The sequence below is a fragment of the Lynx canadensis genome, chromosome A2 (assembly GCF_007474595.2).
Source record: "Lynx canadensis isolate LIC74 chromosome A2, mLynCan4.pri.v2, whole genome shotgun sequence".
Classification (NCBI taxonomy): Eukaryota; Metazoa; Chordata; class Mammalia; order Carnivora; family Felidae; genus Lynx; species Lynx canadensis.
In genome coordinates, this window is record NC_044304.2 from 127,249,005 (window position 1) to 127,393,183 (window position 144,179).

Below are 144,179 nucleotides of genomic sequence, written 5' to 3' on the forward strand. Positions count from 1 at the left end.
ATAGTTATGTATTTTTTTCTCTTGTGATAGGGACTATTAAGTTCTATTCTCTTAGGAACTTTCAAACATGCAATACAATATCATTAACTATAATCACCATGCTGTGCATTCCATCCCCATTAATTATTTTATAACTGGAAGTTTGTACCTTTTGACCTCCTTTACCCATTTCACCCACCTCCCTTCTCCTGTCTCCAGCAATGACTAATCTGTTTTCTGTATCTATGAGCTTGTTTTTTTTTCAGTTTGTTTGCTTTTAGATGCCACATATGTGTGAGATCATATGATATTTGTCTTTCTCTGTCTGACTTATTTCACTTAGCATAGTGCCTTCAAGATCCATCCATGTTGTTGCAAATGGCAAAATTTCATTATTTTTTTATGGCTGAGTAGTATTCCACACATTCGTTCACTCATTCATACATACATACCACATATCCATGCATCCATCAATGGACACATATTGTTTCTCTATCTTGGCTGTTACAAATAATTCTACAATAAATATGAGAGTGAAAATATCTTTTTGGATTTTTTTAAGTTTATTTATTTTGAGAGAGACAGAGAAGAGTACGAGTGGGGGAGGGGTAGAGAGAAAGGGAGAATCTCAAGCAGACTCTGCACTGTCAGCACAGAGCCTGACGCAGGGTCTGAACCCAAGAAACCCTGAGACCATCACCTGAGCCGAAATCAAGAGTTGGACACTCAATCTACTGAGCTACCCATGGTGCCCTTGAGTTAGTGTTTTTATTTTCTTCAGATAAATACCCATAAGTGGAACTGCTGGATCACATGGTAGTTCTATTTTTAATTTTTTGAGGAACCTCCATACTCTTCTATAGTGGCTGCACCAGTTTGCATCCCCACCAACAGTACACAAAGGTTCTGTTTTCTCCACATCCTCACCAATACTTGCTACTTCTGGTCTTTTTGATAATAGCCATTCTAAAAGGTATGAGGTGATACCTAACTATGGTTTTGATTTGCATTTCCCTGACAATTAGTGATGTTGAACATCTTTTCATGTATCTGTTGGCCATCTGTTGGTATGTTTTCTTTGGAAAATGTTTATTCAGATCCCCTGCCAATTTTTTAATCAGACTGTTTTTTGTTTTTGTTTTTGTTTTTTGCCATTGAATTATATGAGTTCTTTATATATTTTGGATATTAACCCCATATCAAATATATGACTTGCAAATATTTTCTGCCATTTGGTAGGTTGATATTTCTTTTTCTTTATGATTTCCTTTGTGCAGAAAGAAGCTTTTTAGTTTGATGTAGCCCCACTTGTTTCTTTTTGCTTTTGTTGACTTTGCTTTTGGAGTCAGATCCTTAACTTATCATCTTTAAAAAAGCAAAATACTAATTTCGTAAACATGATGAATCTTTATCTCTATTCTTATTTTACTATTATTTTTATTTTTGTTTATCCTTTCTGTTACTTAGATGACCTATGTTCTTTAACTTTTTGGCATCCAGTGGCCAAGATGCAGTTGCCTACATACCCAAGAAGGCTAATTACATGCCCTTCTTGTTACCTCTTCCCTCAGCTGATATCCCCCAGATAGCAGAGATTCATAACAAGAGGGGGCTAAGTCAGAAGATCTGCTGGGACTTCTGTAGCACAGATCAGGCAGGAGGAAGGAGCCAGGATCTGATGTGCCAGGTGGGGAAACATAGCTGAACTATGAGAAATCGCTGTTTATGGCTCTAATTCAGTCTTGGTTTTGCTTTTGTATTTTGTAATTCCTTGCTTTTTTGTATTTTTTTCTTTCAGCTTCATAAGTTCCTACTATATCTATTCTTTCATCTCAACTCTTCTGTCCTTGTAGTTCTCCGATCCTCTTTTCTGGAGGTTATGCCCTCCATGTCTTTTTGAAGACACAAAGCCAATACCTTTTGATTTTTTCCTGTTTCCTCCTTCCCTCCCTCTTCCCTTCCTTCCTTCCTTCCTTCCTTCCTTCCTTCCTTCCTTCTTGGTTGTTGAAAGACATGTTTATATACATACTCTTCTAAGTTTTCAGGAAACATTACTTTTTCCATAGGCTTCAGGATATTTTATGAATCACCTCATGTTTTTCATTTGTCTGTTTGTTTCCACATGTTTTAATAGGAAAAGATTTTTCTGGGCCAACAGATAATATGCTTAGCCTAGAGGGTATCAAATAGATTCAAAGTTGAATAAGAAAGGTGCCTGCCTCAAAGGCCCACCATCCCAACATTTATCAATATATCCTAACTAATAGTCACAGTACTGAATACTAATCTTATATCAGAGGGAAGAATGGAGCATTCTGGGGGTATAGGGGAGGGAATAGTGACACTGCCTAGAGACATGAAAAGAAGGGTAAATTTGACCCATATCTTGAAGAATGAGCTATAATTCACTCAGTAGAGTAGAGGAGGAAATAGTATGTATAAAGTTGTGGAGATGAAGAGAGTAAGCAGTTTGGATAGCAATAGTGGAGGGTGATGTCTGAGGGCAGGAGATGATGGCAGAGGGATATGCAGAAGGCCATTATAAAGAAGCCCATGGCCCAGGCTGATGATTTTAGATTACATTTGGAAGGCAAAAAGAACCAACTGTTGGGTTTTAAGTAAGGGGGCGATGTGAAAAGTTCTGCAGTTTGAAAACATGGTTTTCATCATGGTGGCATGGTGGCAGTGTAAAAGATGTATCCAAGAGGCTGCCACTGCAGGCGGGGTGATTTCTCATACTCCCTGAGGGACTTCTGGGGACCCAAGTGTCCCTGGGCAGGACAGTACCAATTATTGTAAAAATATGCTTTAATGGTCTTTCTTTCAAAAGAATCCAATTAACCATTTTTCTTCCTTCTATTTAAACATAAATATTCCTGGGGCAGCACCTGAGTGGCTCTGACAGTTAAGTGTCTGACTCTTGATTTCGGCCCAGATGATGATCATGAGATCAAGCCACGCATCGGACTCCATGTGCTGACAGTGTGGAGCCTGCTTGGGATTCTCTCTCCCCCTCTCTCTGTGCCCCTCTCCTGCACACTCTATCAAATAACAAATACATAAATTTTAAAAACATAAATATTTCTGTTATATGAAGCATCTAAAATAGCCCTGGATTGCTCTTTCCAGTTAAAAACACGTTTTATGTGCTTGCATTTTGTTTATAGGATGCCTTTGCCTTTGAATAATCTGAAAATCTCCTCAGTGGTTAAAGTGGTGAGACGTGTTTGGTTTCGCTTTAAAACACTTCCAAACCAACTTCTCCTCCTCTGTCTCCCGTGTTCTATTCTCTGTACTTGGGAGACATTAACATGCAGGTCAGCTTGTGTCTGTTGCCCTCCCCATGCCTCCTGGGACTTAAGGAGGTGTGTCAGCCTGCCGGTCCCCTTTCCAGGACCCTGTATTCTTGGTCCCATCGTGACATCTGCCAGGCTGTGTTTGTTCACTGGGGCTTTTGGCAGCCCCAGTTCCTTGCGAAGATGAGATGATTTATGTAAGACAAAGGAACGCTGCCAAAATGTCAGGATTTGTGCTGTGTCAGGTGGCTGCAGTGCTCCGCACCGAGCAGTCGTTGTTGGATAGTCATTAGCAACTACTTTACGGTAATTTTCTTAGGCGGGGTGAATCATTTCTCCAGCAAATCCTGTTTGCATAGGAGCAGAGATGCTGAGAGAATGAAATTCTCTGCCTGTGTTCCTTGGTCCTGCAGGAGTCTTTGGTTGAGATTAGGTGATGCCTCGCCTGTTGCTGATCCTTATTCTATAGGATGCTCAAAGGCAGAAGAGTATTTCTCTGCATTATAGAAGCCAGTGACTAGGGAATAATCAATGGGGCAGAAGGAATCCCAGACATATATTTCTTTGAAGAAGGCTATGGGGAAATTTTCTGCGCTGAGATTTCTCTTAATTGTGGAAGAGACCTGTTTGGATCTCAATGGCCTGTACTAGCCGCTAGGGCTGCCATAACAAAATGCCACAGACTGGGTGGCTTAAACAACAGAAATCTATTCTCTTGCAGTTCTCAAGGCTAGACGTCCAAGATCAAGGGACTGCTAGGGTTGGTTTGTGGTAAAGACTCACTGCCCAGTTTACAAATGGCCACCTTGCTACTGTGTCATCACATGGCCTGTCCTCTGCTCATGTGCAGAGAGACAGAGAGCTCTCTGGTCTCTGTCTCTGTCTCCTCCTCTTTTTGTAAGAACACCTGTCCTTTTGTATTAGGGTCCCAGCCTTATGGCTTAATTTAACCTCAATTACCTTCATAAAGGCCCTATCTCCAAATGCAGTCACAGTAGGGGCTAGGGCTTCAATACACGAATTTGGGGGGGACACAATTCAGTCTATAACATGGCCTGATCAGGAAAATGAACATAGAACCTGGAAACCATGAAGGCCAGGGACTGGGAATTGGAAGTTGGACCTGAGGAGAATTGGATTCCTGGGTATTCCGCTGTAATGAACCCAAGGGCAAATCCTACACCTCTTCAAAAGGCTTTGCCTGTGAAAGGATATCCCATTGGTCCTTGGCAGGGCCAGAAGGAAAGGCTGTTTAGAAGAGAGGTGTGTCTTAGAACCTCTTTTAGACATTCTATGTCTATAGAAATACCTACACATTGGATCAAAGTGCAATTTGTGAAATTGGGCCCTAAAAAATACCCTGGGAAGAATGAGTTATGTGGACAAATACTTAAGAAAATAGAGAATATTATTTTATTGTCAGAGATTCATATCCCCAAAAGGGAAAAAAAAAGATACTGCAAAAACAAAAAACAAAAAACAACCTGTTTAACTTTTTCTTAACCCAAAATTTCCTAAAGTTAAGTGACCAGATAAGCTACTTTTCTTTCAAGAGCAGAAACTTCTTTGGAAAATATTATTCCAGGTTTCTTCTGGTCATGTTGGGAATGGGATGACATAAAGAACCCATATCACAAGATAAGGTCCTGTGGTTACATAATTTATTTCCCTCTAAGAGACTCCTTAAGCAATCCCAAAGAAATGAAAATCTATGCTCATTTTACCTACTGTCCACAAGTTCCCTTCCTAATGCCATTGCATTGTCTTCATCATAACCTTCTTCCACACATCAACTCTAAGCTGCAAGAAAAGTGTTTCTTTTCATTTTGTCCTAAACTTAGGAAAGGGACATCTGGTCCCCATCAAGCTACTAGGTAAGAGACTTTTTCATCATTGAAGTTGAAAACTATGATTTCATGGTGACTCAGGTTTCTCCACCTATGCTAAACAAGGCCAGAGCCTGGCCTTTCTTTGGGGATCGTATGTTATTTTCTGTATTTCCTTAATACCTGTCTAAATTGCCTCACCTACAGATTGGGGCAGTAACTAACACCAGCCTTGCCCATCCCCAAGGTTGGTGACAAAGATTAATAAGAAGTTCAAAGATGTACTGTTTATTTGGAAAGGAACTGTGAAAAAAAAAAAAACAAAAACAAAAAAACAAGGTGGTGTTATTACCCTCAGAAATTTACAGGGAATAGTAAAGTCCAAAGAGGCTTCAAAGTCAAATGCAGACCTTGAGTCTGGTTCTGAGTCTGGAAGCACAGGGAGGAAAGTGAGTACTAGAGAAGGTAGAGCTCTAAAGAACAGGAATAGAAGGTCCATACTAGGAACTCTTCACTAGCCCAGTGGTTGGGTGTCTAGTCAAAACTAAAAGACCTGGTCTTGCTAAAATTTGGGGGACACAAACATAATCTAAAATCACTTTGGAGTTTAGAGTCCTAAGGGAAATAATAAAGGAGACAGGCATTCTCTTGCCATATACCTAGATTATAATATGGTTTTGGTAAATTGGGGGAAATATGGTGCTGTCATACTAGTGAGAGCAGAAGCAGCATTAGCAAGCCTCAACCTGTGTCCAGAACACAGGTGAAGAGAAGGTCCATGTGTTAGTAGCCAGCATGGCCTTCATGTCCATGACATCTCAAAGGACTCCCTGAGGGGCTCCCTGGCTGGCTCAGTCGGTGGAGCATACGACTCTTGATCTCTGCGTTGTGAGTTTGATACCCACATTAGGTGTAAGGAGTACTTAAAAGTAAAATCTTAAAATTAAAAAAAAAAAAAAAAAGACTTCTCTGAAATAAACAGATTCTGGGGAGGCTTGGCATTGGTTTTAAGTCCCACAATAGCAAGTAGAAAAAAGTACTAATAAAAGAATAATTGTTACTGTTAATTAGACCCCACTTTGAACTTCAGCCTTTACTCTGGCCCATGGAAACAGATTATAAATTTGAAATCAACAATTTATATGTTGTATAAATTGATACCATATTATATATATAATATATACATATATATAATATGTACATATTATATATATACACATTCACACATATATACATATACATATATACATAATATATAATATATACATATACATATGCCCTACTCCCATGAGAATAATATGGATAAAGAGATTAATCACCGGAGTAACCAAGAGTTAAGATTTGTGGTAATTAGGCATTCTCTTTTTTTTAATGGTTTGTGCTAGTCAGCTCATCAGCACCCCTTTTTCAGAGTGCTATTGACATACCTGCTAAAAAAGCTAACACCCCTGCTCTATGCACGGTGTTCAAGTGCATTTGCTCTAAAGCCACACAGCCACATTCAAATCCTGATGCTTCTATTTACTATCTGTGTGAACTTGGGCAAATTACATCATCTCTCTAATCCTCAGCTTCCTTATCTGTAAAATGGGTAAGTAACAATGCAAAGACATAAAATTCAGTAGTGTTCTGAGAGTGTGCAGAGGGAGCAATTGGCTGAGATGGGCACCTGGAAAATGTTCTTGGACTGAAAATGTTCTCAGGAGATAGCGAAGAAGAGATAGAGAAGAACGGAGCCTGGGAGGAGACGGTGAGACCAGATCAGAGAGGACGTAGGACGCCATTCTAAAGGGTTTGCATAAACTCTGAACAACCCCAGTACTCTTCAGCTACGGAATTGGAGCTCCTAAATGCTATGAACTCGTTTCTATTTTCTGTCTGAATTTCCACCTAGATGGAAAGAGCTCCTTACCCATAACTTAATAGAGTACTGCACTCTACCTGCAGAGTTTAGCTCCAGTCTTCCAACACAACTGTGAACAAGAGGAGCTAAACACATCTCTACATCTTTCCATGATGTCAGGAGGGCTAAGGAACTTCCCCAGGCTTCCTTATCTCTGCCCATCTTCCCACCCACTGACCAACTCATCCACCTACCCCTGCCACTAATACTGCCTACTCTGCGTAAGGCCCTGTCTGGTCTCCTGGGGATATAGATATGAATAAAATATGAGATTTGTCCCCAACCAGTGCACAGTCTAATTTGGGGGGTGTACATTCAAGCAGATGTGTCACAACCCAGTAGACTAAGTGCCATGGGGGCAGTTGGTATACAGAGTGATGGGGTGCCTGTGTGAGTGTGGGGGAGCTACATTGAAGACAGTATTTAAGGTGGGTCCTGAAGGGTGAATAGGTGTTTCTTGCGACTAGCCTCTTGAATGTGAATTGCATGTAAGATAACATAACATTTAGTTGTGTTGACTATTTGTTTTCATGGCAAAGGAGAGAAAGCAGCTAAGATTTGCTCAGAGCTTATGTGTGTCAGATATTCTACTAGGTGCTTCTCTAAAAATCTCATTTTATTCTTACTCCACTGTGAGGTAAGTACTGTTCTTACCTTCTTTTACTGATGAGGAAACTGAGATCCAGAGATGAGAAATAAATTGACTTCAAGGTCAATGGCTTAAGGAGGAAATAAAAGTGGCTTTAAGGCTTTCTATTTGGGTTTAGGAATAATAATAATAGTAATAATAACAACAATGATTTGTTGAGCACTTGCTATGTATCAGCTATGGTTCTAAGCACTTTACATGTGATTAGTTCATATAAATCTTACACTTACCTGAGAGGTAGGGGCAGTTATGATCCTCTCCATACTATAAGTGAGGAAACTGAGGCAGAGAGTTGAAATAACTGGCATTGCACCATTCAGTGACAAGGGTAGAGTCAGGACGTGAACCCAGACAGTACTAGCTCCAGAACATATTCTCCTGACCTACAGTTATAAGATCCAGATAGGGGTCAGGAGACCAGCTGATCTCACCCTATCCGCCCCTCCTCCCTCCAGTCCAGGGAAAATTGCAATTCAGGTGAAATCAAGTCATGATAGATACCAAGGGATGTTTTGTAGATAAAAATAAGTCACAAAAGTACAATCTGGGGGATATGCAGGAAAAAGTATACGTATGTTTGTAACCACAACTGCAATGATTTATCATCGCAATAAAGCTGATGGGATTTATGTACAAAAAAAGTATCTGAGGATGCTTTTCTCTACCACATTCTTTTTCCTGTTAGCTGCCTCCTTGACTTACTGCCCCAATGTCAGTCCAGACTCTAGGTGAAGGAAAATTGTCCTAGCTCATCCTATACTGGGAATTGTTCTGTACCTACGAAAGTCAGCCCAGTACTGGGCCACAAGTCATCTAAATCACAATTACATGGGGTGGGTAGGTAGGAGGCAGCTCAGGTCTGAGCTGGGACTGAACTGACATTTCTTGGGAGTGAGGCCAGGACTCAGTCTGGCTCGGGAAGCACTGAATCTGGAACGGTGCTTCTTCAACTTTAATGTGTCCATGAATCACCTTGGGATCGTGATAAAATGTAGACTCTACTTCAGTTGATCTAGGGAGGGGTCCAAGATTCTGCATTTCTGAAGACTCCTAGGTGATGCTGATGCCACGGCCCAAGGACCACACCTGGAGAAGCAAGAACAATCTGTTATAGACAGAAAGGGTGCCCAGGCACTCCTCCTGGCCTTCAGAAATAGTAGCAGCCTTGAGAAAAGCTGATAAGAAAGGAGGTGGAAGAAAGAATAACAGATGAGCCAGGATATAGTAGAAGTCAAGCCATCCTGCTCATTTCCCTAACCCATGATAGTTTTCAGAGCTATCAAATAGCATGAGGTAATAATTGATATTCTTGATAAGACAACTTTCTTTTGAAAATTGGCCATATCTTCTAGATTATACACTGAATGTGTTTGTAAGATGTGAAATATGTGGTACAAATATTTCCATCAAGAATTGTTAAAAACAAAGAAAAATGGGAGTTGCAGGTAGTGAACATCTGTTAGACAGAAAAAAAAAAAAAAAGTACTCTTGCAGATTTCCCAAAGGATTAGATAAATAAAGCACTACCTAAACTTGTAAAGCCATTTCCTAAGCTCTTTTGGTGCCATGGGTTCTGCTGTGGTGAGATAAAACTCCAAGAAAACAACAGATGTTCCTCTTTTCTTCACTTTGCTTGCTGCCCCCAGCTTTCCACCCATTGAGTCATTCATTGCTCTGGGAGCCGATGGGTTCAGAATCAGTCGAGTTTCTGAATAGAGTCAACTACTTTGAAAACCTCTGGTAATAGAGCCAGAGCCAAGATTTTTGAGAGAGAAAAAGTTCTTTGAGTTTTTGGAGAATAGGGAGAGATTCAGGATGATGGAAGAGTTTGTTTTTGCTGCGTGGGGGGATTTGAGATCAAGCTTGATTCGCTAGTAGAGAAGGATGCTCGAGGCGGATGCCAGGGAGTCTCCCTGTGAGTTTGGGGGCACCTCAGAGCATCTTCTTTCTGGGTGAAGTCTGAAGAGGCAGCAACGTCATAGATCAACGTGGGAGAGGTGCAATAGACATGAAATGATGTGAGAAAAAACCTTTGCATCCCTTTTCCTGATCTCTTGCAATTCTAGGGTGGTACAGGAAGTTATCTGAAAGTTGCCTACGCCCCTCAAAGGGGCTCATAGGTGGCGGAACTGCTGTGCAATGAGAACAAAAATAATCAGTAATGTGGGTGGCTCCTGAGAGCAGAGAGCGGAGGGGGAATTCAAATGTTTCATCAGTGGGTACAGTGGAGACAGATGTCTGTGAACAAAGGTCCCGCAGGACAAGTAAGACTGTCACAGATGTCAGCATGCAACAGCCTGTATGAAGGAGGTGGGGGGCCCCTCACTCTGCACTGTAAGCCCTCACCTCTCAGGAACGAACTCACCTCCAAGGAGAGGGGGAGAAACAAGGGCCAGGTGGGGAGTGGGGTAAAATATTGTATTGGCTGTTTGCTCAAAAGGAGAGCCTGCAGGAAAATCCAAAAGGGAAAGGTTTACTTTGGAATAGAAAGTTTTAGATTTTCTCAACCAGTGAAAACTGGATTCTGAGACAAAATAAGATGCAATTATGGCAAAACAAGGTTTCATTTTTCCACACACCAGTTGGTGACTCTAAATTTCGTACCTGCACTAGATTTTGGTAGGCTGTGATAAAGTAGCTGCTAAATACATGTTCATTTGGATCCAGTAGATTTTTTTTTTATTTTTTTTAACGTTTATTTATTTTTGAGACAGAGAGATAGAGCATGAACAGGGGAGGGGCAGAGAGAGAGAGAGAGACACAGAATCTGAAACAGGCTCCAGGCTCTGAGCTGTCACGCGGGGCTCGAACTCACAGACCGTGAGATCATGACCGGAGCCGAAGTCGGATGCTTAACTGACCAAGCCACCCAGGCGCCCCTGGATCCAGTAGATTTTAACGGAACTCCTAGTAGGTGCCAGCCATAGTTATAGGTGCTGGAGAGGCAGCAGTGAACAAAACGAGTTCCTGACGTTTGGGGGGCTGGGGTGAGACAGAAAGGAAACAAATCTGTATGCCACATGTTGAATTCTATGAAGAAAAGTCAAATAAGGTGGGTAGGAGACAGGCGCTTGGTGTGTATTTGTTGTGTGGTGTGTGCATGTGTGGGTTTGTCTGCATGTGTGTATGTTGCACGTTCTCTGGCAGGATTTTATATCAGCTGGTCTAGGAAGACCTCACACAGCTAAGGTGCTGTTTGAACAGAGACCTAATTACAGGGAAGGACAAACCAAATCATTCCGGGGAAAGAGGATCCAGGTAGAACAAAACCATCAAACTTCAAATCTCTGAGCTCTGAGCAGACTCAAATGAATAAATGGTTCTATTTTCCCTTAAAAAATCACAGATTTTTTGTTTGGTTTTGTCTATTTTTGAACTTGGTATGTTTTCTTCTGTGGCTTGTTTTATTTCCTTGCTTAATCTCAAGGTTTTGAGATTCATTCATGTTGACATGCTGCTAAAATTCATTGATTTCCCTTGCTGCAACCTATTCCATTGAATGAGCACACCATCATTTGTCCATTCTATTGTTGATGGACTTTTGGGTGGTTTCCTGTTTGTCTCACTATAAATATTCTTGCATGTTTCACGCAAAAGTTCTTCTTTAAGGCCATGCTTCCAGACCCATCACAGCACACATAGAAAACAACGATATTTAGGGGCGCCTGGGTGGTTCAATTGGTTAAGCGTCCGACTTCAGCTCAGGTCATGATCTCAAGGCTCATTGGTTCGAGCCCTGCATCGGGCTCTGTGCTGACAGCTCAGGGCCTGGAGCCTGCTTCAGATTGTGTGTCTCCCTCTCACTCTCTGCCCCTCCCCCACTCATGTTCTGTCTCTCTGTCACTCAAAAATAAATAAGAAAAAAAGAAAACAATGGTATTTGTTCAGCACATTGGGAGAAGCTCAAGGGGAGTTAGGGGGTATCTCCATGACTATTGGTGAAAAAATAATTTTTTATATTACATAATTATGTTAAGAAAATGAATTTGTATAAAACTTCCACATAGAATCTTTAAAAAGTCAGGTTTTATGCATGAAATGGCTAAATGCAGTTTCTGGTCAAGGTCTCATTTATTTATTATTTATTTACTTATTTATTTTAAATATTTATTTTTGAGAGAGAGAGCATGAGCAGGGGAGAGGCAGAGAGAGAGGGAGCCAGGAGGTCTGAAGTGGGATCTGCATAGACAGCAGCAAACTACGAGACCACAATCTGAGGCAAAGTCAGATGCTTAACTGACTGAGCCACGCAGGTGACCCCTGAGCAAGATTTTAAATGATGATCTTTTAAAATTCTTGACGAAAACCATTATTCTCAAGGCTGGGAATAAAAATTTTTAAACCATGTAACAACAATTCAAAAATGATATTTAAAGAATCAAACAGCTCTTTCTTGTCTTTCATTGACAAACGTTAGGTTGAAAATGCCTTGGTAATGCAACTGGGTTTCAAATTCAGTTCAAATCGCTTAGATTAATGATTATGAATGAATGAGGAAGCCCTTATTTGCTGAGGAGGCATGGTTAGGGCAGTCACCTTGCAGCTTCATGGGTGTCATAGAAGGAACATTCTGCCACAAACTACAGGAAGTGACCAATTTGGAGACCCCCTAAACCTCAGCCCCGGAGCACAGAAATGACACTCGTCAGTTTGTACACTTTGAGCAGAGCTACCCACCTAGAGTGTGGGAAAGTCATGGCTGTGCTTTGGGCCAGTGGTGCTGCTGGAAGTTTTTTTTTTTTGTTTGTTTGTTTTTTTTTTTAATTTTTATGTGGCACATGAGGTAGACATCCAGGGTGGAGAGGAGCCTTTCCTGCACACAGTGCCTGTGGAAAAGAAGCTTGTGTGAGATTTCGTTTGCCCTCCTCTCAGCCTGCCAGGTGTCCCATCAAATCTGGGCCTCCTCTACTTTGGCATCCTCTGAGAAGTAGCCAAAGGTCACAGGCAAGGGGGACCTCTGGCTGGAGAGCTTAGCTGCACATGAGAATCATCTGGATGTTAAAAAAAAATAATGGTGCCTGGGTCTTGACTCAACAATCTAGTCCTGAAAACAATCTCATGTGAAAGTACTTTTCTCATGCTATTTTTATAGGTGGGAAAATAGGCTCAGAGAGGTTAAGTCAGTTGTCCAAGGTCATGGAGCCATGGTTCAAATGTAGGCTGGCTTCAGAGCCTGTGCCTTAACCACTGGGCTGTGCTGCCTCTCTAAATAACTACAAGTTCTGAAACTTTATGGTTTCTCACTACTAATTATTAATCACTAATGTCTCTACTGTATTGATAAGCTCCACAGAAGCTTAAGCATACAGATTATAAATCATAAGATAATTGGATGATTCCTAAATGATGCCCTTTAAAAAACACTCTATTTTTAAGTATTCGAAAAAGTCAAGAAATCCACAGAGGCCTTCAATTCTTGGAGTCCCCTAATGAGTGTAAATAGCCTGTCACTCAAGTTGGCAGGTCACAAAGTCTACAGTTGCACTTCAGCCTGCCACTTTCACCTTCAGAGTTAGTGCTGCATCTCTCTGTTATTTTCAAAACCAGAAAATACCATTTCTTTGTTTAAAAAAATACAAACACAACTTAGAAGAGACCTTGTTCCTCCAAAGCACTGATTGGACCAGAGAGGCTTGGGGCCGGGGACCTGATGCCAGAGGGGAGGCAGCACTTTGGTTCAGAGGTACCCACTGGGCTTAAATCAGGTCTCTGCTGCTGGAGAGGTCAGTGGGAAGCCCACTGAAGTCAGAGGGAGAAGAACATCTGCTTCCTCCTCTTTTCTGAAAGCTGTCAGGCCAGTAAACCGATCTGAGACAAGAGGGCTTTGTGAGAATCGGTTTCTCCCGCAAGTAAGTTGGCATACAACATCAGCTGTTGGCAACTTTAATGACCTTTTGGTTGAGTACAGAAGAAATTGTGGAATGGCTCTAAAATAACTGTGCATTCTGACCTCTTCATCAGCCTGCCTCTGAACAATCTTTCCAGAAGAAAATAAGTTGAATGATACTCATGCCTGTGAGGCGTTTTTATTTCCTCCAGAAGTCATTCGCCCCCACTGCACCTTGCAAAGGCAAGGCACTGTCTTCCTGAATTCAACCTCCCTCCTGCCTCCAACTTGTACATCAGCTCTACAGGAAACCTGGTTCACAGATGTTAGAACCCCAGGTCATTTTCATTTACTGACACCAGTTGCTGCTAGGGCTGGTGGGGCAGGCAAGAGCTGAGTATTGAATGCCTTTCTCTCTCCACTCCCACCCCCATAAGATGAGAAACAATCAGACATAAACAAGCCCATCCAGATGTTGAAGATGAATCCAGAGCACAATTCCAAATCTCTCTGGAAACACCACGGTTGAAGACGGGTGAAAAGAATAAGCCTACAAATAGAATGTGTTTTTACACTGAAGATCCTAAGACCTGGGAAAAGATATGTTCTTCCTTTTATTTTTCCAGGAGGCTGAACATTAATTTCTTCCTTTATGTAGAGAGGAAAGAATTTTGGAAAGAAGATATGAGGCTTGGCTATGGAATTAGCAACAGAGACCAGCTGGGTGGGGGGAGAGGATTGCAGTTCCTCAACAAAAATGGGGAAACTCATTCTGGGATTCGTTGGTAGATAAATCTAATGTAATTTTGTTCCTTTTTGATGATGGAAATTAATTAGAGGCTAAATTAAATATTTGATTTCCATATTTTTCAGATTATTTTATTTTTAAAATTCATAAGTCTCTTGTGAAACAGATCATGTGTTTTGGTTCAGGAAATATGGACACTGTGTCTACCTAGGGCCTTTCTATCTGGGAGCCGTAGGGTAGGCCTGTCCAGGACCTGCCAGGCAATCAAAGTCAGGATCAGCACAGTGTCCTGAGAAGAAAGCCTTTCTTCCCCACCAGGGCTGGGTGAAGGTTCAGATGAAAGCAGGGGTAGAGTGGGGCATGTGAGGCCATTCGTAATGAGACAATTGGCAAAACCGGTGAGAACAGTCCAAGGCACTTTCCATGGCACAGGACACCTCTGGTCTCCCCGAGGACTTGGGAGAACCATGGATTTCGTAGGGAGAAGCAAGGGCTCATGATGTGAGATCCCCTTCACATGACCCATGCTTCTCTCTATAAGGAAACAGTTGTGCATCTTGTGTATTGCCTTTGGCTTTCCATCCCTTTAACAAAAACGTACAAAACCATTCACTATAGGGAAAGCCAAGAGAAATTAAACAAGTCGTTCCAGGAAGTATAACTTGTTGGTGGCAGAGCCAAGACCAAAAGCCAAGTCTCAGGACTCCCGATCTGTGGCCTCCCATAGCACAGTACTGCTGAGTAGTTGACTGCCTCATCATGCCTTCATGTCATTCTGCTTTAAGAGTTTAGCATTTATACCCGGGCCCATTTTGGTGGCTGGAGGCAGGAGAGGACAAAAAAAAAAAAATCATATAATAAAGGTTGTATTTCTTTTGTTAGAGGACTTCAGAGCTAGGCAGAGAGGACCAGGGAATAAATAATTTAAAGACCATGGACCAGAGACATGGCTAAAACCCATTTATTCCTAATCTACATAAGACTGGCCTTTAACTAGACATGTAGCTTCCACCTGCCTTTCTTCCTTTGCGTAGTTTTGCTCTGTGATTCTTTTTTTACTGAAGTAAAGGTGCTTATTACACAGTCCAATGGCACTTAATGCAAATGTGAACTATGTGAATTTGAGATAGCGTGATATGAGAATATTAACAAAGTCTCAATTAGTTTCCTAAAAAAAAAAAAAAATACATTCCTCAAATTTACAAAAAAAAAAAAAAATCACACAATTTCAAAGCAGGGGCCAAATGAACTATATGCCATGTTCACATTTGACAGTGTTACTTCAGCTGTTGATGGAAATACCCTGCTTCCTTTGTCGGTGGACTGTGGATCACCCTCCTGTTTACATGCACTAGAATTTCTGCAAAAGATTTTGGTTACTTTTGTGCTGTTATTTTAATAGTCACTGCAACTTAAGCATTTAAAACTTTTTGAATCACATAACAATATCATCCAAGATGTTATTGAGTCATATGGCTAGCGTGAGTGCTGAAAATCGGGTCTGCAAATCGGTGACTTTGCAGTGCAAGTTACATAAAATGCCATTACACAAGCCAGACAACCACTGAGATAGGCCAAGCAGTAAATTTAGTGAACTCTCAAAGGGAAATATTAGCAAAAACACTGAGAGAAGAAGAAAGAAATATTCAAGGACAAACATGTCACATGTTTGTGGATAGATACAATTTGAGATAGTAGTCCCTCTCCTGTGCCCTTAACTATTATTGTTTTTCCTTCAGAAAAATTAATTATGAAAACTTTGAAGTACATGAGGTCTTCAGGACTGCATGCTTGACGTAAATAAGGATATGTTATACCGTAGTGTTATGGGTTGAATTGTGTCCCCACAAAAGATGTTGGAGTCCTAACCCCCAGAACCTGTGAATGTGATCTTATTTGGAAGTAAGGTCTTTGCATATGATCAAAATAAAATGAGGTCATTAGGGTGGTCCCTACCCCAGAATGACTAGTGTCTTTATAAAATGGGGAAATTTATATAAAATGGGGAAATTTAGATGCACACAGGTATGTACAGAAGGAAGATGATGTGGTAACACAGGGAGAGGACCATCTACAAGCCAGGGAATGCCTGATGCCACCAGAAGCTGGAAGAGGCATGGAATGGATTGTCCATTCCAGCAGCAAGCATGCCGACACCTTGATCTCAGACCTCTAGCCTCCAGTACAGTGAGACAATACATTTCTGTTGTTTAAGCCACTCAGTTTGTGATACTCTGTTATGTCAGCCCTAGCAAACTAATATACTGATTGACCTTTGTAGAAATAACTCATTTTTTTTTAATTTTTTTTTCAACGTTTATTTATTTTTGGGACAGAGAGAGACAGAGCATGAACGGGGTAGGGGCAGAGAGAGAGGGAGACACAGAATCGGAAACAGGCTCCAGGCTCTGAGCCATGAGCCCAGAGCCTGACGCGGGGCTCGAACTCACGGACCGCGAGATCGTGACCTGGCTGAAGTCGGACGCTTAACCGACTGCGCCACCCAGGCGCCCCGAGAAATAACTCATTTTTGAGAAGGTATACCCATTCTCAATGTTTTGGCCAACTGAGGACCCCGAGGAATGCCTCTTTGGGGAGGAAATGTCTGCCCCTGTCAGGTTACCAGTCCCAAGGGGAGTGCCTTTGCTTTCTCATCTGTCATTTACATGGCAGTGTGACCAGTTCATCAGAGGCACTTCTAAGAGACTTGTTGACTTTATGGTGGAAAGTCAAGTTTTGACTGGGGTGATGAGATTGCAGGAGAAATTGGGGACAACCCCTGGGTGGACAGTCATACTTACTAGGATCTGGCTCCCACTTAGAAAAGAGCTGGGGTAATCTGGTGGGAACGATAAGGAAGGTTGAAGTTTGCCTAAGAAGGTCAGGGGCAATATTGATAACCTGCATTTTTGTCAAGAGCTAGGTATGTATAGTTATAGAAGAACATGGCTGAATGGAGAGGTGGGGGAGGGCAGAGGTGGATGGGTTGAAAAGAGGAGTTAGAGCTGAGGCAGTGGAGGGGTTACAATGAGAGCTACCGCATTTTAAAATGCTGCTCAGAAGGGCATCAGTGTCGCTCAGTTGGTTGAGCATCCAGCTCTTGATTTTGGCTCTGGTCATGATCTCATGGATGGTGAAATCAAGCCCCACATGCTTTGAACTCTGTGCTGACAATGCACAGCCTGCTTGGGATTCTCTCTCTTTTCTCTCTCTGTCCCTCCTCCCACTCATGTTTTCTCAAAATAAATAAATAAACATTAAAAATAATAATAATAATAAATAAAGTGCTGCACAGAGCCAGCACACCAAGAAGGATGAGGCTAGGGCTTTCAGTGCACAAAGAGGCTGGTGGGGAAAGAAGCAGAAGCCCTTCCCTCTGTGCTTGGCCAAAGGACTCCAGCAGTGACATCAGTTAGAAGGGAGGGATCAAGGCTCTCCTCAATAGGCAATTCTGGAGTCACATGTCTCATCGTTCATAAAGCAAGATGGTTTCTTGGGGTGATGTCTATTTCATACAGAGGTTGGTGGTTTTGGAGACAAAGCCTAGTGCCAGTAGGGCTGCTGTGATTTCTGAAGTGGAAGTGTCCAACAGGGACTCTATGGACAGAATATGAAACAGAGATAATCAAAGAGGTTGAGATACAAATGCATCTCTTAGTCTGTGAATGGCTCAGACCTCTTTTGATCCAGCAGGCACCAAGTTTTTGCTTACATTTCTTCTCCTGTCTTCATCCCTCGCTCAGTCATTATATGAGCACACAAGGCAGCAGGCAGAAATGGTGGTGGGGAGAGTAAGGGATTATGTATCTTTGGGGGAGGGCGGTAACAACAATGATCACAATAGCAACAATGGGAGTCATGGTGGCTGATATTTCCTGAGGACTTTACAAGTGCCAACCCCTGTACCAGATATGTTGATTCTCAGTGTAATCATGCAAGGAAGCTGTCATTACTCCTTCCCTATAGAGGAGAAGCCACTGTCTGCCAGATTTTCAATAAATGCTCTGCATCCCACAGATGGTATGTAGTAGACCATAGTAATGTATGATATTGCATTGTAACATATAGTAAATAGAATCCTTACCACAACTCTCATAAAGTGAGAGATGTCAACCAGATTAGTTCCTTGCTGCAAGTTGTGACCACGGTGGGGAGGCAGGGCTCCCAGGACAGTGTGCTCTATCTGTCCTAGCGAAGTCTCAGTACAAACACAGGGCTGGAAATGAAATGAGAAGTGGAAGTTAGACTGGTCAAGTTCCCAATCTGGGGGAGGGGTTTCCTGTATGGTGAGATCCAGATTTCCTCAGGATGTTCAAGCAACACACAGCATGAGAAAAAGGTAGGGCAAGGGCAATAGCATCAAAAGAAATTCATGGTTTGGTCCACTTGTTCTTGCTGTGAACTGCTGTTCCTATAGATTGCAATTCTGAGGCCCTAAAGAGGAAATTTCAGAAATGACCCCTTTGAGCATTATTTACTGGAAATTGGAGAGGAAAGTTTCCGTATCAAACACTGTTAGAGAGAGCTCTCTTGCTTCCGAGTTCCTCTTCTGCTCCATTCCTCAGATGCCAAATGCTGCCAGAGTTTCGGCAGTAGTTTTGCATGCAGTCGCAAGCTCTCACTTGGGTAATACAGGGGAGGGAGTTTAGCTTGACAGTGTGTTTTCCAACAGGGCCAGGAGCATTCTATACAAAGGCAATTATGATTAATGATTAAGCTAGTAGCTGAGTTAGAGTATACAACTTGGCCAAGGTCAAGTCTGGCATGAGGGGTGGCCTGGATGAGGCCATTTGAGGGCCAAAGTTGTGCAGATGAGTGGAAAGCCTCAGAAGAATCCAGGCAGAACCTCCTTACTTGGGGGCTGCAGAAGTGATCCCATGTAAAGGAGGCATGGGAGGCATGAAGGACTGATGAGGATCTGGGCCGATGTCCTCTCCACAAAGCCACTGTTCTGACTCTTCCTCTGGCCAGCCTGAGCTATTCTAGGGCCACCATTACTCCTGTAGGCTGCTGTGTTCATTTCCTGTGGCTGCTGTAACAATGACCTCAAACTTGGTGGCTTACAACAGAAATTTACTCTCTCATGTTCTGGAGGCCAGGGAAGAACCCTTCCTCACCTCTTCCAGCTGGTGGTGGCTGTTGCCACTCCTTGGCCTCCTTGACTATATCACTGCAATCTCTGCTCTGTGGTCACAGCCTCTCTTCCTCTTCATGTGCCTTCTCTCCAGTCTCTTATAAGGACACTTATTATTGGATTTGGATTCACCTGAGAAATTCAGGATGACTGCATCTCAAGATCTTTAACTTAACTTCTGCAAAGACCCTTTTTTGAAATAAGGTAACATCCACAGGTTCAGGGCATTAGGAAATGGAAAAATCTTTTCGGGGACCACCATGCAACCCATTATAGGTGCCAAGAGTCAGGGAACTATGAGGACCTATATCTTTGTTGTCTAAACACAATGCTTTTTGGTTTCTGTGTCACAAGTATTGCTTAGGCTTGAATTTGTGAGTGGTGTTCAGTGACAAGGCAAGTCAAACTTCAAGATGCCTTTAAGCCAAAGCTATGCTCCTGAGTGATCTCTAGGGGACTCCTGTATGTTGGGCGTCTCAGTCTAATCTTCTACAGGTCCTCCTCTGCCTGTGCCCTTCAGCCTGTGGTGGGTAAATTAGACCCAACAACTACTAAGAATGCAAGGGACTTCAGAGGCCATCTGATTCACATGGGTTGCAAGTGTTTAGCACCAACTATAACCGACGCTACCCCAGACTCATGACAGATATGAAGTATCTCTTGTAATGTCAGTCCAGCTAGAGCCTCAGACTTCTCAGGCCAGTCCTCAGAGTAGCCACGGCCCTGGGTTAGACTTAACACAGGAAGTGGGTTAGACTTAGCACAGGAAGTGAAATCCCTCTGCGATCTCTGACCCCAAACAAGCCTCATTTTTTGGATGAGGAAACTGAGGCCCAGAGAGGATGAGAGAATTGATAAAGGTGGTGCTCTATTCCCATATATCTCAACACTGCATTTCCCATTAAAAAAAAAAAAATCAGATTATCAACTTTCTAGGTTCCCAAATTAGGATTTTTTTTTAACCTTCAAAATACCTATGTGTTGACCTGATTTTCTTCTTATTCGTTTTAACAGTTCCGTACCTCACACAGACACATGGAGCCTGTCACCCTCCCAACGTGGCTTAGCACGCACGGCACAGCCATTCTGCTCTGCAGCTTCTGACCCCGTCTGCTAGCTCATAGAAAATGAAATTATATTAAATGGGATTTTAGAAAATCGTCACGGCCTAAAGTGAACATCATTTGTTGGGAAACAAACCATATGTTGGCAATTTTACTTCTAATTCTTGGCTTGGGGACATTTGAGTTCTAGGGAGAAGAAGGGGAGCCCCTCACTGTGCCCCTGCCAGTGGGGTGCCTCACTCTGCCATTTGCTGGGAGCAGTTCCCACCCTGAGGCCCTGCAGCTGAGATGCTTACTTCCTCAGACATTTGAATTTGCCCTGTTTGGATCTGTTGTTAGGAAAGAGAGGCCCTAAGACATCATGTTCAACTCAGCTTCTTCCATAGTCGGTTGGTCTGCTACAGTCTGCAGGAAAACTGACAGCATGAGTTTGGGTAAGAGTTAGGAAGACAGGAGTGAACATTTCAAGGTTAGGGAAAAAAATGAAGAAATAAGGCTAGGATCAATCTTCAGCTTGGTCTGTTTGGTCCCAAGAGACTTTCCATTTGTCACAGTGGGGTGACGTAACCTTGATGGGGGATTTTAAGGAAGAAGGAGCTACAATCTGCAGTTACAGAAGGGCCACAGAGAATCCTCCAGTTAAGCTTCACAACAGCCATCTGAGACTGTTGCTCTTGCCCCCATTTTATAGAACAGGAAACCAAGGGTAAGAAAGTTTGTTATTTGCTCAAGGTCAACTAGTAACTGGCAAGTGAAGGAATCGATCTCCAGTGTTGCCTTCTAATTAAGTAAGGTATATCAAGAAGGATCCATAATAATTATTGGGGCAGGTTTTCTTCACGAATATGACATTTCTCTAGGGGAAAACTCTGCAAGTAAATTCTACAGGGACAGTTATTGAGGAGAGGACATCATTCAAGGCTGAGAGCTGAGATAGAATACAAGATCAGACAGGACAAATTGTGTGATCAACTGTATTCCCTTCACCCCTAGACTGGAGCTCGCTGAATTCCCAAAGTCCTTCTTGAGTCTTTCTACTAATCTGAACTTTGCAAACCTCACCGATGCTTGTTAGTTGCATTTTGGTTATATTTGAGTGACTGTTAGAGCTACCATACTGGATGCTTGGCAATATCTAAGATGGAAGAACTCATTTAATCTTCACAACAATACCAGGTGGATGATCGGTATTGTCATATCCATTCTACAAATTAGGGAGCCAATGCAGGAATTCACATAATTTGCCCCCAAAACAAATCCTGGGGCATAGTGGGATTTCCCTCAAGGCTGTGACTCTCCAGTGTGTTCTAGTTAATGCCCTCTGGTTTGAAACTCCTCTAAGGACAGGAAGAGTGGCTTTGCTTTCGCTTGTTAGTTTCCCTTTCACTGGGGAAGATCGTGTCATTAACGTGTGCCTTTCTCTGTTCCGTGCTGCCTTTGTTCCTTTAGTATCCACCGTCCTGACTCATTCCATTTTGGTTTGGATTTCAACCAATTGAAACCTAATCTCTGATACTGTTAGCTGGGGGAGCAGCAAATGTTAATCCTCCAGGGGAAGTGTTTGAAGAAGGAGACTCTGGAAGGACAAAAGGCCTTCGAGACCCAGATGATCCTCTAATGATCCAGGTGATAGGGAAGGTGGTTTTGAGAGGAGAGATTGCCTCAGAGCGTCAGAACAGGTAGAGAAATTGTATGGTTTATGGACCTGCAGCAGCGTCACCACCTGGGAACTTGGCAGAAAGGCAGAATGTGGGGTCTGCCCTTTCAGAAGTCCCCAGGTGACTTGGGGGTACATTATAGTTTGGGAAGCACTGGTCTAGCTCATACTCTGCCTTCTTTGTCTGAACTCAGGGTGGAACTGAAAGGTAAATTCAAACCACCTTTTCCAGATGCTCAGGTGAGAGGGAACTTCATACAGGCAAGAGCAACTGAAAATCAGATCTAGGGCTCCCAGATGGAGCCGGCAGTTTGCAACACAGTTAACTGATTCTAAACCGAATAAATGGGCCAACCTCAACATGTGGTGGCTGAGTTAGCGGAAATCTACCAGGTCAGATCTAATTCAAAATGTTTTAGTTTTAGATAAGTGATATCTAGTTTCTCCCCCATGAGGGCAAATGTAAAATAGCCTAAAATCTGTATTAGCAGTTGGAGAGCTGGCCATATCCCTTTTCCTCTGGGAACCAATGCGTTCATTTCTCTCACGGCTCGCCTCATGAATTAACTATTTCCCCTGGAACTGAAATTGGAAGAACTTCCCTGAGCAAAAAGCAATTTCATTCCCCTCTGATTTTTTTCTAAGTGCAGGTTAACTTGAAGCTCAGCACTGCCCTGCTCTGCAATGCTCCAAGCTGACCTGTTCTCCTCCATAATGTCATCTTGCGGATAAATTGGAATCAGAGGGAAAAAGCAGCTCCAGAGCTTGGTGTTTTCTTAGCTTATTGTATTGTATTTTTGGCAAGTCTTTCAATCTTTAAGTGTTTAAAACTTTCCCTAATATTACTTACCTCGTTATCTCCTTTAAGGATGCCAAGTGAAGGTTAATGAGACGGTGAGGTGACTTTGATCTCCTGGGGAGAAAAAGAAAGCCTATAAATGTATCAAACACAGTGACTAGGTATAGACAAGATTTTAAAAAGACAAATCCTGAACACAGTCACCAATCTACATTAAACTTGCTGCTCCAATGGCGTGGCCATTGGCGTCATTCTGATACTAAGAGTGAGGACTTGAAGGGCTGTGGGGGGCGGGGGCAGGGGGCGGAGGATCTCTAACAGCTGAGCCTTTTGTTTTGCCGCAGCACGCTTCATAATGAGCCCTGTTGGCTTCAGAATTACATCTCAAAACTTCAGTTCTTGTGTTTTCATCTTTGCTCACCTCTTCAAGTTCAATTTTTATCACTTCTGGTCTCTCCTTTGCTGTCATTTCTGCTCTCCAACATTACCTGTCTTCAGTGCACTTTCTTATGACATTTACTGTTCATTTTGCTCAGAATACTCTTCTTATCCTGTCTTCCAAACACCATCACCTGGTTAGTCTTCCTGATCCCTCACATCTCAGCTACCTCCTCTGGGAAGGCTCTCAGGGTCTTCTAAGCCTGAGTGGAGAGAGCCTCATGGGGTCCCATTGTAAACCCTTAAACCCTTTCTAGTAATTCCCTGTGTATTTATCTTTCTCTCCTAGACCAGTAGTTCTCAGCCTTGATTGGACATTTAGAATCATGTGGGGACATTTTAAAACTCCAAATATCCAGATCATACCCAGACTAATGAAATCACAATTTCTGGGAGTAGGATTTAGGTACCAGTATTTTTTAAAGCTCTCCCAGTGATTCCAGGGTATAAGTCAGCTTGAGAACCACTGTAATGGGTTGTAAACTCATGAGACTGCAGACAGTCACGCCATAATGCCTGGTACATAATGGCACCCAATAGAGCTCAGTGAATGAATGAGTGAATGAGATGTTGAGGTTGCAGCTTGGCAGACCTTGAACTTTGATTCCCAGGTCATTGTTGGAGGATCATTCTCTTAGGTACCTGAGGCCCTGAGATTCATCTTCAACAGAAACCAATTAATCTTATTTTCAGGAAATGTAAACTAAGTTAATCAGATACTTTTATCACCCTTCCTTTCCAGCTCCCAGCCATTAGCTCATTTTTTTTCTCAGTAAGGAAGCCTACATAGAAAGCAAAATTAAGAGTAGATATGGAAAGGGAAGGAAGCTGAAGGTCTTACAGGATATTTTTTCAACTTTGTACTATATGGATTCCATGGACTGGATATTCTTGATATTTGAGATAATTTATCTGAAAGGGCTCTGAAAATCATAAGGAGGCATTGTTGTTATTATGACCGCATAATTTCACTTATTCCTATAACAAATAGAAGGCCTTTATGATTGCACTAAACAACAGGAATATAAAGGGAAAAAGGGCCATTGCTACTTCTGTGGGATGAGAGTGCTAGAGAATCCTGAGCATGGGTCTTTTGCATGTCAGGTGATAAATCCAGGAACTCAGAGAAAGGAGTGCCATATAGCTATGTTACCTGCCACCCCCCTCACCCCCACTCTGGGTTGTGAGCACAGTCAGGGTGGAGGCTGTCCTACTCATCTGCCTTTGCTCAAGGCCTGACACAATTCCTGACATATAGTAATGATATCAACTCTCAAGATAAGATAGATCAGTTATGGTCCATTTGTTAGGTCAGATTCTTTGGGTTCCAGACACTAGAAAACCAGGTAAGCATAGAAGTATTTATTTATTTATTTATTTATTTATTTATTTATTTATTTATTTATTTCAGTAGTTAAGAAAGTCAAAACCAACATCAGAAAAGAAAAACACAACTTAGAAGAAGAACCTTGGGAAGGCTGTGCCCAGGGTTCTTCTTAGGACTTGTGACTCTGGAAACTAGGGGCCCCTCGGTATCACTCACCTCTGCTTTTCTTGTCTGTTGTTGGGTTCCTTCTTTCTTCCTATAGGGTGGTTCAAGACATGTAATGGGCACAGGGGCAGGCAATGGCTCTGGACTCACATTTTCCAAATCTTCCCTCCAGAGAGGAAAGGCTGTCTCTCTTGAGCTTAATTCCGTGGGAAGGACTCTGACTGCCTAAGACGAAGAGGTTGCCATTGCCCACTCATTGGGGCAGAGTGTGGGAGCACACCTGTAAAATGATGGGGGCAGGCTTCTCAAGGAAAGGAGATGTTCTTGGAACAGTACCACTTGCTGGTATGTGGTTCTACAGGGCTCCTTACTCCATGAGGTAATGTGTCCCAGTTATGAAAACAGATAGGATTAACAGGCTCTGTCTATTCATTGCAGATTTTTAAGAAAAGTACAAGAAGTTCTAAATGTCCCTCTGCAAGGCAACTACAATTACAATGAAGGAGAATATGCAACTTTTGCAAACCTTAGGCTGAAAGCTCATTTTTCTGGAAATCATTCTTTCGTGTTTCTACTAAAATTAGAACATTATCCCATAGTGCCCCAAATCTGGTAAGATATGATTATGATCTTAACTCTTGCCCTCAATGAAATAGCAACATGGTGGAGAAAGCTACCCTGTCCTGGAAAGGGTCTATGCTAGCTACTCAGAGTTTGGCTGCTGCAAGGACTCTCACCCACTGACTGGGGCTCCCTGCAGGTCTGGGGCCTAAAGGGTCTGCATCTGAGGAAGCCCTCCTTTATCCAGAGTGCAGGTGCTGTTTAAATATTATTTGGTATCTCATTTAATAGGGGATGGGAGAGTGAGAACTTTGAACAAGTTTCTATTTCTTATTGTCCTGAAACTTCCACTTTATTGCAAGTAAAGACTCCAAGTTGGTCTCATCCAGAACGAGGAGGTCTTTGGCTAATCTAGAGCAGTAATGTTTCCACAGTTCTTTCTGATAGTACAAGGTTCCAGAAGCAAGGCAGAGTGCATTGGCTTCCCTCAAAGTGGAGAACTGAAATAAACCTCTCTCAAAAAGAAGCATCCTGTGGGAGTTGGGATAGCAGAGGAAGAAATAACAGGGCAGGGATGATGGTCCTGAAGGTTTTCATGTTGCCTGTGAAAGTTGGGTCTGGTAAAATGATGTGAGGGACAGAGGTCACTGAATCCTGCTCTCATAAATGTGGGGACAATGCAGAGAAAACAGGTTTTCCAGGAATAGGTGAGAGCCAAGACAGGCCTGGGATGCTGGCATAAAAAGAACAAAGTAAGGCCCCAAAGAAAAAGAGACCTAGCATAGTTGTCAGTGGGCCAGTTGAGTGAAATCCCAGTGATAGTGGGGCAGATCACCAGGCTGGGAAAATGGGGCGGAGGCAGACTTCTTTCCATTGTCTCAATTGTCCTCTCCCAGGCTAGTGACCCAGGAAAACCCAATGACAGTAGCCTTTCTGCAGCAGGCTTTGCAGACAAAGTTCCCATACAAATTGCTACTGAGTGTCTGCCACATTTTAAATAGGGTTCTTTGGTGAAGCCAAAGTTCAAGGTAGCAAGAATTTTTTAAATTGCCGTTTAAACAAAATTTTTTTTTTTAACGTTTATTTATTTTTGAGACAGAGAGAGACAGAGCATGAACGGGGAAGGGTCACAGAGAGAGGGAGACACAGAATCTGAAACAGGCTCCAGGCTCTGAGCTGTCAGCACAGAGCCCGATGCGGGGCTCGAACTCACGGACCGCGAGATCATGACCTGAGCCGAAGTCGGACGCTCAACCGACTGAGCCACCCAGGCGCCCCAAATTGCCGTTTAAAATAAACACTGTGTGGATGTTTTTGCCCTCTGCTAGCATAATTGCTCTCAGGGGGCAAATGATTTTTTGCTTAACCAAATGAATTAATAGATCTGTGGCTCTATAGAGGCAGCTCCACCTCCTACCACACAGACAGACATAGAGTTTGGAAACAGGGGACAGAAGATAGAAAGAAGTGAGTGGTTCTGCATGAAAATTGAGTTGAATTCAGAGTTTGTGTGGATAGAAAGAGGGAGGGAGTGAAGAAGAAAGAGAATCTGCTGGCTGGGAGGAGGCTGGTTCTTGAGGAGGCAGGGTTAGACAAGAGATGACCAGCAGGAAAACTGATGCTGGTTCTCTTGGTGGGAGGACTAGCTACAGAACTTCTAGAAACAGCACCCTTCAGTTGTCTCACTTAATTGAAAATATTACTACAAGAATAAGATGTTACAGTGTATACCCATTTGAAAACCATAAAGGCAAACATTATTTTTGGTTTTGATTGAAAAATATTCAATTTTCATGGGGCACCTGGGTGGTTCAGTCAGTTAAGCATCCGACTTCAGCTCAGGTCATCATCTCACGGTTCATGGGTTCAAGCCCCACATTGGGCTCTGTGCTGACAACTCAGAGCCTGAAGCCTACTTTGGATTCTGTGTCTCCCTCTCTCTCTCTGCCCCTCCCCTGCTATTGCTCTGTCTGTGTCTCTCTCTCAAAAATAAACAAACATTAATTTTTTTTAATATTCAATTTTTCATGTATACCCTTTGATGCTTTGCAATGGAATCCTGGCCCCAATCACTGCCCCAGGATCTGTGGTCAAAGTGATGGCACACACCTGTCTTGCATGGGGGGCGGGGGGGGTTGTGGAAATTAGGAAAAAGGGGCTGTAGTCCATGTTTGGGTCTAACAGGGTGAAGAGAAAGGGGCTTCACCAAACAGAAAGATAAGGTGATGGAGGGGCAGGCACAGGAAATCAGAGCAAGTGAGCCCTGAGGAAATGTAGGGAGTGTGCTGATTTTCCCGCCACTGGGCAAGGGACTCTACTTAACTCTTTTCTTCCTTTTTATTAGTTTTTTTTTTTTAATTCCAATCTCTCATAAAGGAAAAGTTTAAACATCTTGACATATTGAATGAAAGTCACTCTGACTTCCTGTATGCCTACCACATACAATCAAGAATTATTAGCATTTGACCATATTTGCTTTATTTCTTCTTTTCTGTGTATGACTTTGATTTTTACTATTTATTTTTATTATTTTCTTGTGGAGCTATGGCACATACATTGCAGGACATCATGACACTTGAGCTCTAAAAACTTAAGCATGTGTTTCCTAAATATAAGCCATTATCACTCAACTATTAAAAGGAAGGGTCAGGGGTGCCTGAGTGGCTCAGTAGGTTAAGTGTCCAACTCTTGATTTCAGCTCAGGTCATGATCTCATGGTTCATGAATTAGGGCCCCACATTGGGCTCTGCACTGACATTGCAGAGCCTTCTTGGGATTCTCTCTCTCCCTCTTTCTCTGCCTCTCTCTTTCTCCAACTCTCTCTCTCAGAAATAAATAAACTTGAGGTGCCTGGGTGGCTCAATTGATTAAGAGTCAGACTTCAGCTCAGGTCATGATCTCACAGTTCATGACTTTGAGCCCCACATCAGGCTCTGTGCTGACAGCTCAGAACCTGGAGCCTGCTTCAAATTCTATGTCTCCCTCTCTCTCTCTGCCCTTCTTTAGCTTGTGCTCTTTCTTTCTCTCAAAAATAAACAAACATTAAACATTTTTTTAAATAAATAAACAAGCTTAAATAAAAAAGGAAGGGTCAGCCCTAAGAGCAGGGGAACTCAGAGGTCACCAGGTGGCTGGTACCTGAGTTATAAAACAAGGAGCAGGGAAAAGGCCCCACTCCAGCTTCCAGGAAGTCTGGTGAACCAAGGAGATAAGCCTGCCACCCCTTGCCTGAGCCATTCCCAGCAGGTGTACTTTGTAATGTGAAAATGTCTTCCCAGAGATACCCATCCTTGCCACAGCGTTATCATGTCTTCCCTCCCTTCCTCTTTTCCTCCCCATGGCTGTTTTCCTGTGCTCTCTTTTCTTGACTCTGCTTCTTATTCTATTACTCCGTGAAGCATCTCCTTGTCATTGCCAGCCATGGGTTGGGTCACAGTTAGGGACACAGGAGTCATACAGGGCTGATGTGTTTTGGGGGAAGGGGAGTAGGTGAGTGTGGCAGGGGACCAGAGGGAGTACTGCCTGTGAGGAAAAAAGGTCACAGGCACCATTTAGTCCCTCACACTGGCTAAGGGGGAACGTGATCTTGGACTGGCTGTGGTGGGTTGTCTGTCTGTCAGCCTGCTCTGCTAGGTTCTGTGTTTCCATCTGTGCATCCATCACTCTATTCTTTTTATGCCTCTGACACTATTTCTTTCCCTTCTTGTGTCTATCTCTTTCTCTTCCTTTCTGGCTCTCTCTGACTTTCATTCCTGTCTGTTTATGTGTGTAACCCAGCTCTTCCCTTTACCATTTTCTTTCTTTCTTTTCTTTCTTTCTCTTTCTTTCTTTTTTTCTTTCTTTCCTTTCATTTTCTTTTCTTTTCTTTTGCCTTGCACTTTTTAATGCAGAGATCTTACACATATTTTATGCATTCCTAAGTATTTTATAGGTTTAAAAAATTTTTTTATTTAAATTCAAGTTAGTTAACATACAATGTCCTTTACCATTTTTTCTATTCCATGTTCAGACGATGCTAAACTTAGAGAAGAAGCCTTTTGAAGCAGGGACAAGATATGCCACTCAACAGTATCTGCTCTTTTTTAGGGATGTTAGTATCCAGACATCTGAGAAGTGCTGTGGGGCCTTTGTAAAGGAAAGCAGTGTGTGGTTGTAAAGAATAATGTTGGCAATAACAAATAAGGACATAAGCCACTTTGTAATTTTGTTTGCTTCCATTTGGGTGTAAATGCTCATGGGATAAGTAGTTACCATTTCAATGGTCAGGATGCTTTATTTACCACACTGCTGTCTATCTCCCTGTGGCCTTCTTGGGAGGATGAAGTCTCCTCTGTGCCAATTAAGGAGTTAAGGAAGAGACAGGCACCGTATTTCTAGATTCCGGCAGAACAGGTCTGCTAGTTATGAGCCTGAGGGCAGTGCAGAGTGCAGCCAGCCCCTCCTGGAATCTGCCAGAGCTGTGGTTCCAGCTGGTGTGAGGACATTTGCCAAAAAATTGGAAATTCCAATGGCATCTAAGCAGGTACATCTCCAAGAACAACCACTGGGCACCCTGTAATATGCCCACTCAAGTTCACGGCTCACTAAAAAAACCCTCAAGCCTCTGGCTATTATTGCACTGGATATGGCTGGCATGTAGCCCCAGCTGATGAGTTGAGGGGCATAAAACAAAATCAATAGCACTTTTTCTCCCCAGCATCATTTCATCCTCCTAATTGTCTCTAATGTAAACATATAATCATTTAGCCAGGCCACTTTTAAGTCAAGCACCAGGAGTAACAGGCGCCAATTGCAAGACAGCTACGCTGGGTTTGCTGCATTTGAATTCTGCATTAGACCGCCAAAATCTGATTTTCCTATTATTTAGAAGAAACCTCTAGGGGTTATTAAAGTTAGCTGCAAATAACGTTACAGACCCATAATCTTTACGTTCAATGCAAACATTATTTATTGGGAACCCATTATAGTTCTGCACCATGCTGGTCTGTGGTGGGAAGGATGTACAGATGGCTAAAGTTGACCCCAGACATGAGACAGGGGACAGAATTATGGAAAACTGAGCAGAATCGGGAAGGGAATTGGGAAGCCCTCTTGAAGGGGGTAGGATGATGTGAGCAGGGATGTGAAGAGCACAAAGGACTTGCGTGGGTGGAAAAGGGGAGCAAAAGGGAAGCCCAGAGGGAGACCACTGACAGCCTGAACTGCTGCAGACTACAGCTGTTCCTGGAAGGGGAAAGTAAGAGCAGACAATAGTCTGGAGCTGTTTGGTGGGAGGCTGTGAAAGCCTTTCTGGCAGTTTCTGGGTGTTTTCACTGTGTCATGGGAACCATTAAAATGTCCTCTGCTTCTTGCAAACCAGCAGGGACTGAGTTTATGTGGTGGGCTGACTTTTAGAAATAGGGATTCGGTTGTATGCTTATATTTGAGTAGACCATGCAGGGCTTGGAGGTCAGGGAGACTTTGGTTCCAATCCCAAACTCTGCACATTCAAAGAGAAATTAAACAAGTCTGAGGACTGGGCTGCCCCCTCCGCCACACATTTTCTTTCCTTCTATCTTTTCTCTGTTTTTCTGCTACTTCTTGCCCCCTTCCTCCTATGGAACATCAGCATCTCAGCTCCGCTCAGATGCCCAGCACTTGGCTGATTCTCTGCTAAGAATCCACTGCTGGAAAAGCATTGGGGAACGATGCAGAAGACGGGAGAGTCCTTAGGGGGCAGAGGAGGGTGTTCACGTCAGATGTTCCGCCAAAAATAACTTTAAAACCTCCTGTTAGACATTCCTGTCCTTTAAAATTACCTCCTGGCAAAATAGTCCCTGGACACCAGCCTCTCTTCTCCCTTCTCCCTTCATCCACTGCCTCTCTTCTTCCCTCCTCTTCTCTTTCCATTACAATAACTTCCTACTTATTAGGCAGAGCAATTCAACCTTGCCCCAATTCTTTTTTTTTCTTATTTTTTTTTTAAGTTTATTCATTACTGAGAGACAGAGGGAGACAGAGCATGAGCAAGGGAGGGGCAGAGAGAGAGGGAGACACAGAATCCGAAGCAGGCTCCAGGCGCCGAGCTGTCGGCACAGAGCCCGACACGGGGCTCGAACCCACGAGCTGTGAGATCATGACCTGAGCCAAAGTCGGACGCTCAACTGACTGAGCCACCCAGGCGCCCCAACCTTGCCCCAATTCTTAACTGCCATTTGTACCCAATCATCATGGTGAACGAATCAAGGATCTGTTCTCAGTGGCCATCTAGTGGCATCTTTTGCTGTTTGAGCACCCTTGAGAGGTAAAACAAAACAAAACAAAACAAAAACAAACAACAAACAAGCAAAACACCTGCATGGGATGCTTTAATTTAGACCCTTATGAAGATGATACTCAAATTTGAAGATAGAAAGAGTTAGTCCCTATTCTGTGATGAGAACCTGTACAAGTTGATGTAATAACTACGGTTATATTTGATTAGTTCTAAAGGATATGCAAGAGGTTTTGATATAAATATCCAGACCTCACTTAGTGTGTAACTAGTAATAACCCTTAACCAACAAGCCTAATGGCCTCGTTCTGGGGGAATCAGATCCATTTCTTTCTGTGCCTCATCATGGAGGAATATCCCCTACTTGCCTTTCCATAGGCCTTAGCTATTGCGTAATGCTGCTGCCCCTTGCCCCTGCTTCTGCTGCGTGTGGTGGCACTGCCAGCTGTGTCCTCTTGCAGGATTAGTGTTCCACATGCTCTGGTAACAAGAGCGGGAAGATTAACTTCCAACCCCAAACTGAGACCCTCATTGTGTTATTTCACGGCACTGCTAACATCATTATATACCACCCTCTCCTTATTGTTGCAGATTTCGATGTTACGGTGCAATTACTGCATGCCAAATAGTATGTGGGTACGTGAGCTATAGGAACTTGATTTTGAGTCTTTGTTTATCCATTTGTAAAATGGTCATAATAACATTGACTTATGGTGCTGTAGTAATGATTAAATGCTCTCTATACTATGTAAATTGCTTGGAAACCAGTAAGTATTTACATATTTCTTTCCTACAAGTTCCTGCAAGTTTCCCTTTTCCACAAACGCTAAGTCATACTATCGATCACAATATGCATTTAGCAACAGAAGAATCAAGATAATAAACTAATGTTTGTCAAACATGTAACTCACATTATTATCGAAATCAGGATAAAAACTAGAAAAGAAGTGGGAGAACAAAGGAGCAGACTATTAAGGATATCTTTGAGAAAAAAACAATGAAATCATCACTCATCCAACTGGATTCTAGATCAGAGATTATCAACTGGAAACCTGGATAAAGTGAAATATAATACAGGCCTGGTTTTTTATTTTATTTTTAAAAGACTTTATTGTTTTTTTCTGAGCAGTTTTAGGTTCACAGAAGAATTTAGAAGGCACAGATATCCCACCTACACACATACACAGCTTCCCTTACCATCAACATCTTCCACCAGAGTGGCACATTTGTTACAATCAATGAACCTACAGTGATACATCACAATCACCCAAAATCCATAGATTATATTAGGGTTCCTACTTGGTGTATATTCTGTGTGTTTAGACGAATATGTAACGACATATACCCATCATTATAGTATCATTCAGATATGGCCTCTGTGCCCAGCCTAGCCATTTCCCCCTCCCCCAACCCCTAGCAAACACTGATATTTTTACTATCTCCATAGTTTTGCCTTTTCCAGAATGTCATAGTTGGAGTCATACAGCATATAGTCTTCAGATTGGCTTCTTTCACTTAGTAATATGCATTAAATTTCCTCCATGTCTTCTCATAGCTTGATAGCTCCTTTTTAGCACTGAATAATATTCCATTGTCTGGATGTACCAGTTTTTTTTATTTATTCACCTAGCAAAGTAAATCTTGGTTGCTTCCAAGTTTGGGCAATTATCAATAAAGCTTCTATGAACATCTGTGTGCAGATTTTTGTACAGACGTAACTTTTCAGCTCCTTTGGGTAAATACCAAGGAGTGCCATTGCTGGTATTTTATGGTAGGAGTGGACGGAGTTTTGTAAGTTACCACCTAACTGTCTTCTAATGCGGCCCCGCCATTTTGCATTCCCACAAGCAATGGATGAGAGTCCCTGTTTTGCTGCACATCCTCACTAGCTTTTGATCTGAGCTGTGTTCTGGATTTTGGCCATTCTAATTGGTATATAATAAGTGTCTCATTGTTGTTTTAGTTTACATTTCCTTGATGATACATGATGTAGAACTTCTTTCCATATACTTATTTTCCCATCTGTGTATCTTCTTCAGTGAGATGTCTGTTAAAGTATTTGACCCATTTTTTTTAACTGAGTTGTTTCTTTTTTTAATTTTTTTATTTAAAATAATTTTTTTAAACGTTTATTTATTTTTGAGACAGAGAAAGACAGAGCATGAACAGGGGAGGGGCAGAGAGAGAGGGAGACACAGAATCTGACACAGGCTCCAGGCTCTGAGCTGTCAGCACAGAGCCCGACGCGGGGCTCAAACTCACGGACCACGAGATCATGACCTGAGCCGAGGTCGGACGCTTAACCGACCGAGCCACCCAGGCGCCCCTGTTTCCTTATTATTGAGTTAAAAATTGTGTGTATACTTAGGATAGCAGTCCTTTAACAGATGAGTCTTTTGAAAATATTTTTTCCCAGCCTGTGGCTTGTTCTCTCATTTTCTTGACAGTGTCTTTCACTGAGCATAGTTAATTTTAATGAAGTCCACCTTATCAATTATTTCTTTCATGGATCATGACTTTGGTTTTGTAAAGGCCTTGTGTTTTCCCCTAGAAATTACTGGTTCTCTCTGAAGAAGGATGGCTTTCCTGGCTCCTGTTATGTTGGTGACCAGGACATAGGATCTTTCTTGTTCCTCACCCAGGATCCCTTTTTTTTTTTTTTTTTTTTTTTTTTTTTTTTTTAATTTTTAACGTTTATTTATTTTTGAGACAGAGAGAGACAGAGCATGAACAGGGGAGGGGCAGAGAGAGAGGGAGACACAGAATCTGAAACAGGCTCCAGGCTCTGAGCAGTCAGCCCAGAGCCCGACGCGGGGCTCGAACTCACGGACCACGAGATCATGACCTGAGCCGAAGTTGGACGCCCAACCGACTGAGCCACCCAGGCGCCCCCACCCAGGATCCCTTCTATGAGCCTTTCCAGAGATTGCTGGATAAACTCTGCATTTTTCATCATGTTTTCAATTTCAACATCTTTTTCCTAAAATGATGGTGGAAAGAGAACTCTGAACAAGCGAGTTTAAATTTAATCTGCCAGTTAGAAGTGAAGTGACCTTGGACAAGTGCCTGAATTTTCTGAGTCTCATTTTTCCGCAGTTTAGTAAGATGATACTTGTCCGATGTGAAGTCAGCGAGTACCTGATGTGAACTCACTAAACCTTAAACCCAATCAATAATTCCCAAGAACAACATCTACCTTGACCACACATATTTGCCAAAAGGCCAATTTCTCATTTTATTCATTCAGTTCCTTCCCTGGTGCTCCTGTAACAATATTGCATGCATGTGGGATCTGTGTCTTAAGTGTATGCATTTGATGTGAAGGGGTGTGTGTGTGTGTGTGTGTGTGTGTGTGTGTGTAAGGGGGAGTTTATTTGTGAGCAATGGTGAAACAGGACAGAGTTGTCCAGGGAACATTGTGTGTTGTTGCTGAAGTCCTTGTATGCTGCCACATTGTCACACACCCGATGTTTTTTCTCTGGAGCTTGTCCCATGCCCTCCTTTGCTGTGGATACTCAAACACTTTGAACCACACATTCTAAATGGAGCCTTGGCAGGTGGGCAGCCACCTCCAAGGTGAAACTTCTCATTTCAAACCCGAAAATATAATGTGTTGCAGTGTTAACAGTAGAAGCAGGAGACTTTCTAACTGAATTTTAAAATTCAGGCTAGGTCAGGTCTAGCAAGGTTTTCATCTCAAGTGTTTAGCAGGGAAAATGTTTCAGTGTAATCACAGGCAGCCCAGGAATGCTGCAGACTTACCAGAGACCACAGTTTAAAGGTCTGGCGGGTGTGCCACTTGACTGACGCACCACAGAGGAGTTCCTGTGAACACACTTTTTTTCTTTAGGGCACTCGTCTTGATTTGTACTTATACATTCATTAGTGTGACTTCATCTATCTTCCTTCTACACTACAAGCTCCAAGAGAATGGAGACTGTGCCTAGCACAATGCCTGGCACACAAGAGACGTTCTGTTGCAGAAAGGAAGAAAATGGACATTTGCTCAGTATGCATTTAAAGTTAGAACCAACTGAATGTTAAATAGACAAGAAATAAATCATTATTGGATGACAGTGAGAAGACTCAAATGGAAAGAACATTAATATTTGCATAATTTAAATTTGCAAATTTCATACCAAGTCCTAGTTAACCATTCTCCCTTTATTTGGATTTTGAGTTTGTTTGGTGCTCCTGTAACAATCTTGCATGTATGTGGGATTTGTATATAAAATAAGAGAACAGGGCTGTGGATTTCAATATTTTTCAAGACACTAAGTAGAAGCTGCCCTTTTAAAATCAAAATATTTAATTATTTTGAAATATCTATTTTCTCAACTATAGCACAATTAAAGAGTGTTATTTTTATGTAGAAGGAAATGAAAATAAATGAAATATGGGCGTAAGCATGAACTGACCAGGAACCACCCAAAAATCAGAAAACTCGATGTAGGGAACAAAGGGTATGATTTGGGAAAGAAACATCTCTTGAATCCATTGAATCCATGCTGAACTAGAAATCGAATAATGACATGAATAAAACCTCATTCACAAACATAAGAGCTATTAAGATAGATGGAAAAGGCAGGGTATAAAATCAGATACAATTCACTTGTGCCGAAAACAACCTTTAGTGGCAATGTTTCATACCGTGGTTAATATAAAATAAGACATTATTTGAAAGGAAAAAAGAAAAAAAAAAAAAGAAAGCTCACCTTATTACATCACATCAATAATGCATTTTCTAGAAACTCATCATGGTTCTTTCTATAAAGGCCAAATAATTCAGAGAAATCATCTTTCATGTCTGCTTCTGCATTCCTGCCTAGGAGGGTTCATTTCATTATTCTGTTTTGGTTCAACCTATAAAAATTCTCAAGGGGTTTCAATGCAGATGAATCCAGCCGCTCTATGTAGCCACCTAAAATAATTCAGGACCAAAAGAAAAAGTAAAATAAACAACCTATTCCCATTTCTACTCTCAATCTCATCCTCATAACAAAGCACTTGTTGTTTTAGTTATCCAGATAATAAGCTCAATTCTTCCTTGAGTTTTGCCTTTAGAGAAATTACCCTAGACTATGCGTATTCTTTTATTCTGTAATTATTAGCATTTACTATGTGCTGGGGGCTGCTGAGGGCGATCCAATAAATCCTTTGGACTTTGGTCTCTTTAACTGGAAAAGGAACATGATAATGCCTACCTCATGAAATCTTGGTTAGTATTCAATGAGAGAAAATAAATGAGATGCCCATGGCAGCATCTGCTACGTGGAGGCTGGTTCATTCATTCTCTTATTTCATTACCTCTTTTGACAACAATAATTGATCACTCATTAAGGCTTTCCTCATAGGAACTTAGAAAACCTAGTGAGTGGGGAAAGACAAGAAAACAGAAAGTGATATGGGAATCATGAAATGATGTAGTTGTGCACGAGGCACCTGACCCACCAGGCAGCATGTGATGGGTGAGGGAGGTTTTCCAGTAAAGGGGTTGTTGAGAAGTTGCCAGAAGGGGTGTGTGGGCAGGAGCAAATGCCCAGAGGAAAGAATGAGCTTTGCTGTTTGTAGGGAACTGAAAGTCGATCTGTCCAGCCGTAGACTGCAGTAAAGGATATAGTAAGAGAGCTGACCTGTGGTAAGCAAGGGCTAAATCATGAAGAAAATTATACACCTTCGAATGTACTTTGGATTTGAATTATGAGGGCAACAGAGAGCAACTCTCTGTGTTGCTTTTTTAAAAAAATAGCATTGTTTTTTTCCCCCAGATTGCATAAGTTATACCTGTCCATTAAAGGAAAATACAGACAGGCTTATAAGTGCAAATATAAGTGAAAGGCCCCCCACAGTCCTCTCGTTGTATCTATTGTTAATATTTTGGTGTAATATTATTCACAATTGAGGTAGTACATTTTATTTCTTTTTGTTGTTAGAAACATTGCATATTATTGTAAAAATTTTTTTCAGATAATTAAAAACACAAATAAAACACACCCCAAATCCCTTCACATAACTATACTTTGCAGCTTAATGTGTATTCATCTGAGTCGTCCCTGTGAGTCTCTCCATCTTGTTCTTGGTCTCTGTTTGTCAATCTCTGTTTAATGTATCTTAATCTGTATGTTCCTTTTAATACACCAGGAGAGTATTTCCATATCAAAAAATTTCATGCATAGCATAATTAATAATAATGGAAGAAATTATTTTTGTACAATTTATTTAAGTAAATTCCTATTGTGAACATTTATGCTTGTCCAAATTTCACTCAAATGACAGTACCATGATAAAATTTTCATAGCTAAACTTTTCACTAAAAGCTTTAGATTTTATTTAAAAACAGTTTTTTAAACATTTATTTATTTTTGAGAGACAGAGAGAGACAAAGCACAAGCATGGAGCGGTAGAGAGAGAGGGAGATAAAGAATCTGAAGCAGGCTCCAAGCTCTGAGCTATCAGCACAGAGCCTGACACAGGCCTCAAACCCACAAAACTGTGAAATCATGACCTGAGTCAAAGTCGAACGCTTAACTGACTAAGCCACCCAGGCACCCCCAAAACTTTAGATTTTAGATCTCTAAAAATTCCCATGGAATAAAACATTCCCAGAGGCATTTAAGGTATTTAAAGATGTTGGTATATATCTTGCTAAACTTTCCACTTTAGAACAGTTCCAGTCTTTCTCCTAGTGGGTGTAATGTGTCAGTGCCCTACATCACCTCAACCACTGAGGATCATTCAGATTTTTAAACAATTGACAGTTTTATAGGTAAAGCAGGGTAACTCACTGCCAATTTGTATTCCTTTGCTTAATAACGAAGTTAAGCAATTTTCATGTATCAATTGATTAATTTTTTCTTTTCTTCCAAATTGTATGTTAAAAACTCTTTGGCATTTATTGTATTAATTCTTTCCTTATCTGATCCCATATCAAACATAGTTACCCTTTGTAGTTTATATTGAAAATACTTTTTGGTTGTTGGTAAATTATGTTCATGTATATTTCATTGCATAGAAGCTATAGCAAAAATTTTTCCAACATTTTGATAACAGAATCTATCAATCTTTCCCTCGATGGGTTCTGCTTCTGGAATTAGGCTTAGAAAGGCATCCCCCACTGCATGATTATATGAATATTACATGATTTATGCTGGAAATCAGATTTTTTATCCACATGGAATTTATATTTATGTAATATATGAAGTGGAGCTCTAATTGTTTCCTTTCTCCCCAAACACTTAGCCAAATGTCTCAACTCTACTCGCTTTTCTTGTATTGCATTTCTTTAGATAACTTGATTTTCTTTTTGTCAGATTCATGTTGCCTCTCTAGCTATCCAAGTCTTCATTTAAGTCCTTCATCAGAGTTGAATCACTTGTTCAAATAAGTCCATGATAATTTTACTCTTTCCCTATTTAATTCCTATATCTTGTGGTCATTGAATATGGGATATTTTTCCATCTATTTCCTAATAGTTTATTTTTTGTTAATATACTTTTTATTCTTTGCTGAGTACCTTATTGAACATTTTCATGATTTTATAACATTTATTGGTTGACTTTTTTGAGTTATTTTCCTGATAACCAGTCATTATAAACTAATACTATATATTCTTTTCCTTTTTGTATTTGCTTCTGTTACTTCTTTTTTTGCACCAGTACTCCTGTTAGAATTTCCAAGCGTTCTTAAATATGTAAATGTGCTTATTTCCCTTTTTTTGTCATTTGCTGTTTTAACATCTATCAAAATGATCACCTGGCTTTCCCCCTTTCATCTATTGACATTGTTCAACATCTCTCAAACTGAGTTGTAAAGCACATTATTTCTAGTATTAAAAAAGGTTTTATGGGGGCGGCTGGCTGGCTCATTCAGTGGAGCATGCGATTCTCACTCGGGGTTGTGAGTTCAAGCCCCCATTGGGTGTAAAGATAACTTAACAAAATAAAAATCTAAAAGAAAGAAAGAAAGAAAAAAGGTTTTATGTTCAACCAAGTTTGGAAAGAGTGAAAACAATTTCTCCTTGTATATGAACAAATTAAGGCTGTGAGGATACTTGTGGGCTGGAAATTTCTTTGACTTTGTTTAATTCAGCTATACCCCTTTTTCTTATTCCATCAGACATTTGAGATATGTTCAACTAATTGAGGATATTACTAGAAATTCCAATATTAATCATTGAATTTCTGAAATTTATAGTGCTGAACTAAATTTTCTATTTTATTTAGGATTTGTGAATTAACATTTACAAATGAGCATGCAATGGGTTTTGTTTTTTCCCTTTGTGTGTTATTTCTATTAGAGTTAGGTATCAGGATTATTCTAGCTTTCTAATATTAATAAGGAGCTTTATGTCTGTTTATAAAATCAAAAGGGGTTTAAATAGCCAAGAAATAATCTTTTCGTTAAGATCTGAACAAACATGACTGAGAAGTAGCTCCCTTGGGGCCAGCAGCTTTTATGTTTTGACAGCTTCATCTTTTTCTTCCATGATTATTGTTTAGTTCAGAATTTTTTCCTCATCTTGCTTTAATTTGGTTTCTTATTTTTCCTAAAAGGTCATCAATAGTCATGAAAATTTCAGTTTCTCTGCAAAATATTTATTTCTTGAATTCAGAGATATGATCAATTACAAGTATCACCAGTTTTATATCAGCTTCTCAGGGAAAAAAAAATCTTATTAAATTAGATAAAAAACTACTTTACTAATTAACAATGGCATACATTTAAATATACAATTGCAAAGTACTTTCTTTAGTGTCTCAAAGTTTAGTATGTGATTCTTTTTTCTCATTAACAGCCAAAAGGTTCTAATGAAAAATTTTTGCCTATGAGCAACTGATTGTGTAATATACCATGAAGATACTGTGTTGTTTCCTTTTTGTTTTTGTTTTTTTTTACAATCCAAGTGCTTGAATTTGAATAATGTATCACATTTAGGTTTAACAGTAAAATTTAAGTAATATCAAATAATGTTAAAGTTTCTATCTCTACTTCTTGTTTGATAAACGGTTTGTTTTGCTTCTTTCCTTTAATTGAATAATGTCTAGTAGTTAGTTAAATAGTTTCTACTGAAAGTCAGTCAGTAACTTTTGACAAATATAATTCATTTCCTAAGTGATTAGCTTCTGCATGAACAGGTCATTCTAACACATTTGAGTATTGAAATGTGGCTGATATATTTGGAGATACCCAATGACCAAAACAAAGATAAAAGCATACATTAATAAGTAATATCATAAACCCAAAACTTAGGTTTTAAAAGACTACCAGTATTGACAAACCTTTGTCAAGGGTAATAAAGGCAAGAAAGAAAGAAGGCGCACATTCCTAACATTGAGAAAGACAAAAGAACATCAATACAAGACCTAAAGTTACTGACAAGGTGATGATACAAAATAATGAACAACTTTACACTAATAAATTTGATCACTCAGATGAAATGGAAAAACTCCTTGAAAAATAAACCCAAAAGATTTATCTAAAATAGCATAATATTAAGTAGAAAAGGTGAATAGTTCCATCTCTCACATAGAAATTGAATCTATAATTAAAAGCCTTTTTTTCAGAGAAATCTCCAGGCCCTAATGGCTTCAGTGACAAACATTTTAAAAAGAAATAAAACTAATATTATCTAAGTGCTTTCAGAAAACGTAGGATGAAGGAACATATCAAAACCTGTTTTATGAGGCCAAACCCTGATAATAAAAGAGCAGGCATTAAAAGAAAGGAAAACAGTAAAGAAAAACTGGGAAAATGGCAAAAAAAAAAAAAAAATAAAAGGAAAGGAAAATGATAGACCAATATCTATTATGTACACAGATGGAAAAATTCTTAACAAAATATTAGGAAATTAAATCAAGAAATGTATAAAAAGAATAACACATGATGACCAATGGGCTTTATCCCAAGAATGCAAAGTTTGTTTAACATTTGAAAATCAATAATGTAATTCATCATCTTAATAAAGAAGAAAAACCATCCTATCATCTCAGTACATACAGAAAAAGCATTAAACATCCATTTATGACAATACCTCTCAGCAAATTAGAAATAGAAGAAAGCTTTTTAAACTGATCAAGAATATCTACAAAAAAATTGACACCTAACATACTTAGTGGTAAGAGACTGAATACCTTCTCCCTAAGTTTAGAAATAAGGCAAAGTTGCCCACTCTCTCTCCTCCTATTTAATATTGTACTGGGAGTCCAAGCTAGTGCAATAAGGCATAAAGATGAAACAAAAGGCATACAGAGAAAACGAATAATTAAAATAATTTTTATTCATAGATGATATGGTTATATATATAGGAAACTCTAAATGAATCTGTAAGAACAGCTGGAACAAATAAGGGACTATAGCAAGCACACAGGATACAAGTCAATATACAAAATTAATTGTATTTCTATGTATTAGCAACAAGCACCTGAAAAACAAAATTTAAAAACCAATACCATTGGGGTGCCTGGGTGGCTCAGTCGGTGAAGTGTCTGACTTCAGCTCAGGTCATGATCTCATGGTTCATGGGTTTGAGCCCCATGTAGGGCTCTGTGCTGACAGCTTGGAGCCTGGAGCCTGTCTCACATTCTGGGTCTCCCTCTTACTCTCTGATTCTCCCCTGCTCACGCTCTGTCTGTCTCTCTCTCTCTCTTAAAAATAAATAAACATTAAAAAAAAAAGTACCATTTGCAATAGAATAAAAAATTGAATATACTTACAAACAACATGTGAGACCTCTACACTAAAAACAGCAAACTACTGCAAAGAAAAATTCAAGGTGACTTGTACCCTGGACATATTTCTATTCCTATGTCAATAGCATGCTTTATTAATTATTACCATTTTACAATAAGATTTAATATCATGTAATTAAAGATTTCTAACTTTTTTTTCTTCAGTTGTCTTCTTTTTTAAGATTGTTTTGACTATTCTAGGTCCTTTATATTTTCTTATAAATATTAAAAATCAATTTGTTAATTCTTACCAAAATGCCAGAATTTCGCATGGGATGGTATTGAATCTACTAGTCACTTTGGGAAAGATTCACGATTAAACAATAATGAATTCTGCAACACATTAATGTATATTTTTGCAATTGTTGAGGTATTCTTCAGTTTCTCTCTGCATTGTTCTGTAGGTTTCAGTGAAGGGCGTGCATTTTAGCTTTCTTTCATTCTTTCTTAATAACTCCTTTCTCCAACAATGAGATAATAAGCTCTCAAAATCTGTTACATATTTTACCTGCTTGATCAATTCCTCTGGATAGAATCAATCCCCCATCACCGCTACCACACTCCTCCCCCACAGAGATGACTTCGTCATGCTACTTGGGTGCTGACAATCGATGCTGGGTTTCTCTCTGAGCAAAGATCCTCTGTTCCCTGCTTGGGCTTTGACACCTCATGCCTGGCCAGCCTCATATATACGTGCCTTCCTCACTCTGCTTGGGCCCTGACATTTCATACCTTGATTCCCACACATGAAAATGTCTACCTCCCATTGTTGGGTTCTGATACTTAACATAGGGTCATCATCACCTAAAACACACACACACACACACACACACACACACACACACACACACACACAAAGACGCCCTCCAGACCCTACCTGGACTCTGATAACCTGTGGAGCTCCTTTCCCCTTTAAGCCTTCTCACCCTACTCAGCCTCAGTTCCTGCCACACTGTTCTCACATGGGGACACTCCACTAAATGGCTTTAATAGCTAATTGTTCTGGAAATGGAGAAAAAGGAAGAGAAAAGAACAAGATGTACTTTTTAATAAATTTATCTGTTGGGGTAATTAGACAGCCATTTAGAAAAGGACAACATTGATGTATCCTTCAACTGTGTACTAGCATAGACTCTAAATTAATTAGAAATTTAAATTTGAAAAGTGAAATTACATACACACCAGGAGAAAACATGAACAAACTCCTCTATAGACTAGGAGTGTGGAATACATTCCTATGTGTGACTCAAATCCAGAAGCAACTTTCACATATGTAAAGTAAAAAAGACAAAAGGTCAACTGGGAAAAAAAAACACCACTGCTTTTATCACTTCATGTATAAAAAGCTTCTAGAAATAGAGAAGAAAACTACCAATAAAACTTTGCAGGAATGGCTGATTCCAGGTCTGTGGCAGCAAACATACAACATAAACCCTGACATCTAAGTCTTGAAAGTCAGGAAGTTACTGAAAATCACTGGGGTCATATCAGAAGGACTCTAGAGCTGACTTTAATTGGCTTCCACTGGTCTCAAAAATGGGATAATTGAACCATTGATAAGGATAATAATGCAATGAGTTGAATCCTTTCAAACATGCTTAAATCCATGAGTTTATAGTGACATTTTGAAAAGAAAAACAAACTTATGATCACCATTAGAAGATGAAATTGAACCCTTTCAATCTGAAAACTGGTAAACAAAGAAAAAGAATTTATCCTGCACTTGCATACAAACTGTTAAGAATATAAATATATACATACATATTCATATTCCATTAGTGAGAGAATGTTCTTTATATGAGAATTCTAGCTGACAAATGCAGAAGGAATGATAGAATTAGGAGTATCAACATTTCAGAACCCCTAATGAAAACTAGATCCAGGTAAAGAGTATCAAAGACTATGAAAATCATTTGGTGAAAAGCTAACAAAAAACTTCATAATGGACAGCTCAAGTTGACCACACTTGAATCTACTGATAAATTTTAACATAACACAAAAGAGAGACAATAATACTATGTGCCTCGTGATGTGATGTGAAAGGAAATACAAAATGCCAGCTATGAGATATTCTTGCCCAACATTGAACCTGAACCTATCAAGCCTCTAAGTACAACTGTACAGGAAACACAAGGGACAGAAAAGCATGTTAAACAATACCCTATTGACCTATCAGTGAGATCCAGTGAGTGGAAGACTACAGAAAAAATGACCCACTTTCTTCAAAAGATAAATTGCAAATAGAAATACAAAGGAGGAGGCAACTGTTGATCAAGAGAGACACCAGGGATATATCAACCAATACACAATGGGGACCCTGGTTGGATTTTGATCCCAAATAGCCAACTGTGAGAATTAAAAAAAAAAAAAAAAACAAAACACAAAACAACCAACCAACAAACAATAAAAGCATTTATATGACATATTGGGAGATCTGAGCACTGATAGAGTAAGATACTAAAGTAAGATACTAAGGAATTATTCATCCTTTTTTTCTAGGTATAACAATGGTATTATGGTTATATTAAAAGGAAGAGTTCTTATCTTTTAGGATTAACACATTCATGGATGAAATGTTATAATACCAGTGATTTGTTTCAAAGTACTCTAGTATTTGGGGGAGAAATGGTAGAGGTACAGATGAGAAAAGATTTTCCAGGTGAATGATTTTCAATCATTCAAAATGATTGACGTTTGAGCCAAAAACATCTTGAGGGCTTGCTTATGTTGAGGCCAAACAGATACCTTAGGGGATATTTTTGGAGGTAGGTGCTACATTACCAGAACCCCTTATTCATAGCTATTAAAGTTTGGCTATCTTAGCTTTTCAGTTACCTAAGAATTTATCTCAGTGATTAACACACACTCTTTAAAAAAAAAAAAAAGTTTATTTATTTTGAGAGAGAGGGAGGGAGAATGCATGTGCGAGTGGAGGAGGGGTGGGGGGAGAGACAGAGAGACAGAGAGACAGAGAGACAGAGAGAGGGAGGGAGAGAGGGAAAGAGAGAATCCCAAACAGGCTCTGCACTGTCAGTACAGAGCCCAATTCGGTGCTCAATCCCATGAACCATGAGATCACAACCTGAGCCAAAACCAAGAGTCAGACACTCAACCAACTGAGTCACCCAGGTGCCTCTAACGCACACTCTTAATTGCCTTTTACGTCAACACTTTCTCCTATAGCACTAAGCAAACACTTGTTTTTTCTAATTTTCAGAATTTTATCCCAGCTACAGTTCTCTGTTCTAAATCACAGAAGTGAAAAACACATCCTGGTGAGTCACTATTGTTTTAGTTTGTCTACTGTTGCTTACGTATTATAGGGCCCCTCTTTTCATCAATGCAATTTCTTTGATGAGCATTACTAAATGTTTAATACAATGCCTGCTACATGTCCAAGACTCACAGAGGTGCCTTAGGGAATGTGGAATAAGCAGAATCACAGTCCTTCCCTTCAATGAAATGGTGTAGGCAAAGTGCTTGGCACATCATAGGAGAGCGACAGAGGTTGATACCCTTCCCTTTCTGTGTGCCTGTTGTTCAGAAGGGCAGGGTACACAGTCATGGGACAGAGAGCGCAGCTCATATTCTCCTAGGTGTTGTATACATGCTGCCACCAAACATAGTATGCAAAATAAGGATCAACCATAACGTACCTGAAAAGCAACCTTGATTTTTCCCAAGACTCTGGCTGTTCTACTCAGTGTTCCAATGAATATCCCTTCTAAGGGGACATTTTGGCATCATCGTAGTTGGGGCTGAGGCTTTGGAATATTCATGGGAATGATTATTTCTAAGGGGTCATTACCAACACTGTATTCATTCAACAAACGCATGTGTGCCTACCACGTGCCCAGCACTGTACTAGGTACAGCAATATAACAGAAAAAACCAGACACAATCTTCACTGTTCTATAGCTTGTGGTGCTGTGGTGAAGACAGATGTTTGTCAGATAGCCACATACACACATGTGTATGATCGCAACCTGTGACAACTGCTTTGAAATGTAGGTTTTGTTTTGTTTTGCTTCGTTTTTAAAATGTATAACAAAAGACTCCAATTTTCCTAAGCAGCTGGCTGGGAATCTGAACGCTTCACAAGATTTAACTAAGAGGTGGGATTGTACGGGGGCTGAGGGGTCCCTGGGGGTTGCTGGCGGTGTTGCAGGACTGGGATTGAAGAGCTTGAGACAGAAAGGACAGTCTGCGTGAAGACACTGAGGCAGAGAACAAGGAGGAGATGGCCTGGAGATCCTATTTCAGGCTAATGGGGAATAGGCTAACAGACTAACAGGGAAATGTACTCTGCCCCTAACACAAAGAATAACCAACTCAGCTCAGCTATTAAATATCCACGGGGATGAGGAAATGCTGTGGGCTGATGAGCAGAGAAGGTTGCCACAGAACAAGAGTTTTAAGAGACCAGCACATATTCAAGGAAATGCTTTTCACTCCTTTTTTTTTCCCTTTTGTGTCTGTGACTCAAAAGGCAAGATACTCAACCTCTGAAACCCTCCAATTTCAGATGTTTACTGTCTTGAGGAGAAGCCAGTTGCTGAGAGCTGACAGAAACATCTAAGTCATAATTCTTATAGGAGAAGGGAGGAGATGATGCTTTCTTTAAACCACCAAAACAAATTTTAAATTCAAATCAAAATAGAAAAAGGAATTTCAGAGCTATCCCAAGCATTTGGACAAAAATCAGACTGAGGTAGGGAAAGGGGGCAGAACAAAAAGAATCTAGGAAACCAGCACTTATTGTGTGTTTGAATGGATGAATGAATCAATGCATGAATACTGTGCTGAGTATGTTTTATGTATATAGTATACAATATATATTTCTATGTATATTACATTATATACACATACACCACACGCACACACATATGTGCGCGCGCGCGCGCACACACACACACACACACACACACACACAGTTTCTTTAGAATTTTCTTAGAAGAACCTTTCCTGTAAGGTGGTCATTGTAGTTGTTATTATTTTTATGATCATTTTACTGACCATGAAAGGTAGCTGTTCAGGTTATCTGATAGACTATGTACTATTTTCACTAAACCTCATAGGAACAAAGACAGTGTGAGCTTCCTCAGCTATTTCATCCTTGTCAGTACTGACCATTTGGCTCAGTATAAGGGGCTGGCCCCGCTTTGCCCCTGTAACAGCTAACACCACACGGTACCCAGTGTCATGGTAATAAGAAGTGTTCTTCTCTGCCAAGGCCACTTGGGAAGCAGGTCTTTGCGTTCTCACAGTAGATACACTTCTCCAGTGTGCAGAAGAGACTGCATTTTCTGTAGATCCTGCCTTGCAAAGCATTTCGGTTCTCCTCTTGGGAAATGTATGTGCAGGCCAGGCTCTGTTTATGAGTCCTTTAATGTCTTTGGAGAGTGTTTAGATTACAAGTTGAAAAACCGATTTTTTAAGCTGAAGTTAAGCCAGAATATTATCCCCTCAAGAGTGTCTTTTGTTAGAAACAAAACAATACACATACACACACACACACACACACACACACACACACACACACTATACACAGAGAAAAAAGCCCACGCCACTAAGACCCATCATGGTCTTGCTGTATATTAGAAGACAGGCACTATTTCTAACAGGCAGTAGCCTCCTGGTCTCCTTGGAGACCACCAAGAGGAGCCGAGCAATGTGAAAGTCAGGAAGCTTGATGGGCAGTGGAATAACAAAGGCTGAGTATAGGCTCTTCAGGTGCAGAGCATTCCAGAGAAACAGCATGATTCAGATCCAGGAGCTATAATTTTGACTTTACCACTGACTGGCTAAGGAAAACTTGCAAGTCACTAAATCCTTTGTGGTTCAGTTGCCTCATCTAAAAGTTGAGGGGGGAAAAGATATTGCTCCTTGCTTCCTATGCATTTATTATTAAAATTCTTAGGAATAAAGATGTCCTATTTTCAAAGTGATTCAATTTGGAAAGTCAGCAAAGGAGCCCAAGGATTTGGTGGTCATAAAACTATTTAGTATTTGGCCTTTCTGAGCCTCATATGTAAAATAATACCTAACTCAGAAGAGATCATGGATTTGAAACACAACATACCATCAAAGAGTAAACACACTGGCACCCAGTAAACATCTCCTATATAGCTGTTAATATAATAAGACAGAGCACAATGTAATGATTTTTAAAAGGCACATGACTGAGAAACAGACAAGCTTGGGTTAGATTCCTACTCTGCCTCCATTTGACATTGATACAATAATAAACCTTGCTGCTTGCACACCTTTACATGGGGAAAATAGTTCTATTGTGAGGATTAATTATGCAAACCATTTGGTACCATGTCTGATGCATGGGAAGAACTCAAGGAGGAGAGGTTCTGTCTAGACATCCATGCACTCACCCATCATGTGTCTGTATCTTACAGTGTAGCTTATCATATTCTGAAACACCTGTTTCTCTGAGACCAAAACATATTAGAAATATTGACCCAATGAATTCATGGGGCTGCATCCAAAGCTTAACCCTTTTCCAGAGAATAGTAAGATGAGAACATGCAACAAAATACCTCCTCTCCTCTTTGAAATACTACGAGATTGTTAAAGTAAGTGCTCTGTGCATACACTGTGCTATGGAGTGCACAAAGAGAAACATTTGTGATATTTGTGAGTAATTATTAACACTTATCATAGCTGCTACTTGACATTACTATCTCAGGTTTTTGCTATAATTCTGGATGCATTATTTTTTTTTTATTTGTGAGAATTTGGCCTGTTATCTTTGGAGTTAATTGTGATGCTATTATTAATTACAGACAGTATCACTGAGAGAAAACATGTTGGAGTTTTTCGTGTCCTAAATGTCTGAAATCAATTTATGAAGCCGGGACCAAGCCCCATGATCAGCACATAGTAACTGCTAATGTTCTCTTTCCCCTCTAACTTAATTTGGTTGTCAAGGAAAGATATATTCCATGATTTAAGCCAAAGGATGGTTATCCAAACAGGTGGAGTCTCATCGCAGCCAGTATAATGGTCTGTCACACTTGCTTGGTTATATCTGGAGTCTGCGTAAATGGATATATAGTGCTATATATAAAATGTACTTGACTTAAAAACATTTCCACAGAGGGTTTCCTGTAAGGACTTACTCCCCACTTTCCTTAGCTTTATTAATCAAACCTTTTCCTGATTTTTACTTACTGAGAATTAAATGAAATTAAATTAACTCTTGGAACAAAAATGTTATCTGTTGTGAAAGATGACTCATTTTCAGATCCTGAAATTTCTATAACCATGTCACATGGTTTTACATTTAATACTGTTACAGCAGAAAGGTTAATTATAAAGATACATTAGTTTTGATATCAGTATTGAATTCAGCACCTATTTGGCAGAACTATGCATACAAGACAAAACGATGCAGTTCCTTCTAATAACAAAATGAAAACATGAGCTTTGATCTCAGAATATAAAATCCTAGAATAAACATACTCAGCTAATAATTCTAATAATCCATATCAACTGTATCTGGTGGTATAGAATTTTTTTTACTAATATTTTTATTACTGCCTCAGCAAAGCATTTTCCCTCTAGACTATGTAATTTTGACAGCACACACAAAGTCAGGTGTTAAAATGATATTTGATAAAATGAGCTTCAAATGAGATCATCGCAAGTACAGAAATGGGGCTAAATAAATTGTATAAAGAATCAATAGTTAGAATGAAAGCCATAAATTAAAAGGATGGATTTTGCTGTTGGCACTAAAGTTTAAACCTGATGTATAGAATCTGAAACTAAAAGCAAAACATACCATTACTTAGCTCAGTGATTAAATAGGCAGCAGTAGGTTTAATCCCTTTGATTTAGCAACCTGAGAATGAACTCATGTTTACAAGGAAACCACTACTTAACCTATTTGTCTTTCTTGCTATCTGTAGTAGTATCTTAAAGATGGGGGGCAGAAAAAAAGTGCTTAAAAGTTCAGAAGATAGTTGATATCACTGTATTGTATAATTGAAATTTGCTAAGAGAGTAGAAGTCCAATGTTCTTAGGCCCACCCCAAAAAGATAAATATGTGAGGTGATGGATGTGTTAATTAACTAGGGGAGAATCCTTTCACAATGTAAACCTATATCAAATCACCATGATGCACACTTTAAATGGTTTACAATTTTATATGTCAATTATACCTCAATAAAACTGAAATCAGAAACTGAGCTGAGACCCCCATTTACTGAATCCTTAAGTCAATAATGTAATAGCTTTAAATACTTATTCTGAATAAATGACTTTCTACTTTTTTTTTTTAGGAATTCTGAGTACCTGTGCTGTTTTAGCCCCCATTCTCTGCTAAAGACTTTGCTTTGGGAAGGAGGTTTTAGAATATACAGCAAGACTTACTGCTCCACAATAAAACAATTATACAACTTCTGAGAAGTTGCCAAGAACAATCAAGAAAGATGTTGCTTTTTATGCAGAACACTCACTGAAGAATAGCTTCGCATCTTAGTCAATGTGCAGATTCTCATTATTTATTTAGATTTATCTGGCAGTGATTCTCTGAAGGGCTCATTAGAGTAAATTATTCCAATATCATGTTCATTTACAGACTCATGTTATTTACCCCAGGTTTATTTTCACATTTTTGCAGATTTTACACACTAAATATGTCTTGAATCTAGTCACATCTCTCCATCCCCACCACCATATGCATAGCCCAGCCTATCACTTTTCACTTAGATGAATGGAATTGCCTGTAAAGTGGGCTTTCCACCTCCACTCTTGCCTCCTCCACCTACCCTCTACTCCACAGCCCCCATGATGTCTTTTCTGCATAGAAGCCAGCTGAGATTTTGACAAAAATTCCATTGAATTAGTAGATCAATTTGGGGAGTATTGTTATGTTAAAAATATCAAGTTTCTGATCCATGAATGTGGATGTCTTTCCATTTGTTTAGGTCTTTTCTAATTTCTTTCAACCATGTCTTATAGTTTTAACACTACAAGTTTTGTGGTTCATCTATTGATTTTACTCTTCGATATGTTATTCTTTTTGATGCTATTGTAAGTGGGATTGTTTTCTTAATTTCATTCTCAGATTACTTATTGCTGCTGTATAGAAATACGGTTTTTGTAGATTGATCATCCTTAACCTTACTTAACTCACTTAATAGTGGATTCCTTAGGATTTTCTATAGAAAATATATTCCTTAGGGTTTCTATATAAAAAATAAAGTCATTTGAAACTAGACATAGTTTTATTTCTTTCTTTGTAAACTGGATGTCTTTTATTTCTTTTTCTTGTCTAATTATGCTGTCTAGAACTTCCAGTGCAATGTTGAACAGAGATGGTAATAATGGTCACCCTTGTCTTGTTCTTTATCTTAAGGGGTGAAGCCTTCATCATTTCACCATTAAGCTATGATATTTGCAGAGAGTTTCTCCTTTGAGAGATGATACCTTTGATGAGATACAGGAAATTCACTTTTATTTCTAGTTCGTTGAATTTTTTTTCCACAAAAGGGTGTTGAATATTGTCAAATGATTTTTCTCCATTGACACTGTCATGTAGTTCTTTTCCTTCTACATTATTCAGATTACATAAACTCTTGATCTATCTCAGGCATATGCACAGCCTCTCTGGTCTCCTTCCTTGGGGATAGTATGGTTTTAGCCAATTCTCTTTAACTGAACTGCCCATTAAGCTTCAAGCTGGTTACCACACCTAGCTGTTAACCTCCACTAAATTAATTGCTAGCTGATTTCTCTACTGTTTTTGACAACACCTTTGGTCATACATTGCTCCACAGTCTGATCCAATTAAAGCTGGGTCTTTTGCAGGGGTAGTCTTTGAGGCTTGAATTACCCCCAGGAGGGCTCTTCTTAGCTATCTGTTCTCTGGTTTCCTCTGTTGTACTTCTAGCTGCTCAACCATCTTCCTTGTTTTTATCAAGGACACTCCTCTTAATTGCTCACCTCTTGAGAACTCCACTGTTTTCATCAGTTCACCATCAAGTTCACCTCTTGAGAACTCTACTGCTTCCCCACACTCTGTTACAAATAAAGGGGTGCTTTTCCTGATTATTTAAGCTGACATCACTTGTCACTCTCTATCCATTTGCCTTGCTTCATTTTTCTCCTTAGCCCTTACATTGACCCAATGTTACATTACATATGTGTTTACTTTATTGTCTATCTCCACCATTGGGATGTAAGCTCCCTGAGGGTAGCTTAATGTCATATACCTAGTTCCTAGAAGAATCCTTAGCATACAGTAGACGTAATACATAATGGGTGAATATGTGATGCAGTGAATAGTGAAGGAATAAATGTCAACAAATACCACTATCTATCAAAAGGAAAAGGGAAAATGCACAGAGTTCAGTATTTGCATACAGATGACTATTCAGAAAAACTTTGAAGTCTATGATAACACAACAGTGTTGAGAAAATGAAAAGTAGAGTGGGATAAGCAGGTCTAATGCCCCAAATGAAGATGAACTAAAAAAATAATAATGATTATAATACTAATTACAATAACAACACAGCTAACACAAACAAATGCTTAAAGTGGACCAAGCCCTATGCTGTGCTTGGGTCCTTGATATCATTTAACATTCACAATGACACTTTGAGGGAGGTATTATTTTGCAGATGTGCATAGTGAACACAGAAAGGTTAAGGAGTAAACACAGGGCACAACTAGCAAATGGCAACATTTTGTGTCCAGACTGTGCAGTTAGACTTCAGAGCCTATTTTCCTAAGTAAGCTGTACTACTCTGCCTAAACATACATGGTACTAGGAATGGGGAAAATGACTGAAAGTAAAGGAAATAAAATCAGAATCTTCAGAGATTCTAACAGCTGCAGACAAAGGTGAGGTCATGTTAATATTAATTCTCAAATTATTTTGGCTCATTACATTATTTCATGGAATATGACTTCAGTCTCCCATGAAGTCCACTTTCTGTAGCCCCCCACAAAAGTTCTGAGGGATCCCCCCGAGGTATGTCACTTGTCTCACAATAATTCCAGTTTCTGCACAGGTATTCACCGGGCTTGCACCACCTCCTGCTGAACTTCCTGGTCTTCATGGGGGTCCCATGGCTACTCTGTGGTCTCCATCATCAATGCACTAATTCACAGGGCTAGAATCATAATGGTTAATGGGTCTGGAGCAGAAATGAAGACCATGCTCATGGCACTCACTCTGTGTTGCATTTTATCTATAGTCAGGGAAGCCAAGCAATGCTGGTCATGCCCAGTTCTGAGAGTGTTCCTTGTAAACAGATCTTTTACCCTCCATAGGATTTACAACCAGGCCCATGGACCCAATCTTGGGAAGATACTTGAAGTTGCATCCCATCGGCCCATTTTCAGCCTTTATGTATTCATATAAACCTGCATGCAAGTCCTCCTTTCTCCTCTAAAACAAAAGCAAAAGCACTAGCACAGGTGTATCTATGGGAACAGATGTTCTTTAAGTGCTGTTTACTAATCATGATCAGTGTTGGATTTCAACACTGGTGCAGCCTCAGCTTAAATGGATCGCCCCTCTTATCTCCAAAGCTGCTGCTCCTGACATTACATTCTATTTTCACATCTTGTTAATATTTCCAACTTGTATATTATCTTAAGTTTGTGGCACCAGGGAAGCAGCTAGAAAGACCAAAATGGACACATGCTGCTTGTCCTTTCTAGGGTTCTAGTTTCTAAAACTCACTGCTGAAGTGTCCTGTTCAGAATTGTTACTGACTAGGCGAATGATCCCTTGGGAAAATGCCTCAGGCTAGAGGAAGGGATTGCACGAGAACGCAGTTTCCTTACAGTGCATAAGGAGAGAGTAGCGTCTTAACTCTGAAGAATTAGAGCAATGTTAGCTCTGATGATAGAGTGTGGTGAAAACAATGTAAGTTCTGAAATTCGACGCACTGGGTATAGAATCCTGGTTCTTTCATGTCAACTGAATTCAGTAAAGATGCATTGAGTGCCTACTGTATATGCCAGCTACCACTAGGCACCACTGACAGCAGCAAGTGGCGGCAAATCACTTTAAAATAGATAAAAATAGACAAAAGGATGTACTAGGTCAAGTGTAGTACAAGTTTCCTACTTATTTGAAATTAGATCAAGTTAATCAAAAGTTCTTAAGCTTTCACTGAATTTCTTCATCCATAAAACTGATGACCATAATACTTTAAAAGATTATTTTAAGGTTTGGAAAAAATATATCTGTATATATATGTGTGCGTATATACACATGCATGCTTATACACACAGAGACAGAGACAGAGACAGAGAGAGAGAGAGAGAGAGAGAGAAGCAAACCCATATATCTTTACCAAGATCTGCCTTTTGTTAACAAGGTTAAATAACCTCTTGGAACATCTGCTGTAAGTCGAAGGATGCAGCATTTGCATCTATCTCCTCTTCTGTTTCAAGTTCCATTGATGGATGTGAAAAATGTATTTTAAAAGAAATAATTCCTAACAGTGATGGAAGAATATGAAAGTCTGCTATCAGTGAAGCAGAAGTCTTAAGGCATTGCAATTACAAAGGAATCAGAACTAAAAGAATAACCCAAAATACAGGTTAGAGACAAATGTCTCAGATGGAATCCCTTCCTCTCCAAAGAGAAATTTTAAAGTCAGAGTCCACAAATGCAGGTAAGACAGCCAGCAGAGTAGTTCATTAAAGGTCTTCCTTCAAAACAGCTGGGCTGGTTGGGGCCCGCTGCTTCTCTGCTCACAGTGCCCACTGGGGGGGAGCCCTGGGGATACTCTGGGCTGGACCAAGAGGCAGAGCAGAGGTAGAGATAAAGCTGCACCTTTGGGTAATAGCCAGGAATTAAAAATGAAAAAGGAGCAGTAGATACCAGGCTTTTCCCATAGATAGAAGCCAAGGCATGAGTTTCTGCAGAGACAGTTCTCATACAGAGACCCCCAGAGAAGCATGTGGTTGAAGGAGAAATGAGGAACCCTACTCTACTCCCTTAGCCTTCTGCACACTCTGCCCAGCATCATCTCCAGACACCCCTCTAAACAAATACTACTAGTCCCACAGCCAGGACTTCGAGTCACAGCAGGGACACAAGAATGCTCCTTTGGGAATGAAATAGACTCCTAATCAACAGAGCTTTAAGTCTAAACCCTCAACTCAAAATAGGAACATAGAGTTTCAAATCTTCAAAAATATCAAGAAAACTAATAACATGAAATGGAGGCACTGATATGAAAACACAAGAAATACACAAGGAAGCAGAGTTAATGGGGGGGGAAACAACGAAACACATTAACAAAAGAAGATTCATTGCTGTTATAAATCAAGACAGATTTTCTGGAAATTAAAAAGAAAATAGTAGATGAATTAAATTGTGAAGTTGATATGAGTGATACATGAATTAGTGGTTTAAGAGACTGAAAGAGGAGTCTCCCAGAAGTCATTGCAGAGAAGAGTAGGCTGACACGTTTTGCAGAGGATGGCTCTGACTTTATGCAAAAAAATTGTTATGTGGGACATTGCTGCCATCAGCAAAGCTAGTGTTCACTTTGTGTTTGGGAGGGTGGAGACAGGAGGGGTTTGAGACCCCAGTCGAGGTGTGTTTTAGTACTAATAGGGTTAGCTGTGTATTTCATAGGAATTCATTTTATTTCATGTTGTTTCCTTCTCTATGTTAAGGTTTCATGTCTAAGAGAATGAGGGTATGAATCTGTCTGCCAATGTGAAGGGACCATCAACCTCCACCATCCACTGCTCAAAATGCTTTTCTAAGATCAGTGAGGCACTGTGTGGGATGGATGTGAAAGGCTTCCTGATATGAGTGAACTATTTCTAAATATCTTCTGATGGATGACTGTAAATATAATCTATATAATCTGGAATTCAGAATAGCCTTCCTGTACCTGGTACCTATTGAGGAGGGGAAACAAAAGCAACATCTCTGCCGGGGCTGGAAACTCAGTGGATATAAGTTGCAAATGTTGTGTTTTATTAGAGAAATTGCTAATTTTATGATAGCAACTCTGGACTGTTTATACCATGAAAAACTCATAGAGTGGTTTGCCACAATTTCATACCCTAGTGATGCCTCCACAGAGGTTATGAGAGTGTTATGTAAGATCATTAAAGCGGAGCCAGTTGGAGTGTGTGTCCCCAGTGAGCTTCCTGACAAAACAGCCAAGTTAGAGACTTGTCTGAACCTGTGTCCCCAAGATAGGTATTATCTGAAAGAACTTTCTCTGATGTGATAAATATGTGCTTTCTCCCCAGACTTCGCTTATGTGAATAAAGGTGATTTTTTTTATTATGGCAAAGTTTTCTAAAATGACTATGGCACAGAGAGTTTTAAAATAGATTTTACTACTCCAGGGAGCTTTAAGTAGCCAAAAAAAGGGGTCACTTTATTTGGGGATATTTTGAGGAAAGAGATGAGAAATTGATCAGGCAATAGGTTTCAAAAATCTCTAAAAGTATAAGTTTTTGTGAGATCATTTTGTTTGTAATGATTCAGTTAAGGCAGGAATTGTTGACTGGCTTAACGAGACCCTAACATTTTAAATGAATGAGCATACAGCTTAAAATTCATTTCAGAACAAAGTGCCCTTCAAGATTATAACTGGCTACAGGCATTCATACTTCCAGGCAATCTGCAGTTACTCAGGCAAATTCCTGAGGAGTGTGGGAGATTTTTATGCACTGTGGCTGGCAAGAGAACAATTATGAAGCCCACTATGTACCAGTTGAATAGGTGAGAGTCTTTCAGTTAAAAGAGAAATTTGGGGTGCCTGGGTGGCTTAGTCGGTTGAGCATCTGACTGTTGGTTTCAGCTCAGGTCATGCTCTCATGATCCTGGGATCCAGCCCCCCATTGCCTCTGTCCCCCGCACCCACATTGGGTGTGTAGCTTGCTTGGGATTCTCTCTCTCTCTGACCAGGATTCAAATAAGATGTTTATTCTGGAAAAAACATTTAAATTAGAGGCTCTGTCCAGTTTATATACTCAAAGACAGTGCAGGGAAAAACATTTTTTTCAATCTGGTGAATTTCAGAATATCTGTACCTACTCTCCCACAATCTTCCTGGTCAAGAAGTCAGAATGTCAGTGCTTTACTGAAATGTCTGAGGTTGCCTAAAGAGTTTAACAACCAGATCAAGATTCCAATGATTTGAAATCTTTAGCAGTCTGAACATGCATAAAACTGGATCATATATTACACTCTCCAGAACTGCTTCAACACTTGTTTGCTCTAGAACTATGTAGCTAACTACAGTTGTTGTTGTTAACAGCATAAGTTCACAAACTACATCCCACAGGCCAAATCTAGCCTGCTGTCTGTTTTTATAAATAAAGTATTATTGGAACACAGCCATCTGTGTATTGTCTATGACTGCTTTTGACTCCTAACAGCTGATTTGACTGGTTGTGGCAGAGCTCATAGAGCTTGCAAAAGCCTAAAATATGTATTATGTGTCCATTTACAGAAAAAGTTTGCTAACCTGGAACTAAAGCATCCCATAACAGGACACAAGCTTCCTGAAGTGCTCATTCAAACGAGGGCACAAGAGTGCTGGAGAATAATGTGCTACAAAATATGAATGAGCGCATCAGTGTGGACAACACTCAAACTAAAGTAGACTTTGTTGTGAGCCCATCCAGGGAAGATCCTAATGCCTGCTGGGGTCACTAGTGTGTGACCACGAAAGACACTGGCCACGTTATGGGGTGTACCCACTGACATCCCAGTCCATTGGCACCATAGCTATAGGAGGTTTAATTCTCTGTATGTCTACATAGTTGTGATGCAGCATTGGCTGGTTGCAGACCAGTCTGTGCCACTGAGGAGGTGTGCCTTGGGCTACAGGAAGAACCCTGATGTAATGGGCATCATTTTTCATAAGTCCTACCCAAGCTGGAGAGCAGCCGCCCGTTCAGCAGCATTACCATCTGGATAGAGGCCAAGCAGGACCAAGATATACCACTTAGATTTGTATTTTCAAAGAAGGTGGACTATTTAATAAACAGAAAAGAAATGTGATTTATCTACGAAGGAGAGTTGTGGATTGACAGGTTTTCAGTGGAGCTCCCATTTTGTGTGGAGCTGGTATCAGATCCTAGAGGCCTGTTTTGAAGGGACATGCAGAGTGACTCAACATCCCTGCTTTCTGAGTCCTGAGGAGTTTTCTGGAATGTGGGATTTTCATGCTGAACTACGAAAGTTCTGGGCATACCAAGAAAAATTAGTTATCCTAGGGCTATTGCTCTTTAAGGGAAAGTTCTGGAGGAGAGTGAGGTCTGTATCACGGCAGTGTGAGTCGTTCCTTTTTTTCCTCCCTTTGATTTACAAGTAATGGGGCATCCAGAACCAAGCAAAAGTGCCTCTGCACAGTATGCCAGGACACCTGGGACATCCACCCACATGTGCATCAAAAGTGGGTGGAGATACACAGATGATGCTGTGTATCCACGGGACTCAGGAGCATGGCCCACCCTCACCTGCTTCTATGGGGGCGGGGGGGAAGTAACCTGGAGAGTACACAATTGGGCACTCATGGGAAATAGGGAATTTGTGGAGGGACAAGCCCACCTGATGGGAGAACTTGGCAAGCCTTTGGAGTTAGATAGAGACAATTCTGCAGTCAAAGAAAAGGGAGGAATGGGTGAGGCAGCCCCACTCCCAAGAGCTCACGCTGCCGGGCCCTGGGATTGTGCTGGTGGCAGCGTGGCAGCTGGGAGCAGCTACCTCTCTGGGCAGGGCAGAGGAGGTGGAAAAGTGATCACAGTGTGCGGTGTGGTCAGCCTGAGAAGAGAAACCAAAAACTTGTGTTATAGCACCACCTTCTGGAAATGAAAAGAAAGGCTTCTAACTGACCACTTGTTAAGCTGTTAGAATCCAAGAAAATGAAGCCTTCCATAAATAAGAAAGGAGTTTCCTGCTTTAAATGTGACAGCACAGGCACATTTCATCCAACGCTATGACAAATCACAGCAATATGGTATCACAAAAGGAAAATGATAATTCTCCAGGAACTCAACTCAAGACACGGACTACTGCAATATAACCAATAAAGAATTCAAAATAGCTGTTATGGAGAACAAACTGATGGTTGCCAGAGGAGAGGGGGGTGGGGATGGGCAAAATAGGTGAAGAGGAATGCAAGATACAGGCTTCCAGTTATGGAATAAATAGGCACAGCATAGGGAATACAGTCAATGATATTTGCAATAGCATCGTATGGTGCCAGATGGTAGCTACACTTGTGAGCATAGCATAATTTACAGAGATGTTGAATCACTGTGCAGTGCATTTGAAACTAATGTAACATAGTATGTCAACTATGCTCAGTTAATGAAATTTTAAAGCAAAAAACAAAACCAAAAATTTCCAAATAGCTGTTATGAAGAAATTCAATGAACTACAGAGAACTCAGGCAATTCAATAAACCCAGGAATAAAATTAATGAACAGAAGGACTACTTTACCAAACAGATTGAAATTATATTTAAAAAAACAACAACAACAACAACAGAAATTCTGGAACTGAAGAACTCAACGAATAAGATGAAGAATGCATTAGAAAGCTTTGGTAATTGCGCAGATCAGATGAAAAAGAAGAATAAACAACCTGAAGGATAGGGATTCCACAATTGTTCAGGTGGAAAGGAAAAGAGAACTAAGATTTTTTTTAATGTGAAGAAACCCTACAAGAGATATCAGACTTATTAGGAGAGCCAATGTAAGGATAAAGAGTGACTATAGTTGATAATACTGTATTGCATGTTTGAAAGTTGTAAAAGAGTAAATTTTCAAACTCCTCCTCACAAGAAAAAAATCTGTAACTGTGTATGGGGAGGGATGTTTACGAGACCTATTATGGTGATCATTTCACAATACATACAAATAGCAAATCATTACGCTGTACACCTGAAACTAATATAATGTTATGTGTCAATTATGCCTCAATAAAAAATTTAAAAATAAAAAATAAGTAAAGTCAGGAATGATGATATTAGATGAACCCAATTTATAGTTGGGTTCTCTGATAAAAACACCCCCTTTAGCTGGCTATTTAATTGCCTGGGTGACATGTAAGAGAAAATAAATATATAGTTTTACATTTATATTTATATATTTAATATATATGTTTAATATTATCATAGCATGTCCAAACCTTGAGGTCCTATCCTAATGCCTATCATTAATGGGAGATAAATTCAGATTAATTTAGTTATGACAATTTAGCTATCTGGATCACTGTCTTTCTAGTAATGAGGAACTGGAAGAGCAACGGTAGATACTTACTGATTTTATTTATGTTGGGTAACACTGTTTTCAGGAAGGCAGAAGCAGAGGTTCTTTGTAGGCTCCACTTCCTCAGTTGGCCATGGAGAGAGAAGTGTGAATAAGTGAAAAGATAGTATTTCACACTTCTCATTTACTTTTATTTTTTACTTTCATTTTTAAGAAAGAGAAAGGGAGAGAGAGCTTACAAGCGGGGAGGAGAGGGGCAGGGGGGGAAGAGAGAGAATCTTAAGCAGGCTCCACGTACAGTGCAGAGCCGGACACGGGGCTTCATCTCGAGACTGTGAGATCATGACCTGAGCTGACATTAAGAGTTGGACATTTACCCGACTGAGCCACCCAGGCGCCCCTCACACCTCTCATTTAAATTGTCATGCACGTATAGGACACTTTGGGTGTGACAGTAAAGACTAAATATAATAGACATAATAATGGCCCTATCTTACAGGGTTGCCTGAGGACTATATAACATAATGTGAGGAAAATACTTACTGAAGGCATAAGTGTTCCAAAGATGCTAGCTAACAGGTTTATTAATCATAATCATTAATGCAACTCTAACAGAATACCAAGTAATAACAGTATTTTTTAACAATAGCCTTGGGAAAGCTACCATAATATTTCTGAGTTTTCTTTCCCAGCTATAAAATGAGACTAACGATTCCTACCCCTAAAAATTGCTGAGGGGATAATATTTTAAAAATTATGAAATTCTTATTTATTTATTTAATTGAGATACAACTGACACATACCATTATGTTAGTTTCAGGCCTACAATATAATGATTTAATATTTGCATATATAGTGAAATTATCACCACAATAATTCTAGTTAATATCCATCAAACACATAGTTATGAGTTTTTTTTCCTTGTGATAACTTCTAAGATTTACTCTACTAGCAACTTTCAAATATACAATACAATATTAACTGTTTTCCCTATGCTGTACAATACATCTCCAGGAATTATTTTATATGAAATTCTTTTTAAGTTTATTTTTTTATTTCAAGAGAGAAAGAGAGAGAGAGAGAGAGAAACAGAGAGAGAGAATGAGAGAGTATGAGCAGCATAGGGGCAGAGAGAGAGGGGAGAGAGAATCTCAAGCAGGCTCCTCACTGTCAGTGCAGAGCCTGATGCAGTGCTCGAACTCACGAACCGTGAGATCATGACCTCAGCTGAGATCATGAGTCAGATGCTTAACCGACTGAGCCACCCAGAAGCCCCTATGAAAAATTCTTAACATTAGCCTGGAACATACTAAGCATCCAACCATCCATCCATCCATCTATCCATCAATCCAACCAACCATCAATCTACCTGCTAAGCAAACATTTATTGAGCATATACAATGTGTTTTGTGCTATTGGGCTAAGTGTTGGTCAGTCATTGTAGATAAACCATAATCCCTACTTTCATAGATTTCATCTTCTGATGAACTATAAACAAAACATAAATATTGGCTCAAATATGGCTTTATTATAGTAGATAAATTAAGGTTTTTATTTACAAGTTGGGAATGTTAGCAAATGAGAGATAGTGTGTGAATAGGAAGACTTGTGTACCAAGGCAAAGGAATTTAAAGACAAAGAGGTACCGCCTGGCAGAGTGCTGGCCAGTGTGATGAGACCTACAGTGTTGCACAAGCAGTGGACAAGTTCCCCAGCAAAGGTGGAATCAAACTAATAGTTTCTGGAGCTATGCTGCTAAATACACAAGTACAATGGTACAATAGATGATTGTTGAATAAATTAATAAATTCGTCCTGCAAGAATAAATGCACCGTGGAGATGCAGTAACAAAAATACAGGACTAAAACACAAGTGTTGAAAATACAGGAAAACATGGAATGAATTTTTTTTTTAATGACAACAAAAATTTTGGGGCAGCTAAAGTAAAGGCCCACTATAACTGTCTCTTAAGTTTCTCTGGCAAGAGCTAGCCATTCTTAGGAGAATTCTCTGTACCTCTCACTTGTGGAGTGTTAAGTAAACAAGGAAACCATCACTGATGATGAGTTCCAGGCTAGAGCTCCATCAGGTAGGTAGGCTATCCGGAACTAAGAAGTCAAATCCACCCTCAACTACAAATAGCAAGCATAAGGTCCAAAGCAAAGCAGTCAAGAGCTAGATGGATGTAGAAATGGAAGGTATGCGGGGCACCTGGGTAGCTCTCTCAGTTAAGCCTCTGACTTCGGCTCAGGTTATGATCTTGTGGTCTGTGAGTTTGAGCCCTGTATTGGGCTCTGTGCTGACAGCCCAGAGCCTGGAGTGTGCTTCAGATTCTGGGTCTCCCTCTCTCTCTGCCCCTCCCCCGTTCACACTTTGTCTCTTTCTCAAAAATAAATAAACATTAAAAAAATTATTAAAAAATAAATGGAAGCTAAGCAAAGAAATTAAGGTAAAGGTCAAGAGAAAATGTCTAAGACTATTTCTGTGAACAGGATTGGGATGTTTGAAGCTTATAATTGGGTGCTGGCCTGGCTTAGCCTGGAATAAAAGTTTTTGCCTGGTGATTCAGTTATTAGATCTATTTGGTGTGTGTGTGTGTGTGTGTGTGTGTGTAAATTATTGGTGAATAAATACATTGGGAATTGGAATTCTTCCCCCATGTTGTAACACTTCCTAAGTTATAATACCATTAGGTTTTCTTCTCTATGGGAGTTTAGTCTCCCTAAGTGTAGGGGCTCCTATTCCGCTTCTAGAAAAACAAGCTCTGCTTTAAAAATAGTACTGTAGGAGCACCTGAGGCTCAGTCAGTTAACATCTGACTTCAGCTCAGGTCATGATCTCATAGTTCGTGAGTTCCAGACCCTCATCGGGCTCCGTGCTGACAGTGCAGAACCTGCTTGGGATTCTCTCTCTCTCTCTCTCTCTCTCTCACTCTCTCCCTCTCTCTCTGCCCATCCATTACTTTTGCTTTCTCTGTCTCTCTCAAAATAAATAAACTTTCAAAAAAATAAAAAATAAAGATAGTACTGTAAAACTTGTTTCCTGAGAATTACATTGGCCTGGAATCTAGTCTTTTGTTGACAGGAAGTACAGATTTGTGGTGCGTTCATGTTCGCCCATAAAATTCATTTGTCAACCCTAGCAACACCCTAAAATACCTTATAAGATCCTGACATGCATATAAATAGGACACCTCATGCTCTGGGGGAAGCCAAGTGAGTAACATCAGTTATTCTAACAATAGAAGCATTAGGGTGTGGACTTCAGGGTGTCCCGGGTGTAGCCCCATTTGTATGCCAATACATCATCATCATCATCATCATCATCATTGTCATTGTCATCATCACTGTGGTCATCGTCACCCCTTGTAATGACATTTCATTACAGGGGATAATTTTTTTTAATAACTAAATATAGTGTGTGGATGCATTAAATGGTGAAAACCTTGGGCCTCTGCACTGATGAAGATGTTTGATGGTCTCTGTTTCAGAACACTGTATATATGCAGTTTGAAATTCTCTTGAAGAGAATTTACTGGTTTAGACAAAGGTCACAAAAATCATTAAACAAGCAACATTTAAAAAATTCTGCAGTAGGGGCATGGGCATTATCCCATTGTCCTAATTAGTAAAATAAGCCTGAGTGAGTCTATGTGGTCTAAGGATACCTAATTTACTAGATAAAAGAAAGGAACTTGAAGGCAGATTAACTTCCAAATCTTTGCATTCTACTGTGAATGCAGAGTCCACATTCTAATTCATGTCACTGAAAGTTAAGTTGTGACAGCGATATCTTGCACAGGTTACCAGAATGAAGATGAACAATATTCATTAGACATAGTTATGTGGCTTTTTCATCCAGGCATTTGGCAAGGTTGCTGTTGGCAATATTGACATTCTGGAAACACAAGCTGTATGATTTGGAGAATAACTTTTCTTGAAGGACACTCATGAATAGACTGGTGCTCAAATGGAAATTTTTGGATAGGTAGAGACCTTGAACTTCAATTCTGTTCTGTTAGACATCTTGAATAAAGGTGTAGTAGTGAGATTTAGGATCTAAAAAGTTTTGAAAAACCTTGGAGCAAAATAATTTAGTAAAGATCAATGCAAAGGTCTTCTTTTGGCTTCAAAAGCACAGGATGGTAAGAGATGTGGGGGCAGTTCTGAAAAAAAAAGTAGCACATAAAGAGATATCCTTTCACAGGTCTGAGCGCACTGAAGGCGTTTGGTGCAGTCCTGGATGAACCCCTAAGAAAGCAGTTAAATAAACTGAAGGGTATTGAAAGCAGAGAGGCCAGGAGGGTGGAGGAACTCAAAGCTATTCCACATGAGTATTCTGTTAACAGATCGCAGCCCCAGGCATGGAGAAGACGAGACACAAACTGGACAAAGCAAATGTCACCTGGTACTTGCAGAGCTATTGTGCAGAAAAGGGTAAAGCTTTTCCTCGGTGGCTATAAGTGGGGAACTGAAGATGTGGGTAGATAGTATGGTAAGACATTTCAGCTTGTAAGCAATGAATCACTTTAAATGTCAGCACTGTCACAAGATGAGCAGGCAGAGACTGGATGACTAGTTGGAAGGGTGTTTCCAGTAACAGTGTGTATCTTCAAACACTGAGATTCTGAGCTTCACAGATCCCTCCCCTGCTCTTTAAATATTTGACATGCCATCAACACCAGCCTCATTTTTATATAGGGTCCCAATATTGGAAATCGTTCCTTTTATGTTCTTAAGATGATTTTGAAGATCTACAGCAGAGTTCAAACAGAGTTTACTTTGCATATTGATTTAATAGGTAAGAGCAGGAAGCTCACAAATGCCATATGCAAATTTGTTCCAAATGAGCTCTAAAAATGGATTTGGAGCTAATTGTTCAGGCACGTATTTCACTGGGGATGAAGCACTGGCCAAACATATTTCAAAATGAGGAAGAGGATGTGTTAGCATCAAACCCAGGAAAAGGAGCAGTAGTATGCAAGTGATTCCGAAAAGGAGAACATTCCATCTGAAGCTTTAAGGAGAAAAGAGAACATTGCCTGAAGTCTTATTTGGAAACAAAATAACTGTGAAAATAATTAGTGGCAAATAACTTACAGCACTGCATTTCCAGTATGGGTCATTTTTAAAAATAAAATTTTGTTGTTTCAGCATAATCTAGAGACAGAAAAGTGCACAAATTATAAGGGTAAAACCAGATAAATTACCACAAAGCAAGCACATTTGACTACTGCCCAGATCAAGAGATACCACAGAAGTCCTCCTTCCAGTCATCACTTCTACTTGTGACTTATCCTACATCAGTTTTGCCAATATTTAAATTTTATATAAATGCAATCACTCAATGCCTTCTTTTGCAGCTGACTTCTTTATATTAATACAATGTTTGCAAAATCCATCCGAGTTTTTGCGTGTAGAATTACTTCATTCATTTTCATGGTAAGAGCAATTCTATACAGTCCACACTGTCATTTTTGTAGTATATTTTATTTTTTTTATTGACCTCTGGGATGTTTCAGATTTGGACTGTTATACATACTGCTGTTAGAACTGTAACTTTATTTGGTACGCATGCGTATGCATTTTCTGTTGGTTATATATCTAGGAATGCAATTGCTGGTTCATGGTCACTTGGATATTCAGCTGTAAAAACACAGCTTTAGTGTGCCACTTTTCCACTCCCTCTAGCAGTGTATGAAAATTCTATTTACTCCATATCCTCTGCAACACTTGATATTCTGAGGCATTAAACTCTATTCAAATTTTAAATTTTAATTGTGAGGTATTAAATTCTATTTAAATTTTAGCTATCTGATGTACAGTTAGTGGTATTCCACTGCAGTTTTTGTTTGCAGTTCCCAAATCACTAATATGTGTTTATTGGGAAATCTTTTGCAAATTGTCTATTTGTATATTTTGTATACGTAAACTTCATGTTATTATCTTTTTCTTATTGGTACTTAGTTGATGTGAGTCCTTTGTCAGTTTATGAACTACAAAAATCTGTTCCCACTCCATGATTTGCCCTTTTACTGTCTTGATGATGTCTTTGCTGGGCATAAAAATCTTATTTCAGGGGCGGCTGGGTGGCGCAGTCGGTTAAGCGTCCGACTTCAGCCAGGTCACGATCTCGCGGTCCGGGAGTTCGAGCCCCGCGTCAGGCTCTGGGCTGATGGCTCAGAGCCTGGAGCCTGTTTCCGATTCTGTGTCTCCCTCTCTCTCTGCCCCTCCCCCGTTCATGCTCTGTCTCTCTCTGTCCCAAAAATAAATAAACATTGAAAAAAAAATTAAAAAAAAATCTTATTTCAGTGTAGTTCAGCTTATCAGTATCTCTTTAGTGCTTATTGATTTTTGTATTCTAAGAAAAAAAAATTCTTTCTATATCCCAAGGTCATAAAGATACTTTTCTTTGTTATCTTCAGAAATCTTCATTATCTTATCTTTCACATTTAGATCAACTTTCTATCTGGAACTGATTTTTATGTATAGTGTGAGGTAAGGAGTCAAGATTCATTTTTTCTTTCATTTGAATGTCCAGCTGACCCAGCCCCATTTATTGAAAGATCATTATTTCCTTCTGTTCTATATTACCACCTTTTTTGTAATTAAGTGTCCATACACGTGTGAATTAGTTTGTGGACTGTATACTCTTCCATTAGTCTATTTGTATATTATTCTGCTAATACTATATTGTCCAAATTATTTTAGATTTAAAATAAATCTTGATACCCAGTATTTTAAATTATTATTTTTTAATGCGTATTTATTTATTTTGAGAGAGAGAACCTGTACGCATGAGGGGAGGGACAGAAAGAGGGAGAGAGAGAATCCCAAGCAGACTCCAGGCTGTTAGTGCAGAGCTCAGACACAGGGCTCAATGCAGGGCTTGATCTTATGAACCATGAGATCATGACCTGAGCTGAAATCAAGAATCAGATGTTTAACCCACTGAACCATGCAAGTGCCCCTCTTGATACCTGATATTTTAAATCTTTCAAATATGTCCCTTTTTATCATTGTTTTTGACATTTTAGACTCTTTACATTATCATATACACATTCAAATCATCTTGTCAATTTCCACAGAAAACACTTGTTCAAATTTTGATTAGAAGTTTAATAGAGACAAACCAAAAAACATACTCTTAACTGTAGGGAACAGATAGTTACCAGGAGGGAGGTGGGTGGGGGAATGGGTAAAATTGGTGAAGGGGATTAAGAGTGCACTTACTCTGATGAGCACTGAGCAATATGTGGAACTACTGAATCACTAAATGGGACAATTGAAACTGATATGACAATGTACATCAATTACACTGGAATTAAAATGAAAACAAAAAAAGAAATGCATTGAATATAGGTAGCTTAGAGGAGAACAGACATCCTCACGATACTGAATCTTTTTATCTGAAAGTAATATATAGTCTTCCATTCACTGAGGTCTTTTTAAAATTTCTCTCAATGTTATACAGTATCCTACATAGAAGATCTGCTGATATTCTGTTAGATTTATTTTAATATTCTTTGATCCTAATTTAAATGGTATTATTTTAGGGGCACTTTAGTGGCTCAGACAGTTGAGTGCCCAGTTCTTGATTTCAGCTCAGGTCATGATCCCAGGGTCATGGGATTGAGCCCTGCATTGGGCTCTGTGCTGAGCATGGAGCCTGCTTAAGATTCTCTCTCTCTCCCTTTGTTCCTTTCCCATGCTTGAACACTCTCTCTCTCTAAAAATAAATAAATAAGTAAATAAGTAAGTAAGTAAATAAATAAATAAATAAATAAATAAAGGTATTATTTTAAAAATTGTATTCTCTGCTTGTGTGTTGCAATCGTGACATATGATTGATTTTTTGCAAATTAACATGTAACTGTTTTGCTAAATTAATAAATTTATTCTATTAGTGTCTCTGTAGTCTTTGGAAGTTTTATGTGTAAAATTATTCCACTGGCAAATAAAGACAGTTTTATTTCTTTCTTTCTAATACTTATACCATTTTTTAAAAATATTTTATTTTTTTAAAAGTAGTCTCTATACCCAATGTGGGACTTGAATTTACAACCCCAAGATCAAGAGTCACACACTCTACATACCAAACTGAACCAGCCAGACACCCCTCCAATATTTATACCTTTCATTGACTGTTTTGCCTCATCAAACTGGGTGAGGATACTATGTTGAACCGAACATCTAATATCAAGAGGACAGCTTTCAATGTTTCTCAGTGACACATGATGTTTGCTATAGGATTTTGTAAATATCCTTCTATTCTTAGTTTGTCATTTTTCTTTTTTAAATCATGGGTGGATGTTGAATTTTATTCAGAGATGTGTTTTGGTCTCTATTTGAGATGATCATATGATTGTTCTCCTTTATTTGGTTTATGTGGTAAATTGCATTCATTGATTTTTCACGTTAGACTATCTTGCCTTCCTGGAATAATTCTCACCTGACCATAATATATTATCATTTTTGTTATATCACTGGATTTGCTTTGCTAATATTTTGTACAGGCTTTGTGTCTATATAAATGAAAGTTAGTCTCTCTTAGGCCTTTATTGTAATGTTCTTACCAGTATTTGCTATGAAAATTATGACCTCAACAAATAACTTGGAAAATTTTTCTCTTTTTCTGAGCTATGGAATAGTATATGTAAGGTCGAGTTTATTTCTAAATATTTGGAGGAACTGATTAGTAAAATTGATGGACATGGAAATTTCTTTCATAGGGTTTTAGTTACAGATTCAATTCATTTAGTAGATACTAAATTATTTGCATTTTATATTTCTTCCTGTGCCACTTTAACCGTTTTGGTAAATTATGGCTTTTTAAAAAAATATCTATTTATATTTGACAGAGAGAAAGAGACAGAGTGCGAGTGGGGGAGGGGCAGAGAGAGACTAAGACAGAATCTGAAGCAGGCTCCAGGTTCCGAGCTGTCAGAGCCATCAGCACAGAGCCCAATGTGGGTCTTGAACCCATAGCCATGAAATCATGACCTGAGCCAAAGTCAGACACTTAATTGACTGAGCCACCCAGGCACCCCTAAATTATAGCTTTCTAAATCATTTCATCGAAATTATTACCCCCAAACTGATATGATATCCTTTTGTTTTTATTTCCTTAACAATGGGATCTATAGTTAAGACCCTTTGTTATAAAAAAATCATTCTTGATATTGGTATTTTGTGCACTTTCTTTTTTTCTTGATCTGTCTTTCCAGGGATTTGTGAAATTAATGTCTTTTAAAATGTATTATTAGATTTTCTCTAGCACATTTGTTTTATGTTTTACTGATATATGTTTTTAATTTTATTATTTGTTTCTTTTTGCTCTTCCTTGGCCTAATTTTTTTTTATGTTTACCACAATAAGTTTATTTTTTTACTATTTTTTAATATGAAATCTATTGTCAAATTGGTTTCCATACAACACCCAGTGCCCATCCCAACAGGTGCTCTCCTCAATGCCCATCACCCCCTTTCCCCTCCCTCCCAACCCCCATCAAACCCCATTTTATTCTCAGTTTTTAAGAGTTTCTTATGGTTTGGCTCCCTTCCTCTCTAACTTTTTTTTTTCCTTCCCCTCCCCCATGGTCTTCTGTTAAGTTTCTCAGGATCCACATAAGAGTGAAAACATATGGTATCTGTCTTTCTCTGTATGACTTATTTCACTTATCATAACACTCTCCAGTTCCATCCACATTGCTACAAAAGGCTGTATTTCATTCTTTCTCATTGCCAAGTAGTATTCCATTGTATATATAAACCACAACTTAAAAAAAAAATTGTTAACATTTATTATTGAGAGACAGAGAGACACAGAGCGTGAGCAGGGGAGGGGTAGAGAGAGGGGGAGACACAGAATCTGAAGCAGGCTCCAGGCTCTGAGCTCTCAGCACAGAGCCCGACGCAGGGCTTGAACTCACAAACTGCGAGATCATGACCTGAGCTGAAGTCGGTTGCTTAACCGACTGAGCCACCCAGGAGCCCCTAAAACACAACTTCTTTATCCACTCATCGGTTGATGGACATTTAGGCTCTTTCCATAATTTGGCTATTGTTGAAAGTGCTGCTATCAACATTGGAGTACAAGTGCCCCTATGCATCAGTACTCCTGTATCCCTTGGGTAAATTCCTAGCAGTGCTATTGCTGGGTCATAGGGTAGATCTATTTTTAACTTTTTGAGGAACCTCCACACTGTTTTCCAGAGGGGCTGCACCAGTTTGCATTCCCACCAACAGTGCAAGAAGTTTCCCGTTTCTCCACATCCTCTCCAGCATCTATAGTCTCCTTATTTGGTTCATTTTAGCCACTCTGACTGGAGTGAGGTGATATCTCAGTGTGGTTTTGATTTGTATTTCCCTGTTGAGGTGTGACGTTGAGCATCTTTTCATGTGCCTGTTGCCTCAGCCTAATTTTTTTTTAACTAGTGGAAATGGATACTTGGATGATTTATTTTCAGCTTTTTTCTTTCTTTGACAGGAAGCAGGGTTTATTGTGGGCGTGAATAAGGAGCAGGCAGTGTCAAGGTTCTCATGAGTGCAGAGCCTACCATTTGTCCAAGGGGCCACAATTAGGGATGTATTTGACCAAAGCCATAGCCATCTGGGATAAGCTACTTTTCAGCCATCATGTCTTCAAATTCATTCACGTTAAACTTAGTAAAGCCCCACTTCTTGGAAATGTGAATCTTCTGGCAGCCAAGGAACTTGAACTTGGCCCTGCATAGCGTCTCAATCATATGCTCCTTGTTCTGTACCTTGGTACTGGTGGACATGATGACTTGGCCAATGTGGACCCTGGCCACTGTGCCCTGGGGCTTTCCAAAGGCACCCCACACACCTGTCTGGAGCCTGTCAGCTCCAGCACAGGACAACATCTTGTTGATAAGGATGAAGTGGAAGGGATGGAACCGCATTTGGATGCAAAAACCATCTTTGCCACAGCTTTTCACCATGTACTTGTTAGCACACATACGGACAGCCTCCAGGGCTTCAGAGGAGAGCTGCTCATATTCCTTTGGCACTGTGTGGCCACACAGTGGGAACTGCTCCAGTTCTGCCTTCTTCTGCCCAAGGTCAAAGATGCGGACCTTGGCATCAGGGACACCTCTGCAGAAACAAGACTTTGGACGCTGCTTGTTCTTACAATACCAGTAACACCGGGGTGGGTGGTGGCCCATGGCAATACCACTGGGCCCATGGGCCCAGTGGCAAGCCAAAGGAAAAGAGGTTATTTTCAGCTTTTTACTCCTAGTAAAAGCATTTAAGTATGTCTATAGCTGTATTCTAAAAGTTCTGATACATTGAACTTTCACTATAATTCAAAGAAAAATATCTCCTAATTTTCATTTGTATTCATTCTCTTAGTGTTTGAATTACTTAAAAGTTTATTGAGTATTTTTCAAATATAAAATTTTTAATATTATCTTGTTTCATTATTGATTTCTATCCTAACTTCACTGTTGTCAGAAAATGTGCTCTGTATAATTTTACTTTTTGATATTTTTTAAGGTTTCTTTTAGATTCATCATTTGGTTAACTGGCTTGGCATTTGATATGAATTTTGCATTTGCTGAGTATAAGGTATGTAAATAAGGTCAAGTTTATTTATTGCATTGTTCAAATCTACTGTATCCATGTTGAATTTTTGTCTGTTTGGTGTATCAGTTACTAAGAGACATCTGTTAAAAATCTCCCTATGATAATGGATTTGTCCATTTTCCTTTTAGTTGCATCATTATTTTGCTTTACATATGTTGAAACTCATTATTAAGTGTAACAAATATACAACTATAACATTTTGGAAATATTAACTCTTTTATCATAATAAAATTTCCTGTGTTTATTGCCAATAAAGTGTCTTGCCTTATAGTCTAATTTGCCTGATAAATATATAAAATATAGATAGTTATATTGGCCTTAAAATTTTTTTCATTCATCTATTTTAGTTTTTTTTGTGTGTTGCATTTCAAGTGTGTTTCTTAACATTTAGTGTCATGTACTTTTTTTCATGTGGTCTAAAACCTTTGTTTGTGATTGCTCACTCATTTAGATACTATTATATTGGGGGTTTGTATAATTATTTATCTTATTACCTCTTTAAATATTGGTTCTATCTAATTCTTTCTCTTCTCTCTTTCTAGGACACCAATTCTGGGCATGTTAGGACTTTCCCCTGTGTCTTCTGTGTGATTTTGTGTAATTTTTATCCTTTCTTCCCTCCTCTGTTCTTCAATCTGATATTTTCTTCTGATTTATTCTAGCTCCATTTTCTGTGTCTCATCTTCTATTAGCCCCATCAATTGAGTATTTAATTTTATTATTTTATTTTTCTGTTTCAGAATTTCCATTTGAATTTTAAAAGCTAGATTCCCAAAAGAAATGTAAAATTCTCTGCATTTCACCTTATTTCTTCAAACTATTAATCAGTTATTTTAAAGTCCTTCAATCTGTATCTCCTTATGCATTTGTTTCTATTTTAGGTTTATTTTCGTGATTTTGGTTATTAGGTCTTATCTTCTGACATAAGTATGCCTATTAATATCAATTGAAACTTGAGGAACTCCCCTCTACTTGCTAGATGGGATGCTGCCTGATTCATGGGTCATTTAATAAGACCAATTATAGGGGTGCCTAGATGGCTCAGTGGGTTAAGCATCTGATCTTGATTTTGGCTCAGGTCATGATCTCACAGTATGAGATTGAGCCCCACATGGGGCTCTGCACTGACAGCACAGTGTGGAGCCTGCCTAGAATTCTCTCTCTCCCTTCTCTCTGCCCCCCTCCCCCAATCTCTATCTCAAGTTAAACAAATAAACTTTAAAAAATAAAGCCAATTGTATCTTCAAATTATATATATATATATATATATTTTTTTTTTAACAGAACCTTGAACAATACATGCAAAAATTTTCAGAGCTAATTTACTGATTTAGAAAGTGTTATCATTCTCTAGAATTTTTTTTTTTTTGCTCCAGAAATTACTTTTTTTAAGTGTTTATTTATTTATTTATAAAGGGAGAGAGAGTGTGTGTGTGAGCAGGGGAGAGGCAGAGAGAGGCAGAGAGAGGCAGAGAGAGAATCCCACACAGGCTCCATGCTGCCAGTACAGAGTGTGATCTCACGAACTGTGAGATCATGACCTGAGACAAAATCAAGAGTGGGAGGTTTTAACCGACTGAGCCACCCAGGTGCCCCTCCAGAGATAACTTTTGCTCATGGTAAGAGGGAGGCTGTTAAGATGATGATGAATCCCTTAATCTATTCACTGATTATCTATTTACCTAACTAATTTAGTAGATTAGAAATTTGGCTCTAATCTTGTGATGACATAGCATTTCTAGTTCATGCCTTCTCCAAAGGTGAAGTCCTGTAAAGGTCCCACTTAAAAGCTTGACTATAAGGGTGCCACCTTCTTTGTGGTCCTTGGATCCTAATTTTGCCCCTAAACAGGTGTCCTTCACTTCTGAGCTTCCTAACTACCCCTTTCTGCTCAATTTCTCTGCCTCTCAGTGGCCACTTACAAATCAGAAACACCTTGAGTGAAAACTAGAATTAAAAATCAGGTTCACCCTTTGTACTTCTCTTTTCTTGGGGATTTTGCTTTTTCAGGTTCTCATGACCTGGCCAGCTTTCTATAGCCTTCAAACCAATAGGTTTTATATTCTATCCTTTTTTTTTTTTTTTTTTAGTTGTTCTTAGAAGGTGGGTGTGTCTGGAACAGTCTTCTCTACCATTACTAAAAATTAAAATTCCTGCAGTTTGAGTTATTTTGAAACATATAACATTTTTATTCCTATAACACAAAAAGGGCACACCTGCTGCAGCTGAAGACTTTCCAGACAAAGAGGCCTTCCCTTGAAACTAAAAAACAACAGTCAGATGCACTAATAATACTAGGCGTAAAACAAGAAATGTGAACAATAGGAAACAGGGATTGCAAACTGTTTGCCTAGAATATTCTTCAGCATTTGACAGGAAACCAGAAATCATCAGAAATTACCAAAATCATAATTCTAATTAGGGCCTTGAAAGTAGAGAGAACCCAGGGATGGTGTGTTTGATGCTCGCTTTTCTCTTTTTTTTAATGCAGAAATGTCAAATTAGAGCTAAAAACTGGAGTATATTTAAAATGTTGATATTTAACAAATTAGCATTTTAACTCACAGATTTCTATGCAAAATTATCATGTAATTTACACAATAATTATAATATTTCTAGACTATTACAGTGCTGCATAATAAGCTAGACAAATTAGAGCAGTTTGAGGAACTTACTTTTCTTTCAAATACTTGCCGTTTATCTCTGTGACTGTGTGCTTATCTTCTTTTGGAGATAATGTTAAGAGTCTAAAAAGCAAGGCTGTGGACAAATGTACTCCCTTACTCTGCCATTCTAATGGTCTCTGCTTGAACCATCCTCTCTCTCACTCTAAGTAAATCAACTGTTCAGTGTCATATCATAGGCAATATTATATATCCATGACAGAGCTAATCACCAAAATACATGATAAGAATAGTAGTTCTAGGTCCCCAGTGGGTGACAGAACAACTCTGTCAATTTTCGAAGGGAAATACTACATATACAATCTTTCATCCCAAACACAACACACAGTTTATCTCCCCTTTTTGTTTTTGATAATACCATTTTTTTTCCTTAATGGATTCTTACAGTAGTCCTAAAACCTTAATATTTCTTGACAGTTGGCCTTGTTGTCATTTTGCAACTTGGATTACTGTTCATCTTTTTAAGAGCCTGGTTTTTCAACGCTAGTGTGTTTGAAATAGTTTTGAGGTTTTGTGGTTGCTGTTGACGCTCTTACGGAACTTCGAACATACCAGTTTCCTTTTGGTTTAGTGAACTGGCTGGGCCTTTCGAATGCACGCAGTCCGTGGAAGTGCCCAAGCAGACTTATTACTAGAAAAGAATCCCATCTGGAATTCAGACAGGTGGCCCATCTCAGTACCTCCCTGAGAAGTCTGGCTTTTTCAGGTAAGTGCGGAAGACCTGGAGTGGGGCGCTCATGAATGAAGGTTATGCGTGAAGAGAACATACTGAACTTACCATTGAAGTTCTAATTCAGAATCTTCAGTCTCGCTGTACAAAGCAAGCTTATTTCCTCTTGATCACAATTCCTCCTTTAGAAAAGGAATTGTCCAGTTCTTGCCATGTAGTACACACTGCTCTGAAGGTGACACCCAGTTTTTATATGTGGTCAAAAATGAACAAAAGTGGTTTTGGAATCTGTCAAGAAAAAAGAAAAAAAGAGAGTCTTGTTAAAACCATCATAGAGGCCTTTGGGCATTTGATATTGCATTTACATATTATTAAAATGTTTATATTTTAAGTGTTTTTTTCCTCTGAAAATCTTTAAGCTCTATTATTGGTAATATTCTCACATATGGTTTAAAACTATTCTGGCAGCCTTAATCAATAGAAGAAAACAATCAACAGCAGTCAGGCACTTTGAAATTTCTAAAAGAAGTATATTCAAAGTAATATGTGTAATAATGGTTATTATGATTCTTTTATCCTATTTTTGCAGTACTACATGACAGAGGGAATCTGAAAACAACTTTAAAATCACAGAATTGCAAGAAGTATTGCACTTCAAATATGTGAAATAAATATAATGTAAACTTTAAAAAAGTAAGTCAGTAATATACAACTTGAGTTTGAGTTTAATCTTGCTTAACAAATTTGTAATATAATTTTGGATGGGTCACTTAATTCCTGGATTTCAACTTCCTATACAACTGCATAATTATTTGTCTAAGAAATTTTATTAAGGACTCCAGATTTACAACTCCTTGTTATATTTTTTATTGGGTTTAAGTCAATCAATCAGTCAATATTTTAACTGATCAACAGGAGTAATGAGAAGAACAATAAATGAGGAATCAAGTGGTATGAATTCTAGTCTTCTGTTTTCTAGTAATTGGCTGAGTGATTTAGAAAATATTTTCCAACCATTTTAGGCCAGGGCTTGCCAAATTTTTTCTATAAAGGACAAGATAGTAAATAATTTAGGTTTTGCCATCCAGGAGGCAAAATTGAAAATAATATGAAACCATTCAAAAATGTAAAAACCATCTTTAGCTCACAGGCGATACAAAAATGGGAGATGAGCTATATTTGGCCTCAGGGCCATAGCTTTCCAACTCCTGTTCTAGGCAATGATTTCCAACAATTATAAAGTGGAAGATGTAGGAGTTTGTGGATGATACATAGGGTGATCCACCTATGTTGTATACAAGAGTCTGAGTGTATGTAAATATGCTACTTCTTAATGAGAAAAAAAGCCCACATATTTCATCAGATTTTTGAGGGGTTCAAAACCCAATTTAAGGTCAAGGACCACAGGACTAGATGATTCCTAAAGATGCTTTCCAAATCTAAAATTCAATGAAATGTTTATTGGATGTCTACTATGTCTAAGCCACTGTGCTAACACTACAATAGATGTTATTAGCACATTATGACCAAAATAACATGTCAAAAATATACTAAAGAAGTTTGTAATATGCACAAATCAGTAATATCCTTCCAAATAATAGCTTTGACAAAAATTCTGCAATTAGTCAGACATTTTTTGAGATATTACTTTGCAAAGTGTCTTCAAATCTGGTATGAATGATATCAAAATATTAATCAAATATTCTTATGGTCTTATCTTATTTTTGATGACAATGGTATTAGTCATGATAACCATAATCGAATTTAACCTAAGCAGTTTCTTTCCTAAAAATATGCCACATACTAAGTGCTCAACATCTCTGGAATGTATATTTGAATGAATGAATGAATGAATGAATGAATGAATGAAAAGATAATCCTATTATGGCACATAATTACAGACACATTGAAGGCCTAGCACCCAAAATGCTCTAAAAACAATCATTGCTAAGGCCAAAGATTGCTTCTCTTTTCAACTTTGGACATAACCGTGATTTCAAAATACTTGGTCAACTAAAGATTGCAGTTCCTGGGGATTAAGTCATCTTTTTTAACAAGAGTGAAGTTTGTTGAATTTAATTCACAAGTTACAGATGTTCCAGTAACCTAGTCTGTGGGAGGGAGTGATGGAAAGTGGTGTTTGATTAAGGAATAGCAGCATGCTCAGCGTCTGAGCCCTTCCTGCTAAGACCAGGTAGTTGGTTGTACCAGCTAGAGCATTACACGTAAACAGGCAATCCAAAACTCAGATCTAACAGTACTTACAGTAACACTCTGTTCTCTGATAAAGAAGTTCAGCCTGATTTCCATTGCCTTGCCAAATGATGATGCCAAAATCTGAGCACCATTCACTTGGGATTCCCCACAGCTACACAGGGTAGAGAATGAGTTGCAATTGAAATGTACCTCTCTTCTCTATCTAGGAATAATTTCATTTTATGAAAGGGGAATCCAATTTACAATAGCTGGCTAGTGATTCATTCACTACTCTAGGGAAATTTAAATCTTAAGATTTAAAAAATTTAAGAAATGTTAATGAAAAGCCTGCGCAGTCCTGTGTACATCTGGAGTTATGCCTGAATTGTCCTTATTCAAAAAAGTGCATCCCACCTCCTTCCTTGCTTTCACTCCCCCTCCACTGCAAAAGCTGTTAGGTAAATAGCAACAAACTATTCACTTTGGGATGTAATTACAGAGCATGCCTGTGCAGTGTCATGCTGCATTAAATAACACCACTTGTTCAACTGTTAGAGGTTGTGCTAAAGTCATATTCCTGGATCTCCTTAGGGATTGAGATTAGTCCTACATAGAGTCCAAAATTCCAAACCTTCATAAATGGGATCTCAAATATATAACCCAATTATATTTAAGGTCCAAGGTCTGGCTTAAGTTATGACAGGAAGCTCCGTCCCTTCCTGAAGGATTTTTGAGATATTCTGGGCTGTGCTTCAGTGTTCTATAAGCCCAAAGCAGCGGGTGCCTCTCATCTGACTGCTGCCCTGGGATCTATCTGCAGATCACTTCTGCACCTTTCTTTCTTTTCTTTTCTTTTTTAAAATATTTATTTATTTATTTTGAGAGTGATCAAGCAGGGGAAGGGCAGAGAGAGACAGGGAGAGAGAGAATCCCAAGCAGGCTCCGTGCTGTCAGCACAGAGACTGATGTGAGGCTCGATCTCATGAATCATGAAATCATGATCTGAGCCGAGATCAAGAGTTGGATTCTCAACCAATGGAGCCAGCCAGGCACCCCACCTCTGCACCTTTCTGGCTGGCTTCATTCCAGAAAGTGAACAAGGCACCTCTGGTTCCCTCTCAAACACAACTGACTTGAATCTATAACAAATTTTTCTGCAAACTTTTTCTTGGAAGGACTAGATAATAAACATCTTAGGTTTCATAGACCATACAATCTCTGCCACAACTACTCAGCTCTGTAGGTGTCATGCAAAAGCAGCCACAGATAATACATAAACAAGTATCTGTGATGAGATAAAAACTTTACTTATAAAAACAGGTGGCTGGTCCACCGGCTGTGGTTTGCTGGCCTGTGAACTATATTGAAGGCTTGATGATAACTTAAAAATTACAATTTTGTAGAAGGAAATGAAAAAGTTAAAGTTAGGATCACCTGATGTGGGCATTACTACTTCTTTGTGGAGGTATCCAACAGCTACCTCTCATTAGCCCTGGGGTGTGGCCATGCTACTGAGGCCTACTCATGATTCTAGGGCAGAACACTTCTCTTCTTACCTTCACATCGACAAATTCAGGTTTCTCCCTTCCTATGTGAAGCTCTGTTTAGAGTGTATCAAAAATAAGTTTGTTCCATAATCATCTCTAAAGAGCAAGGCCTATTGAACAGAAATTCAGTCCATCCACATATGAAGCATCTTCAGTACCTTCTAGTTGTACTACGAGAAAGCTCACCAAAATTATCCTTTCTTGACTAAAGCAAGTGTCTGTCCTAAAGACAAATTATTTTCCTGTTTCTTATTTTTATTTTGCTAAAGAATACACAAAATTTACCATTTTAACCATGTTTAAGTGTACTGTTCAGTTGCATTAAATATAGCTACATTATTATGCAACCATCACCACTATCCATCTCCAAAACTTTTTCATCATCCCAAACTGAATCTCTGTACCCCTTAAACAATAAATCCCTACTATCTACTCACACCCTGGTAACCACCATTCTACTGTCTGTCTCTTTCATGTTGACTACTCTAAATCCTTCAGATAAATGGAATCACAGTATCTGCTCTTTTCTGGAAAGATAAATTCTTGGTTCTATTGTTAGAATCACATGAAAAAATAAATCACCTGTCTATTCTGGCTCCCAGCGATCTCTGGTTTGAAAATATTGGGGTCTAGTCTGAGAACACCTGACATGAATTATCTCCCACTATTCTCCAATCTGTTCCCCCTGAGATATTATTAGAATATCTCATCTTTCCCCAAATGCATATTACACATTATCTTCTTTGTAAAATTGTGATCCATACCTAGACCACTGCTGCCTCATTTTCCCCTCTGGGACTCCTAGTTGTCAAAACCAGCACAGCAACTACGTCTTAGGGCCTTCACTGACATTGACAGATGGAAATGTTCTCCTCTTTCTGTGTCACCTGATGTATTAGAAAAACCACCCACTCTTTCCCTTTTATGGGTGTGTCCTTTACTACTAATACAGAATACCTCAATTCTGACATTTCTGGTTAACAAATGTACAGAGCCTTCTCTTCCCACATCAAGTATTTCTCCACAACACCAGCTGTGGCCTATAATTTAACTCGATCTGACACTGTCTACCTGGAGATAGAGTCAGACCCCACAGGTTAAAGGCCAAGTCCCAAAAAACTGCTCCCAGCCTGCTTCAGATACCAATCACAAGTAGTAGGTCCTCATGGTGCACATCACTCTGTCAGATTTGGCTGCAAAACACAGTCTTCCACTACTCCCTTCTCAGATTTGATTAATTTGCTAAAGCATCTTACAGAACTCAAGAAACACTTAACTTACATATACCAGTTTATTAAAGGATATTATAAAGGTTACAAATGAACAGCCAGATGAAGAGATACATAAAGCAAGGTCTTGGGAGGGACCCTGAGCCCTGGAGCTTGTCCCTATTGAGTCAGGGGAGATGCCCTGCCAGTGTGGATATGCTCACCAACCTGAAAGCTCTCCAAAGCCCCTACTTTTGGGATTGATCAATTATGAACTCCATTTCCAGTCCTTCTCCCCTCTCTGGAGGATGGGATGGGACTGAAAATTTGGGATTTGGTCTTTCTGGTGACTACCTCCCCATACAGAAGCCATCTGGGAGCCCACCCGGAGTCACCATGTTCTGAGTGCTCTTATCACTTAGGATTTTACAAGGAGTTAGGAGTTCTGTGTCAGGGACTGGGGGTAGAGACAAATATATGTGTTTCTTATTATTTCACACCTGTACAATGGCACTCATGTAATTTATCACACAGTGCCTAAGACTATTTTAATGCAAGTCTTCTCTTTCCCCTAGGTTGTAATCTCTTTGCAGAGCACTGACCATATCTAGCACAGACTTTATTCTATGCAGGAGCCTGACTTAGAAAAGCTTTAGTTGGGATTTGCACATGATATGCAAGAATTAAATTAAAAAATTTCATCAATCCACTCCCCCAGTCTCTCTCTTTCCATACACCACATTATTTACAATATATCCTAAAAATATCTCTACCAAGAACAAAATTGCTAAATTGGCCTGTTTCAGATCTCTTCCCATGAAGCAAATGTCAAATAAAACTTTTTCTTGTTTTCAGGAAAAAAAATGAATAGTAAAATAGGGATTATTATCTACTTCGTTCTTTGTTAATATTATAGGTAGAGAGGCATGTGGAAATATTCAAAGATGTTTATGACCCCTTCTGTCTAGGAGACAATAATATATTTGGAAAGCTACAATTTATCCATGTAAAACAAATGCAAAGATCATGTCATCATGAGGATCTGTATTTGTCAAAATTTTTATGGCTTCTAAGCAGGAGATAGGTATAATAATCTTTATTTTACTACTAAATTTTTAAAGAAAATTTAATGAAAACAGTGTGGAGGTTCCTCAGAAAATTAAAAATAGACCTACCCTATGACCCAGCAATAGCACTGCTAGGAATTTACCCAAGGGATACAGGAGTACTGATGCATAGGGGCACTTGTACCCCAATGTTGATAGCAGCACTCTCAACAATAGCCAAATTATGGAAAGAGCCTAAATGTCCATCAAATGATGAATGGATAAAGAAATTGTGGTTTATATACACAATGGAGTACTACGTGGCAATGAGAAAGAACGAAATATGGCCCTTTGTAGCAACGTGGATGGAACTGGAGAGTGTGATGCTAAGTGAAATAAGCCATACAGAGAAAGACAGATACCATATGGTTTCACTCTTATGTGGATCCTGAGAAACTTAACAGAAACCTATGGGGGAGGGGAAGGAAAAAAAAAAAAAAGAGGTTAGAGTGGGAGAGAGCCAAAGCATAAGAGACTGTTAAAAACTGAGAACAAACTGAGGGTTGATGGGGGGTGGGAGGGAAGGGAGGGTGGGTGATGGGTATTGAAGAGGGAATCTTTTGGGATGAGCACTGGGTGTTGTATGGAAACCAATTTGACAATAAATTTCATATATTAAAAAAAAAAAAGAAAAAAAATTCAATGAAAAGAACTTGAAAGTTTAATGTCAAATTTTGTTCAGAGAAAAAGATCTAGAAGAGGCCAATTCTAAGATGTTGCTCTTGGCAGAGACATTAACAAGAAAAAAGTGGTTAGATAATTTTTGTTAGATTGCATAAAAAGAAAAAGAATGTTGAGTAAAAATCATTAGCCAGATGATGTATAGGTAGCTTGTATAAGTAGCTAGTTTTCTATACCAGGTCTTAATACCATTAAGACTTATTAGAAAAAAATTGAAAGCATTTTATCAGGAATACTAATTGCTTCCCAAAAGAACATAGTGAAGTGGATTACACAGAAAAACTCTGTTCCAGGTTAGGTTTAGATAATTTTTACTTTATGTTGATAATGACAAAATGAAAGATTAAGGTCACCTGGATACTGTTGCAGGTCAGGGAAGTGAATTTTGTTTGAGTTTTCTCCAGCAGCCTCTGTATTCGGGCATGAGTTGCATGATGTGGACTCTAAGAGCTGGGGTAATTTCATGAGTAGGAAGGTCAGTGAAGACAGAGGGGTCAGAAGGTTGGGACTCTCAACTGAGACTTGATGTGTGAAATTTGAAGGACTGACAAGGAATGTGGCAGTCCATTACATTAACGCAGTGATTCTCCAGGTGTGTCTGTATTGGAAGCACCTGAACAACTTGTTAAAAGCACCAATTTCTAAGTCTCCCCATAGATTCCGATCCAGTGGCCTGAGAGAAGGAATATTCAGAGAGACAATCTGTGCATCCTGGCCCCAATACCCAGTACTGTGCATACATACAAGAGAGGCTATCATAGGGGGAGATATAGGCCTTATTCCTTTTAAAAGCTATGCTTTCTTTGTAAAAAATCATGAATCTTTCGGCCTTTGTATACTTCTAAGTGACAAACACACCTGCCATGCCCCACACCTTGGTCAACTCCAACAAGCCTCAGCTTTTGTGTCCGTAAAAGAGAGATCACATCTAACTCAAATGAGAATTGTAAGGATCCAAAGTATTGACATATGCAAAATGCCTAGGACACAGTATTATTCAATAATTATCATCCTTCTTCCCTCCTACAACCACTGTAGAGTTTATAGTTCCTACAATAAACCTGAAACTATTCTCATCTCACTGTCTCATCTGTCAATGACATTCAATCAAAGACCACGTGGATACCTATAGTTTAAAAACTCTGGTTTATTACTCATTGCAGGGAGGGAGAAAACACACCATGGGGGCCCACGGGCTAACTCAATAAGATAGTGTTAGAAACAATCTATCATAGAATTTTGGGCTTTGATGGAGTGATTTAGGGGAGGGTGTCAAGAAGTAGGGGTTGGCGCTATACTGGATGTTGCCAGAAAGCAAAGGCAATTTTATGTTTCAGTCATTAATTTTAACTAAGGAAGGGGATGTACGGTACTTCATGTGTGGCCCAGCGACCTTGTTTTTGTCTGTGTTCAAACAAAATTATACAGAGGCCTTTCATTGTCTTGTTTTATCAGTGACACTCCTGACTGCTCTCCTTTGCTCTTTTTCACTTCTGAAATGAAACAGAGCATAGAGGAAAAGCTGATATTCATTTTAATACCTGTTTAAATGAAGAGACTGAACATTTATTGACATTGCCTATGTTTGACATCATGCCAAGCTTTAATTCTCTCTATCTCATAGTACATATTCTATAGAAGGTGGGGTTAGAAGCCAGATCAGCTACGACTTCTAATTATAAAAGCTTCCAGTCTTATATGCTGTTGTCTTGTTGGCACCACTGGAACCCATGAATGAATTCCTGCCCATCTAAATAAATTGATTTCACAGGGCCTGGCTGGCTCAGTTGGTGGAGTGTGTGACTCTTGATCTTGGGGTTGTAGGTTCGAGCCTCATGCTATTGGTGTGGAGCCCACTTGGGATTCTCTGTCTCCTCTCTCTCTGCCACTCCCCCCATCATGTCCTCACCCGTGTGCACATGCTCTCTCCCTATAAATAAAATCTTTATAAATAAATAAGTCCTTCAATTTATAATCAGAGACTGGAAAAAACTTTTTTTGTTGTTAAAAAACATAGTAAATATTTTTGAGTTTGTAGGTCATATAGTCCCTCCCATGATCGCTCAACTGTCATTGTAGCAGGAAAGCAGCCACAGATCATACACGAACAGATATGTGTGGCTGTGTTCTAATAAAACTTCACTTACAAAATCAGCTGGCAGATGGGATTTGGCTCTTAGCCTGTAGTTTGAAAACCTTTTATCTAGATTATAAGCAGTCAGAAATCCCAAGTCAACTTGGATTTTTTTTTAATGTATTTTATATTTTGTTTTGTTTTGTTTTGAATTTTTTTTAACGTTTATTTATTTTTGAGATAGGGAGAGACAGAGCATGAACGGGGGAGGGTCAGAGAGAGAGGGAGACACAGAATCTGAAACAGACTCCAGGCTCTGATCTGTCAGCACAGAGCCCGACGCAGGGCTTGAACTCACAGACTGCGAGATCATGACCTGAGCCGAAGTCGGACGCTTAACCAACTGAGCCACCCAGGCGCCCCTGTATTTTATATTTTGAATAGTTAAATGTGTATAATAGGAAAATATGTGTAAATATAAATTTGTGTTTTATTTTAATAAAACTGCCAAAAACATTTGAAATAAACTACCAGTTTCTGAGCATGACAGAATCAGGACGGTGCCTCCTATCATTTGCTTCTGTGATCCTGTATAGTGGGAAGTGGAGCTCAAGAAGCCAGAGGGCTTATCTAACCATTATTCTGTGCTTCCTTTCCTTGCTCCTTGAAGGAAAACTCTTGGTAGCTAAACTGAAGCTCAGAGAGGTTGAATACTTGTCCTCAGTTATCCAGATGCTGGTAGAGCTGGTGTTAAGCCTTATTTGTTTCATTATACCCTATGCCTCAATTTTAGTAAGTTATTGAATTGGTGACTTAGGGGCATAAAAAGAGAAAGAGAAAGAGTATATGGTCAGAATAAACATAGGGCAGAAGGCATTTTGTTACAGTTTGACCTTTTGAAAACTTAGGGTTTGGGAATAAATGCAGAAACTGGAATTCAGTACCAAAGCACTGGAAAAACATAGTATGTCCAGCCTCAGCACCCAATTCCCTTTTTATAGGTTTCTCTTTTAGTAAGGCTTAACATCGTGTCCCAGTTGAAAGCAAAAGTCACCTATCACCACTGTATCAGGTTGTCTCTATCTGTGACTTGTAGGTGGAAAGATGGGGTGGGCATCTTGCAGGAGATGTTTCCCCTCTGAACCTCTCCAACTACCCGCTATGCCGCTGCTCTTGGTTAGAAGGAATTATCAATTAGAATCTCCCATTCCCCAAATGTGCAGAAAAAAATACAAGTGTGTATGGGTAACTGGCACATGAGCATTTGTATGACTTTATGTTTAAAATAGAATATCAGACAATGACATTTTTTATGCAAATTAACAGTCATAAAACTTATACATGAATTTATACCCAGCTCCTATATATTTCTATGGATATAGCCCACTAGATAATATTCTTTCTTTTAAGAAGAGTCCAGCCTATGTTCTTCTTCTCCCACAAGCTTGGTTTAACCCCCCCTCCTTAAATAACAATTAAGAAAATGGTATGCCATAAATATTTTTTGATTTATTTAAATGTGTTGTCACAGGAGGAAAGGAGGTGAGTCTTGCTTTGGGACACAAGGGGGACATTTGCTAAGCACCGTTATATCTCTGCTCACCTCTGGCCTCCCTTCTATCTCACCTAGAGCTGCCAGATTTAGAAAACAAAAATAGAGGACTCCCAGTTAAAGTTGAATTCTGGATAAATGATAAATAATTTTTTAGTATAAGTATGTCCCAAATATTGCATGGGATACTTGTACAAAAATAATTATTTGCTGTTTATCTGGAATTCAAATCTAACTGGTTATCTTATATTTTATTTGGTAATTCTACACATAAATACTTAAGGCTCAGTTTTCACATGGTGGGTTGTCTGGTTTGACAGAATTGAATTCAATGTCCTGTTCAGCCACATATGAGCCCTAGTCAACCTACTTAACCTGAAGGTAATAATTCATGTTGTAGAGAGTTGTCATAAGGATTACAAGGAGAGAGTGCAAATAAATCACTCAGGTCAGGGCCAGGAATAGGCAGCTGCTCAACAAACACTGGCCAAATGTTTATTTCCTTTTCTTCCTTCAAATTCTTTCAATCTTCCCCTAAACTCTCTGATAAGAGGTTTTTTTCCCCTTTTCCCTCACAATAGACTGTACCTATTTCTATTACAGCATTCATTGCATAGAACTGCAGGCCTGTTTTATAATCATGATGATACAGACATATCAATTCCTTCCTCCCTTTTTTTTTTTTTTTTTTGGTTTGTTTGTTTGTTAGTGTTTGCCTGCTGTAGCTTTTTAGTACTTTTTCTTTCAAACTTTCTAGGTTCTTTTATTTAAGGTGTGTCTAAATAATGGGATTCTAATGGATTTTTAGACATAAAGTCTGATAATCTTTTTTAACTATAGAGTTTGTTCACCGAAATAAATCATTACTGAAACGTGCATCTATTCCTACTCTTCAGTGTGTTATTTGTGTATCTTTTTGTAGGTTTCATTCTTCCCTTCTTCCCTCTACCTTTCCTTCCTTCCCTTCCTCCTTCCTCACTTCTTTCCTTCTTTCCTTCCTTCCTTCCTTCTGTCCATCCTTCCTTCCTTCCTTGTTTTCTTTCCTTTTTAACCAATTGAACTTGCCTTTTCTTCATTTCATTTTTCCTCCTTACTGGTTTGGAAGATACACATTATATTTTTATTCTTTTAGTGCTTTCAAAGAAATATGAAATTTCATATTATTTTCAGAGCCCTAAGTTAAACAATATCATATTTTCCTCTCAAACACAGATCCTAGAACACATTGACAGAAAACCTCCTCTCAAGTTATATTTTTGCCCAGTATTTTAGTTTTGTCTTATATTTTACCCCAATAAATTAGATATTATTATTGCTGTTTTATATAAAATCTGGTTAGATTTACCCATATATTTGCAGTTTCTTTGATTAGAAATTTTTTCCTCTGTCACTTCTTGTATAAATTTCCTTCTTCCTTAAATATATCTTCTACATGTTCCTAATGTAAAGAACTAGGTGTTACAATCTGTCAATTTTTATTTGTACAGAAGTCTTTCTTTCATCCACATCCTTGAAAGAATTTTGCTGGGTATACTTTGTAAATCAGTAATTATTTTTACTCATTGTTTTTAAGATACTATCCTACTGTATTCTGATCTCTACTGCTGCTTATAAGAGCCCACTTGTCTGTATAAAGGATTTTCTTTTTAGGTGATCTATCTTCTCTAATGGGCTGCCTTTAACATCAGTGGCTCCTTTTCTTTAGCATTCTGCATTCTCACTTTGCTGTGTCTAAGTATGGATTTATCTCTTTTTCTTTTCATTCTTTTTTGAACTTACTGAACCTGATGATAGTTATTTTTCATCAATTCTGGAAAAGTCTCAGTAATTATCTCTCAAAAAAAAACTGCCTTTACTTTGCTCTATCTTCTCTTCTAGAACAAATTCAGCCTCCACATCAACTTTTTTTTTGTGGTTTCAATTTTCTTGATGATAACATAACAGTTGCTGAGTAACAAAATTGAAGCCAGGCTCTCTAGGTCAAATATAATGGCTCTATCTCTTCTTAGGTATAGAAACTTGTGCAAGTTACGTAGCCTCCCTATGCCTCAGTTTCCTCATCTCTAAGGCAAGGAAGCAATAGTATTTCTTTATGGGTTTATTATGAGAATTATAAAAGAAATTATATGTAAAGTGCTAAAAAAGGTATACAGTCCATTTTGTCTTATTATTTTTCTTTCTGTGCTGTACGATGAGGAATTGACTCACATCCATTATACAGCTCACCAGTTTTTACTTTCTTTGTCAAATATGTCCTTTGGGATGCTGGTTCTATTGGCATATTTTTCATTTTCAAAAGTACAATGTTGGTTATTTTTCAAAATGCCTGGTAAATCTTTTTAATCATTTACTTGTAATTTACTCTTGTATGTCTTTACACATTTATATTTGCATTGACATTTGCTTCTCCCAGGTACCATCTGTGAGACACCAAGAAACCCTAGGCCACTTTGAAAACTGCTTTTATTGGCCTATCCTCAATGTGTTGGGAAAACATATTGAGGGAAGGGATAGAGCAAGTTCTCTCACTTGATACAGCTGATTTGAAATGACCAAGAAATGTGGGTCTGACAAAAAAAGAAACAAGAAGCTGAGGTCAGGTGTTCAATTTGAGATTGAGACAGTGGTTTTTATCTTTGATGCCCATTAGAAATATTTGAAAAGCATTTTAAAAATATGGGTGCCGAAGCTCGTCTCTAGAAGTGGGAGCCATGCGTCAGTGTTTTCCCACAACTGTCCAGGCAAGTCTATTGTGCAGTTGGCACAACCAGAGTACCATGAAAAAAGAAACCCTGAAACCATTCCAGGCGTTCCAAACAGGGAAGGACATCGTGCAGAGGATCAGATGCTACAGCACCATTGGGAGGGCTTAGAGAGTAAAGATTAGGGGCAGTTGCTGGTTTTTGTTTTGTTTTCTGAAAACCTCAGGGAAGATAAAGCACAGGAATAGGAATCTCAGAAAACTGCCATTGAAAACTACAGCTGCTTTTGATCCAAGGAGGGTGATTTGGAGGAAGACTAACATCCTCCTCCAGAATGGCTTATCTGCTCTCTACAGAAGCCCTTGGGCCTGCATGCTGTTTCCAAAGGAAAGGTGACAGCTTCTCTTTAGTTTCACTTTAAGATTGTCACAGGGACACCCCTTCTTACTAGTAGCATCTAACACTAAACTGTGGCCAGGAAGTCTAGGAGATACAGAGCAGGGGGTTAATGGTGCAAATCGGTCACCAGATTGGGAATCACTGGACTGTGATAAGTAAACTTCCAAAGCTCAGAGCACAGAGGTGCTCAGGGCTCTCAGTAACTCTGGACATCAAAATGCCTCCAAAAGCATTTTTTTCCAGATTCAAGAAGAAGGCTCAAAGTTAAACTCTCCCAGTGGAGAGAACTTTTCTTGATCCTCCAGATCCCTGTAGGTACCAAGAGGATGTAGGAATATCTTTTTCCCCCTACAGTGCCTTAACTTTTCTGGCAAGACTAAAGATTTCACAAATAAAGGGCAAAAAAAGAATCTAAGTCAACAAATTAAAGGCAACACTTCGAATCTGGTATTCAAACGGAGGGCTTAATGATGAGTACCGTGAAAATGCAACTATATAAAAAAAAGAAAATGCATCTGATACCAAAGCTCATATTCTTTGTTCTTCATGCCATTGCCTTTTTCTAAGCAAGTGATGGTGTGAATTTCGTAGGGTTCTTTTTTTCATTTTTCACATGAATCATCATTGAGCACAGACTCTTGCAAAGAAACTGGGCATGGATGAAGTAAAATAAGAGAGGCCCCTTCTTATGTTGGTGGCTCTCCTCCTGTTCCCTCTTTCTGAGAGCGACCACCCACCTGGTGTGTTTCCTACTTCTCTCTCACTCCTACAGACTCTCCCTCTTCCTCTTTGTCTCCTATGCTTCCCCAAGCTTCTTCTCTTCTTCTTCCTTTTATCTCCTTCCTGTCAAAGTATCTGGCAAGTAGAGCTGGGCAGAAATGTGGTTAGATATGTGTGGGGTTTCTCAGGGGTGGGGTGACCACAGATTCTGTGTCGAGGGCAAAAATATTACCCTGGAGGCAGACAGCTGCACCCTGAAACTCCTATACCTTCTCCTGTCATAATAATATTGAATGCTTACTGCTTGCCAAGGTGATGGTACTGTGTTTAAATATGGTGCTTACAACCATGATTGACACATTTAGTACCTTAGTGCAGTATCATCCCTAAATTTTCACAACACACTTGAAAAGCATATAATCTTATAATTCTCATTTTATAGATGAGGAAATAAAAGTTTAGAGAAATAAAGTAAGTTGCTCAGTTTCAAATAGCTAACATCCAGATCATGTGGTACACATCCCACCTAATTCTCAGTTTCCCTGATTGTTCCTCCAATCCTGGCATTATAACTTAAGAAGGACATTGATAGACTAGAGTGTCCAAATAGTCTGGCCACATGAGGAAGGAAACCATACCATCTTTATCACCTTCATTAATGGTGAACATTTATAAAGTGGTAAAGTGCCACCTCTATACCTAGTCCTCCTGTGTGTTTTATGTAGATTATCTGCATGCAAGTGAAACAGTACAAGAACTTTATGAAATATGCCACATTATAACAATCCAATTCACAGATGAGGAAAATGAAGTATAGAGATATTAATTATGTAACTTGCCCAAGACAGCCCAGCTAGTAAATGATAAAGGCAGGACTCCAGTGCCAAAGCTTGTAATTCTACAGAAGGGTATAGAGGTTGATAGGAAAGAAAGAAGATAGGAATATTTCGGTTGATGAAGAAATATCATTTAGAAAGGAAAAAAAAAACCATTTAAATTGTAAACCTCCCAAGAATAGAACTAGAACTATGGTGGGGTTGTTATAGGGAGGTAGACTTCTGTACAATATAATAAAGAACTTTCCAGCAATTACTTTTGTCCAATAATGCTACAGACTGCCACACAAAACAAGAGTATGGATTCTATGGCAGTGGAAGTGTGGGGATGTGAAAGAAATTTCCTAAATTGAAAAGAACACTGGAGAGTGCATTACCTCTTAGATAATATGTAACCTCTAAGATGCTTTGGATCTAAGAGTCAGCTTATTTAAACCATCACAGCAGCCTAGCAGATAGAACAGATAGAAGGTTGTAATTTTATAAGTGGCCATATTTAAACATGATGAGGAAAAATGGTTGAATCTGAATCTAGTCTCTGATTCTATCAGCATTTCCTCAAACTGTCTCCTGACAGATTACCTGGCAAAAAAAGCCAGCCAAAAGCAGCCTGTGTTCCAATTAAGCAGGACTTGTTGTTCTTCCAGAATTTATTTTTGCGTTAGGAAGACACATTTCTTCCTCCACAGTTTAATGGGAGTACTAATGGTGGTAACAAAAGGAGATGTCATTTGCAGGGAGTAGTGAAAGCTAATACTGACCTCATAAGACCTGGGAAAATGAGTAGTAATGTCATGTCTGAGAGGAACACTGTGTGTGTGGAAAGTCATGTGTCTCTCCCAGCAAAAGACAGATTACTTTAGGAAAATGGTGAGGGGGAACAAGGAGGCAAGTGTAGGGTACTAAACCCATGCAAACAGGGTCCTTTCCTTGCAGAACCACTGGAGTCATTATGCAAGGTTAGAGCAGGAATAAGATGGCAAAACCCAAATGCCTTTGTTAAAGTACATCCGAATAAGTAATAACAATGGCTACCATTCTTACATTTCATAGATTATAATGCATGTTCAAATATAGTATCTTACCCCAGCCTTCCCAACGTTTTACATACAAAGGAAACTGAACCTAAAGGCTTACAAGGATTCTTTCTATATAGTGTCTCATTTATCATCCAAATGACCGTAAGATGAAGTTCTTATTACACTATATTTTTAACTAAGCCAAGAAAAACTATATTAAATGCACAAGCGATAGTACCTATTCTGAGTGTATCTATGGCTGTTGTTTTGTTTCTATCGTCAAAGTCATTAACATCAGGCAATTAAGAAATATAGGGACATTTATAGAACTAATGTTTAAAAAAAATTTATGATTATGAAAATAGTATTCTTATTACAAAAAATGTTTACAAAAAACACTGCAAAAGTGTACAGAAATAAATTAAAATCATTCACAATACAACTGCCCAAACCAACTACTCTTAAATATTTGATACAGTAATTTTCAACAAATATATATATATATATATATATATATATATATATTCAGATTATGCAGAGATCAGTGTATAAACAGTCTTCTTTATCACATGTATCTTCTATTTTATTTAATATAAGCATAATTTCAGAGGCTTAATAGGGGTGTAGCATAATTATTTTTTTAAGTTTATTTATTTTGGGAGAGCACGCATGAGCTTGAACGAGTGGGAGAGGGGCAGGGAATAAGGGAGAGAGAGAATCCCAAGCAGACTCCATGCTGTCAGCACAGAGCTTGATATGGGTCTCGAACTCACAAAACTGAAATCATGACCTGAGCTGAAATCAAGAGTCAGACACTTAACTGACTGAGCTACCCAGACACCCCAAGATCTTACCATTTTAATTTTCACTTATTTGAAAACCATTGATGTCAGGTCTTTTTACCTTGTCAACACAATTCATTAAAGGCACAGATGAAAGAAGTATCTGTAAAGGGCAATCCTAAACTAGATGTTTCCCACCAAAAGTGAAGATCAGATCACAAGTAGCTGCCAGTGGGCGTGGTAAGTAGCTAAGGGCTAAGGGCGAGGGAAGCTTGGGTATTGAATGTGAGGGCAGGGAGCACAGCAGCAGGGACTCAAGTACATCTGTGTCTGACAGCTGGCCACTTGTACTTCTGCTGGAAGTATTTCTTATTGAGCGAGCAGTTGTTGAGTGCCTATGGTGTGCCCACAAAGCTAGCACTAACACTCTCTAGGCATTTGTTTCACAGCATGGGTCCTCTGCTCACAAAGCCCTCTCTGCAAGGGGTAAAACAAGGGTTGGCTCCAAGTAGACAAAGTGAGGGCACTTGAGGATCTGGAGAGACCCCCCCTCCCACTGGCAATGCTTCCTCTGGAAGCATTGGACTTAACCATGTTCACTCTTCATAATAGAAAATGGAAGTATATCTATCTTTCATGGTTTGTATTTTGGAGGAGGGAATGTTTTCTGGCTTCATTCTTTTTAGATTACTGATTATAGAAAAATTGAAATACCCAGCACAGTAGGGAGCAATGAACTCCCATTCACCCATTACCCAGCTACGACTTGGCTCACAGCTGCTCTGGTTTGATTTCTTCCTATCCCAGCCCCTACAACCCTATCAATTTGAAGAAAACCCCAGATGTAATATCTTATCCATAAATACTTTGATATGTATCTCTAAAGGATAAGGACTCCTTTATTTTTAAAAAAATTTTTAACGTTTATTTATTATTGAGAGAAAGAGAGAGACAGAATGTGAGCAGGGGAGGGTCAGAAAGAGAGGGAGACACAGAATCTGAAACAGGCTCCAGGCTCCGAGCTGTCAGCGCAGAGCCCGACGCGGGGCATGAACTCACAAACCGCAAGATCATGACCTCAGCCGAAGTTGGACACTTAACTGACAGCCACCCAAGAGCCCCATGGACTCCTTTAAAAAAAAATAACTATAATACAATTATCTTGCTCCAAATAATCCCCTTAGTGTTATAGAAAGCCAGTTATTGTTCAAATTTTCCTGATCACCTCATACTTTTTTCAGTTGGTTTCTTGACTTGGGCTCCAAACAAGGCCTACACACTGCCCTTGTTGATCTGTTTATTACATCTTTTAAAATCTAGAATTCTCTTCTCTCCCTCACTTTTCTCCAACAGGCAGCTCTGGCTTCTTCTAGAGGGAAATTATATTTAAAGCCCATGATCTGGGTGACAGAGATCCTTATTGTTGTTGTGATGGTCATTATTTCTGGACTGAGCTAGGAAGTAGTAGGAAGGTATTTTTGTTTTGCTTACACAATTTTGATTGCTATTTACTTATGTATATAACAGGATAAGTTTTTTCCTCCTGAGTTTCAGAATGCCATACCTGTTTCATCAAATATCCCATGTGTTTATTATAACTAGTGGTGTTCTAGTTTCTTTAGGGTGAGAATGGAGATGACTTACCACAGATCTGGCTCTCAAAGTCTTCCTTTACACTCTATAACAGTCATGGATCAAAAGGGGAAAAAAAGCAGGGGGAGAGATTGATACTATTTGGAGTCAAATAGCAGAATGACAGAGCTCTAAAGGCCCTACTGACATCATCCAAGTTAACCTCTTCATTTTGTGGACAGAGGGGTGACTTGCTCAAGGTGAATTAAGTCAATAGTCCTCAAATATGAACATGGCCAAGAACCCTCTGGAAAACTTGGTTTAAAAATTGATTGCTGAGCCTCAGCCCAGAGATTCTTGTTCAGTCAGCCTGGATAGGGCCCTAGTGAAGTTGATGCTGTCAATGCACAGACTAACCTTGAGTGGCACCAATCTAGAGGCTTCCTGATAAATGACCAAAGTGAGCATTTCATTGGCTACAGCTCTGTTAAAAGTACAGATGAACTCACCGTGAGCTACATGGAAAAACACTGTGAGCACATGCTGGAAAAATCAGGTCATAGGGTCCAGAGCAGATGAATTATGAATTGGCTAGATACCTCCCCAAATCTACTGGGTATCTTCAATTTTTCATCAGAAATTAATTCCTCTAGGTTAATTTCTCCTTAAAAATCTGGTTCTTAAAATTCTACCTCTGCTAGCAAATTTAAGCCATTGATTTGAATTTAAGCCTATTTGAAACACCACCAGGCAATTTTATATGAGTCTCCTAACTGCAGGAAATCTTTCTCTGAAATCTCACAACTTCTGCCTGTATCCTTTTCTTGGCCCTGAATACTTTCTGCAGGATATGTTTAGATCTTCTTGAATGAGGTATGATCTAGCTAACTAGGTATCCTAGACATGCAAATTTCCAACTCCAGATAAAGATAAAATTATTTACCTGAATAATAGCCTCAAGGTTTGATTAAATACAGCCAGAAGTGTCAGAGGTCTGGAAATCTCAGTCCTCTGTGTATGATGAAAATAGATGATAGAGGGGCACCTGGGTGGCTCAGTGGGTTAAGCATCTGACTCTTGATTTCATCTCAGGTCATGATCTCACAGGGTGGATCAGTGGGTTAAGAATCCAGCTCTTGATTTTGGCTCAGGTCTCTATCTCATGGTTTGTGAGATTGAGCCCCAAGTAAGTCTCTATGCTGACAGCACGAAGCCTGCTTAGGATTCTTTCTCTACCCCTCCCCTGCTCACCACACGTGTATGTGCGCATGTATGTGTGTGTGCACACCCTCTCCCAAAATAAATAAACATTTTTAAAAAATAGATGACAGATACCCAAAAGGCAGGATAAATACCATTACTTCATAACAACTCAGCAATCTCGGAATAACTACCTTATTCTTTAATAAGGCCACCTTATTCAAGATTCTAGAGGCTTTGTATTACAAGTTTCCATAGGTTGTGGGACACAAGAGAGGAGTGACTGAGTTCCTGCCTGTGGTCCCTTTGATAACAGTCACTTATTCACCTCCAAATTTCCTAGGCTTGCCTAAATAGGTGCATATGTTGTTGTATGGAGAAGGACCCAAGGGTTAGTATTGGTGGTTAAGAGACTCAGGTTACTCACATGTTTACCAGTGGGGAGTCAATAAGAGAGGTACCAAAAAGTTTGGAAGAAACAAAAACAAAAAGGGTAATATGGTGATTGACTTTCCATACTTAATATTACTTTTGTTTGCACCATAAAAACTAGACTGCCATTCACTCTTCATATCACCTTTCTCTTCTTCTCTAGATAATGTATAAGTCATGAATCAAAGGACTTTTTTTTTTTTAAAGCATACCTTGACACCTGAAGGATGGCAAACAGTGGTTGCCTTTCTGATGGCAATGAATAAGCAGATAGGGACCATACTTTAAAAAGCAAGATGCCTCTTAAGAACAGTGTAGTCAGTTAGCTATTGCCAGCAAAATGCTTGCAATAAGTCATTCCAAGCCTCAAAAGCATAAAGAAGCAATCGTTTATCTTTATGGACCTACGTACTGGCTAAGGGTCAGGCAATTGGTCTAGGCTTAGCAGGGTGGCTCTGCAGATCTCATTTCAGCTTGCACCCACTTCTGGTGTCTGCTGACAAAAGCTGGGCTCTATTGGATGGTTTAGTTCCACTTCATGTGTCTTTCACCTTCCTCCTGGGACCAGGGGCTAACCCAGCATGCTCTTCTCCTGGTAATGGCAGAGACACAGGGAATATGCAGAGACATTGCTTCTTAAGGTCTAAGCTCAAGACTGGCACACTGTCACTTTTACCTTAGCCTATTTGCCAAAGCAAGTTACCTGGCCAAACATAAAGTCATGGGGACTGGGAATACAAGCTGGTCCTATAGTGGGAGGGACTGCAAAGTCACACGTCAGAGTGTGTGCACATGGGGTGGGAGAGTGAGGAGGTAGGAAAATAATGACCCTGCCACAAATATAGTGTGTGCATGTTATCAATAATTAAGTCCAATATTATTACATATTTAAAAATTCAGATAAAATTCCATTGGACTCTGATGCTACTCTAATGTTTTTTCATGGGTAAATTGTTAAAAAACACTTCAGCCAATATATCCAAGGGTATCTGTTAGGTCTCTTGTTTAGATTTCTCTTCCTCTTTTGCTGCCTAGAGTGTTTTAATTCTTTTCCTGTATTCCACATGGTGCCAATGTTACACTTGTCTGTGTTGAGACTTATGAGTTAATGAAAGTTCCCAACTTCATAGCTTCAATTGATCCATCACTTTAAGTATATGCTATCTCCAGTATATGCTGTCTTGCTGCTAAAGAACCTCCAATTCATGGCTCAAAGTACCCATTAGTTATATATTTTCATGACTGAAACCTTATTTCTCTACTTGAATATTCTGTGTAATTTCAGCTACAATTTATTAACAAATTCCTAAAACAAGACTCTATAGTAAGCCCTTTATATCTCTTTGTTGTCTCATTTAACACTTTTGCAATATTGATAATATAATATTCCATTATATAAATGGGGGAACTGAACCCAGGGAGATTAAATAAATTGCTTAAGATCAAACTAGTAATAGTGTAAGAATTCAAATATGGTTGTGTTCAGCTGCAAAGTTAATGATTTTCCTATTCTTTTCTTTTTTAAGCTTATTTATATTGAGATAGAGACAGCATGAGTGGGGGGAGGAGCAGTGAGAGGGACAGAGAGTGAATCTTAAGCAGGCTCCATGCTGCCAGCACAGAGCCCGATGTGGGGCTCAAACTCATGAACAGTGAGATCATGACCTGAGTCGAAACCAAAAGTTGGGATGCTTTACCGACTGAGCCAAGCAGGCACACTATTTTCTTTTTTTTTTTTTTAAGTTTATTTTTATTTATTTTAAGAGAGAGATAGAGAGCTAGCAGGGGAAGTGCAGAGAGAGAAGGAGACAGAATCCCAGGCAGGCTCCACGCTGACAGCACAGAGCCCAATCTGATGCAGGGTTCAAACTCATGAACCATGAGATCATCATCTAAGCCGAAATCAAGAGTTGGATGCTTAACTGACTGAGCCACCCAGGCGCCCCTTTCCTATTATTTTCTGAATGACTTTTGTTTCATTCCCCCTCCCCCATCACCTGCCACCTACCCCCAACCTGGGTTCTAGATGCAGTTAAGGTTAGGTTTTATGCCAGGTATTTTGGTGGCAAATATTGTTGGGAATCCTTTTTATTCTCTTGAGAGCCCATGGGTTTGGCAGGGCATGTACTATTATCATTATCTTCTATAAAGCTGAGAGGGCTAATACTTTGAAGTAAAGAGATTTAAACAGTTAATAATCCACAGAGCTGGGACCTAGGCTCAGGCTATTTTTCTCTTATATCACCTAAATTACTACATTTAATCATGGTAATTGGAAAAAATTATAGTATACATTTTTGCTAATAGAACTAGCCAGATAACTTGATTCCAAAGGACTATATTTTCCTATAAGGTTCTAGAAGAATTTGGGAATAATAATAGTGAGAATTCCTCCCACTGTAACAAAATAATTACAAATATCTTGGTAGAAGACAGTTACTATGCAGTTTTATAGTCTACTAGGTTCTAGAGTGTTATATTTGTAACAGAATTTTTTAATAACTTGGAACTCTTGGTAGCTAATTGCTGGTTACATAACTTCTTGGACAATTAAAGTTAAAGAATAATCCTAAAAGAAGCCAAGCAAACTTGAATTTATCCAAATAACCTTAAATAAATCAAATTGAAGTTTCTCCCTTTACATTATCCTCATTTTCCAATGAACATTTTTTAACGTAAAAATCTGGCCCAAAGAATCAAGAGTTTACTTTTCTTTGTGTTTTCATCTACCATTTTTGTAGCAAGCATTGTTGCACCATGGTTTGTTACTCTGATGTGTAGAAACAGGATGTAAGCTATTACCTTATTTGTAATGACAAAGTTTCACAAAACTATATGAGTCCTGATTTGGTTAGTCTTCTCCTTGCAAAAGCTGGAAGATGAAGTTTCTTTCCTGAGCATTATCTAGTTTTATCCTGAGTTCTTCAAAACATGTTATTACAAGAATTTTTCATTATTGATATATTTCAGTTTGGGGAGTTTATTTGTTTGTTTGTTTTTAAAGACTTCTAGATGGGGAAGAAAAGAAAGGGAAATTCTTGAGATTTATGGAGTAGCTGTTCAGTGTTTAGCTCCATGCTGGGTGCTTTACATAATTTATCTCATTCTTGGTCCCATATTACATATGAGGAAATAATGACATTTTTAGTAATGCAAACTGAAGAGAACTCTAATTTGACTTTTTGTTGTTGTTGTTATCAGATGGGCTCAAAATTTGGGATTTTTCCTCCTGTTCTCTTTTCCTCCTATTCCTATATGTTATATAAGAACACATTTCCTATACCAGATACCTATGCTTGTTTCTTGCCAAGCCGTATCAGCAACATGAGCTTACTGTAATGTTGACTTCTGTTATGCCAGTAAAATGACCACAGCACTTCTAAGTCTCAAATATACATACCTCTAAACAAGAGAATTTGCCTTTGCCCAGCATAGCCAGAAAGAGTCCTGAAATCTTTCCAACTGGACCATCCTAGGTCATTCCTCCATCTTGAAGCAATAATTATGATTAGGTGTGAGTTGGGGGATGAAATGTACTGCTCAGTTTACCTTAGCCCAAGGCTAGAGTCCCATCTTTGGAGTTGAGACATGGAGTCAACGTCTTCAGAATGACACAGATCCTAAAATGGAAATGATGGGTTTTGAGGAGGGCAGAACTGATGTCTGAGGAGGCAGACAAACACAACCATCCACAACATCATTCATTCTTTCAATGAGCCATGCAGACACCAGTCTTGCTAAGAACTGAGGGGAAAACTAAAAAAAATTAAACATAGTTCCTTCTCTGGGTATGTATATATTTATTATGTAGAGGGAGGAGCCAAATCAAAAAGCTATACTAAAACTTGCAATGATGTGAATCAAAAGTGATACAACTATTAGAGTGGGAAAGATCATTACGTTTCTGGAGGAATAACAGAAAATTCTTGAGAGAGTTGAAAGATGACTTAGAACATAAAGGACTAGTTAGGAATTTTTTGGGTCATGTGTGATATATTGCTGGGAGAAATCAGGACATAGGAAAAAGTCAGCTTTGTTAGGGAATGGGATGGACAGAGAAATTAGAAGAACAAGTAATAGTCAGGGCTTTAGTAGAAATGTAGCACCCTAAAAAACAAAAATTACCCTATTTCATTGTTTTATTTGGGATTAGTGTTTTTAATAAAGACGGTCAAAAAAATAAGTATGTGGATGAAAGTATGATTTCTTGTTGGCCTAAAGTGGTAACTTCTATATTCTTCAGTTGAGTTAGTTCTTTTGCTCAGGAAGCCAGTACAAATTGTTTTTTTGTTTGTTTGTTTGTTTGTTTAAATGGTTCCTTTCTTAAGAATTTCTTTTTTAAAAATGTTCATTTATTTTGAGAGAGAGAGAGAGAGAGAGCGAGAGAGAGCGCATGTGCATGCATGTGTGGGGGAGAAGCAGAGAGAAACGGAGAGAGGATCCCAAACAGGCTCCACACTGTCGCTATCAGTGTGGAACCCAGTGCAGGGCTTGATCTCACGAACCATGAGATTATGAATCAAGAGTCAGATGCTTAACAAAACTGAGCCATCTAGGAGCTCCCTGCCTTCTTAAGAGTTTCTATTTAAGAATGAAGTTTCCATTTTAGTTATTTGCTTGTGTCTCATGTGTTATAAAAGAGCACGTAAAGTTGCTGAAATTTTGGCTAGATTTTCAACCCAAGCTGTGTATCTAAACATTAAAGTGAAGTTTTCCCTTATAGACTGGAGATTGATAAAGTGATAAAGTGTTTCCCAAGGGGCCAAGGGTGTTATGAGCATTCATTAGAGCCCAGCTCTATAGAAGGTGCCTAGGAAGGTATACGGAAGGTCGCCTAGGTCATGAGCCTCAATTTTTCATGATGGGTATGATTAAAAGGGAACAAGGCCCTCTCTAAACCATGGGGGGGTGTCTGATTACAGATGGACCTTCCTAATTATGTGTGTCTGACTATGGTTAACATTTATGTCATTTCTTAAACACATGATACCTCTCAGCAGGGAATGTGGCCAGAAAATATAGATTGAAGCCTTGTGAGAACGAGAAGCTGCTTTCAAATCCACAAAAAGGAAACACTATGCTTCTTTCCTCTAGTCTACAGTATATGGTCTAAAATAGAAGCAATTAAAGAGAAATACAAATATATCTCTTACTGTCACCTCCCTCCCCCCTCCAAAATTAAGTAGATTGAGGACATCTCTGAACAACAAGGACTAAATAATCAAAGCTTACAGAGAGGTTGTATATTTGCTGATTGATGTGTTCATGGTTTTAATGAAGAAGACCAAATTGTTCATCAACAAACCTTTCAAAGTTTGGTGTCTGTCTTTTATGGCTCATGTTGTTTCATCCCCTGACATTTTCTGTCTTCTCCTTCTGTCCCCTACTCTCTTTTTGTCTACCAAATCCTTTCCATCCTTCAATTCCATTTCACAAGCAGCCTCTCCGTGAAGCTTTCCTGGATTTCTCCTTCTCCCAGTTTGGCTTCTCTCATCACTCTGCTCTCAAGGCACTCTCTCATTCTACCTTCATGTATTTCTACTACATGTATCTGCCTCTTTCAGGAGAGGATAAGCTGCTTGAGGGCAGGACGGTGTCTTCTTTTACTTTGTGCCCCTAATTCGTTACTATATAATCTTTACACATCTCTTGGGAACATATATGCACCTTAAATATAATTGTTCAAAGGTAATATACCAGGAAATCAGTTTCTGCTCTCATAGCCTTGCAATGCATTGTTTCTTCTCTCTGGGATAAAATAGATTAATTACATTGAAAGTTGCCACCATTAATAGATTTATACCTAGTAAGGGAGGTAAAAAGCCTTAAATTCAACAAATATTTAACAAAATATTTAGTGTTTACTATGTATCCAGCATCAGACTAGTAATGGATTAAACAGCTATGGTCACTGCCCTATGGGAGATTCTTGCTTAGTAAGGGAAATGGTCAATCAATATATAAAACAACAGGCAGTTTTATAGTTAGATACTACATTAAACGTTATATAGAAAGTGAATGGTGATTCAGGATGAAATAGAAGCTTTAGGAAAAAATGAGGGTTAGAAAATCATTTCTGCTAGTGAGCCTTGATTTGAAGTAAATGGAATGATGACATATGCATTCATGGAACTTCTTGAAAAAGCCTCTCATGGGCAAAGGAAACATGACATTTGCCCTAAGCAGGAATGAGAGATGAACTAATGCTAGAACCTCATCTACCTAATGTGGGTTCTTCTGAGATAACAAGGGTGAGAGAGTATATGAAAATACTTTGAGGATATTAAGTTTCAGATGCCTACCACAGCATGGAATTTGAAGATACAGTATCTAAAGCATAGCTCAAATTCACAATACTCTTTTGTTGTTGCTGAGAGACAGAGTGTGCATCTGCATGATCAAGAAGTCAGACAGAAGGGGGGAGAGAGAGAGAGAGACTGAGAGAGAAAAAGAGAGAGAGAATCTCAAGCAAGATCCATCTCCAGCGCTGACCCTGTCATGGGGCTTGATCTCACAACCATGAGATCATGACCTGAGCCAAAATCAAGAATTGGATGCTCAACTGACTAAACCACCCAGGCACCTCCATAACACTCTTCTATTTTAAGTTTTCCTGGTAAGTTTTGTGGGGGACATTACAGAGGCCTGAAGAGTAAGCTTTACTATTTATAAATGGGGAGTTTCATCAGATGATCTTAACTTTCTCCTGTAATCTGGGAAGGCTGTGGTATGTAGCACAATTTGTACTTGAATATATCCCTAAAGATCTGGGTGATTCTGACATTACAGACCCAGAGGTTCTGCCAGAATTAAGATTTCTTCCCCTTGTGATAATGTAAACATTAAAATTATGGCCACCTGTATTAGTGTCATAACAAATTACCACAAACTTGGTGGCTTAAAACAACAGAAGTTTATCCCCTCACAGCTTTGGAGCTAGACATCTGAAATCAAGGTGCCAGTATGGTCATACTCCCTCTGAGGGCTCTAAAGAATCCTTCCTTGCCTCTTCCAGCTTCTTATTGACTCCAGGCACTTCTTCGCTTATGGCTGCACATTTTCAATTTCTGCCTCTGTCTTCTCATGGCCTTCTCCTCTGCTCCTGTCTCTCCAGTGTGTGTCTTTTTTAAGGACACCTGTCATTGGATTTAGAGCCTACATGGATAATCCAGGATAATCTCATCTTGAGATCCTCAGTCACATCTACAAAGATTCTTTTACTAAATAAGATCACATTCATAGACTTGGATATATATCTTTGGGGGCTGGCCAACATTCAATTCCCATCTCACTCAGAAAATATGGGAAAGACAAGGCATTTCTACTCTCATTGTACATGGCAGTTTTAGCCATAAATAAATGAATATAGAATATTAACAGTAATACTAGATGTCATCTGTGATGAAAAAACATCATCCACGGGAAAATATTTAAGCCAAGTCAATGACACAAGTTTGAGATCTCTAGTGAATTCTGCCTTTCCCCCTCAGCCAGTCTTGGAACTTTAAGGTCTAAGTCCTTTCTGAATATTCTATTTTAAAGCCCTTCAGGACTGAGGTTAATTCTGTGGCCAGAATCCAGAGAAGCTGCTGATTTGCTATCAGGTACCTTTAAGAAAATGAAGAGTGAACCAGAAAGCCCCAAAGAAATGCCTTTGGCTGCTTGGTAACCAGGACTACTACAAAGTAGTTCTGTTGTTTGAGATTAAGGTGGAAGTCCGAATGAGCTAAGAGATGGAGTAAGGCATGACTGAAAAAGCCAGGTCTTTGTTGAGTCACAGGATCTCAAGATTGGTCATTTTATTTGACCATCAGATGCAGTGATGAGTCTTCTGTACAACAATCTGCCAAGAAGCTTTCTGATCCATAGTTAGATATCTGGTGGCTCTTCCTTCATCCAGGATTAATAATAGCTTCCTCTATTATAAAATGTATTTTACCCTCTGTTTATTAATAGACAAACTGGCCTTCATTTTCCTGTATAAAGGGCCAAAATGATCCTAGTGACTTAGTTCCTCTCTTCAAAAATATTAAAACTTGGGGCACCTGAGTGGCTCAGTGGATTAAGCATGTGACTCTTGATCTCGGTTCAGGTCATGATCTCACAGTTTGTGACATCCATTGAGCCCCACATCTGACTCTGCACTGGCAGTGTGGAACATGCTTGGGATTCTCTCTCTGGCCTTCTCCATCATGTGCACACTTTCTCTCTCTCTCTCTAAATAAGCTTTAAAAAACTTTTAAAAAATATTGAAATTTACCTTTTGCCACACATATCTGAGAGTCATGAGTCACTGTTGTAAGAAGGGTCTAATATTGTCTAATCTTAGAGTTCACCTTGGCCATGGTTAGAATGTGCAGTTCAGGGGCAGCTGAGTAGCAAAACAGGAACAAAGAAGCTGAGATTTAAACACAAAACTGAGGAAATTAGTGGTATCTCTTACTCTGGGGATTTCAGCAGGATACTATTTCAGCCCCTGTGGGATAGGGTGGGGAATAAACTTTGAAAGGAAGTGGTAAGGAAATAAGAACATAGGCAAAGATTGAATCCTTCCAGGGATTCTATTAGAAATAAGTTAAGGATGAAGAGAAGCAGGAACAGGCCTTGGAAACAGGGGCCAGCAGGAATAATAGAGGAAGTAGGGCCTAAAGAACTTTATAGTCAGGCTGAACCAAGATCTGAAGAGTTGGCTGGTCCTGGGAGGGTCATTGACCTGAAAGCTACAACTAAATTAATGGGTGAAAAGAATTAATGGAGTGAAAGAAAGGAGTGCCAGAACATGGAGAAATGGATGGGGTTCAGGGAGGCTCAAGATCTAGGGAGGCTGTGAAGTTAATTAGGAACCAGGGAGTCAGAGGAAAGATGTGGCATGATTCGAGCCTGGCACTCCCAGGGGAGGGGTGTGTCCCAGCTGTTTATCCAGGGATTCCTGGGCACACAGCAGCAGATACTTGCAGATACCAGCCCCTTGTGCCCATCGATGGTTACACATGGACTTCCCTCGGCTAGATCTGTCTGGGGTTGAGCAGTTTGACAAGGCCCTCCATAACAGTCTCTCAGTATGATTTTCAATCTCAAAAAGGGCGGGGTGGTTAAGGACATAGTTCAAAAAGTAAAAAGGAATTAAGAAAAAGTTTCAGGAGTCTATCTTTAGGACAAATTAAATTTTAGTAATTAAATTTTAATTCAGCTTTTTCTATTATATTGCAATCTGATGAACTGCTTCGCAAATATTGACTTTAGAGAATGTTGAGTGGACCTATTTTAATTACTTCTCCAAGTCTCTTGCTAGTATTCAAATTAATTGCCCTTAAATACTCTGGTCACAAGACATAAACAAATGCAGTGGAGAAACAAGGATCAACTGTCTAGCAGATTCCCCAACTCAGAGGAGAGCAGCGATGCAGCAGCAATGGAATGCCCACTTTTTTGTTCAGGAGGACTCTACTGCTACAACCCAGTGAAGTGACACTCAGCATTTGGGCTCTAGTGCTGCCACTTGTTAGCAGAGTAACCTGGGAAAAGTTGCTTAACCTTCTTGAGTCTCAATTTCTGATCTGATACTTGGGATAGAAAATACCCATGTCCTAGACTTCTTAGGAGGATTATAAATAATGTATGTGAAATTTCCATCACAGTGTCAGGAACGGAGGCAGGGCAGCTATCATAACCAACACACTGTGTTGAACAGACATACCCGTTGTTGATAAAAAAGCATACATTCAAAGGCACCTGGGACTAAAGAAGGGAGGAGAGTGAGCCTTGGCTAATTTCTGACTAAATTGTCTGGCTAATTTCTCAGCAGCTTTGACTTGAGGAAAGTTCTTCTGAGTAAGCTTATATTTTACATTACCCTTGAAGCTATGGTACCTTCCTACCACAGATGTTAGTAATTCCCAAATGAAATGCCATCTTTCCCTTAATGAAGAGGTTCAACATTCTCTAAAGTAATTTTCCATTCCTGGTCCTCCTAGGTGTTCTGTTGGCCATTGCATCTTGACTTGTTGGTAGATTATATTCAGCTGAGATCAAGGATTTCCCAGAGCTCTATTTAGATATGAAGGGGAGCCATGGTTTGAACAGAAGAACCTGTAGAACTTCTGACAGTTTTCTTTCATTGTTGGCTTTGCTTGTTGAGGGCTGAGAGTATAGTGTATGATCAAGAATTCATAGCACATTTTAATACCTATAGGCCTAGAGATGTGTGCAAAGTTCTCCCCAGGAATGGAAAGACCTCACAGATTTCTCCTTATTTGGGGAGAAAATAGGTGGTAAATAGTGTGCCAAGATGGCTTACTAAGCAGTGTAACTCTCGCTTTGTACAAAACCTCTGAGTTTCAACCTCATGGGGTTCTGACATCAGCTTTCGCTTCCTTTATGGGTAACCAGAAGTTGTGAAGTCAGGAACAATGTTTAACAACTCAATTAACTGGAGAGATAATAGCTCAAACCCAGAATGTTATTGTTGGCTGGAATTGATTTTTTTTGATTAGTGAGACTACAGATGTAACTTTGACACTGCCTAAGCAAGCATTTTTTATAATTTTAGTTGAACACCCAGGAGACTCCTTTCAAACAGAAATAGAATAGCAAAGATGAGGACTGTGAGAGAAGGCAAACATACACACACAAATATAGGGGGATTTTTTTTTCATGTATATTACTTAGTCATATAATTCTCTCAAATGGATTTCTGTTGACCTGACATTTATGTTTTGTTGTTTTTCACACTGCCTCTGGTATTTTCGGAAAGATTTTTTTTTTTTTTTTTTTAGCTACCCTGAAGTTATCCTTAATGTGGAGCTCTCATTCTAGAGTCTTTTCTCAAAATATTTTGGATAAAATGCTGCTTGATTTTTCCCAGAGTGATTAAAGTGAATGCTCCTATTTTTTTTTTTCAATAAACATAACAAAATGTAATTTGTTCCGAGGATATCTCACAGGCAGGGAAGCTGTTTGTCCATCTACAACCTTTTCTCATTGTTCCGCCTCTTCTACCTGGGCAGAATATTCATCCTGGCTCCTAACTGATATCCTTGAAGAAGTATCCTTGGGGGAGGGCTTCAATCATGGCTCTGCCACTCAGAATCTGTCTTTCATGTCTCTGGACCTCTGTACTCTTTCCATAGTGGTCTTGTGTCATGAAAACAGTTCTGGACTAGAACAGGAGACCTGAGGTTTAGATAGTGACTGCTTTGTTAGATTAACGAAAAGTCCCTGTGTGGTCTGCAGTGTCTTCCTCTGTTTAAATGGTGGTGATCTCTAGATTTCATTCTGATTCTAAGATTTTGTGATGTTGTCTTCTGATCCCTGGTACAGGTGTCCCTCTGGCCCTGGTGACACAGCGGTAAATCACACATCTTTTGTGGATCCTTCATTTCTGGGGACAAGGATGGGTGTGAAACATAATGAGGAAAAAGCGAGACAACAGTGACAAGTGCTCTTGTTCTCTCATATTGAATGGATTCACCCACAGGCCCATCTGTGCAGTGTGGTAGGAGGAAGTGAATCTAGGGATGGAGTGGGAAGCAAAGAGGAATGAAGTGTAGGGTCAAAGAGACCAGGCCACTGAGGTATCTGTCTAGCCAGGACTCTTAAGTTACACTTCTCTTCTCTCCTCCCAACAGGAAGGGAGTAAGTTGCTTAGCACCATTGTTTCTGTCTTAATTCTTTACCTTGTCAGTAATAATTCTCTTTCTCCTTCTCATTACCATTTCTCCTTCTCCTCTCTCCTATCTCATTACTCAGTTCAGATAGTTTCTCTCTTTCTAAATAATGTCTTTATTGAGATATTATCTGTATACATACCATAAAATGCACTGTTTTAAAGTGTACAATTCAGGGGTGCCTGGGTACCTCAGTCAATTGAGCACCTAACTCTTGGTTTGGGCTCAGGTCATAATCTCACGGTAATGGGATTGAGCCCCGTATCGGGCTCTGTGCTGGGTGTAGAGCCTGCTTGGAATTCTCTCCCTCTCTCTCTCTCTCTCTCTCAAAATAAATAAAATAAACATTAAAAAAGGGTGTACAATTCAATGGGTTTTAGTATATTCACAGAAATGCATACAATTCTTTTTAGTAAGTAGAGGAAGGAACAATATAGTGATTTCAGAGGTGTCTGCACTAATTTTCTCGTTTTTAAATTTGTCTACTTACCATTTTTTCTTGTTTGTTTTCTGTTTTATTGTTTCTCCTCCCTTCCTTTGCTTAGATTTATTGGCTTTACTGTATTTCATTTTTCCTTATAATTTGTAAGGCATACCAACATCTATTTACCAAGTTGGCCATTCTTAAATTTCATCAAAAGTTTAAACTCATAGTTTTTGGATTCTCTGCAATTAAATACTACCTTTAATCCCTTCCCCAATAAAACAAAAATCTTAACATAGAATTTTTCCTTTTTATTTTCACCACCCCCACCACGCTGAAACCATATTTTAGTTTTGTGTGGTAACATTATAGATTTCGCTGTGTTTCACTTATATTTTGGTTCACTATTCTATTTTTGGAATCCCATACATCCTTTCTCATTTTGCTGGAATTTACATTAATAATTCAGGAAATATCTGAGAGAGGTAAACTTTCTGAGTGTTCATGTATCAGGAAATGCTTTTCTACTCTTCTGAATGCAGGTTTGGTTGCAAGCAGAATTCTAAATTCAAAATCATCTTTCAAAACCATTCAGATTCTTTTCCCCCCAGCATGTAATATGTCAGAAGTCTAATGCTGGTTTGTTTCTAATTCTTTTATAGATTATCTGTGGTTTTTTTTTTTCTCTATGGGAACTTTTAGGATGTTTGGTTCCATTCATTCAATAATTATTTATTAAGAAGCTACTAGGCACAAAGCGCTATTACAGATGCTAGAGGTAAAAAAGTGAAAAAAAAAAACAGAATTCTTTGTCCTCAAGGACTTGATTCTAGTGGAGGCAACAAGAAGACAAACAAACAAACAAACAAACAAACCATATGGTGGGTCAGTGATAAATGCTGTGGAGAATGATAAAGTAGAAAAAGGAGATGAGGTGTGCTGTGTGAAAGTGGAGTATTGACATACTAAATATGAAAGCGAGGAAGTGAATTACTAAGATGACCTTTGGCCAGAGACATGAAGGGGGGTAAAGGACAGATCAAGCTGTGCAGATATCTGGGAAGAATACTCCTGAGGAGGAAACTTCATGTGCAAAGGCCCTGAGGTGAGAACATTCCAGGGAAGTTTGAGAAAAAGCAAGGAGTTATTATGCCTAGTTGGAATATACCAATGAAAGTGATAGTGGGGCGCCTGGGTGGCGCAGTCGGTTAAGCGTCCGACTTCAGCCAGGTCACGATCTCGCGGTCCGTGAGTTTGAGCCCCGCGTCGGGCTCTGGGCTGATGGCTCAGAGCCTGGAGCCTGTTTCCGATTCTGTGTCCCCCTCTCTCTCTGCCCCTCGCCCGTTCATGCTCTGTCTCTCTCTGTCCCAAAAATAAATAAACGTTGAAAAAAAAATTTAAAAAAAAAAAAAAGAAAGTGATAGTTGTAGGAGATAAGATCAAAGAGAGAATGTGGGGGATGTGGGGTTAAATTCTGTAGGGCCTAATAGACCATTTTCGAAATTTTGATTTGAGTCTGAGTGAAATAAGAAGCCATTAGAAAACTGTGATAAGAAGAATAGCATTGAAAGAGCATGCTGGTTGCTGAGTTGAGAATAGACAACAAGGGAGGCAAGAGTCAAAGAAAGGAGAATTTATGGGTTTGTCTAATATTCCTAGGGAAAGATGATGCAACTTGAATCACAGTTATAGCAATGTAAGTGGTGAAGAGTAGACATATTTTAGATTCTACTTTTCATAATTTTAACTTAGAAATAATGTTTTAGGAGTTTATTTTTAAGTAATGTCTACACACAACATGGGGCTTGAACTCACAACCTCCAAGATCAAGAGTCACATGCTCCACCAACTGAGCCAGCCAGGTGCCCTTAACTTAGAAATAATTTAAAAAAATTTTTTTTTAATGTTTATTTATTCTTGAGAGAGAGAGACAGAGACAGAGTGTGAGTGGATGAGGGTCAGGGAGAGAGAGGGAGAGATGGAATCTGAAGCAGGCTGCAGGCTCCAGGCTCTGAGCTGTCAGCACAGAGCCTGACATGGGGCTCGAACTCACAAACTGTGAGATTATGACCTGAGCTGAAGTCGGATGCTTAACCGACTGAGCCACCCAGGTGCCCCAGAAATAATTTTGTTTATACCTGTTAAAAGCATAAGAATGGTACAAAAGACTCCAATATACCCTTCATACAGATTCCCCAATTGTAATAATTATCACATTTGGTTTTCAATTTATATATATGTATCTATGCATGCATGTATGTGTATGTATATATACATATATAGATACATATATATTTATTATTACGATTTTTTGATTTAAGAGTAAGTTGAAGACATGATGCCTTTATGATATATAGTGTACATTTTCTAAGAACATGACATACTCATATAATGACATAGAATGATCAAAGTCAAGAAAAAAACATTGATGCAATGCTATTATTTAATCTAGAGACTGTTCATGTTTTGCCAATTGTCTCAGTAATGTCCTTTATAGAAAAACATCTGGTCCAGTAGATTATTTTTAAGGAGGAAGGATTAGTGTTGGTTAAGGAGTGTAGGTGAATTTGGGGAGAAAAAGAATCAAGGATGACTTTCAGGTTTTTTACTCAAGCAACTGGAGAATGTAGCTGCTATTACCTGAGCCTGGGAGGGTATCAGGAAGAATGGTGTATGTGTGTTTGGGAGATGGGGAGGAAGAGCACAGTAGTTCAGCTTTAGATATACTAAATTTGAAATGTTTGTTAGACATCCAAGTGGATATGTGAGTTTGTCTTCTGTGAGCTGAAATTCCATCCTGATGTGCCTAATGTGAGTCTTTTCTATTAATTCAGCTAAGCACTGGTTAGATCCTTCAACATAAAGATATCATCTTTTTTTACGTGTAAGGAATGTTCTTCGACTCTTTATCTGAATGTTTCATTCCATTCTGCTATTTCCAGATGATGTTGGAACTTCTAAATTTGCCCTAGGTGTTTCTTAGATTCTTTTTTTTTTTTTTTAAGAGAGAGAGAGAGAGAGACAGAGAGAATGAGGCAGGGAGAGGAGCAGGAGAGAGAGAGAGAGAGAGAGAGAGAGAGAGAGAGAGAGAGAGAGAGAGAAGCTGAAGGAGCCTCCACGCACAGCACGGAGCCCAACATGGGGCTCAATCCCACAACCCTGGGATCACAACTCCAGCCAAAATCAAAAGTTGGATGCTGAACCGACTGAGCCACCCAGGCACCCCTCTTAGAATTTCTTTTACATCTCCTATCTCTTAGGCTTTTTGTTGTTGTTCCAGCTGTGGGAATCCTTCTGAACATTCTTACAAGCTCACTAATTGTGTTGGTTCAGTACATCTTTTATTCAATAACAACTATAATTGAATTTCACATCATTCTCTTCTCTTTGACAGTATCAATTACATTTAAAGTTACTTTTTCCTCTTTTCTCTTTCAGAAAACTAACTAGACTCTCAGTTCTTTGCCTGAGGGGTTTAATGACTTTTTAATACGGCATTTGTTCTCTTAAAATATTCAGTGACTATTCCTGTCCTTTTATCATTGATTTGATATGAAGATGTCACTATTTGCTAACGGACATACCTGAAGCACACAAAGTCTTCTCCAACCCCAGAGTCTTCAATTCTGTTCAGTTTGGGTGCAAAAAATTCCCCAAAACTCCCCTGGGTGGTACCAACTTGCACCAATCTTTATGATATTTAAACTTGATCAGCATAATAGCCTCCTAATGGTATCACTCTTTTTGTCTTGCCCCGCTTCAATCTTTTCTCCATTCTGTTGCCAAAACCCAGCTTTTGGAATTGAAATATTAAATGGCATTTTACATTTTAAAATTACATCTCTCATAATTTTCAGGATAAAATAGGAAATCCTCAGAGTGGCAACATGAGGGCAACATGATGACAAGTGTCATCTACAGACATTTGCCTGTATTCTGCTTATTTGCCTAATGTTCCAGGCACATCAAACTACAGGTGATTCTCTGAACATGGATCCATGCTTTTTATCAGCCTCTTGTCTACACCTGGAGTGCCCTACCTCTTCTCTGCTTCTGGAACTTCAAAACAACCTTCAAGATGCAGCATCTGTTGTACATCTGTGCCCAAGAACTACTCTATTGCCACTACATTCTGTCTCCACTGTGTTAATCACTCCCCTTTCTGAATTATTGGTGCATTTTTAAATATACCTGTAGGTGTTATAAATAATTTATGTACGTCTTCTCCTCTATCTGATAGAAAGAGATTTAAATGCAGAGGTGTGTTTTATTCACCTCAGAATCTTCACTATGTACTATATATACATAAGAAACATTGATGCGATGCTATTACTTAATCTATAGACTGTGGCAAGGAGTCCCTTAAATGAAATGGAAAATCCCAAGTTGATTATAGCTGCTTTTCTGTTTAGAAAGAAGGGGGTCTGGGACCTGATGTCTATGTACTCATGAGGATGTGGACTAATTAATGCCATTTTGTAGGACTCTAACAATTTTTTAGGACTCTCACTTTGAGATTGGTCTCTGATGTTGGCTCTACCATGGATTCCTTATAAAATAGCCACAGAGGCCACTTCCATGTCTCGCTTTTGATATTAAAGTAGTCCTCGAGCCTTGGGCAATGACCAATGAGGCCCAAGCAAGTATGTGGGAAGGGAAATGCCAAGACACAAGGAAACAGTCCCCAGCCAAACCACAGGGTAAACCCAGGAGTTCTGCTATGCGTGGGTTGAGGTCAAAACAGAACAATGAAGAAATATTTCAGGCAGAGCAGGGGAATCCTGGTGGTCTAGTGGCAGAGAAGCTAGGTACAGAATGATAAAAGGCCAGTGGCAGGGATCTAGCATGGCATGCTAAGAAGTTTATACACCTCCAAGAGACAACGGGAGGCCAGGGGAAGTTTTTAAATAAGAGATATAAAACCGTTTATCATACAACCTAGACTTCAGTGTCCAGTGTCCAGCTGTACGTTTGGGGTCTGTGGAGAGAAGAAATGACCTGGAGGTTTAAAAGAGAACATTCTGGGGCGCCTGGGTGGCGCAGTCGGTTAAGCGTCCGACTTCAGCCAGGTCACGATCTCGCGGTCCGTGAGTTCGAGCCCCGCGTCGGGCTCTGGGCTGATGGCTCAGAGCCTGGAGCCTGTTTCTGATTCTGTGTCTCCCTCTCTCTCTGCCCCTCCCCCGTTCATGCTCTGTCTCTCTCTCTGTCCCAAAAATAAATAAACGTTGAAAAAAAAAAATTAAAAAAAAAAAAAAAAAAAAAAAGAGAACATTCTAAGAATGGCATGAAGGTCTGTAAGTCCAAGGCACAGGATGAGGAAACAGGGGTAGGGAGAAGGTCATAACAGGAGGTTCACCTTGAAACATAAGTTGGGGTCAGATTGCAAAAGGTTTTATGGTATGGTAGATGTCATACTTCATTCTTTTCACTAAAAGGAACGAAGAAGGATTTTAAAGAGGGGAATGAAAGAGGGCAGAGGGAGACTGGTTTGAGGCCAGGCTTCTTGCTGAGCATCAGGGTTCAATCACAGATAAAGAAGAGATCCCTACCAAGGCAAGGTGGTTCATGGAGAAACAGGGAGACAATCTTACTCCCTTAGGAAGAGTTTGCTCTGGGTCTATAGTTTATTTCTGGGATCTTGACATTAGTTACTGGATTAGATCCAAATGGAGCCCTATCAAGAATATGTTTAATAAAGTCAAAGCAGTCTTTTACCATTATTTCACTCATTCAGTTAACAACTCGTGCCTACTATTAAAAAAATAATGTTACTTCTGAAAGAAATCCAGTGTCTAAAACAAGTACACAAATGACTAAAATAAAGAATTAAACTAGGAATTAATAAAGCAGTGAAGAAAGGAATGAGGCACCTAAGTAAAGCATTTTGAGAAAGCAGCTGAAATGTCTAAGGGGCAGGAAGGAGTCCTGAAGGAAATGGAACCTGAGTTTAGATCTCAAGGATACACAAAGGGGATTAAACAGGATAGAATATTTCGTGAAGAGGAAAAACGATGAAGATATATGGATGAGATATCTAAATAGCATCAGCAAATAAATGTTATAGATGTTGTTTAAAGCAATTTCCTGACTCCTTGTACTAGTAATGGATTATCTCCATGGAAGTGCAACTATATCCCTTACCATCTTTCAGGTCCTTTTTAAAAAAAAAAGAAAAATTATTTTTGAGAGAGAGAGAGAGAGACAGAACAAGCACATGGGCAGAGTAGGGCAGAAAGAGAAGGGAAATAGAGAATCTGAGGCAGGCTCTGCACTGTCTGCAAAAAGCCCGATGTGGGGCTTGAACCCACGAATCATGAGATCATGACTTGAGGCCAACTGACTGAGCCACTCAAATGCTCCACCTTCTTTCAGGTCTTAAAGAGATCAGCTGCACTCTTTTTTTTTTTTGTTTCATGTTTATTTATTATTGAGAGACAGAGAAAGACAGAGCATGAGCATGGGAGGGGCAGAAAGAGGGGAGACAGAATCCGAAGCAGGCTACAGGCTCTGAGCTGTCAGCACAGAGCCCGATGCGTGGCTCGAACTCACAAACCACGAGATCATGACCTGAGCCGAAGTCAACACCCAACAGACTGAGCCAGCCAGGCACCCCCTGCACTCTTTAACAACAGTTCATATTATATTAGACAATCAACTAGGTAAATAAAGACATTTGTATAATTTCCAGGTGTAAAGACTTTGACCCCAGGAAAATAGGTATACCCTCTGATCCATCAAATCCACACCTAGGTAAATTTCCAACAGAATACATACTTATTTTTACAAAAGATATTTATAAGAATGTTCAGAGTAACATTATCTATAATAGCCTTATAACTGGAAATAATACTATTATCCATCAAAAATATAGCTGTGGCATATTCATACAATAATCTAATATACCACAAAAAGAGTGAACTAAAACTATACACGTGAATGAATCTCAAAGCATAATGTTGAGTGAATGAAGCTAGATACACACAAACAAAGGACATTAAACTCATATAAAATTCAAAGTTGATAGACCTACTCTATGGTGTTAGTTATGAAGATAGAGGTTACCTTTGGTGAGGCTATGTTTACTCTTAAAATTCACTGAGCTATATACATACAGCTGAGCACTCTACTATATATGCATGTTAGTTTTCAATAACGATATTTACATTCATTTTAAAAATTCATTAGTTTCTGTGGATAAAAGGAAAACATGATTCTTCTGTAGTTAGTCTTGTTTGGAGGCAGCGTAACTGAGAATTATGGTCTATGTCATAAATGCCATAGTAGAAGCAAGCGTGGTGCATTTTCCATGGGGCCAAAGAGGAATGGCACACTATCTGAATTGCAAATGGAGATGATCAAAGGCTTCCCGAAGGACACCCTGCTTCTATGGATTCTTTTTTTTAAATATTTTTTTAATGTTTTATTTTATTTTTTGAGAGACAGAGAGAGATAGAGCATGAGCAGGGGAGGGGAAGAGAGAGAGGGAGACACAGAATCCAAAGAGACTCCAGGCTCTGAGCACAGAGCCTGATGTGGGTCATGAACCCACAAACGCGAGATCATGACCTAAGCCAAAGTCAGAGGCTCAACCGCTCAACCAAATGGGCCACCCAGGGGTCCCCCTGCTTCAGCGGATTTTTTTTTTTTTTTTTTTTTTTTTTTTTTTTTTTTTTTTTTTTTTAAAAATTTTTTTTTTCAACGTTTTTATTTATTTTTGGGACAGAGAGAGACAGAGCATGAACGGGGGAGGGGCAGAGAGAGAGGGAGACACAGAATCGGAAACAGGCTCCAGGCTCCGAGCCATCAGCCCAGAGCCTGACGCGGGGCTCGAACTCACGGACCGCGAGATCGTGACCTGGCTGAAGTCGGACGCTTAACCGACTGCGCCACCCAGGCGCCCCGAGGATTCTTAAAGGAGAAATAGGAATTGATCAGCTTTGCCAGGGTTGTTAACTGAAGACAACAAAATCCACTTTAGCTGGTGCAAGCAGGTGTCTAGGGGCTCTTGGGTGGCTCAGTTGGTCAAGTGTCCAACTTCAGCTCAGGTCATGATCTCACAGTTTGTGGGTAGTCCCACATTGGGCACTGTGCTGACAGATCAGAGCCTGGAGCCTGCTTCAGATTCTGTGATTCCCTCTCTCTGCCCCTTCCCTGCTAGTGCTCTGTCTCTCTCAAAAATAAATGAACATTAAAAAAAAAAAAAGCAGGTGTCTACTCTGTAATACTTTACACAGTATCTTGTAATGTCTGGGAACTAGGGAACAGAGATCATAGCAGTTTATACATAAGAAAGGAGTATTTGAGACAAATGACTCAAATAAGACTGATTATACTTTCTTCTCTCAGAAATCAGTCCAGATTCTAGTTCAATAGCTGAAGATAATGATGGACAGAACTTACAGTGACACATTTACCATTAATTCAGATACAAACACAATATAATTAAATGTTTACTTGAAGGAACTACTTTTCAAATGGAAGAATAAAAGGGAAATACAAAGATTACACAGCACATAGAACAAATATAACATGAAAGAATCTTTTAAGTGGGTCACATGGAAATTCTATTCCATGCCCACAAAAGCAGAGGTTTCCTGGGGTCAGGTTATTATTATTATTTTTTAAATTAGTTTTATTAAGGTATAAGTTATATGCCAGGAAATTCACCAACTTTAAGTGTGCAATTTGTTCAGCTTTGACGAATAACTAGAATTGTAACCAACATGATATAAAACATTCCATCTCTGCATAAACTCTCCCAGACCCCTTTGAAGCCAATCCTACCCCTGTTACCTGTGTCCTGGACTACACTCACCTTTTGCCTCATTAATTTTGATTTTCTAGAAAAAAAAAAAGTACAATATGTAGTCTTTTGTGGCTGCCATCTTTTATTTAGTACAGTGCTTCTTTAACTTTTAAAATTATCTCCCCCTTAAAGAACATTTTTAGCCATTTGTTACCTAACTGTTTCTCCCCTCTTTATGAAGTTTTCATGCCATAGATATACTCTTGTCCATTTGTGTACCTATGTATATTTGTGTTTCATACATGGAAAGATTTTTTTCACACCTTAAGAATGGACTTCTGAGAATATATGATTTACATGTACACCAGTATAATGTTTTTGTAATTCATCAGTGGTTCATTTTAACTGCTGGGTAATTTTGATTATATGAAGAGACATTCGTGAAGTGAGTAAGAATAACTGCAAATGTGTTACAAAGATCAGGTACTAAGAGTATAATTCAATTACTGCTCTTCCTCAGATATGATCCTCAGTCTCCCTGGTGTCAGTAAACAGATCTCTAATCACACAATTGTTCAAGTTAGAAATCTGGGAGTGACTGAGATACTTCCCCCCCCCCCCTTCATTTCCCTATATACAATCCATTAAATTCTGTCAATTTCACCTCTAGATCATTTTTAAAATCTGGTCTCAAGGGATCAGATTTTGCCATGACCCAGAACATTGCAGACATGGAAGGATTTTTTAAAAAATGTTTACTTATTCCGAGAGAGAGAGAGAGAGAGAGAATGAATGCATGCACAAGCAGAGGGGGGTGGTGGCAGAGAAAGAGGGAGAGAATCCCAAGCGGGCTCTACACTGTTAGCACAGAGCCTGATGGAGGGTTGGATCCCATTACCCTGGGATCATGACCTGAGTCACCCAGGAGCCCCAGGATTTTTTTACTCTGAAAGAAATGGGAAGCCACTGAAGGAATTTAAGTAAGAAAAGAAATGACTTAGTGTAACTAAAGGATTACTAACTTTCATTTAATAAATAATAAATTAGAATGTGGATAATGGGTTAGAAGGGACTAAGACTATTTAGGGAAAGGATCTTTTCAGAGGAAAAGTGATAGTGGTTCTTCCACGAATTTGAAGGTGTGGGAATGGGAGAATTGGGAGATATGCTGTGTTTTCAGTGGGACCCATGAGAATTTAGCCAAGGCCTCACTGCTAGATTACAACATAACTATGGTGAGAAATTCACATATACACTCCTATTGTTTATTGCTGCTTCGATGTAGTTGATTTTCCTTGGCCAAACTATTTAGCATCCTAATGAATTATGAATACTCTTGCATCATTTGCTGATGAGTTGGAAGGAATTAGAGAATTAGAATCATACTTAAAAGAGAAATATTTTGTACACTTAATGCATCTACTCAACTTTCCTTCCATGCTATAATTTTTCCCCACTGGCTGTTACAGTAATAGTATCCATGTGTCAGCTTCAGATGGTCTGCAATCCAGTTTTATGCAAACTGTTTTGACTATGTACATACATACATGTCTCTGGGGGCCTCTCAATGAAGTCTTTAACCTATTAAAGCTTAACAATCAATGACTTAACTATGTTTTCAGTCTCAAGTATACAGATATGCATATGACATAGTCTTTATTCTTAAGGTACATAAAGTTTATATCATATACACAGATAAGTGACAAAGTCATATTGCCAATGCTAGGAAGGAGATATGAACAAAACTCTGGAAGCTTTGTCAGTTATACTGGTGTTTTGTCTCTTCTAGGCGACTTCTGAAATATGGCTGACCACAACAGTTCTTCCTGCAGTCCTATATTGACACCCCATTTAACCAGGCTCTACTTCATAGTGCTCATTGGAGGACTGATGGGCATCATCTCTATTTTGTTCCTGCTGGTGAAAATGAACACGCGGTCAGTGACTACCACAGCAGTCGTTAACCTGGTGGTGGTCCACAGTGTTTTCTTGGTGACAGTGCCTTTTCGCCTGACATATCTCATCAAGCACATCTGGACATTTGGGTTGCCCTTCTGCAAATTTGTGAGCGCCATGCTACACATCCACATGTACCTCACATTCCTGTTCTATGTGGTGATCCTGGTCATCAGGTACCTCATCTTCTTCAAGCGCAAGGACAAAGTGGAATTCTACAGAAAACTGCATGCTGTGGCGGCCAGTACTGGCATGTGGCTGCTGGTGATTGTCATTGTGGTACCCCTGGTTGTTTCTCAGTATGGAAATTCTGAGACGTATGATGAGAAACACTGTTTTAAATTCCACAAAGAACTTGCTCGTGCCCATGTGCAAGTTATCAACTATATGATAGTCACTATTGTTATAGCCATTGCAGTGATTCTCTTGGTCTTCCAGATCTTCATCATTATGTCAATGGTCCGGAAGCTACGCCACTCCTTGTTGTCCCACCAGGAGTTCTGGGCCCAGCTGAAAAACCTTTTTTTTATAGGAGTCATCCTTGTTTGCTTCCTTCCCTACCAGTTCTTTAGGATCTATTACTTATATGTGGTGGCACAGTCAAGTGACTGTAACAACACTGTTGCATTTTATAATGAAATCTTCTTGAGCGTAACAGCAATTAGCTGCTTTGATTTGCTGCTCTTTGTTCTTGGGGGAAGCCATTGTAGACAAAAGATAATTGACCTATGGAATTGCTTTTTGTGCCGCTAGCCACAAACCACAGTATTCAGAATCCCTTTATGTTGGGAGTAAAAATGGGCACAGAGAGGCAGGAAGCGTTATTTCCTTACTTGATTAAAACCATGCCTTGATGCAGCCAAACAAAAAGACTATAAAATGTCAGAGCATTCATTCCAGTTCTTATTTAATCCCTGCCATCTCTAAATGATGTCTATAGAAAGACTAGTGATGTTCAGTCCTCTTGGAGCTGCACTACAGCATTATTTTCCAGTATAAAATGTCTACATGGCCCATGTAGGTACCATGGGTTTAATGGTTTCTGAGTTTCACCAGCTTATTTTGGTTTCATCAGTTTGAAACATGGTCTTTTTCAAGCTTTGGACAGATTTAGTCCTCTAGTTCTTTTCGTTCCACTTAACCTTAGGTAAATTAATCCTGGCAATGAATCAGCCCCAAAGGCACAAACTCTACTTGGTTAACCAGATAAGATGTCCATTCAATTCCCACCCTGACAAATAACAGATAAGGGTGGAGAGCAGTAAGACATTTTTCTAGATTATCATAACTTTGGTAGGAAGTCACTTATCTAGCAATAAAGAGAAACAGAACTCCTTGCAGCCTTCTGCGGTAACAAGGCTATCTAGATTTGTCCTTTAAAAAGTCAAGTTTAAGAACATGGGATCAACATCCTCAATAAATCCAAAAATCATTAAAAAGTTTACTAAACATATATAAATGAGGGTGAAACTATAAGTTAAATAATATTCCTCACCAATATGCTGGTAAGCATTAAAATGAGTTCCTAAGGAAATGATTAATTTTTTCCCCTTTATGCTTTTTGAAAATAACTCTAGATGTCTTGAGCCACAGTTAATTTAGATTTTCCTTGGAAACAGAATGTTATACATTTTAGAGTTCCCTTCTACCCTTAAAGTTACAAGTCTTTAAACAAAAACAATATTCTTAAAAAAGACCTTTTGAGAAATCTAAATAAAAATTAATTTAAGGGGCACCTGGGTGGCTCAGAAGGTTAAGTTGGCCCTTGTCTGACTCTTGACTTTGGCTCGGGTCCTGATCCCATGGTTCCTGAGTTCAAGCCAGACTCCACGTTCAGACTCCACGTTCACAGCATGGAACTTATTTGGGATCCTTTCTCTCTCTCTCTGCCTCTCCCCAGCTCATGCTCTCTTAAAATAAATAAATAAACTTAAAAAAAAAAAGGAAAAATTAATTTAGACTATGAGATTAGGCTGCTAAGTTGATACATAGGTTTGTGGGTTTTTTTCCCTTCTTGCTCATATTTCTACTATTTTTCCCAAAGTTTTATAATTCTGAAACTCTCCAAGGAACTGACGCAGTTTCATTTTTAATGCTTCAGAAAACCTAAAGTGATTGGTGCTAGGGATAAAAGAATGGAATGAATTAAGGTAAGGTTTTTTTCCCAGCAAAATAAATGTCCAGAATTTAAAGATTTCTCTTAATTTGTTATACTCTATGGATCCACAAATTTATCAGATGAATAAGAAATATCCCTATGAGTTTCTATGATCACTAAAATTACTAAGTCATAGAAAATAATTTTGAGGAAGACAAAGCAGCAACATGCTGTATCGATGACTTGTTACCAAAATTTTCCTGTTTTGAAATTTCTTTTATCTGTTCTTTTTTTTTTTAAGGTTATATTTCCTTTATTTCTTATTTGCCTTCTTTTACCATTTTTTCTTAGTTTTTTTTTCCTTCTCATGACTCATAAAAGTTGTAAGGAAATTTCTAAGATCTACAAAAGTTTTAAGAAAATCTGTTACATCCATAAAATTTGTAGGAAAATAATTAGTAAAATATAACAAAAATAAATAGCATAGAATACAAATAGTAAAACATTAAAATTTCCAAACAGTTATTTACAGAAATTACATCAAATTTCTTTTCTTATATATCTATGTCTTACTATCATAATATCTGCTAGCTTGTAAAATAAATGTGTTATAACCTCTTCCAGGTTTTTAATATGTTAAGCTCAGACATTATGCTTTTCCCTATATTATTATATATCATAATAAAGGGCCTATTTCTGTGGACCTCTATGAAATATTACCCAAAATATAGAAATGCAATATTCCATAACATAAAATAACTTAATCATCAATATTTAGAAAATAAGTGGACATTTTCAATTTGTCTGTTTGCTGTTTCTCATTACTATGAAAATGAATCTCATGCAGCAGTGGGGGCATTACTGGCCTCTCTGGCCATTTTTGAATATCCAAATCATAAGAGTATACTACTGGCAATTGTGGCTGGGGTCAGAGACATCTTGCCTTGCACACAACTGTCTGCATAATAAATAATTACCAGGTCTCACTGTGTATTTGAATGCTCTTCCAGACATTTATGAAGTGAAACATATGTAAATAATAATTAGGGCAGTTAGTCAGGTTTTATTCTATTTTCATAAACGCAGAGTGTTTTTAGGTATAGTTTTAATTTTCTGAATTTTCCAGAAATGTAGCTACCATGGCATGGATATTGAGGAAAGATTTTATTATGTTTTCCTCAGAACTTTACCAAGAGTTGTTCATTCCTTTGGAAAATTACATTATCAATGGTGACACCATCTATGGCATTAAAATACAACAGAACAAACCTGCAAACAATATTTGTAGCTGTTGTGTTCAGGTAGATACTAGAAATAGGTGCCAACATCAAACTGCCTGATTTTGTCTCCTTTGGTGATCATGTCTGAGCATTTACACATTGAAATATATTAAATATATATATATATACTACTTTATTACAAATAACTGTCTTCTTCGTTATTCATTTGTTACAGTTAGAACATTATATATTTAACACTGTAAGAAGGTTATATTATCTGTGAATTTTGTTTTAAAATGGTAAAAGCGTTACCAAATATTTGCAATAAAAAGTAAGGTTTGGGGTCTGCAATCATTGAGACCAATTGAGCCAGCACAGAGTCAATTTAAAAGGCGGATTTATCAATTATGACATTATGAACAGAAAAAATATTCTTATATTTCAGGAATACTTAAACCTCAGGTTGATTCAATTCTAAACTATTTCTTTCATTTCTGCAGTGATTAAAAGAGTAAATGTAACTTTTTAGAAAATATATATGTGTATTTTCTTTTTTGATAAGACAAAGGCACTTCCCTTTGAGGGAACTCACGACTCTCAAATTGGCTCATGGTCAATATCTACCAGATTTTAAACCCAGGGATAATGACAATTTTTGAGGCACCGACATAAAGATTGTTTCTGGCATCCGTCAAGAAAAGCTCTCTACTCAGCCTTTGTTCATTTCTTATTTTTCCTCTGAAAAGGTCTTTGGGTCCCTTTCCTCCTTAACCTGACATAGATTAGGTAGAAAGAAACTATTTTGCCTGTAATCTTTGTGTGGAATGATTCAACAAGTGGTGAAAATAAGTAAATCCTCCTCTAATCCTCCTCATTGGGGCTGCCAGTAAAACTGCTTTCCTAAGCTAATAAAGGGGTTGTGAAGGAGGGCACTGAGCCAAGACATTCTCAGTCATCAACTCTTGAGTGGAAGGTCAGTGAGGTGAAACTGCGAAATTGCCATTTATTAGATTGTGCAGATTTTGCTCACGTAACCTCTAATAAGATGAGGCATGGACTGAGGACTCTCACACCTTTTGGGGGTGACAGGAACAGGAAATTCTCTTTGTAATAGGGGCTGGTTATAGCACTTTGGAGATAGTTGGTAACAAAAGCCCTATGGTAACAGGGCACAGTGATGGTGGATTTGCTTGGATAATGCCAAAAAAGAAAACCCTAAAGACTCCCCCCAAAAACTGTTATAATAAAGGAAATCAGTAGTTACAAAATACAAAATCAATAGTCAAAAATCAGTTGCATTACTATCTACTATCAACAAGCTATCAGAAAAAGAAATTAAGACAACAATCACATTTACAATTACATGAAAAAGAATAAAATACTTAGAAATAAATTTAACCAAGAGGTAAAAGAGCTGTACAAAGAAAACTCTAAGACATTAACAAAATAAACTAAGGAAGATGCACGGAAAGATATTCCATGCTCATGGACTGGAAGAATTATTATTGTTAAAATGTCCATACCACCAAAAGCAATCTACTGATTCAATGCAAAATCAAAACTCCAATGGCATTTGTCACAGAAATAGAAAAAAAAATCCTAAAATTTGTATGCAACTACAAGAGATCCCCAAAAGCCCAAGCAATATTGAGAAAGAAGAACCAAGCTGAAGGCATCACTCTTCCTGATTTCAAACTATATTACAAAGCTATAGTAATCAAAACAGCATAATACTGGCTTAAAAACAGACCCATAGATCAATGGAGAATAGAGCCCAGAAATAAACTAATGCATTTATAATCAATTACTTTATGGCAAAGGAGCCAAGAATATACAATGGGGGAAAGGACAATCTCCAGTAAATGGTTGGGAAAACTGGACCACCACATGCAACATAATGAAATGGGACTCTTATCTTATGCCAGGTGCAAAAATCAGCTTAAAATGGATTAGACTTAAATTTAAGATATGAAACCATAAAACTCCTGGAGGAAAACATAGGAAGTAAGCTCCTTCACACTGGTCTTGGCAATGATTTTTTTTTTCGATTTGAAACCAAAAGTAAAGGTAACAAATGCAAAAATAAAAAAGTGGGGCTACATCAAATTAAAAGGCATCTTTACTGTGAAGGAAACCATCAACAAAATGAAACAGCAACCTGTCAAATGAAAGAAAATATTCGCAATCAAATAGCCAATAAGGGATTGAAATCCGAAATACATAAAGAACACATAATTCAATAGCAATCCCCCCCCCCCAATCTGATTAAAAATGGGCAGAGGAACTGAATTGATGTTTTTCTAATTAAGACTTACAAATGGCCAACTGGTACATGAAAAGATGCTCAGTGTCACTAATCTTCAGGGAAATGCAAAGCAGAACCACAAAATGAGATATCACTTCGGACTGTTAGAATTGCTGTCACCAAAAACACAAGAGATAATAAATGTTGGTAAGGATGTGGAGAAAAGATAACCTATGTGCACTGTTGCTGGAATGTGGATTGGTAGAGCCACTATGGAAAAAAGTACAAAGGTTCCTCAAAAAATTAAAAATAGAACTATCATATGTTCCAACAATCCAATTTCTGGGCATATATCCAAAGAAGTTGAAAACAAGATCTCAAAGAGATATCTGTACTCCCATATTCATTGCAGCATTATTCACAATAGCCAAGATATGGAAACAACACAAGTGCCCATCAACAGATAAATGGATAAAAAAGATATGTACAGTTGACCCTTGAACAACGTGAATTTGAACTGGGTATGTCCACTCATGCACAGATTTTTTTCAATAAATACAGTAGTTTTGTAAATGTATTTTCTCTTCCTTATGATTTTCTTAACATTTTCTTTTCTCTAGCTTACTTTTTGTAGGAATACATATATAAAACAGGTAACATACAAAATATGTGTTAATCAATACAAATACAAATAATTTTTTTTTATTGGTGAGGCTTCTGATGGGATTTTAGAGTAATGGGGGTCCAGAGTTGATGGCCAAGAAAAAATTCTTGAGATGTCTTTGGTGCAAAAAAGGTGATTTTATTAAAGCACAGGGGACAGGGCCTGTGGACAGAAAGACAGGCACTGGGATTGTGAAGAGTGACTGGTTATACACATGGAGTTGGGGGAGATAAAGTCAAGAGGAAGTTTCTTAATGGGATTTCCATATGCTAAAGAAGATTCAAGTATTACTGGATTACTATTGTCAAGCTATGGGTGTTTTTCCCTCTAGCAAAGCACTATCATTAAGACAGTGGGGAGTTCCTGGAGATTAGGCTATTGGTAAGATTGCCTTTTTCTCGTAATTTACTAAGACATTTGTAAACTGATGGAGACTCGTACCTTGCATGACTGTGATCTCTATCAGTTGACCATTTGTTTTCTCCTTTCCTTTGTTCTTCGGTAGCCAGGAGTGCCTGAGGAATGTCACACATATCCCACCTGGGGGAAGGTGATTTGGGGGGTGGGGGGTCAGCTTGCCTTATGTGGCCTCATCAGCTTCCAAGTCTACAGCAGACTTTAAGTATTAAGTTTTGGGGGAGTTAAAAATTATACATGCATTTTCGACTAGGCAAGGGGTTAATGCACCAACCCCTGTATTGTTCAAGGGTCAAATGTGTGTGAAGTTAAAAAAAGAAAAAAAAAGTAAAAGTTATAGAAGTAGAGAGTAGAATGGTGGTTGGTGGGGAAATGGGGAGATGTGGGTCAAAAGGTACAAATTTGTAGTTATATAGGATAAGTTTAGAGATCTAATGTAAAGGCATGACTATATTTGATTTTGTTTTGAACACTGGAAATATGTTAAAAGAGTAGATTTCAAGTGCACTCCTCACAAATGTAACTATGTGAGGAGATATGTTAACTGGCTTAACTGTAGTAATCTTGCACTATGTATATGTGTATCAAATCAACATGTTATATACTTCAAATATACTTAACTTTTATTTAAAAAATCTTTTATCCTGGGAGCACCTGGGTGCCTCAATCGGTTGGGTGTTCAACTTTGGCTCAGATCATGATCTCATGGTTTGTGAGTTTGAGCCCTACGTCAGGCTTTGTGCTGATAGCTTGGAACCTGGAGCCTGCTTCAGATTCTGTCTCTCTCTGTCCCTCCCCCACTTGTGCTGTCTCTCTCTCTCTCTCTCTCTCTCTCTCTCTCTCTCTCTCAAAAATGAATAAACATTAAAAGAAATAAAAAAAAATTTTTAGCGTCTTCCTCTCTGCCCCTCCCCCCTCAAAAATAAATAAACTTTAAAAAAAGGGGGCTGCCTGGGTGGCTCAGTCAATTAAGTATCCAACTTGGGACTCAGGCCATGATCTTGCAGTTCCTGAGGTCAAGCCCAGCGACTGGCTCTGTGCTGACAGCTCAGAACCTGGAGCCTACTTTGAATTCTGTGTCTCCCTCCCGGTCTCTCTCCTCTCCCCTGCTCACACCCTGTCTCTCTTTCTCAAAAATAAATAAACATTAAAAAAAAATTTTTTTTAATATTTTAATGATAGTATTTGCTTTCACCTTTTGTCATATTGAAACCACTGTCAATATAAAAAAGGTAAATATTTTCTTTAACACTAGATGGCAGCCCAAAGTAACCAATTGTGTTTTTTTTGTAGCAGGTTGGTTGAGAAGATACTGTTAAAATATATCTCTAGCTATAAGAGCAAAAATAATTCTGAAAGCAAATTTTTTTTTAGTTAGTTCATATTTAGAGGTTTTAGTACTTTATTTTAATAATGGTTTGTTGCAACTAATTTTTTGATCCCAAATTAAGTTAATTCTTAGAAATAATGTATAGAGCACAAACAAAACACCGTTGTTTTTGTAGAGGATTGGGATTTTGGTAACCTGTTTTTGTTTCATTTTGAAACAAATTGAATGCTTGCCAATTAGCAAAACATTTGAATGCTTTTAAGACAGGGTTTCCGGGCTCCTGGGTAGCTCAGTCTTTTAACCATCTAAGCTGACAGCTCAGAACCTGGAGGCTATTTCAGATTCTGTGTCTCTGGCTCTCTCTGCCCCCTCCCCTGCTCACACTGTGTCTCTCAAAAATAATAAAATAAAACATTTAAAAAAATTAAAAAAAAAAAAAAAAAAGACAGGGTTTCAGGAAACTCCCCTACATTTGAAATCCTGAAAAGGCTAGAGTTTATGAGAAGCAAGCCAGTACCTTATTTAAGTCTTTCTCTCCAATGACACAGCCTTTGAATAGCTCTCAGAACCTTTATTTTTCTAACTTGTAGATAGTGTGATGAGATATTTCTCTAGCCACTATGATATGATTTATCACTGCTGAAACCTGTATCAGAAAAAAAAACAATCCAGGGAAGAGAAAGCAAGTTAAGATTTATCCTCTCTGTCACAAGAATAAATATATGGTGTCCGTTGGATGCCAAGTAGAGAAGTATTCCTGAGGAATATGTATTGTGATTTCTGATGTGAAAAAGTTGGTTGTTGCTTTAATAATCTCAAGCTTTAAGAAAAATTATAAATAAAATATAAGTAACTTCTTTTTCCTGAACAATTTCAGGACAAGTTACTGACCTGTTGCCATATCACTTCCTAATGTTTTAGTGAGAATTTCTCATCAACAAGGTCTGTTTCTCCTATAAATGATTATACAAGCTTAAAAATCAGGAAGTTATTCATGACTATCTAATCCAAAGACCCCACTGCTTCTGTCTCCTTCACTCTGGAATAGTTCTTTGGTCATTCCTTATTTTACACGACCTTAATACAAACACGTGTTTTGTAGTTTGTCTCTTAGTTTGGGTTTGCCTCATGATTAGATTCAGATTATGTATCTTTGGTAGTAATATCACAGAAATGCTGCTGCTTTCTTTCTTTTTTTTTTCTTAAAGTTTATTTATTTTGAGAGAGAGAGTGCATGTACCAGGGAGGGGCAGAGAGAGAGGGAGAGAGAAGGAGAGACGGAGAGACGGAGAGAGAGATGGAGAGAGAGACGGAGAGAGAGATGGAGAGAGAGACGGAGAGAGAGAATCCCAAGCTGACAGTGAGGAGCCCGACACCAGGTTTGGTCTCACAAACCCGAACCTGTGAGATCATGACCTGAGCTGAAACCAAGAGTTGGACACTTAGCTTAACCGATTGACTCACCCAGGTACTGAAAGGGCGGACCTACGCCGCTGACTCCATCTTGTTCTGTGTCCTCCACCTTGAGTGACTACGTCCCCAACTTGCCCCCTTTCCGAGAAAATCGCAGAAACCTCAGACCACGCCTCCTCCCCTTGAGTAACCTCAAGCTCACCCGTTCAAACTTCCCGATCAAAACACGCCCGGCGACCTGCATAACAGGACTCCGACCCTTCCCCAGCCAATCGGCCGAGGCCACGACCCTTCTCCAGCCAATCGGCTGAGGCCACAGCCATTACGTCACCAACTGCCCCTAGACCCCAATAAAACCTTTGTGCTTTTGAAACTCGCTATCTCTCCCGGGCATCTCACCGCTGCGTAGGTGCAGGTAGGGGATTGAACTCGAGCTAGCTTGAATAAAGGCTCTTTGCTTTTGCAGCGGACTCGGCTCCCCGGTGGTCTTTGGGGATCACGAATTCTGGGCATAACAGTACCACATTGTTTCTTATTATATCTCATTACCATGAAGTGGTCTACAATTTTGACTTGTCCCATTGATGTGGGAACAAAGGCAAATGAAAAATTAAATTACCTTACTGCCTACAACCCACTGACAGTCCTTGAAACAGGCAGAGCAACCTTCCTTTGGGACCTTAGCTGCCTTGATGCTGACACTTTGCTAAGGACAAAACGAAATCTTAGCACAACCCTCAGGATCCTGCGAGTCTTTGGCATATGAAAGTCCTTTTGAAAACTTCCCCTTATCTTTACTTCCCCCAACTGTATAATCAGGTATATAAATCAGTCACCCCTCACAACCCTAGTGTAGCACTTTCTGCCCAATGGTCCTGTCCCCATGCTTTAATAAAATCACCTTTTTGTAACAAAGATGTCTCAAGAATTCTCTCTTGGCTGTCAGCTCTGAACCCCAACACTTAAAACCACATCACCATTACTGATGACAGTCACTTTGGTCACTTAATTAAGGTAGTGTTTGCCAGATTTCTCCACTGTGAAGTTCCTTTTTTTCTCTTTGTAATTATTTTGTGGGAACTATCTTGAATCTATGTGTAATCATATTCCTCATCAAACAATGGCCAACTATCATGGAAAGATGCTCAATATCACTAGCATTCAGAGAAAAGCAAATAACATTTTTATCAGAAGATTTTTTAAAGTTTAATAATATTTCTTCATTGTGAGGGTAAAAGTCACTGTTGTTGGAAGGGCATATTAATATTGCTTTTTGGGAGAGCAATTTGGAAATATTTATAGAAGTTTTAAAGGTACTTATCTCTTGGTATAGTAATTCTACTTCTATAAATATGTCCTCAAGAAATCCACAATGCACAAAGATACAGGATGTATAGTGCAAGAGTATACTGCAGCATTATATTAGCAAAAAGCCAGAAAGGAATTAAATGTCTTCAAGTGGGGTGATTAACTAATAAGCCATGGCATATTCATGTTTTGGAATTGTGTGAATTAACTGAAAACAGAAGTCTATGTTTTGACTTGGAAGAAAACCTCCATATTATTAAGGGTAAAAAAGCAAGTTGTATCCCTTCTTCATATCTCAGGTTGTATGCACACAACTAATCTTTAAGCAGATCCTGTCAAAATATATCCCAAATCCAAGTACTTCTTATCACCATTATCACTCTGTGCCATCACGGCCCAGCAAGAAACAGGACGCTCATTAAAGCACAGTAATTTGGGGAGGGTGTATGAAAGGCATTATTTAAAGGTATAAATTGAGTTAGAAAACTCAACAAGAGATAGTATGAAATCTCAGGGTTAGCAACCTTGCAGAGCCCTCATTAGCATAGGTTAAAGGGGTGAATGTTAGACGTTATAGAACCTAGAAAACAAAGGCATTTGAAGAGGGTTGCCTAGGAGGAGCTATGGATAGAGGCACACATCAATTCCTGTGACCCTGCAGGAAGTGAATCAGGACAATAAATAACCCTCCTCACTCTCTTCTTGCTCTCCAATTTCTGCCAGTGTCCCCCACTGGCTGAATCAAACCAGCCTCCTAGGGCACAAAACACCATAGTGAAGGATGGAAAGTGAATCTGGAGAAGCAAACAGAAAACATCTAGAACACACCTTTATCCAAGGCACCATCTTCTTTTGCCATAGCCTCCTGCAGGTTCTTGATTGCTCTCAGGGTTTTCTCATTTGCCACTATGTTGTCATTTATGTAGCAGTTAAAGAAATCTTTTATTTCTCTGCTCAAAACTTTTTAATGGCTTCTTATCACACAGTAAAATCCAAAGCTACTGGGCATTTCTCCAGCATCATGGTGATCATTCCCTAGGTCACTTCAACCTCACAGGTCTTGCTATTCCTTGAATTTACCAATCAAGTTCCAGCCTCAGGATTTTACACCTGCTGTTCCTGCCTGAAACACTCTTTCCCCAGATGTTCCCAGAGTTTTCCCCTTTATTTCATTTACATTTCGTCTAAAGTGTCACCTCAGGGCACCTGGCTGACTCAGTCGGTAGAGCATATGACTCTTGATCTCTGGGGTTGTATGTTTGAGCTTCACATTGCGCACAGAGCTTACTTCCATACAAAACAAAACAAAACAAAACAAAACAAAACAAAACAAAACAAAACAAAACACAAATATCTAAAAAAAGTGTCCCCTCGGGGCGCCTGGGTGGCGCAGTCGGTTAAGCGTCCGACTTCAGCCAGGTCACGATCTCGCGGTCTGGGAGTTCGAGCCCCGCGTCAGGCTCTGGGCTGATGGCTCAGAGCCTGGAGCCTGCTTCCGATTCTGTGTCTCCCTCTCTCTCTGTCCCTCCCCCGTTCATGCTCTGTCTCTCTCTGTCGCAAAAATAAATAAACGTTGAAAAAAAAAATTAAAAAAAAAAAAAAGTGTCCCCTCTCCAGAAAGACCTTCACTGATCATCTCATCAAAAATGTACTCCTTTGGGGCGCCTGGGTGGCGCAGTCGGTTAAGCTTCCGACTTCAGCCAGGTCACGATCTCGCGGTCCGTGAGTTCGAGCCCCGCGTCAGGCTCTGGGCTGATGGCTCGGAGCCTGGAGCCTGTTTCCGATTCTGTGTCTCCCTCTCTCTCTGCCCCTCCCCCGTTCATGCTCTGTCTCTCTCTGTCCCAAAAATAAATAAACGTTGAAAAAAAATTAAAAAAAAAAAAAAAAATGTACTCCTTTTACATTCTATTCCATACCTTGCTTTATTTTTCTTCACACTATTTCTTACTCTCTGGCATTATATAATTCATTTATTTGAAATTTTAAGTTAATTTTCTCTCTTTAGATGGAATGTCAGCCTCAAGATAACAGGAATTTTTTTTTCTGGTTTGTTTATTGTTGCAAACTCAGAATATAGAACAGTTTTTAGCAATACATGCTCATTAAATGTTGATAAAGGAACAAATGAATTAATGAATCCTCCAGGGTGCGTGAGGGAGCAATAGCTTCCACAATGCACAGGAATAATCCATAATGTACCTTTTTATATATACATAACCAGAAGTAACAGCTTTTATTATGGCTTTTATTGCATTACAATGTAATCATAAGCCATGAAACAATTTGGTCTGCTCAGTAAGTAAAGTATATCTATATTTTACTAGCCTTAAGTGATAAGATAGCTTTTCTACTCATTTGCCAACAACAGTTGTCAAATACAAGCCACTTGACTATTGATATGGGCCTTTGTGTATCCTGAGAAATGGCTGTATTCTATGGTGACTATTATGAACTAATGAAGCCATTGGGCTTTGGGATAGATATGATTTACTGTTTACAAGCCATTTTCTTTAAAAAGTCTGTCCTGGATTTAATTACTTTTGTTATGGCAATGGAAAAACACTTTAACAATCGCCTAATGAGCTAAAAACAAGGCTGGAAATTTCAGTCATTCAGCTGTTTCCTTTCAGTGGGCATGTGAGCCAGTTCACCTTCTCTTATTTTCTTCAGATCTGAACAATTGTGATAGTAGCACTTTAAAGCTGCATAAAAAGAGCTATATAGAAACGTGGCATTCATTGAAGGCTTATAATGATTTTTAATATGCCTCAAGGAAAGGACTCTTTAATAATAACTATTTCTCCACATGTATTTTTGTTTGTTTAATGAGAATGATTCCTGGTTGAGCCAAGAAGGAATCAATGACTTTAGATATTGACTGTGTTTTTTGTTGCTATACAATTATTCTTCATTAAAGAATAAAAAGAAGGATTAAAAACTCAGGACAGACACACTGAATTACTTTATATACACTTTCCAATTAAATTCTCACCAAGCCAAATTAGGTATGAGGCTTTTACTAAAAGTAATTTATGATCCAGGATGTTGTTTAAAAAGCACTAGATATTTGGTTAAATTTAGCAGTCATTGCTTTTTATATGTTAACCTTTGTTATATTGTTTATGATCTTATTGGCTAAAGGGGCTGCAAAACACAGACTATTCTTAAGTTGCATGAGACACCATGGATATCCAACATAAAGCTTTTTAACACTCCAGGAAGAGATAATTATCTCAGAAAGCAAATCCTCTATTACAGATCCATTCATTCACAGAGATTTGTTTCAAAGCATCGTGAAATATGAGCTAGTCCAGTATGTTTAGAGCCAAAATCTAAAAGCTCAAGCCTTACATTACAACTCGAATATATCCTTACACATGAAGATGTTTTTATTTTCTCTCCAAGATGACAACCAATAATCAGAAAGTCTTGTTCATTATAATATCTTAAACATAAAAACAAGTTTAAAAATATATTTATTTAGAGAGAGCGAGCAAGCATGTGTACATGAGCATGCAGAAGGGCAGAGAGAGAGGAACAGAGAGAATTCCAAGCAGGTTCTATGCTGTCAGTGTAGAGCCCCATGTGAGGCTCGATCTCATGAACTGGGAGATGATGAACTGAGCCGAAATCAAAAGGATGCTTAACCGACTGAGCCACCCAGGTGCCCTTCAAATCTTTTTATTTTTTTCTTTTTTAAGTTTATTTATTTTGAGAGAGAGAGAAGGGGAGAGAGAGAGAGAGAGAGAGAGTGAGCATGGTGGGGTGGGGAGGCAGAGAGAGAGGAGATAGAGACAATCCCAAGCACTGTCAGCATGGAACCTGATGCGGGCTCAAACCCACTAACCTCGAGATCATGACGTGAGCCGAAATCAAGAGTCTGAAACTCAAGTGGCTGAGTCACCTAGCTGCCCCTAAAAACAAGTCTTTACTGGCTGAAGACCAGAAATAGTCAATAATATTAAATTGAAATAACTGTGTTGGCAAGAACTGTTATAAATTTTAGAAACTGTATTGTCATCTTAGCTCTGTGGAGGAGAACAAAGTTGTCTAGGATATACCACTTAGCATGTCAGATTTGATGGTATTTTTCTAGGTTCTCTTTCAACTAATCAGGAGTCTCACATAAGTCTTTATAAAGCTAAATGTTAGGGATGTTTTCCATCATTTACATAATAGTCATTGTTCTGGTTATCCTCTGTGTAACAGTCCTAAGCCTTAGTGGTTTAGAACAATAAGCATTTTATTACATTTCAAAATTTCATGGGTCAGGTATTCGGGCATAGCTTGGTTTCTTCTGTTCCATATGGCATTGACTGAAGTTACTTGGTGGCATTCAGCTGGCAGATGGGCCAGTCTGGAGGGTTCAAGGTGGATTCACTTACATGTCTGGTGCCTTGGTGGGTATGGCCAGAACTCTAAGCTCAGACTATTAACTGAAGTACCTTCATATAGCTTCTAGAATGTGGTGAGATCAGGATACTCTGACTTCCTATGTTGTAACCGGTTTCCCCAAGACAAAGTGTTGTAAGAGGCCCAAGCAGAAGCTGCAAGGCTTTTTATGCCCTAGCTGTGCAAGTCCCAGAACATTGCATCTGTCACATTTTATTCATTAAGCAAGTCACTAAGGCCATCGCGGATTCAAGGGAAGGTAAGGAATAGGTTCTATCTGCTATTTCTTGATGGGAGTATGACGTGCTTATATGGAGAGGGAAAAAAATTGATGATAGCCATCTACCATCATGATAGTACTAGAATCATAATGACTATAGACCAATGCCAAGCAGTCCATCACCAAATGATTACTTTCCAAAAGAAAAGTTATCTTTAAAATTCTGCAACTTATAGCAACTGTTATCTTTAGTTTTTCAATTCTAGGTCTGAAATATTTCCAAGTATTTTTGATAGCTATACTGAATTGTTCTAGCCAACAGTTATCCAAGACTTACATGGCATGAATTTTCCTTCATATTATTTTTCATCCCAGCTATAGTTTTGACTGCTTGTCAAATAAAATTTTGTGAGATATTTCAGGTAAACATATATACAGAAAAACACAGTGCACTGCAAATCAGAGGTTAATAACAAATCATACCATCTTGAGCCAGCAAGTTATGTAAGTCACCACTGGGGCTCATTTTCCCACATGTAAAGGGGGTTAAAGATGTTACTTAATGCAGGGGTCAATCAATAACAGGAATAAAAAAAGGGTTAGATATCATTACAAATCCTACAGACATCAAAAAGATAATAAAAGGGTGTTATGAACAAAACATTTGACAACTTAGATGAAATGGACAAAACCTTTGAAAAACAGATCTTTCCAAAACAAACACATGACCAAAAGAAAATATGAATAGCCTCATTTCTATTTTAAAAATTGAGGGGTGCCTGGGTGGCTCAGTTGGTTAAGCGCCTGACCTCGGCTCAGGTCATGATCTCACGGTTCGTGAATTCAAGCCCTGCATTGGACTCTATGCTGACAACTCAGAGCCTGGAGCCTGCTTTGGATTGTGTCTCCCTCTCTCTCTGCCCCTCCCTCACTCATGCTCTGTGTCTCTCTCTCTCTCAAAAATAAATAAATATTAAAAAAAAAATGAATTTGTTCTCAGAAACCTCTTTAAAAACAAACAAACAAACAAACAAACAAACAAAACAAAACAAAACCTTTAGGTCCAGGGAATTTTGCAACCAAATATTAAAGGGAGAAAATAAGGTAATCCATAATTGAAACTTTCAGGTTTTTTTTAAGTTTATTTATTCATTTTGACAGAGAGAGAGAAAGAGAGAAAGCGAGAGAAAGCGAGAGAAAGCGAGAGAGAGAGAGAGAGAGAGAGCAGGGTAGGGGCAGACAGAGGGACAGAGAGAATCCCAAGCAGACTCCACTCTGTTAGCGCAGAGCCCGATGCAGGGCTTAAACCCACAAACCACATGAGATCATATGACCTGAGCCAAAACCACGAGTTGGATGCTCTGACTGAGCCATCCAGGTGCCCCAAAACTTTCAATCTTCTAAATAAAAAAGGTCATTAACATTAAAATAAGATAAAAAAAAACAAAACAAAAGACAAAAAACCAAAGGAGTTGTAAGAATGAGTGTGAAACAAACTTTCTGGGCGTAAAGATTTTCTTCTACTTAAGATTTTCTCTCTCCCTCTACCACCTCCACTGCTCACCCTCCCCTCCCCACTTTCTCATGCATGCTCCTGCACTCTCTGTCTCTAAAAATAAACAAACAAACAAATAAACAAATAAATAAAACCAACACAGGAAATGCAGTAAAACAAGTTTAGGAGGAAGAGATAGTCAAACTTGCTAGATACATGTCTCAGGAAAGATAATTCCAAATTACATTTGGTTTCATTTTGCCTTATTCAAAGAAATGTAACTTGCCATAGTTTATGTGGGATTTGATGCTATATTTAAAAAAAATAGACACACTTCTAAGAATGACAAAACAGTTGAATTACTCCAGAAAATGAACTGATACAAGATTTAAGATAAGCAAATGAAGCAAAGTATTATTCAGGTTAAAATGAGGTTTCAGAAAATCCATATTCTATTATAGTGTAATGAAAGTGATTTTTCATGTCTAAATAGGTAAGTGTAGTTCCCAGAACAATCATAAACAGTAAATATGTGTCACTTTAAGAGAGTCGTAGAAAACATTCCACGGCAACAAGACCGAATGGCAGGTTCTCTATAAAGCCCAAAGTACACTTAATATGCTCTCAGTTCAGTTGTGAAAATCAAGATGGACTAAAATAAACACTTCTAGAAATAATATATATTTGAAGTTATAGAATAAATGTAGGTGAAGTTTAAACTTCATAAAATAAAATCTAAATCAAGAGGTAAATTACTTAAGATGACGATAATTAATAAAGAATTAAAGGCTTGACTTAAAAAATTTCAACTTAGATTTTAGGTAAATCCAACATAAGGAAGATTTAGTAATCACCAGTAAGGTATCTTTAGCACTACTAGATTTTAGATTTTTGAGTCTTATTTATTTTTAAATCATTTTACATATTGCAATTGAAAACTGAAATCTTGGAGTAAATATTTTGTGACTTTCTAGATGAGGCCTCAAATTGAAAAGAGTGATATCCCGATTCTTTTTTTTTTTATTAATTTTTTTTTAACGTTTTATTTATTTTTGAGACAGAGAGAGACAGAGCATGAACGGGGGAGGGGCAGAGAGAGAGGGAGACACAGAATCGGAAGCAGGCTCCAGGCTCTGAGCCATCAGCCCAGAGCCCGACGTGGGGCTCGAACTCACGGACCGCGAGATCGTGACCTGAGCTGAAGTCGGACGCTTAACCGACTGAGCCACCCAGGCGCCCCTGCCTATTCTTAACTATCTTAAACTTCTATTTGCTGTTAACAGGTAAATTTGAGATACACGTTAGGGCAAAAGAGCCAGCACTGAATTAGAATAGGCTTTGAACTGAGCAATTTAAAATTCTTATTAAGTTAGTGTTCTATAGCATTTAAAAGTAATTAGACATAAGCATAATGCTATATACTTTATCCACCATCCGTCATTCAAATATAGCCACAAGAGACAGCATATTATTGTGTTTTCCCAAAACTAATTGAGGGCCTACTAGGTGCTAAAGGGGGTCAGATTATGTCACCCCAAAACATATCACTTTGCTTTCAGTTGAGGACAAATGAGAAGAAGCAGACACACACACACACACACACACACACACACACACACACACACACAAAACCTTCTGGCTCTCTCCTATATTAGGAAGAGCAGGATAATTCTTAATTACTAGAGACAACTCTAGACTTACCAGCATCAGAGTAAGCTACATAAAAAAACTTACTAAAACAACCCTTATCTTCCCTAAGTTTCCTCCATATATTTACCTTGCCATAACTTGCCATCCCTACGGACCTAAACCCCTTTACCTTTGTCTTACACTGCTCTTTGTTTTTTTGTTTTACCCGAGAGAGAGAGACAGCGAGAGAGAGAGAGGGAGAGAATGAGTGGGGGAGAGTGGTAGAGGGAGAGAATCCTAAGCAGGCTCTGCAACAATGCAAGGCTCAATTCCACGACCCTGGGATCATGATCTGAGCCAAAATCTAACGTCGGACGCTCAACCAACTGAGCCACCCAGGTGCCCCTCACTTCTCTTTGTTAAGATGCTATATAAGCCCCAAGTTCTGACCACCCGTTTTAGTTACCCATTGCTGAGTTATCCCACATGTATGTGCCGTGCACGTGTTAATGTGCTAATAAACTGTTTTTCTCTTGTCAGTTTGTTTCACAGGCCCACACACTCAATCTAAGAAGGCAGAGAAATTTTTTCCTCCCCTATAGTGCCAAAGATGAGTAAGTGTTAATCTCCACTTCTTAGTAACTTGAAATGTAATCAGAGAGACCTGATATGTAAGGTGATAATTACAACAAAGAATTATCTAGTTATAATGATATAGAGTTTGTGAAGACAGAGGAGTGAAAAACTAAGCGGTGTGTGTGTGTAAGTGTGTCCACATGGAAAAGGTGACATTGCAACTGGTTCTTCAGTGATACATAGGCCCCACCACCCATGAAGTTCTTGTTTCAGTTCTGCCCAGATTAACAAAAGAAAGACAGAAAGGGGAGATTTGTGGGAATACTTAATCTAAGTTTGGAAGCAATTTCTCCTGTGCCAAACATTACTTGTTAAAACCATATGCTCCACTCTCTGTTCTTAGTAATGGTGTCTCTTCATCCTCAGTATTTTGCTATTGCTAAAGAAGGAGCAGCTTACCTCACTGTGCCTTGGACTGGCTTTGCTGTCTTTCTCAGTAAAAGGCTTTGTTTACAGTATTTGTCTTCAGGAATGCATTTCTGTGATGATACCCAGTAATGTGCTTCTGCCTCACAGAGGAGATTAGATTATAATTCTGAGGCAAGACAGATTGCTCAGTCTTCTGAGTCTCAGCTCTATGCCCCTCCTATATTCTACCACATATTTTCCCTTCATATTTTCTCATTTCCCAAGTTAATAAAACTAAACTTGCATGTGGACTGACTGTAAGTTAATATGCCAAAAGATGTTTCAGACCTCCAAAGCACCAAATTTTAACACAGCAAACCAAATCTCTCTTTAACATAGTACTTAGTGTTCCAGGGAGGAATAGATGAATGCTTTCTTATTTAATGATTGTCTGAGGATTATCTGGAAAATCTGAAGGAGGCTCTTTGCTCTCCCACCTCATTCCTCCCAAACTCCTTCTCATATTTTAATACCCCATCATTGAACTGATTGACTTCTTTTTCATCCATGGTTCAGCTATGTTCTAGTCTCATGTCAATAAATTCATCTTCCCTAGACTAAGCATATTGGCAAGTTCAATAAAATTAACCTAATTTCACATTTTTGATATTCTAGTCTGTTGTGCATATTAAAAACACTATGCATTTTTATTAATGTAAAACCTGAACCATGCACTGAGAAAAACAAAGATTAGGCTCGCTCTGAAATTGGCTCCTGTTCCATTGCTTCTTATTTTGAGTTATATTTCAATAACCAAGAAACAAGTGTACTTAAATAGTATTTTCCAAAAATCAAAACAGTACTTATATAATCTCTGAATTTGTTTTTCTGACAGTCTATATACTAATTTGAACATTAAAATCTATTTTTCAAAAATATGAAATAACACTGGTTGGAAACTCTTAAAAATTGTGTAGAATTTACCCAGCCCACTTTCGGATATGGGCCGATTATCCTTTTAATCCCAGTTCTATTCCACATAGCTAAATTGGTGGGGGTTTTGTGTATTAAAATCTAGAATACACATTTTCTTATGTTTTTGTTGCAGAGTGTTTAGGAAATAAAGTATGTAAAGAGCTTTATGATCTATGGCACAATGTAGAATGTAAGGTATTATTGCATTGTCTGAATTTTTTGGAGTCATTTATCCCTTTTCTAATATAATAGAAATTATTATGGCTTCTCTTTCCAGAAAAATGTCTATATACATAAGATGTCGCATTAAATTTTAGGGGATACAGTGACCCTCCTGGAGACTTCCTAAAGTCCAGACTTCCAAGTTACAAAACTCTAGTCTGGAAGAAATGGTACTTCACATTTACTAGGTACTATTTATAGCATGCCAATGAAAGATTTAAAGTAGCATTCCATATGTCAAAGCTATGTTCTCAAGCTTTTGTGAGATTTACAGAACATTTGTGTGGATTATAAGCTGCAGGCCACTGGATGCTATAATGTCTCCAAATATAAAAAAAAAATTAAAAATAAAGTAGCATTATTTACATTATAATTCAAGTTAGTAATTTAACAGAGCCTGCTTGAATAATGGGGCAATAATGCATCATGGAGCTGCAAATTGGTTAACTTATCCAGTGACTGTCTCAATGTGGAGACAGAATTAGACCCAACAAAATAATTCCTGAAATATGGTTTAGTAGGTGACAAGTTACTTACTTGACAAGTATTTATGGAGCTCCTACTCTGTATGAGAAATTGTGCTACACAATGAAGCTTTTATTAAAAGCATGTAAAAAGCTTATACTTTGAAGGTATGAAAATTTATATTGGGGATATGAGAACAAGTAAAGAAGCAATAATGATGCTGGAAGATAGGTATTATGATAGGGAAAAGTAAAGGTAGCTAATAGACTAAAAAGGGCATCTGGAAAGGCAAATGAAGGCTTTGTAGATAAAATAATGAATAGGTCAGTCCTAAAGGATGAATAGAAATAAACCCATTACTCTTAAACATGTGCTTAAAAAGTCAGCATCCTATAAGCCTTGAAACAAAAAACTGCAGTCCTTCTCCATTTCTTACTCCTGAGTCAACAATTTCCAATGACCTATGTGGATTTTTTATGTATTTACCTATTTAACTCAAAATAATATGCCTAATTTGCTATTTTTAAAGTTTTTGCATTTAGGCATTATCTTTTGATATCCCACTATGGTTGATGAGGATTTTGCTTCAATTACATCATCCCACTCCTTGCTCCTGGCCCCAGCACAATTATATATGCACGCCTCTGGATGCACATGGCACACACCCCCCCGTCCCATATTATCTTCCTAATATATCAGTGCTTATATTGTATTTACATTATTTTAACGATGTACTAAGTATTTTTTAACTATGTATTTTTTAACTACATTATTTTAACTATGTATCTTAGTATGTACTAAGAAATAACGGCTTGACCATTCTACATATTTTGTGTATTTGTTCCGATTTGTTTGCATAGTTTTCTCTGTATTTACTATTAATTCAACTCTAAATTCTACCCCAGTCAGTTATTCTATCAATTTTTATCTTCTTGAAGAACTCCCTGAGCCTTCTGCCCTACTCTAATTTGGACTGGTGGTCAGGCTATTAAACTGGGACCTCCCTTAACTACCAACTTGGGATTCTCTCTGCTTCTTTCTCAGTTTGAATTTCCTTTTTCCTATTTCTAATCTTGGGATCAATTGAATGATAAAATATCATCACAGGTATAATTTTATAAGACAGGCCATTCTCTTAATTTTCTTTTACAGCCTTGTTTCCCTAGGATGCATTTTCCAATAGCTGCCTTAGAAAAGAGAGGATGCAATATTTTGAGACTTTGGATACAGGATTTGATCTTGGAAATCTTTTTCTCATAATTTTCAAATCATTGATCTCTTGTCTTGCTTCCAGTGTAGCCATTCAGAGGTTTGAAGCTGTCCTATTCTTGACCCTTTGTGGATTTTTTCTTGATGAAATAAGATCCTCTTTTTGTGTCTAAAGTTTTGATTTTTAAAAATAATGTGCCTCGGTGTGTCCCTAATATCACACTTTAAATTACTAGGGTTCTTTTTAATACTCCTTTTTAAAGATGTATTGTTGGGGGCCCAGGTGGCTCACTCAGTTGAGTGTCCGACTTCAGCTCAGGTCATGATCTCACAGCTCCTGAGTTGGAGCCCCGTGTCGGGCTCTGTGCTGACAGCTCAGAGCCTGGAGCCTGTTTCAGATTTGTCTCCCTGTCTCTCTTTCCCAACCCACTCGCATTCTGTCTCTGTCTCTCTCAGAAATAAACATTAAAAAATTTTTTAACTAAATAAAAATGTATTGTTTTTGTTTTCAGGTATACAATATACATCTCTTTTTAGTAAGAGTATTAAGTATAGTTTGGTTCTTTCCCCTAACTCTTCTTCTACTTAACAGTATTTTCTCTAAATTGCTGTTTTGTACTTATTTTGGTTGCTATCTCTAATACAATTGACTGTCAACTGTCAGCAGGACACTGATGAGAAACTCTTTACTCGGGGATGAGCCATGTCCATAAGCTTTACTGTAGAGCAAGGATTCTCAACTTTTCTGTATAGGAGAATCACCTGGGAAAAATTTTAAACCACAGATACTCAGGTTTTATACCTAACTGAATCAGATTGAGTAATGAAACATTTTAAAACCTCTCGAGTGATTTTGATGCAGTTAAGGGTTAAGAATCACTACTGAAGAGTGACTTAGCTGGACCTAGCTGGAACTCCCAATGTGAAATCTTGTTTCAACATCATGAGTTTGTCAAATTCCCAAGAGAAAACTAAAGGGTGTAAGTTTGGTTGCCACAGTTCTGGGAACTGAATATATGATAGAGGCTAGGTTGGAGCTCACTATTCAGCTTTCACTTAATGGTACAAACTTTCACTATAAACTTTCACTTAATACCTCTTTTTCAGTATGGTATAGGGATACCCATGATCTTTTCTGAAGAATTTGTTTTGTCCTCTCCAGAGAATAAACTTGCAAACCTTTGCGTTTAGGAAAGGGACACCTGCCAAGCTGTGTGAGGACTACTGCTTGTTAATATCAATTCTATTCTTTTAAAAAAACATGTCTTCACACCTCTTCCTCCAATTCCAGAGATACCTGTTGACTCCAATTACTGTCTTTCAGTACTCTATGATACAAACTGAGTTGCTTTTTGGCTTCTTCACATTTTCTAGAGCCTCTCCATGTGGCTTTGGCTTTTCCAGTATGGCATCAGGGTAATCACACATTTTAGAGGGCATCTAGCATTCGAAGAGATACTGTTCCAAAGAAGTAAAAGCTGCCAACCCAATTAAGGGTTAAGTTTGGAACTGGCTGCATCACTTTCACTGTATTCTATTGGTCAAAGCATTCACATAGCCCACCAGATTAAGAAAGGTAGAGAAATAAATTTCACCTCTTGATAAGAGAGTGGTAAGGTCACAGTGTAGGAAAGAATATAGAATGAGATATATTCTATAGCCATACTTGGACTTACTTCCTTTTTAATTATATAGGATAGAAAACAGAAAATATTTGAGTGGGGCTAGTCTACCACACACACACACAATTCAGAGATGGCATAGCAGATAATTGGTAAACTGTATTGTCCACTGGAGACATGGAATGTTTCAACGATTATGTAAAGATCTATAACTTTCCCTAAACATTCTAAGGTATCAAGGACCCATTCTGTTAAGAAGGTTCTTGACTTTAAGTGACAAGAATCAAGTAGGCAAATTCAAAATGTTCATCCAAACATTTATTGAGTGAATATTACATTGTCAAAGAAGTAAGTGATTAATGAAAATTCTGCTTTATAAAGCTTGCAATCTGGTCAAAAAACAGCCATAAATATCATGAAGTAAAAAAGTATACAGCAAACGCTGTCATGGTGTTATAAAATGAAGCCCCGTAGGAGCAGAGAGAAAACAATTTTGACTGGAAAAAAGGAGATGGAATTCAATCAAACTGCAATTTTGACTGGTTAAATTTCAGGAAGAAAGTCACCTCTATATTTGGAAAATGCTAAATAAGTAGTGCAGCTAGAACACATGATGAAGCCAATCACATAGGATCACATATAGTAACAAGTTTGGTTTTATTCTGTAGGTATTCAAGAGTAATTTCAGATTTCTGAGTTGGGAAAGTTAAGTAGTGGGTGGATGCTATAGTTAGATCTATAGTTGAAGTAAAAAGCTGACAGAATCCACAATGATATGGAAGGGATTAAAAATATGGCAAGATAAGCTAAGAGATTGCTATAATAATGCAAGTAAGAAATAAAATTCATCAGAATCCCCAAATATATTTAGAAGTTAACAGGTTGGAAACATCCCGAATTGAATATAGGCAGGCCAAGAAAATATCTTAAATATTTATAATTTATTAAATTTAAAGAAATACAATGAGTTTAAATTATTCCTGAGTAAACTACTTCAAACAAATGGAAAATAACTACAATATACACAGTTAAAAACAGAGTTGAAACATTACTTCATAATGACTTATCAAGGTTATTTACATCTATACTATTTTTATTAAAGTACTGTAAAAATGAAATATAAGAATACTTAAAGGCAACAATATTAATTCTACCAATTATCTGCACACAGTTTATGAAAAAATTTAAAGTTTTTTCTTTTTTTGTCCCATGATCACATAAGGACATGTCTAAATCAACTTTTTGTATTTAGCAGACACATATTTATATAATACCAATTAACTTTATCAGCTTAAAAAAACTAAAATGTGGCCAAAAACAATCACCGTGAATTTACAAAACAATTAGTATACTATTTGCTGTGCAGTCAACTAATATTTATTGAGCACCTCCTATCTTCCAGGACCAAAAACATGCTACCTCAAGAATTCTCAAAATCTTTCTTGAAGATAAGTAATAGTATTTTTTATTTAAAAAAAAAAAAAGATGAAAAAATATGAATCACACTGATCAGAACTTGCTCAATACCACCATCAGTAACATATTTTAATCATATGAAGTGACAATTTTACAAGATCTTTTTTGTTTTCACATTTCTGTTGTTCCCATTAAGTCTTTGCTTTCACATTTTAAAAAATTCATATGGATATAAGCAGTATTTTTATTTATATCACCATTTCTCTCCTACTTGCCTAAGAACATCACCAAATATCTATAATTTCTTATGTATTTTAATAAAATATATGTAAGTGGGCATGTAGAATATTAAGTACTACTCTATCATTCTGGAATTTTAAAATGACAAAAGCACACATTTTTAAAAGTTACACATTGAACAGATAAAAGGTATGATTTCTAAAATAAAGTAATATATAGATTTTTAAAAATTAACCTCATTAAAAC

General features: G+C 38.8%; 3 protein-coding genes and 2 long non-coding RNA genes across 6 annotated transcripts in view; 1 reads left to right on the plus strand and 4 right to left on the minus strand.

Annotated features, from left to right (window-relative positions):
* Window positions 1-7,887: 7,887 nt before the first annotated feature.
* LOC116737963 lies at window positions 7,888-18,419 on the minus strand. The gene is made up of 3 exons (XR_004343338.1): window positions 18,313-18,419; window positions 8,626-8,739; window positions 7,888-8,036 (listed from the first exon to the last, which is right to left on the minus strand). It is a non-coding gene; the product is annotated as an uncharacterized LOC116737963 (long non-coding RNA).
* Window positions 18,420-35,209: 16,790 nt separating this feature from the next.
* LOC115509083 lies at window positions 35,210-99,191 on the minus strand. The gene is made up of 3 exons (XR_003967228.1): window positions 98,978-99,191; window positions 75,660-75,839; window positions 35,210-36,547 (listed from the first exon to the last, which is right to left on the minus strand). It is a non-coding gene; the product is annotated as an uncharacterized LOC115509083 (long non-coding RNA).
* Window positions 70,964-73,227, minus strand: LOC115509081 (60S ribosomal protein L10-like). The gene has a single exon (XM_030308238.1). It carries the CDS (start codon window positions 71,774-71,776, stop codon window positions 71,210-71,212), a length of 567 nt encoding a protein of 188 aa, XP_030164098.1. The 5' UTR covers window positions 71,777-73,227; the 3' UTR covers window positions 70,964-71,209.
* Window positions 75,283-120,110, plus strand: GPR141 (G protein-coupled receptor 141). 2 transcript variants are annotated; one of them, XM_030308237.1, is made up of 3 exons: window positions 75,283-75,587; window positions 76,141-76,244; window positions 118,203-120,110. In XM_030308237.1, exon 3 carries the CDS (start codon window positions 118,217-118,219, stop codon window positions 119,120-119,122), a length of 906 nt encoding a protein of 301 aa, XP_030164097.1. In that variant the 5' UTR covers window positions 75,283-75,587; window positions 76,141-76,244; window positions 118,203-118,216; the 3' UTR covers window positions 119,123-120,110. The 2 variants fall into 2 exon arrangements, with proteins under 2 accessions (XP_030164097.1, XP_030164096.1); XM_030308236.1 differs by lacking the exon at window positions 76,141-76,244.
* Window positions 120,111-142,915: 22,805 nt separating this feature from the next.
* The window catches only part of THAP5 (THAP domain containing 5), a 7,356-nt gene continuing 6,092 nt past the window's right edge, over window positions 142,916-144,179 (minus strand). Inside the window, exon 3 of the mRNA XM_030308239.2 lies at window positions 142,916-144,179. This exon is cut by the window's right edge and continues 1,690 nt beyond it. The gene's annotated coding sequence lies outside the window, so the exon portion shown is untranslated.

Coding starts and splice junctions, on each gene's coding strand:
- LOC115509081 (XM_030308238.1), bottom strand. CDS start 71,776: ATGGGCCACCACCCACCCCGGTGTTACTGGTATTGTAAGAACAAGCAG.
- GPR141 (XM_030308237.1), top strand. CDS start 118,217: ATGGCTGACCACAACAGTTCTTCCTGCAGTCCTATATTGACACCCCAT.